Genomic DNA, 144,179 nt, shown 5'->3' on the forward strand with positions numbered 1-144,179 from the left:
CGCCCATCATTATTTACAAGTTAAACCATGAGAAGAATAAGTGGAGGTAACTAGCCAACCTTAACAAAGATTCCAATATACCGTAGCTGCGTCGATTCATATGTGTCTTTGCGAATATACCCCAGAATGCCCGTGTCTTCAAGTACGGCCAACTATCTCTGCACCATTTCGCTGAAAGGCTACTATTGAAGCTTAATACAAGCCACTTTTACTTGCATTTATATTATTATGTAATCGTTTGGTCAGCTATTCATGGCTAGCATGATTACGCACTAACTGACAGAGCATATGCATGTACATGCACAATAGTATGTGAACCAGCGTATGATTTTCGTCGAACGCTTTCCAGCCTCGTCATTCATAGCTCACCGTAAAGGATTACTACATCTCTCTCTTTCGTTCCCTGGTCCCGTTCCTCTCTCCCTCTTGCTGAACTATCAAGGCTTTCATTCCTTCCTGCGCATGCAAATATACGTTACTATGTAGGCGTATTAGTACGTGGCCTCTGACGGCAATAGTTGGTTACAGTGTTGACAGCAAATGTTGCATGTTTATGCGTAGACATGCGCCTACGATACGTTGTGGCATGCAAGATTGGTCGTCCATAGGCGTGCACCTCACGTGCTGTGTTCGGGTCTCTACTAATACTTTTCAAAGTCCCCTACGCTTAACTGTGTAGACTTTTCGTTTTCTCCCCCGATTCCACCGTTACCTTTCATTGCAATGTACGAATCCATATCCCCTCCAGCTATCCTGCCTACGTTCCCTTTCCATTCTGATCTTGTCCATGCTCGTTTACAACCTACACTTCCCTCTCTCCCCTATGCAACGCCTCTAAAAGCCCTCTTTTCGCTATCTCTCCTACGGTTCGGCTTTCCGCAGAGGGAGGTATGTTACTCGGTCTCACAGAACATTCTCGGCTTATAACGAAGGCAGATGAGTCTTATCAAGAGAAATACACACGCTCTCCGTTCTGTTACATGTGTTAACTCGAACGTCGATGCTTTCAGTTACCCCTTAGCCTGTCCCCCAACAGCTTGCTAGTTTATATATTGTACTAGTAATGTTACTGCTATGCCCAGCTCATTCTCGGGTAACCGTTGGTGAATGCAGTAAGGCAAAGAATTACAGGCGGCACTCTTCTTTCACGATCGGGATTGCAGTCAACACAAAGCGGCAACCGCAGTCGCTTAAACGAGTAACGGGCTTCATTTTGATGAATAAGATTCTGAAACGTTTTGGTTGTGTGGTCTTTGTCCGCATCGACGCCGGTTTTTTCACGCATGCATCCATGTTCTCTGTCTTCCTCTCGTGTTGTCACTCGCAGTAAGCTAAAGCTTCACGCCCATCTAAAGCCCCATTCCCACCAATGGCTACAGCGCCGGTATGAATTCAGTGTCGGCGTTCGCTCGTTCTTTCATCCCATCCTATCTATACTTACTTGCAAAGGGCATCCGCCTAAAACACGAAGAATTCTGTTTCTTTCGTTACTTCATTAAAATATGCAGGAGTACTATAGTCAGAGCCCAAATTTATTAGCAGAACAAATTTCTAACATGGAGGATTAAATCGATAAAATTTTGGCAGTCTAGACTAAGCTACGGATGCCTTTGCTGGCTGGTATTATAGTGGCCGATCCTATTTTGAGTTATGTTATTATTCATTTACATTATTTTATTGCATTCAAGTATTTTCAAAACAAACTAGGGTAGTTGGCAGCAACGTTACTGTCGTACTACCTCTCGACGAAACGTAGTTGCTCATTTAATGAAAACTAATTATTAAATAATATTAATTGATTACATTTAAACACTAGGTAACGTTTATCGTTTATGAACAATTATTTGCTACATAAAGCCTTTAGGTCAAAAAAGTCATCGAAACAATAAGCTGTTGGAACGCGAAACAGCTGCGTCTGCAACGCCATAACCTGGCTATGGAGCAAATCACAACACTGGTCCATTGTATGACCCATATTTTATACTAAACTGACTCTGCTGAGTATCGCTTAATGTTTGACCTTCTGGAATTAACTGTCGTATTACTGTGATTAATTAGCGACCAATCATTCAGTGCATATGTTAGCTGTGGATTAAGATCCATTGGTGAAGATCACGGTCCGCGTTATTGGAACAACAAATATTGGCAGAGACATGCTGCGAATTTTATAATTGATGATCATCTACCGGATTTAGTGGTCTTTCATTTGATTCCAAATTAGGTCTTATATTCTCTCTTTCTTCTCTATAGACATACATTTACTAACCTTACGAACGATCCTTTATGCAAAAATTGATTAATTACTTGAGTTCTGTCGTTGTTGCTAGTTTCCAGGTTCGACTGAAGCTTCTTAACGGCGAACTGTTTGCGTATGACGAATGTCTTAGGGGGCTTCCGCTATTCCCTCGGATCTCCTTTCTCTACGTCTCAGTTATTATAAGCCAAAGAGAGTTTACATAGCCTTGTTTGCATACCACCATAAGTGTGTGTGTGCCACTGCATACAATGTAATTGCTTGACTAACTACATTGCGACAATTCCAGGATAAGCAGTCCTTTGAGAACTACTAGAATATCCTTAGCAAAGGTCTGTTTCTACGGCTTTTACGATGACGGAACGGTTGGTCACAGCAGGAGAACAGGGTGAAGAGGTCCTTTCAGAATGGTGATAGCTAGGAGAGTTACTGAGCGGCTATGAATAGCTGGTTAGCGGACAAACAGAGAAGAAGCGTCCTGCTGCTTCTTCGGGTCACGGCTTCGTTTCCCTACTCAAGAACACTGAAACGCTTGCGCCAGCAAAAGGTTCACTAGGTAGAGAGGGCCCGGTATTATACATTCAGGCTATACAAGTGCGAAATGAATGCCGGCGGGTGAGGTGACGTTGACGAGTATCTCTCGTTAATAAAGCTAAGAGAAATACATCTCTCGTCAACTCTCTTTGCAGAGATGCATATTGCCAAATTGCAGATGAAAACAATAAAACATACCTTTGTCCAAACGATATTGTTCTATAATAAGCAAAATTCGGACAATTGATCAAACACAGCATTCTGCATAATCGACAATGACGATTAAGTTCGTCATCATTTCACAGATACATGTGATACCGCATAGAGACATTTGGTTAGAGGGAAATGCTTTCAAATGTATATATCAAACATTTGACTATAGTTCCCGGTCACTAACTGCACATTCGACTTGTAGTGAAATTGAACCCCGTGTCCTTACAGTTCCCTGCTAGCTAAGATTCCTCACAAAATTTCCGTCAATGCATCAAGGTCTTCAGGACTGCGCTCTGTATCGTTTGCCTGGTTTTAACAGTTGAACTAGCGATTGCTCCGAGAAGTACGTAACTTTCCGCTAATATAATGTGCAGTGATTTAACCATGCACCACTATCGACAACGGACAACCTTTGGCCCGTCTTAAATATCTCATTGCTCCATATCTTTATTGCCTCCTGTGGGCCAAGTGAGGTGGAAAACCCAGAATACGAAGCACTTAAAAACTTGAGATCTAGCGGCATTGTAAGCACAGCTAATACGAAAAGAGCTACATGGCCGGCCGTATCAGCAGTTTGAAAGGAGTGGTCGAAAGCAGTAACACAACGAACGAATGGACTAAGCCAAATTACAGAGAGCAGGTCGAAACATTGACAAGACGCCGGACAGTAGCTATTAGTTATTTCATGCGACGCCAGAAAGTGTCCTGTTCCTGGTGGTTAGGCTGCAAAGAATCCCGAAAAATAGAATCGGAAAGAAGGTCAGTTTTGTGACAGGGTAATATCCACTTGTAGTGGCGTCAGCAATAGCTACCGGCTTTTCTCAGTAACCTCACTAGTCTTCTTCATCATTCAGTAATCACACCAATGTAAATTGACATAAAAATGTCAGCCCTACGCATCACCGCTCCAAGCACTTCTTTGTGCTCCACTCTCCGTGCCCTCCACAGATCTGTGAATGACCCTTTCCGGTTTCTCGTACCACACAACGGGCTGCCAATAAGCCCCACGACCTATTCAGCTCAAAAGGTTCGCAGCGACACTGTATAGCAGATGATTCTGCAGGCGTTATTGTCAAGTGCCCTTGAAGAAAGCATCGGGTTCATGTGGTGATAATTAAGCCACACTAGAATTTTAAATGTTTTAAATTTTCCAATCCTAAATTTCAAATTTGTCGGACGTAACTATATGGTGCGTAACAAACGCAATAAGTGCATTGTCTATATTGATTACAGACGTCGAAGCCTCTCGGTCAGAACTATGGTTTTCAGGTACTCACAAAAATCCCTGTACAAAAGGCTGCATACGTCATGAATTACATCGACTTCAGATAAACTGCTTAAATGTATTGGCCTTTTGTATATTGGGAGATAAATATTCGTCACTTTTTAAAAATCAATCTCGGTAATTCCAAACAAACAACTTCTATTAAACAAAGACAGTAGTGGATAATAACAGAATAGGCTTAACGCTTTCTGAGATTGTCCCTTAGCATGGACTGTCACAAATCACGTGAACCAAACACCTAAGAATACTAAACTTCTCTTAATTGTTGCAATTATAAGCAAGTTCCTGATTGAAACTTGAGTAATGACCTGCGTTACTGATCCACACTGGTGACATGGCGTGCCCACGATTGTCCCTGTATTCGTACGAGAGCTGCTTATGAGCACGTCGGGGCCAATGGTTTGTGGTTCGAAAGTTTTAAATATCAGCTGGTGCTTTCTAACTTTCTATTATGTATTGTAGTAGCATATAATAGTGGTAAGCTATTTAATATTTTTGACAGTGTATGAACAGTATGTAAATGTATTATCGCTAAAAAAAAACCAGATCGGATTTTTACCGGCTAAGGGTGCGTTAGCCATTTGAAGCTACTATATGAAGAGAGAGATGTTTGCGAAAGTCCAATTGCCGAGATCAGACTCGTCCTAGTTGAAAATTTGGCAAAAATGTTTACGCATTGTTCCATTGCGTCCGAACAACTTACTTAAACCAAATTTAATAGGTTCTGACTACGTTGAAATGGTGGATAGCCTTGGACAAGCAGGCCTGAAAGCGAACCTGCTACGAGCTCAAGAGATATCGACTTTTCCTTCTCTCTCAGTATTAGTTTAAATAAAAAATGTCTCGCTTAGACTCTCAATGATTTGATTGTCTAGTAAACGGTAGAGGGTAGGACACGACGCTTGTCCACCGAGAATATCGCATTCAGTTGTCCTTCAGCGAGCAACTAGCTAGTTTACGGGTATATATATGAACTGTCTTTTTCATTGCTAAATAGCTAAAGGAAACAACTATAAACATGTGGGTAAATCATATGATCGGCTATTGTTGACAACTAATTAGTCTGATTCACGCTGTCTCTGTTAATGCATTCGTCTGGGGGTAGCTATTGAAGCCTTGCAGGCGCAATAATCACGATTAGAACGAGTCGCGACCCTTAGCGCCATGGATATTATGTTGTTGTTGCTATAGCAACTTTGAAGGCGAGCGGACTTTTCAAGTTTTCGAATTATCTCAATGGACTTTTTCGAAACTCGTCTGCTAGACAAGGCGACCATGCCTAGTCGAGGAACGAATTTAGCGACTCCGTTATTTAGTTCGAAAATCTTCGAAATTTTCCTGGAAATCTGTTTTCGCCAAGTGACGCAACGCATTGAAAGTGTAAACTATCCACTTGAGGATAACTAGTCGTGTCTACTGTAAATTTATTCATTTTTTTACCGTTATTAGTAAAGAAGGATTTGACCTTTCTTAACATTGTAGACTTTTTAACATTTCTCAATGAGGCTCAGAGTGGTCCTCTTCAAATTTTCTAGGTTTCTGTTGCCCACCTAACGACTCGGCTTCTGCCATTCCGTAGCAGATCGTTACTGTACGCTTCAATGCAAACTGAGATTACAGGTACTCTGGACGAAACAGAGAACAAGCGGCAGGCTCACCTCCATGCTCATTGACGATTTTTATTACAAAAAAAAAAAAAAACAAATTAGTTTACTGAAATCGTCGATACTACGGAAATCCTAACTGTTGTTTTTCCGTTATTTAAGACCACAGTCGGCCTATAAAAATACGCCTCAAATTTTAAACGTGCATCATAAAAGAATCGTTGAAACTAGGCTACTGAATTTCTAGATGAATAAACGATGATTACAAAATCACACAGGCACAGTCGATTTACCTAACTTTTACGTTAGTAACCGTAATTATTTCTATTTCATTACACTTTAACTTGATTGAATGTTTTCTTTTAAGTGCAAACTTAGGATTGGCAGTAGTTTATAGGAGACTTTTTATTACTACTATACTTCTAGCAAAGTCGTTGTTCCGCGCTGTTACAGAGCGTCTCCCATAGACGTGGTACAGGTGTATCCAGATCTAGAAGATATACCCGACACTGTCTACGGAAGGAGCTTGCAGGTATTTATTCGTCTGTTAGCACAAAGGCAGCGCGAGACAGGCCAAGTTATCGAACGGTATCCACGACAAAATCGCTGCGGCCCCAACAGTTAATACCGACACCAATGGGTCCACAAAGATCACACACGGACGTCGGGGGCTCAGTTTGCACCCAGAAGCGAATAGCTATTTCCGGTAGTGTTTCCGGCGTGTGGCGAGATCATTATGGGACACGGCAAGCCCAGCAGCAACCTGACATCGTTCAGTATAGCGGTGGTGCGTTTGCGTCTGGAGTCTGTATGTAGCGATTCATAACTGGAACCGTTTTTCTATGTTGGGAAAAAGTAACTAGCACTATTTAGAAGTCGAAATCGGACATATTGCTTTCCCCAGAATGTCAAACCAATCATAATATCCCGCCGGCAGACAAATAACTGTAGAATCTGTTTTGAAAAATTGAAGCAAGTGCAAACGCTGTCACGCCTAACGTTCAGTATACGATTGGTTCTATGAATGAAGATCTGGTCATGTTATAGCATAGTTAGAGTTAAGTAGAATGCAAGGGTATGAACACACGCATGTTTTGATAGTAGAGGATAATTATGATCTATGCAAATTGGCTTTGACGGGGATCGGTTCCCCAATTTAAGTACTATTATCTAACTACTGTTGGCGCCTATCGGTCTTCAGGCTTCTACTTTGTTTTATAGTTGAAACCCCCTTGACCAGAAAATCTTGAACCGTCAAAGTGGCAACCGTCACTAGCAGATCTCCTACGACCTTTGGAAAAACGAGTTTCGCCGCTGATAAAAAACTAACTCATCGCGATTATCATTCTGATAATCATAATAATGGGGAAACTGATAGTTAACTTTGATTGTCCAACCACGTCAATTATATCAGTTTATTTGTTTCGAGTAAATCTATGTTCAAGCCTGCCAATATACCTGTCATTTACGCAGTTGGCAGGAGTGTGGAAGCGTCAATCTCATACGCTAATAGTGGGTGATAAAACGGGAGAGAGAGAATGAGTGCATGAGGCGCGGAGTACGTTGGACCAGACGGCTCGTCTGCGGGTATCCGGTATACTGTCCTTCCATGCTCGCACAGGAACTCATTCGCCCCCTCAAGTTCCAAGGCCGTCCCACTGACAGGTTCATTCAGGGTTGAATCGCAGCCGGCCAGAACTACTACTGGTGAGGTGCGCTGGGGGATGTTTTGCACCGGTACCGGCTGGCCTTTTCTCATCGTTGTGCACGTATTCCCTGTTCCACTCCGCTTCGGATCTCTTTACATTTTCGCAACTGCATACTGTGACGTCCCTGCCGTTTCCGTCGGCGGTCCTGAATTACCAAGTGATGCCATGGGAATTAACGGAGAAGAGACTAATTAGATGGACGCTGCAGTGTAGCAGTACCACGTTAGGACTGCGGTGTTGGTGACCAAATTACCTACTTTAGACCATGGTCGGCTAGAAGCTTCAAAGCCTTGAAATGCATCAGTAACCGATGAAGAGTAAATGATGGCGGCCTTAACAACTCCGGTTTATTTCTCTGCAGGAATTTTTTGCTGTGTGACAACCGATCCAGTGATAACTAATACGCATTTAACGTAACGAAGGCATAATTTATACGATATTTTATTATTATCTCAACTTTAATGGATCTCAACGAATTTCGTATTCATTATTTAATCAACGATTCTACGTAACTTTGGTTTTCAATTTAAATTATATATATGTATATAGTAGTAGTAGTACGCTTTTTAATGATCTGAACGAACCGCTTTGCCATATTTTACGCCAAAACTGTATTGACGGTTAACGCTAAGTTGTTTTAACATATGTTCAACGATTTCAACATGCTATATCATCTGTTTCTATCTAAAACTAGCAGATTGATTCGGTTTGTCATGGTGGATCTAACGATTTTTCTTCATTTCGATTCAAAGACCGACACCAGGTAGCCGTAGAGGTGTAATTGGGGTGAATATTTTTAAGGAATAACCGCGATAAAGGTGATTCCTGAGATTAGATAGATGACACACCGAACGAGTAGGACTTTGATGTCGCAACAGCCCGATCACGCCCTGAGGCCATTCATTCACTGCGACAATAATGAGGTCTCCAACCTAGCGATTCTCTCGTATCAAACGATCTGGTTGCCGCTATGACCCGATACGGCTGGCAGAAAAAAAGATCGCATCAATGTAACACTGAAGAAACTGTCCAACAAAATACATATACCCTATGTGAGGTTATCCATATAAACAGAAAATCTTCAAATCTCTCAAAAGGTTCATTATTAAAAGGCAATCGAAGACTAAAGTTGTGAAAAAATATTTTTTAATAAAGACTTTTTTATATAACGAATTTTTAATAAAGGGTTCAAATTTTTAATAAAGGGTTCATAAGTTTTTTTATAAAGCAGCTTTCATTCAATGGCAATTTATTGTTTACTTCATTTGTTTTTTATTTTGATGATTTATTCTATTATTATTCGTATTATATCTTCATGATTTATAAACTTGCGCAGTTTATTTTTTTCAGTATTGTATCAGAAAATTGCGAAATTACTTTGTTTGTCTAAGCACAATGTATTGTAAGATTCCAAGCAATTTCGTTCGTGATTGCTCCATGCAATCAGTCACTTTTCAGGCACGCGTTTGACGCGGCTGGTAAGAAGTGCTAGCAATGAACCTTAGCAATCGGCTTTGAGCTTAGCTCCGTTGCAGTGCCCGTGGGTGGCTATGTTTGCCCTCCAGGCGGATAAAGCATGATTACTACAAAAAGGTTTAAGTTGGGTCTGATTTTTTTAGCGATTGCATTCGCTCTTTGTGTTTAACGATGTCTTTCCCAATGTTATATTTCTTATTCAGTGGGCAGGTGCTGTGCAGCATACAAGGGGAAGCGAATGCTATGTTTATTAAGCAAGGAAATTATTGTAATGACAAACATTTCCCGAAGGGCAAATAAGCCTCTAAAGACAACAATGTTTTAAAAAACCTAACATCCTCTGCTCTGTTCCAATAGCCGTAGTAAATGATGACACCTAGTAGTTGTAAAGTTATGGAGAAAATGCCGGGTGACAATTTTAGCTCGTAAACGTATATACGTAAGAGTATTCAAAAAAATCAATCCGTGCTCTTTTCAATTATTACCTGAACTTCGGCTTCATTCCACTGTACCCCAAGCGAAAAGAATGTTCCTCTAGTATGTTCAGGGACAACATTTGCATAAAAAATTGGTTAATGGGTCGCCTCAAAAATAACTTGAAATACCTCCCATCATTCATCTGAAGTGACTTGGTACTTGAGAAACTTCCCTTTACAAGCTACTGTCAATTGAAACAGGCTGCTCAGAGAGGTGAGGTCTCGCCCTTTTTAAGCACAAGCGCCTGAAAGGGTACGTACGAGAAAGCAAACAAGTCTAACCGGGCAAACAAGACATTTCGACACACCACTTGGTAAAGGCTGACCGTCAGCGCTTTGGGTATTACCAGGCGCGAGGCCTCGGAGACGGCTTTGAATAGCCTAACAGATAATAGATAAGCAGAGATTTTATGAGCTTTGCTAACAGGGGAGTTGGGCTGGCGGATAGAGGTACAAAGTTTGTGATGACGTAGAGCGGTGTAAACTGGAAACCTTCTGCGTCTTCAAGTAAGGTTAGTCACAATGAAGGCTGGGTACTATGTTTGATTATATCGGAGATCTGATGTCCTGTGGCGAAAGCGTCATGAAAACGGGGCAAGTTTAAGAGAGTCTAATGGCAGCCTCAAGATACGAACCAAAATTATTAAGTGTGCGTATGGCAATGGCTATTACGGGATTTACCATCGTGGGAACGCTTACAGCAAAGCACAGCCCAGAAAGCTGGCTTCTGAGCTCTCCTATCTAACCTCACTAAAGTTACTTTAATGTTGAATGGATACGAGTTAGTTAACTAACCTGTACCATGGAATAGTTCGAAGTCAATTACGTCGTTATAGTATCTTTAGTAAAAATTAATTTCCTCTCTGGAAAATGTCATCAATAACCTAGGCAAAATTTATTTTCTATCATTATCCCCTAAGCGAATAGTCCTATTATCGATATGGTGCGTAGTAGAAGACTTAGGCTATAGGCGCGATCCAACCCACTAAAACCATTCTGTGAGACCAAACCATTTTCAAATCAAACGGCTATGGTTTGTTCTTGTCTTTTCCTAACCGACGTTTAATTTACGAATTAATTAATTTATAATAATTAAAATAAATAAGATATACAATAAATAAGAGATTCTCAGGAGTGCAGACTAGTTGTGAATATATAGGAATAAAAAAAAATAATAAAAAGCGGTGCATACCTGTATTCTAGTGAACGTGCGAAGGAAATACACTTTTGTTATACTCAGAATTGTGTTTTGGATAGCATAGAACATTTGACATGTTCTAACAGAGTTTAAACGTATTGCGGCACTGTTTTTCATTTCCGTGAATCACATCCTTATAATGACAATCCAGTATGTCTTAATAGCTGCTACAAGCAAGCAGAACGGTGTGTCTATGTTTAAGTCCGCAAAAACAAAGAAGATTTGATTTAAGTTAACTGATATGAACAATTGATTATGACTGACGGAATCGGTTTGTAGCTAGCCATGACGCTTGTCACTAGGGGCATTGATGCGATCAATAATATAGTGAAAGATAGGAACAACGTAAACTGTTTTAATGTGAGACACGTTCTTATTCGTTGGCCCAAAGAAACAATCGACCAGCGTCCAAGTTTATATGACGCTGAGATTACTAAGGTTGTACACGACGTTGTCCATAACGCACGACTGTGAAAGGCAGTTTGCATCAAGGTGTAGCAACATATGGAGGCGGAATTAGCCTCGGGCAGTCAAATTTAATAAAGTGACTTCCCGCCGCCATCAGCCTCCGATGCCGCGTTTGCACCCCTGGGCCAACTCTATAAGGCAACCCTCTTTCTATTGTTTTTTTTTTTGCTAGTAAAAAAGGAGCCGACAGGTTCAAATTTACAGATATGAACGTATAACTTACAGGTAGTTAGCGGATCAATACGCTCATCGTTTTTATTCGAAATCACATCTATAGTTGTTTGTTGTTTGAGCTCAGCCAAAAAGCACACGTCTTTCAGACGACATATTTGTCGACACGTTTCGTGGTACAATCAGTGAAGAAGCTTCAAGTTTGGCATATGTGTCCGCACTCACGAATAAAACGCGATTTTCTCGTTTCTCTATCTCTGGTCTAAGCTTGCTTTGCACATAGATTTGTTATCAGCAAGCACGACCAAGGGAATCATTATTTTTCAATAAAACTATATGTTTTGCTGATTCAGCCTATGCAGTTGTTATGTTTGCGACCGACAAGATATCAATCACCTCACCAAATCAGAACAGGAACAGGTGAACTGCAAATGGACGATTGATCGTTAACGTCTTCTGTTCTCGGATCCTGCGCATGGCGTCCAATCTTTAACATGCAAATGTCTACATACGTATAACGCAAGAACTGTACGGTTTCTACGAATCTAGGACTAGAATAGGCGGACGAGCTAAAGACGACAGACACATCGTATAGAAACGCTGGTAAGTGTGCTTTAATATCGCCGTTGTAGAGTACAGCCGATCCATGGGACTAGGGCTGAGTGAAGTGGAAATTAACTTGATGGACGGGCAGCCAATGTTACGGTACGCTACAATACATTGTAGAGAGCGCAGCCATATTCCTCTGCTTAAGCGGGCTCTACAAACATAGTGACACGACTAATACTTCATATGTTAAGCATTTTCTGCTTCAAGGGGGCATATGACAAAAAAATGCCGTGACACTTTTTTTTCCCATCGCAGCTTCGCCCAGCTTAGACACTCTCTGCAGTCTCTCGGAAATTCACAAGGGTCGATTATTGCCGGTAACACAGGGCAACAGGGACTCACCCTGTTCCTAGATTATTTAGAGCACGTAAGTCGTATCGTCGACGAGCGATCCCAGGATTTCGATTTGAGCAAAAATTCGTTGATGGCGTCACTTGTTTGGCACAAGAAAATACCACTTTTAAAGAAGATCGCTTAAAATGGATTAGCACGAGTCATTTCAAAAGTTATTTTACTTCGCATTTAACTGTGTGGCCTATATTGGATAGGTCTAAAGGAAAATCACTCCTAGAGTCATATCCCTTTTTGTTTGTGTATTCAGCAAACTTCGTAGTTGTTAGACGCGCTCTGGGAACAGTTGATGCGGCGCAGTGGCCGTGTTTTCCACTAACAAGTTATATAGACTTAATAAACAATGAACAAGTCACAAAAAATGGAATTGCAATTAAAATAACTAATTTTCGATCCTAAGCCGTTAAGTTTTTCTCTTTAGTTATTTCGCTCATTTAGGTTGTAAAACAAAAGATCAGGTATATACTCGGGTTCAGGTATCTCAGGCAGAAACGAATGATCTTATTTTGTGCTAGACTACACCCATAAAATATGGGGGAGCGATATACAGTTTGCGTAAGCCTCGTGGGTAAGGTACTTGCTTAAAAGTTTCAGGCATTAAAAATCAAACTAACACTTGTACCTTCCTTAACTTCGGAAAAAGCAATAGGCGGAGAGATCGCGGCACGATTGGTTAACACTACTTCAAAACCACTCTTCACGCGCTTTATCCTGCAGCTTTTATAGCGCACATTGCAACTGCATACATTCCCTGCTGAAGAAAGCCTTCTGTCAGCTTATCTGTTTAGTCTAGTCACGGGTAACCTTCCGCAAAGTAAAATCCTTCACTATGAGAGTAGCTACATCGTTGTCTGTAACGGTTAGAAAATAATCGGACGATACAGCAAGTTCTCAGAAGTTTGTCTGAAAAACAGCCCGAACATAGGCTGTACATTATGGTCGTCGCTCGAATTGCGCAGCCTGCAAACGAAGCTAGATGGTTTTTGACCCAGAATCCGTGCGTTCGGTAAAGTATCGCAAAGGGTAGTCGATTAGGGATCCGGATCGTTGTTTATATCAGATACTCAGATTAAAAGTAAGGTGTGTGACTCAACAGCCGGTCCCGTCAACCTGAACTAATATCCGTCGCCTGGACTGCATCTGCAGTGTTTGCTCTCTTCGTGGGAAAGCGTGCAGATTGCAAGGCGAGAAAACAACTCAGCCACTCAGGCCACTCGACAGGATCTGTGGCGCAGGACCTGAATCGCTGCAGCTGCTGCTGTACAAGTAATCGAAAAGATGTTTACGGACATAATTTTTAGAGCCTTGTCGAAATGATGGCAGGAGATTTCTTCTCTTTCATATTGGAGCACCTTAAAGCATTATGCCATCGGGAGTCCGACATTGTTTTTGGTCTTGGCAGCAGTCGAAAGGATTCTGAACCCGTTTTCGCTGCCGTTGCTAGGGTGTGTTTCATATAGGAGCTTTCTATAAGATTTTCATCAAATCGAATCCATAGATATTTAGCTGGAAGATTGCTGTTCATGGGGTGTCCACCAGGGGCGATATGTAGTGATCTTGGGTGATGCTTTTATCCGTTGAAAAGGGTGCTTTTGTTTTCTATTAAAGAGAAGATTAGTTCAGGCCAAACAAGACGTTGAATAATATCTATAAATGCTTTTTTTTGTTGCATCATGCATTCTTCTGAGTTATGTGAAAATTGTTTGCGTAAACAACCCATTCGACCGATAGGAAATTGGTGAGGCAAAGTATTTCTTTATATCCAATGTTTTAGAGCATGGGTTTTAAAGCCATTGGATCGGGTCTTGAAGAATGCCTTTGGAAATTTGAAAATTACGTCAAGCATTGCGAGGTGTCTGAAGCTAGGACTAGCATAAAGTACTTTATGAGGAGACAGAAAGATATTAATCAAGTCCTAGACAGATCAGCTGTAATCGTCAAAATAAGGCAACGTGTTCATTGCGGCTCTTTAACTCCTGTCTCTTTCGTGGCATTTAAAATTTCGCGTATTGTGAATTGTGTATTTTGTTCCGTGCAGATTGGGTAAGAAATATTCCTTTTCGTCCACTTTCTTAATGAAATTCATGTTCAAGGTTTGCTTTAGCAATTCAAAGGCCTAATAATACTCTACCGGGTCTATAGACTGAAAGCTCATTTAGTGCTCTGCTTGTTGTGAGTAAAGACGGGCTATTTTCCACTGAACAAAAAAGGACCCAATGTGTAAGAGGCGTGACCATTTATCGGAATACAGAGGGGTGGTTTCTCCTAAAAAATATATATTGCTTCCGCAGAAAGTTCGTCGAGTCCCAGAAGTCGTCGAAATTTCATACGTTTGAAGACTTTCTTCGTTTCTGTGCACGTTAAAGTTAAAGACGTCTGAGTTTCTGAAGTAAGGTCTATCGTGCAGGGCTAAGCGTATGCTTGCTGTATTGAAAACATGGAGACCACGCATATTGTAGGTTGTATCTTACAAGTTCATAACCCTGATCGCAGGGCATTTCTTTGGCCTAGTCGCATAGACGGTCCCAGTAGGCTTGCTTATAATTCTTTCTTTAAGGTCGACGTGCTTCTTTGTGTTTTTCTCAGGGTGTATTGAAACCCGGTAGAAGGGAGTGTATCGCCGTTTTTAACTGGAGGCATACGAGTGCCCCTCTGGTATTATATATATTTAGCCTATTATCGTACAACTATTTAAATTGGTACACTATGTAGATTTCAGAAAGATCTATTCTAAGATTAATGTGATATGATAGATGATAAACACTGAGATATAAAATGTATAATGACGACAGTTCTGGTTACTAACGTTTAACGCAGTGATCGCTTTAAATCTATAGTATCACTGCTTCATGGAATGCCTCATGCAGGGAACAACCGCTCTTGATCTGGTTGTTTCTTCTAGCATTTGATCATGCCTTTGAGTCACACGTATGTAGCCTATATTTATATTTAAGCATCGCTCACAACTTACTCATTTCACCGCATCGTGGGGAACATTGCGCTAGTTTCGGATGACCGGGTCTGCACGCTGCGCATGTTACTTTTTTTGGAGTTTTGTAATGATGAAGTGAATAGATCAGGTTCGAATGCAAATTAGCACCACAGAATTTTTGTTGAAACCTATGAAAATCGTAACTATGGTGAAGGGTAGTTATAACTAAGTACGCATGCGGAATAAAATGTTGCGGTTCTCAAAGCGATGTATTTCGAAGTCATCGACTTTCTACCGTTTGATCCTGTGAAAAAGGTTTAACGGGCAGAAAGTAGAGTCTATCGTAGAAGCTTCGTTTATGATTCCCGTTGAGTTGCTAAGATGGGCGTTGAGGAAGCAGCGCATTCAACGTTTTGCGGAAATTTAGGTGGTGAACATTAAAATCGGTGCCGCCAATTACGAATGATTGCTCTGTCATACGTATATGAGACTCGCTAACACGAAACGGATGTCTCTCTGGGTGTACATGGCAGCATGTTGGACACTGAGCACCAAGTAGACAGTGATATTCTGTTGGACTATCAACGGGGTACATATCTTCATTACATGAGAACAAAGTAGAAATTCATATCCTATTTGTGCTTCTACCTTGGACAAAACTCACTAAAGCAAAGGGAATCCTGAACTAATAGCGTTGAAGCATTTTCGAAACAGAAAGACAAATAGAAAAAGAAAGAAAATACTAGAGATGGCCAAAGTATGAACAGGGTCTTGAAGAAACAACCATCAACAACGAAGATCGACATCAGATAATGTTTGCGTTGCGCTGCAAACTCCACCTCTCCTGAGAACACTAATGCTGTTAAATGGGAATAACTGTGGGTGTCCTTCTCCTATCCGCAAAGCTGGACTCGTCAAGCCTATAACGATCACGCTGTCCGCGCCTAGAACAAAAGTGGCTATCAGCCGGACACTGGTTCACTAGAGTCTGGCGTTCTGCCAGCGAAAACGAACCACCTCCGTTACTTATTGACCGTGGTCAGTCACCGACGGTTTGTCCCAACAACAGAATATAAACAGTACCAGCATTCCAACTAGAGCGACATAGTCCGCATTATACTGAGTTGTTACTACCCACGCCAGAGACGCTTACCTTACGGGCCAGCTAGTTTGCTGCCTCTGGCCCGACCCATCGAGTTGCTTACCGTTCGTCGTATTGTAGTGGCATTCATACAGCATTGTTTTAACCCCAGTTGTTCTTCATAATAGTCGTATAATTGTCGATGAAATTTTGCGTTATTTACTAAGAGCGGTTTTAAAATAAAAACAACACTTTTGTATTTCCCTGGTAACAGTTTGTTAAGTTGCGTGGCAAAATATACTTACGCCAAAGGGAACTTTGATAGATAGTGCTATCTACGATACGATGGCGCACTACAAGTAACACTCTTGCAACATGCTATTATTCGTACAACATAACAAATATAATAATCAAATACAGAAGTCTTGGTAACACCGTTTATATATTTAATTAGCCGATATGAACTGGCATAATTTAACAGTGAGTTATGACGTTTCTATATAAAAGATGTTTCGAGTTTTACGTCTGGTACTGCCTGAGAACTGCTATCACTATTACTATGTTATTGCTACCATCTCTATTAGTGTATTATAAGCTTCACCATATGCAAAATCGAGCGTGTCGAGCGATAGTTGCGGCGACACTGGTATTGAAAATCGGCGACAACCCGTCATATCCGCGTAATACTGCTACTGATGGCGGCGGCAATGTTTAAAGTTGTAGTAATAATAGAAGCAAGCCTAACCAATTCTAGCTGGCGTTCTCTGTTTACGTGACGTTCATACTAAATTCGTGCAGTAACATCGGTAACAGTGATACCGACAGTGGCAGAAGCAGTACCAACCTATCTCTATTTACGACGCAATGTTTGCAGGGAAAACAGACGCATCTACGTCAAGGCGAACTAAAAGTTCGCTTGTCTGTTTGGCCACGCGCTCACTGACTACTGAACTACTACACACTGAAACTCACTGACTACCCCTATTCCCTTCAGCCTACAATCCCTTTTCAGTCTCTTACTACACTCCGCCCCCTTTATTTAGACTTGCGACCACCGCATGTGCTGCAACTCTTATGGCATTGTCATGCTCTGTATGTGGTCAGGTGTCTGTACCAGGAACTCCCCCACTTCCCAGGGATTAGTCCCCTGATCCGTTCGCTGGATCGCTTTGTTCTCTCTCTTTATGTTTATCTCTCCTTACAACGAATTCCACGAAGCGTACGCGGACGCTTACCTAAACTCACGATGTTCGGCGCAACTCGTACACGTGCGCTCACAAAATGTTCTCGGTAAAAGCACAATATATGGAAACGGGATGCACTTTGATGCTTCGTCCACCCAGCCGCTGGCTTAATATCATCTAAACTATGTACCAAGAGAACTTAGCAAAGGGTAGATGAGCTTGACTGTGCCAGCGGAAGTTGTCTGATCGTTTACGTCGGTTGCTTTATCAGCCATTCAGCCGACACGCACATCAATCTATAGTCTAACTCAGTTGGTTATACGTATGACATGTTTATAGGGTAACTTTGAGACTGCCACATTACTGCAAGTAGGTACGATGTTCCATGTTTTAAACAGAGGACATTTTATACTCCATACAAGATGTCTTATTTGGCATCTCCTTAGATACTGACAAAAGGCGTATAGCAGTCTGTTTCTTTCTTTCTTTCTTTCTTCGAATAGCTCTTATAATTATTTGATTCTTTGGTCGCATAAAACGCTTAGCTTTCACATGTCCTTCTGAGACATCGGCTATAATTGAAAGATTAAGATGACGCTCAGCACCGCGAGCTTTTCAGTTTGTAGGTGGAAAAAAAAAACAGGACCTTAGATGGGCCAAAGTTTGACAGCCGTAGAGGGGCGATGTGCTCGTAGAGAACTATCTAGTTTAGTTATCACAATAAAGCCTCCAAGAAAGTCTTTGGATTGCTCATTAAGGCGTTCACTTGATGTAATCTATGGGATACGATATTTTGTCATGGTGGGCAAAATTCAAATACGACTTTGAGCGCCATCACTTAACGGATTAAATATGGCGACCACACGAATAATGCTTTCTTTTAAGTGGAGTGGATGAGCAAGTTTTACTGTGTACCGTGCGACAATACCAGCTTCTGTCGCAGTATTGTGTGCAAGGAATGTTTTTAATCTATGAATCAATTCAACTTCAAGTTGAACTTCTACTCTATTGTATCTAAGATTATTTAGTGGTGTTTTTCCATCACGTTTATAATCTTGATTATCTAGTTGACTGAAATAGATAGTCAGCCATTTGTAATTAGTTAACGATGCCTAGTAGAAGTAAAAACATTGTTACTATTGAAATAAGTTAGGAAGAAAATTAATATCGAACAGCCATATAAGTTAAATAAGATGATGACTATTGTCGTCGTTATATATTATACAATGGATACTATTGTCAAAAATAATCAAACAACATCCAAGTTCCATTCTGAAAAACTGATCCCCATTAATTATACTTCAAGCAAATTAAGCTACCTGATATTATAGAAAGAGTGCTTCGTTACGGGAGTTAGCGTCTCTTCCGTTTCGCTCGAGATGAATGAACTATATCTGATAAAATCAGATGGGCCAGAGTAATTGTCAAGAAGACGTTAATTACAATGCGCATGGACTAGTGGATCAATTGCTGCGCAAATTTACCATGGGTTTTTTGGACCATTTTCTCTAACTCGCCAACTTAAGTCGATTCGGATATATCTGTGTAGTGTGCTTATTGACATGTTTAAACGTGTTAATGTTCTTGTTTTTTGAGGATATCTCAGGCTCTGTAAAAAAAAAACATCTCGGGAACATCTCAAGAGTTCCGCAGAGTTATCGTAGCAGCCTATTTTAACTGGAAACAGAAAGTAGATTGCATTTCAAGAGGCATTGTACCGGCACCAAAAAGCGAAATATATAAATTCGGTGATTTATGACGTCAGTCTCTGTGTAGTATGAATGTCTATGAGACCTTTAAACAGCACCTGTGCGCTCAAAATAATGTGAGAGCTAGGCTCAAGTCAATGCCTGTCTGTTTTGCCTACTGCTAATCATACAAGATACAAAAACACAAAAGGTATATAAGATATCATACTGAATATGAATGAAAAGCTCTATGGTTCTTCTAATATGCTTCTCTAATGAAGGCTGGTAGAATTGGAGAAGATACATAAAAGATAGGGTAGCTCGACCAATTGCCGTCGAAGCTAAAAGGGTCCGAATCTGTATATTGCCTCCCTGAGAGCTGGCTAGTCATCCCAATGTTGGGCAAATCCGTTAGGCCATGCATGATTTGTTCTATACGACGCCCAAAATCGGTACGTTTAGACTAAACGTATGATGTCAAAGCAAGTCGTCCTTTAATGGTAAAGTAATTAAGGCAGATCAAAACTACGTCTAACGAAAATGACAGTTCTATATAGGAAAAAGTATAGCATTTTTTTTCAGTAGCAACTTTATACCTATACTTTATCCTAGCTAACTACTTTTCTGTGCAAACAAACCTTATATACGTCGCCGACGAAAAGTTCAGGCTAACTGTCAGCGAAAGGATAGAGCTGAGTCAGACGGTTTTTGTTGTTTTCATAATCGGCGCTTGTCCTTGTAACCTCCATGGAGAACTCTCGTTCTGTATCCTTATTGCCGCTTACGTGCCTTCCGAACTACAATTGCTCAATATAGGCCAGCCGAAACAATGCACTGTTTTCATTAGCGGCAAAAACAATATCAACAACGACAACGCATTTCGTAATTGTCGCAAACGGTGTCTATTGCACTTCCAGAGCTTTCTGTGGCATAGGTGCGCCTTCTTTCGAAGTTTTTTTCCCGTCGACGCGATGACGAGCAAGACAAAACAATAGACGTTCGGTCGCTTGAGCGTCAGCGCACCAATGGACCGCATATATATATATATACGTAATCGAATTAGCTGTAAGGGACAGGAGGCCTACAGTATAGCATTGCACAGTATTCTGTTACCAACTGCATAGACAGATATTGCTGAAGTTGCCCCCTAGGCCACATGTGATTTTTTCTTCGTCCTTTTATTGCTCCTGGTCGGGATTTTTCGAAGAGTTAGGAAACACAGGCAAGAAAGCCGAAGGTAAGGACTAAGCAAACAAACATCCGAGCTAAACGAATAACCTCTGCTTAAGGTATACAGAAAACAAACCAGTTTACGTCTTCATAGTAGGCGTAACTACGAACTGACCGAAGAAATCCCTCGATACGTCATAACTTGGTTTCTTATGTATACGCATATCCGTCACGTAAGTCGCGTTATGTAATACTTTTGAAATATCCGGCGTAGTGCTATTGTTAGACCGTGTATAGGATTTTGGGTTTTACGTCCCAAGACGCCTCGCGGAGCACGGAGTGAAACGTGAATACACTTGATTTTCAATCTAGATTAGGTTTCATAGGCAAACACAATACTGCTGCACTACTACAACCGCTCTGATAACATTGTTGGACTGTAATGTTATTAATCTATTAGTTCACATGTAGATAATAGCGCTATAAACCGGCTCGGAATCGGCCTGCTAACTAGAGAGAAACTTCGTTACCCATACACTGCGTCAGTGTTTGGTAGAACGATTAGTTCCGCTAGGGAAAGTTGTACCGCACAAGATATTTAGACGAAACTTTAGCTCAATTCACTTAGTACTGATTCGCCTAAACTATTGTAAATAGATAAATAGAATAATAAACCAGAGTTAGGAAAAATCACTCGCGGCGCTGGTTAGAAGATACCAACTTCTTGACTCCTTTCCTTTTTCGTTCTCTCTCTTCGTTTGTTTACCTGTGTCAAACAGTCTTCTGACCCTCAAACTTTTCATGAACCGTATGCCAACGCCTTTCCCTTCAGTCGTTTACAGATTACTGCTGACATCAGTGGAAAGCAGTCTCACTCGTTGGCCATTATTATCCGCTAGAGGCGTTTATCATGTCCTGTGCAATCGGGGACCGGGAGAGAGCAGCGGAAGCTGGGAACTAGGCCACAAGTGCGCTTACGTGAACGGCGGGGGGCGACGGTGACATAGTGTAACGCCAATATGACCAGACGGCTCGCCCCGCTGCCCATTCAAACGACCGCGACGTGGTCGCTACAGTGCGTGCGTTGTCGCCCACCTCCCATCGAAACGATCTTGACGTTGCGCTGGGTCGCAAAAACATATTTCTAAATAACCCTTCTATACCGCGGTAGCGTCTCGTATCAACAGCGTATGACACCGTCTGACTTTGCTAGACTTCGTTTGTGCTACAATACTGCCCTTTACGGTTTTCGAGTCAGGTAACCGAGTTAGCATAGTAGAACAAAATTGGAAGTTGGGTATGTTTAAGGTAAGTTTAAAGAGATCAGGTAAAGTTCGTAGAAATGGCCGCTTCTTCAATACTGATGATGAATGAGGCAGTTCATTTGCTGCGAATGGAAAATGCTGCGACAGGGAGACTCGCCCCAAACGACATTTACGTTCTATTGCGCCCATCTAAAATAGTTCACGTAATATCTGCGAGCTGACTTCCGCATCAATCTTTGACAGTTGTTTACTAAGCTAACCATTGCTGCCATGATGAATAAGGGAAGCATATGAAAGATAATCGTTCATGTGCATTTCAAATAGAATATTAGGTCCAGCAATACTGCACAGCAGCAATGATACCGATATTTTGGAAAAGTACTCTGTCTTTCTGGGCATTGACTACATCGCTTGATACCGGAAAATGGGGTTTGTTAAATAAAACTTTCCGCTTTGCGTCGTTCGTTTCACCGAAAGTCTCGGCCGTTCAAATAGCTCGATCTTTTAGCCAGAGAAGAACAGCCCGACCTCATTATCAATTCGCTCATTCTGTTGAATGGAAAAACTCGTTAGACACCTTCTGTACCTTTTGTACGAACATTCACTCGGAACCAATTCAGCTTTGTTATCATCCCTACATGAGGGTTATTGCGCAAAAATCTTTTACTCATAGAAACCGCTCTCTAGGAATATCTATGGGGAGGTGACATAAATCTGCCAGACTAGTTTAGTTTACACCCTTAGAAGCGGATATACTGTAAATGGCTCAACAACATATAGATAAAATAATTAATGTAAAATTATTGTCTGAACATAGGTAATGTAACAAGCCAGCAGTATTCTATTGCGTAATATATCATTTTGGGTTCCTTTTGATATCAGACTTTCCCAGCGGGTAAAGAACCCAACCCAGTCCGTATAAGAAAATCACAGCTGGTAAATCATTGATGTAAATTACGCTAAACTCTATTAGATCACGTATTCATCTTACACGTGAATGCAGATATCTGCCATTTCAGTTTTTAAGATGCTTAATCATTACTTTTCGATATTTCCCCTCGACACGAAACGGCCTACAAACGACAATTTCACGTCACTCCTGAAAATGAATATACACTGGAAACATCGATCTTTAATGTGGATGTTAATTACTGAAGAAAATCCACTTATCTCTTTCGTATGTATCCTAGTGTATTTCAGAGAAGTTAGATCGCTTCGTGGACATAGGACTCGAGCCTCATCAACGTTGGCCTGATGATACCCATGGGAGCCGAGACAAAAAGCTACGAGCATATTATTCATTTTCTGGAGCAGAACTAGTGTGAATGACAAGACGAATATTTTAATAAATCAGCAGTCTGAAATAACAGGGATTTGGGCACATTTTTCATATTCACTGTTCTAAACGTCTGTTTTACAATGAATTGCCGCGTAAGGTATGACGGCGCTACGAACAAGTTTGCTCTGTGATCTAATTCTGTACACATGTATTGCATCGTCGCTAATAGACGCCGATACTACAACATATATATATGAGAATTTCGTTTCGAGAAGAGCGTTAGATATGGACGCGAAACCCGTCTAGTTCTATTTATTATAAACTGTTGAAAGACAAAGCCCTGTCTATATCTCAAACGCATGTTAGCACCTTTGCATCTCCTGCTGTTGTGGGTTCATCTGTGCGATTTGAGCGTATCTCTCTTCCTTCCTTCCTTCCTTCCCATTCAATGTCATAAATAGAGGTCGTTTCTCGGCCCAGTAAACGCAACAAGTTCAACCGAGATTGTTTCCTATCTCCGCTCGGCTTACCCACTCGAACGTTTACGTTTTCTTTTCCAATGACTTTCTTGCTGCTTCTTGTGTCAATTCCATTTGATTCAGGCGAACACTCGCCGAAGATTATCATCATCAGAGCATTTATAGGCAAAGTGAAGTGGTCGATTTTTTTTAGGTTCGTAGTTGAGTTTCGTACGGTTTTTCTCAGCGGACACACTCGTCTCTATGGAAAGAATCAGAGTCTTCAAAAAGTTACTCCCAAACAATCTGATGGCTAGCTGTAGTGTTTTGCGAATACGATCACAAGTAGTTACATCTTCTCAAATACAGTGACGTTTAGCTGCCGTCGAGATAATTTGAGGATGAGAAAGAGGCTAACTTACGTAGCCAACTGTACAACCGCTTATATGAACCCTCCAACGAGAGACACTGGTTTCCAACAAATTATATGATAGTCACATTTACTTCTACGCCAAACACTTTAAACTTGGTTAGACGTGATACGTGCCTTCGGGTGTCGATCGTAGATACTCTTCCACGCAGCTCTTACTCAGTAAACATTATCATTTCAAGAAAAGACCATTAGACGAGCTCTATCTGAAGAACTCAATCAGAATTCGGATTTCATCTCTACTGTGATCGTACGTAGCGGAAACAAACACACTTGTCGGCCTGCATCTGATCCACATGTGACGTCTCCATGGATCATAGTCCTTGTGAGGGTCGCCACGCCCTCTCTTCTCACAATCTTGTCGTTAGTCGCCTTGCTATTTCCTCCAACCTGTCAACTCGATCTCAAGAGCGCGAAAACATCGAATTTTTCCAAGTTAGATCGCAGCCGACAGAATCGTAGTTTACGGCAGCAAGCCGCTGCAGCGTTGAACAAGCATCAAAGACGCGGTTTTTTGATCACGTACTTTAGTGGCCGTCGGCGTTCAGTAAGGAAGTAGTTCGTCGGCTGTAGAGACACGTCGCTAGCCATCCTCTTGCTTCTTGCTCGTTGGCTCCTTTCGATGATACTACTACTACTACTACTACCACTACCCACTACGAAAACTGGCACAGCCTTAGTGCTCTCTCCCGACCTGAGACACCCGTCACGTTCTCCTGTGACTTCTGAAAAGCCATCCAATTTCGCTTACTATCTCAGTGTGCTCAGCCCTCTTTGGCTTGCCATTTGGCCATTTGCCGGAACCCGCCAAACTAGAACCCAAGCAGCAAATTATCGAAAAACTGTTGCGCGGGGCCGCAGACCTAAAGATACTTCTTATGACACGTATATAAGAAAAGTAAACTCGTTCAGGTAATAAAAATCGTATCAGAAAGAATCATGCTTTAGGTAAACTTTCAGACAGACGACAATAGGAAAGATAGTTGCATGACTATTCCGCCATATTGTATTCGCGATAGTCTGCGTTTTGATCATTTAAAGCTTAGTATTTGTGAAGTGTCAGTACATTTAGCCGTTGATTCAGCAAAAATTCTCGTTGGAATACACACCAAGCTTATGACCGATGGAAGAGTGAAGACTACTAGTATGTGTTTCATATTGCATCGCTTTTTATTAATATTCATATCTGACGGTAGCTTCAATGGATGATAGTTCTACTAAGCAGACATATCGAAACATTCTGATACGCTTCATCATAAAATATAACTATCTATTATTATTAATTATTAACAAATTATCCCTATTTACCTATGACCGGTTTGATAAAAATATAGCAACATTTTTACTAGGGTGCATATACGCTGACTTAGACGTTAGGCTAGCGATGCTATATATTTGTTCAGTTGTTGGGATCTTTTTTTATAGGTCAGCTTTAGCCTATGCCATAATTTTATACTCGTAAATCTGTAGTTGGTATTAACAGCGTGAACGCACTTTATTGAAGGCAGATTATCGTAAACTGAAGATCATTTGTTCTACGAAAACGAAAGTCGCTTTGGAAATAATGAAACGAATGGAATATCTGAAGGTATGAATCATATAAATAGTCCTATAACAAAATCTAAATAGCATATTGTTGCCCTCTCAATGTGTATTTGGATTGAAGAACCCAAATAAGTTCGAATCTCTACATCATTGAGATGATCTACAAACCCCATACAGGATCGATAGTATACGCAAGTGAAGATTATTGGTCGGTTGTATTACATTCTAATTTAGCAGAAGATCACAAAATGATTTTGCGTCGTCACTATCGGCTTGTCACTTAATTGTTTGCAGGAAATATATTCAAGCTTTTTGTTTCAAATATGATGAAGGGAGACAAAAGAACGAAAAAACAAAAGGCTTACGTTAGTTAATTTTCGCCGAGGGTTCTTTGACAAACAAGACAGTGAATGTCGAACTATCCAGCGAGACCCCACTAAGCAACTATCTCACTAACGAATCACCACCGAATAGCTGCGTATGGCTAAGAAAAAGACTCCCACACTAAGCGTTTAAGAACAAATCCCTTTTGCCTTCCTACAGGATTACCAAGGGTGAGCTTAATTTAATTACAGACAAGAGAGTTAACGTCGTCTTGCAGTAAGAAGGGCAAACTTTGCTCATTAAGTGCAACAGGTTCCTATTCCTGGTAGCGTGGCCAGAAACAGACAAAGCAACTACTAGCCGCAGCAAGCATTGTCTTAAAATTAGTCTTTGCGACCCTCTTTCATATGGCAAAAATAGGAACTGTAGTCCGAGCTTGAAATGCCTAGTTTTATCACTTGCACCTTAATCTATTACTTTTTTCCTGTACTAATAAGTGCAATTCTCCGTGCGCGACCAAGCTTTTTGATAATGAACAAAAAAAAAAACCGCTCAATAGCTGTGATGAATTGGTTTGAAAAGGTGCCGAAAATTATGGCGTGGTAGCCTACGAGGTCAAGATACTTTCTTAACAAGTAAGAGACCTGGGGTTCGTTTTTTTGAAATCTTTTATTTAGTATTTAATATCACTCCGTAATATAATAACCGCTAAAATCCACATTATAGCAAATCATATTATAATGGGATAATGCCCAATATTGGTCCTTTCACTCGAATAGAAACTGATCAAAACTGACTGTTCAAAAAGCGCACCATCATACATTAGCATCAGCCAGCAATATCCTCATAATTATGAAGCGTTTTCGTGGTGTTTGCTCGATCTAAAGTTCTTAGCACGCAGCTGTAGTACATAGCCGACGTACACGAAACAAAATAGAAAACTTCGCCCGCTAGAGGATTGTGGCAGATGTGCGCTGTGTTTAGATCAATGGATAGCCAATGGTTTTGTGCCTGCCTTTGCCTGATTCTCCAGGAAAAGGAGATACGAATGGCCTCTTGCCCGTTCGTCTTTGCCGAACATCTTTGTTGTCGAATTTGGTGAGCAATCTAACAGGTTGCCTAACCGGCGTCTCTTCTCTCGGATTTGTTGCTTCTCCCCACGAGGGAATCCCAAATCATTTCGGTCTCGTTTTTTGCAGTTCGTTTTATTCTAATACCACCATTACCGAAGAGAGTAAAGCTGAGTGGTGATTTTTATCAGCTGATGCGCGGCGCTCATCCTCCTGGACGCCTGTTAGCTAGTTTTATTAGAGAAAAAAAGAGCTATAATAGTACCACGACCACCGCCATCGTCAGGAGACGGAAATCGACAGTGTAGTAGTAGACGACACGTCGTATTTGCTGCTAGTGATGAAAAAAACGAACGAAAAGACAGTAGCGGGCATGGCAGAAACGTCACTAGGATAGGAAAAGCATGCAGAGGCCCACGGGGTAGAATCATGGAATAGTACGAAGCTCATGATGCGGAACGTGGACTGAGTACATTATTTCTACAGTAAGGTAGTTCCTATGCCTCACGTCCGAGGAGCACGCGCAAAAGTTAAAAAGAGGCCTCCTATCTATAGCTACGAGAGTTCAATGAAACTCTATACAAGAATTTACCGCTGTGGGATAACTTGGAAATATGTTCAGTGTTATGAGGCGTCTCCACTAGCAATTGCTTGTAAGCGTCTATTGTACCCACATCACATGCTTGATAAAAACGTTTCATTTTCTGGAAGATAAATGCGTACCTTAATTTCGTGTGTAATATCTGGGCTCAACGCTGAAATACAGAATATTTTTGCATTAAAAAAGCGGCCATTATCGTCAGCAAAATTGGAGTACTTATTTGTGTTGCGCCTTTGTTGTGTTATATCATTGTGCTGCGCTTAATGATAGGTCTACACTCGTTCGTTTTTCTCACTGGAACACCATTAAGTACTGAGCAATGTGCCTTCGAGTGTTTAATACTGTCTTGCTATCGTTTATCCTGTCTACATTTAGTCGCCTACTAATGTCTCTATAAGGAATTACGATCTGTGCTTGCAAACGGTGCTGCTGCTGCTTCAAGGATCTGCCGAGGTGGACGGCAATCGGAGCAGCTAGATACAATGGAGTATAAAGAAACCGTTATAGCGTAGCAACTGATTTGATATATTCGGCTTCCTAGTGCTCGAATCTTTAATTATTGAACGCCTGAAGTTACATATATTCGGTTCCGGATCTACACCACTCTATGTGTCACTAGGATTAGTACGAGGGCACACTACAGTTGTGCTTTCAAGCGGGCAACACATTTAATCACATAACTTTGCTTTGCCCCACATCTAAGGCGGCTCAGCTGTATCATTTCTTGCAAAAAAATTCTTACTTAGAAGGATATGGTCCCTCTTCGATTTTACCTAATTAGAACTGTTTGTATTGACTTCATGCGCTCATGGCTCAACGTAACTTCGTGATTTTGGCCATGATGATTCAGGCCATGTCCAACTAGGTGATACCTTCCTACGAATTGAAAACAAGCATCGCTATGATACGGTTGACGAACTACAACTTATAGAACTTTTTTTATTATTCTGCATATCTCTTGTTTTTTTCTTGGTAATAAAAGGTAACAGAGCCCTGGGAACATTTCTGTCTCAGATCAAACTATTAAAGTATAGATAATCTGGGACAGTGCTGGGCGGATCGACCCCTTTGGCCTTATTAGGATATCAATCGATTTAGAAAATAGGCTAGGGAAACTTTGGCATTTTCGCTGTTGTTATTGGTAGGTCGATAAGGCTGGGGGTTCTTTTGCATTAGCCGCTAATCTGTGCCTGTTAGGTCAGTATACGTTCGCTTGCGCTATCCAATGGTGCATACTGCTAGTGTAGACAGTGAACTGGCCAACACATGTTTGCGTGGCAAGAGCGCGTCAACAAAGGCAGAGGTTCTAGGAATTTCGTTGTTCAAGCACCGTCGTATAGAAAGATGTTTTGCTGTTTTCATTTGATTCGCTGCCGCAGTTGTGTACCGATAGCAATTCTTGGCCTGCCAGAGGACATAGGATCAGCGCGAACTGTGGTGCGAATGATGAGAGCATACGGGAATGAGGGTGATTACGTATCACTAAAAGACAATGACCTTAGCCATAACATCCAGTGATGTCTCTGCCCTGGTTCGCCAAGGTTATTAAAGGTATAGGCGTGGGCTTCCTCGTTAGCGGTTGTGCGTCAACATAGAGTATGATCTATAGTGATGGATACGTCTAGGCGGAACTAATGATGGTGCCAGAGGGTAGTCACTTTACCAACGCGGTACCCGAGTGCGAAGAATATAGAAATTTTCATGTTGCTAAAATGGAAAAGTACGAATGGCCTAGGAAGTGCGTCGAAAAAACGTTTTGCCAAAGTAGAATGTAATATATAATATTACCTGAAAATAATCGATACTTGATATAATATGATGAATACTTGATAATAATAATTGGGTGCTTCCTAGTGAAAATGGCAGATACTAGATAAAACCTGCATTTGGTAGACATCGGGAAGGAATATGTAATTTCTGAGATCTGATTGAAAATCCATTTCTATCTTACAGGCATTCAATTATGGAACACTTGGCAAAACTCCTTAAACACGCTGCGCAGGGGTTAAAATGAGCAGTACGAAATGACAGGACTGAACAACATCAATATGCATTAAGCGGTAATGCTACGAGTCGGAAAGCGGACACAGATCAAAGACAACCATTGATAAGTTTAAATGATATTACAGGTTTTTCTATTGTTTGGTGGTGACAGACAGATCGTGCCATCTCTGCTCTTCTTGCGATAAAAATCTCCACAGCAACTAAACAAATGTTTGTTTGTTACGTAGTGTTTTTGTATGCGTTAATTGATCAGTACAGTGTTTATACACAATGGAAGATCTATCCTCGTATGCATTGAGATGGAAAAAATTTCACGAAGGCTGGACGTAGTGACTTGGCGCTACTTCAAGTATTACCTGCGCTCGAAGGTTGGTGGCATAGTGCTATAGCCATACAGAAATTCTATCGATGTATCCAGCGGTTTTATGGAAAGTGGTTGCAACATAAGCTTTCAATCCAATGGCCTAATCATTTGAATTTAACGCACATAGTTGCGTTAATGTTGTATCAAGTGGCGAAACCTATCGGTCTATTGACGTCAATGTACTCAGGAGATACATAACTGATACATAAATTTGTCTCATCTTAGTGGGTCCGACCTCAGTGTGAGACGGCTGGACGACAATCTGATCGGAACGAACGATTTTACCATTACTGTTCTTTTGCTTTTCGATCATCGAAGAGGGAAGGACCCGCCAGCCAACTGACAGACCTGAGGCTTTGCTTAAGATATATAGAAAGCAAGCTACGCAGGAAAGTGTGCAGGACCAAGCAGGCTTAGCCACAATAACAGCCATAGGAGTTGCAATACCGGCAGTCTCGATGTCTAGCCTCAGCCGCAGCGACTAGCCAATGAAGGGCGATTATTTTTTCTTTCATGCTCCATGACAAGCATCCAAGCGTTTCCATTAAATGATAAAAGAAACGTTTTTGCTGATGAAACCCTAAGCCCCGGCCGACCGTTTATGCGACCACTAGCTCGCTCCATCTGACTCTAGCAAAAAGCAACGGTGTGATGTTAGCCGCATCGCCGTTCTTTCCTTTGCAGCCATTGCGTGCCAAACCAATGTGAATGTCTATGTCCCCGCCTAACCTAAACCCACAGTTTCTCCTCGACCTCCTTGCTACCACCACCCCCAACCTTTCAATACCCCTCTAAGTCCGTTCTAGGCGTTTCCTTATCCGCTTTTCATTCTTGGTTATTTGCGCAGTGACCTCCCCGCCAGCCGTTGACCGAGTCCTACATATAGCGCTCGACCACCGGGACGTCCGTCCTTTGTGGTAGCATTTCATTGCAAAGTTGAAGGACCCAATATACACATGCAGGCGCACGCACGGCTGCGGCGACGGCTGTAGCTTGGGCTATCTGTATGAACTTTGCACCCGCCGGAACATCACCGCAATCCAAGTGCCCACCAGCAACAACACGCAGAGGAGTTTCCAGCGCTAGAAATCGTCGTGGACCGGACTGTGGATGACCCCTCGATTGCGGATAGGAAGAAGCGGTAAGTAGCGCATAGCGGGGACGGCTGGATACTCTGGGCGGCTATGAGTGGCAGTGGCATTAGCTGTCTGCCGCGAGTGTCATGCCATCCATTGTGCACAAGCGAGTTGAGAAGTGAGATTTGGGGACCCGTGTGGGACGGCCAGGAAGATGGGGATCAACGAAATCGTCACGATCCATCATGCAGCCAGCGGCAGCAGGGAAAAAGAGTTAGCCAGTAGCGAAAAAAGGGACAGGAAGTGTTGGCCTATTTTCCTAAAGCTGGCTCTCCTTCACTTCAACGGCGATAACACTAATGGCAACAGCTCTCACTCAACTTCGGAATCGTATCATGTGATGCTACATGCGGTCACACATCCAGAACACAGAGTTAACTATCGCTCAATTCATATTTAGTATAAGTAATCACAGTTTCGATGAACGACTGACAAAGCATTCGGGCGTTCTTCGACCTATATGCAGAAGCAGGTCCACTAGACGAAAGAAACGAGTGAATGGCTGTTTGCTTATGTTGGCACTATCATATTGAGGAACGATCGATTTAACCTGACTGTATTTTAGAAGGACTCATTGATGTCAATCATATTATGTGTAACTATTATTTCTAGAATAATAACTATTAGCCACGACAAATTGTTGTCGTTTCTAAATTTGTCATAGCTAGACCGAACACTTTCAATCGGGTCGGTTCAAAATTTTCTTAGACAGAGTAAACGATCGCAATGCGGTCAACGACCTGGAGACTAGAGTAAGGCCTTACCGTCTGCATGATTGTGCCTACATACGGAACCTACCTCTTTCTTACCAGCTCCATCATGTACTTAAAAAAAACATTCCGATAAGAGCAAAAACGGTTTACGAAACAGAAGAGTTCTTAAAGAATTCATTAGTGTCGTCCAAAATAAAATGTCATACGTCAATATGATAAAGAGCTCCTTTTAGAATGTTAGGCCATTTATATGCATGTTGAAAAAGGCCATACGCGTCTCTCAGCAAAATTGACCAATGAAAAATTAACGGACAACAAGTGCCAATTTCTACTTATGATTACACGGAACACTATGAGCGATCGATTCTTCATCGACAAGCAAGCTATACAAACGTACCGCAGGTCCTAGTCTCAACAATCTCTGTCGCCAGTCCAAAATACTGGCAATAAAAGGCTAATAAGGTTAAACTGCCTATCATCAAAAGAACACTGTATTGTGTAAGGCTGTCACAACCGGTCAGGTTTGCTCTTGGAGAAATCAGCTCAAAAGAAGAGTATTTTGGTCTGAAAAGTAGTGATGAAGTGTTTCTTGCTCAAAGGTCCCAGCGCTGCGGATATTCACGGAAAATTGGTGAAGGCGTCAGGTAAGAAAGCACAAAGCGTGAATGGTATAAACCAATACGGAGATAATGTAGCATGACTGCAAGTTGGGGCGTTGAAGGCTAGCGAGGAGATGATCACATATCGGGAGCCGAGGAACACGAAGGTGTTACTGCAATCGAAAAGCCTTTTCGCGAAAGCAGACCTTCGGGTGCAGGAGCTTTGTCGGCTAGAACCGGCATAGTACAAATTTATGATCTAACTGAGTAAAACACGGGTTTCCCGGCTATTCGAAGCCGGTTGTAAATTTATGCGTTATATTCCGCGTGCAATTTTGACAATTTTAGCCAACAAGAAAGTCGCCATAGACCAGATATAATCTAACGTCTACTGACGGCCGGAGGGGAATCACAAGGCAGAATTGCGTTGCCTTAAAGAAAAGTCGAATTTGGCGGCAGTACCGAGTAGGTTTGGACATAAGGTAAATGTAGACTCTACTCGACATTAGGGACCTCCGTTACTGACAAGTGCTCGCTGATAATTGAGCAATGAATGCGGCCCGCTATCTCGAATTCGTCAAAAGATTCATGACCCCTTGGCACGGCAGTTGAAAGCTCATAGTCTGGTTGCCTAATGACAACGTCAGATCTCCCCAATTGCGCCGTGGATTGTTTTCTACATAAAAAAAATAGCTCGTGTTGACAAACGCATTTCGAAATCTGCGTATGTTTGCGAAGTCTAGCGAAGAATATATCTCTCGAAATATATGTCAGCTCTAAGTAGAATTCGGGATCGTTTCAGGTGTCAAGTAACCTAAGATGGCATTCTGACACGCTGATCAGAATGTCTTCACGTTACACTTCATTTTAAAGCATGACAATAAAAAGCAGACCTCAGAGCGTATCTATTACAAAATAGTTCTATTGTTCACTAGGACGTATCTCTTTTGGCTGAACAACGAGCAGCGAACACGTTTTTTCATAAAGGAAATTATAGAGAGGCTACAAACACGATGCCATACTTCGCAGGTTGCGTTACGTATGTAGTCTTCTATTAAAAAAACGACAATTCGAGCCAAACAATAAGTTTTTAAAAGTCGAAAGGGAAGTGTACAATACAAATCAAACATTTTAGTTACATTGCCCCATTTTGCGCCGTTACTTCCGTAAACCTGCATGTGTTCGCTGCTTTCAGAGCATAGCTGGTCTTATTTGTACGACGAACCCGTCCAATGTGAGGGGTATCGTATTTGATTGTACTGATTCCTTTCAGAGGCTGTATCCAGTCTGCAATGAAAATGCCAACAGATGAAACGAGGTAATCACTGATGTAACCAGCGAATCGATCAAATCAATTTATTAAATGTTTTTAATGATCAAATTGAATCCAAAAGCTTGTATTTTTGCCACTGGCACTGTGGGCTTTCTGTAAGCGAAGCATTGTAAGCAAGACGGCTTATAATGAAATGGTCTTCTTTTACTTTCCGGCCAACCGAGGAGTTCAAAGCAGGATAACAAATGTAAAGTAGAACTAGCAATGGTGATCCTACTAAGGAACTCGTTGATCTTATTTCAGTAGACAATAATAATAAACGATAGTTTACGACGCCTTAACGATGGTCCTTCGAAAAAATTCTTTTATAGGAAAGAATTGTGCCGGACGTACTTGGCAAATGTTGCATCTACCACTCTAATAAATATATGTTTCGAGTTTTTCCTTGAATTTTTAGGAAAAAAATTATTGAAAAATCGTCCTAACCTATCGACAAAAAGGGAGCGCTGCATCACGTAACAAAGGCTGAGTGTTATCGATGACATTTTCCCGCCGATGAACGTCATCAATAAAATCGACTTGTAAAGTACTTCATCGAGAAGCAGGTCCAGTATTGACATTGTTATTTGTAAATAAACTGTGTGTTAAGCAACGTCAGAACGCTCATAGATAAAACGAGATCTTATTATACGGTAAACCATAGCAGTGAATTGTTAGAAAGGATCAACTTGCAGGTAATTGTTAATAAAACAGGTTTGATATATATTTACATTTTCGCTTCAATTTCAGGTTCTAGATTACTGTAGTCTAAATTTTTTGCCCGATCATATTCTGGGCAAAAACATTTTTTCTCAAGCTGAATAGAGCATCTGTCTTCATTCGGGTTGTATACATATGCGTATACATAGTTAGAAAACTGAACCAGTCAGCGTAAACTATGATCTTTCAGTATCGATTTATACTACCGGGATATGTTGGCAATTGTGCTCGTGATCGAAGAACATATTTGAGGCCAAGTTCGATCTTCACGTTTGCAACGCGTAACTAAGACCTGGCACTAGTTATTGCAGTTCAGGGCGAACCACATATACCCCCATCGAGAAGATGATTAATATCGCTACATCACCAGCGTACTAGAAACTTGACAGTGTGTTTCATCCATATATTTATATATATATATATAGAAACGTTTTCTTTATGTTTTGGTAATTGTAAAAGGAGCGTTGTTTTAGCTTTATGAGCGCGATGTATATAATCTTATTATAGTGTTGGTCGTTTACCTGTGATATTCTGATAAAAAGGAACGCAACTTGCAAAACAGGGTCCAGTCGCACGGTCCGCTTCTGATTAGCCCGCCTTCGACCTGTGTAGATAAATACACGGTAATTCACGTTCACTATATATGCTTGTAAAAACAGGTCTCATGTATTTTACAATGATGCCATTGCTTCGTCTGCTGTGCCTCTGGGTAACCTGAGGCAGTTCCTTTAAACTTCTCTCCAATGACACTTACGCACAACTATTAAGGTTTTTATATGCAAGTAAATCATTATCGATTACGTAAATATTGATAGGTTTTCTCCTCATGGAGTTACGCTAACTTGACCCTCACAGGTGGTTAAGATACGAATGCAAATCTACTGTCATTTAAATAGATCAAAGTTATGATAGAAATAGTACCGCACGCAAGGAAGGCCCCTTATTCGACTCTAGCGGGCTTGTGTTACGTACAAACAACCCGAACCCTCATATGTCCTGCTAACTTGTATGCAGCGGGCTATCCGGTAGTCGAGCTAGGGTAAACATGGAACTTGTTTCGAGTGAAGCAATATGTGAGAACTAAAGTAGGTTCTTTCTAATGAAGGTTTTCTGCTCCTTTACGTATCCGATACTCGGACAAGCTCACACCTGCTGAGACATCTGTCATTCACAAAGCGGAAAAGGAACCTTCGATTGCTGTTTGTTTGCACAGAATATATTTGGTATACTGCTGGTTCTTCGCATTCCACAACTTCTTCCCAGTCATTGCGTAACTCTTACGTATGCAAGCATATATCTAGAAAGGATGGACCGTTAGAGTAAATGAAGCTCATCAATAAAAGTTGCTGAAGTAAGTCGCAGCAACTTTGCCTACCAGGCAGTTGGTACACAGCAACGTGCCATTCGTGGTAATAAGTTAGGCCTTACGTGTTTTCCGTTTTCGTAGATGATCTAGCTCGTTTACAAACGCACATGTCGATTCGCTCAGAGTACGGCTACTACTAAGGCTTTTCTAGCGGCTAGTTTGCGTCAGTCTATTTTCTGCAGCCAAAAAATGACTACGTATTAAAGAGGGTATGCTGTGATTGCAGATCTTTCAGCCACACTCGAATGATCATAGGCAACATAAAAAAGAAACTATTCAAAAAGTTTTTTGATTATGTCTATTGCTTTCCTACCATGAGAGATGCGGAGGTACGAACTAGTACCATCCATGCTGCTGCAAATATCCACAACACGTACAATCGAATTATCGACAACTATAAAAAGAATACGGTAAACATTTCTATAGATTCTTGGCTCCTGACTGCGCCAAATGAGGATCTTCTCCTTCAGTTCGGTCCTCCTATCTGGAAGTAAAAACACATTGTTTTACGGAAGATTGTACTGGCAACAACTAAAATCATAATGACTCATAAAAATAAACCTGCACATACCGGGAACTGCGTGATTACCGTTAGGACGTGTCCTGCATATTACAGGTATCATTAGAGACTAGGCCCTACTATAACAGTAATAATAATAAGGCTCCGGGTTTTCCGTCCAGTTTAGTTTGCTCTGAGTTTGCGGCACGATGACAGGTTATTCTACATAGAAGGCCGCTTTTATTTTCTGTGAATCATTTAATTGATATAATATATTACTGTTCCATTCGTACGACGACCCTTTCAAGCTGTTATACGGCAAAAGAAGTCCAAGATCGAGGCTTATGTTTGGGTTAGGAGCAGGGCATGATATTGGCCTGACGTAAAATAGCTGACAACGCCCAAAGGAGCCTAAGGCTTCGTAATCGATACAGTGTGCTAGGCGACAGACACAGCGGTGCCATTTAATTATCAGCATTAATCTAACGATCAACAAATGATATACCACTAGGATTTTTTACGGTAATGTTTTGTCTGATAAAAAAGATAAGAAATCGTATTTGATTAGTGCCATCGACGGAAAATACATTAAATAAACGGATTTTAATTTTTTTTAGCAAAGTGTTACAAAATTACGCTCGAGAGAAACGTGAAGAAAAAGCACCCGCCAAAGCAGGTAAAATCATCGTAGTGCCCATTTTGTACGGTTATAGAGATGAAGCCCTACGCCTTGAATCATCAGGAGTGACATGCCGTTGTCTTACGGATATCTTTCTCGGTGCATAACGTAATGCATAGCTTTGCTGCACTTAGTGGGCATAAAATCAAGGCATAAAGTGAAGCGTAGTCAAAGCGCCCGGGTGGGAGGTAACGGCAAGCGTTAGGGTTTAATAATGTATTAAAGCGGATGTTTTATATAAACACAACAGGGAACGCATGAGAGGTCCAGCTGTCGAGATCGTTGTAATATAAGCAGTATAAGACCGCCATGAGGTCGAGGGAAGCCGTGCCATAATATCCCAATTAGCGACATAATACATAGGCGAGTTATTGTAACTGATCAGACCTTGTCCCTAGAGCGACTCCAGGAGAGGAACAATGTCGAGGTAATATATCGAAGCCCATAAAGGCGGCATTCATTGTCAGCCACTTAGATTTCGCTCCTGAATTCGATATCGGGATGTCGAAGAGTGACGATCTGTGAGCTAGCCTCAATTATCCATTAGCTAGAGCCTACTAGGACTAGGTGCAAATATCATCGTATCTTATGAACGGTAATTAAACGCTTGGCATCGATACATTTTTGTAATGGTGACTGTTGTCCACGTTCGGGGTTAGATCAGTATGACATAACAGCCAGTTTGTTTGAAATAGTCAAGTGTCACACGGTACCTAATTAAGGCTTGAAAACTTTTACTTATCCTACGTCTCTGTGGTAGCATCAGCGGGTGAGGAGGAGCGGCGGCTTAGGGTATAATGAAAGTAAACTATAATAGTTGAACAGAGAGATAACTTTTGAATGGATAATAGGGCAAGTTATTAAAGCACTTGACACGTGCAGTGCAACACCAACACCGCTTCAGGATCATATGCAGCCAATAAGGGCAGAAAATTTTCTCTTGCTGCTCATTCGTTTTTCCCTGAAGGCCAAAGTCTCCGTTTGAATATCAAAGCAATTTCAGCCCTTCTAGAGATTATAAGCATAAACACACTGTATATCGAGCCGCTAGCTGCCTGTCTCGATACACAAGAAATCTGTAACTTATAGAATTCCGGGCTCAACACGCAAATAAGGCTTGCTAACTGCTTTTCTAGGCCTGTTGCGTCGCTAATAGAGGTATGTCTATTATTACATATTGGATTCTTTAAGCAGTCTATTTTCAAAGCCCTCTCCTTTATGGACAGTTAAATGAGCGTATCGGCAGGCAGTCATTCACGATAAAGATGGTTTGTTATTGAATTGAAGAAATTTTATTGGGACAACGACCATACATACACACACTGCGATATACTCCTCTCATCTCTAACGCCAGCAAAACAAAACATCATTTGTAAGAACTTTTTTCTAACACGCTCGGTTTAATGTGAACAAGACTGGAGCAACGATAAGTTTAGGTGCATGGTTCGTACGATCTTTGGTTTGTTATCGCAGTAAGTGTTACTTACATTATAATATTATATATATATATATAATAATTACTTATATTATATTGCTAGTCTAATGATTGGTTGTGTCATCCCTTCAGGAGGTAACATCAAAGTATGTGAGGCTTTCTTCGATTTCGGTGATTAGTTGGCAACAGCCGTATCAAATATGCTTCTCAGCACTGCCACAGTTCGCGCCAGCTTTAATACACACTGCATAACTTAGAAAGTTTATTGACACTCACTGACAGACGACTCGATATCGGACTAGTTATCCAATGAGTATCAAATCGGGGTATCCGCTCTCGCTGACACTGTGGCGGTTAGCGGCTACTGACTCCTCCTTTTGAGCTGTATGAAGCCAAAATCGTGTTATAATCCGAAGTTTATTATTGGTAATCGGTCTCGAGAAGTAGTATCACGTCGGAGTTCTGTTCGAATTTCCACTTGTTCCTTCTGAAATCGCGCCTTAAGTATTTATTCTTCAAAAACCCATTGAACGACTCCCGACAACCATCTGTCGATGGGATCTGTCATAGATGTCTAAGTTGTGTTGGTTAGGCGGATAACAGAACTAAAGTACGATTCTAGATATACATAAAATGAGGCATAGTATGTATTGTGGCAAGAAGGGCAATTTTAATTCCCAGTCACGAACCGGTTGGTCCTATTGTTATAGAATGAATCTGGCTGATTCTGTAATTATTAGGCCCATTTCGATATGCAGATGACCTGTTCCTTTGGGACTTATTCCCTACCTAGCTGAGATCATAATAGTTTGGGTCTGCGATTTCAATTTACCCGTTCTCATCCTAAAACACAACGCCTTCTTGCAATTTACACGAAGCAATAGTTCGTTTTACTATTATCTATTAATAGGTGTCTTCTGCATACATACATTTGCTAATAAGGAAACGGAAATGTTAGGATGTTTCTCAGTGATCCTCTACATAGTTTACTGTCCTAGTAATTGCAGGCTCATTAGTTTACTTGGAATGTCTGTTTCCTTCTTTTGCGCCTTTTTGCGATGGATTGTATTTAAGGCAAAGAGCGGTAACATAGACAAACCAAACACTTGTCATATAGCGCGGAGCGCTGCCCAAGGAAGGTAACCTGCAACATCTAGCGAACTGCCTCTGACACACGGTCCAACGAGACGAGGTTACTAATGAGAACTGGCGACTCCTGAGCAGCGATGTTCACATCAAAAGCCAGCGACCGTGGGGAGTTCAAATCGTTTACCCAAGTTTCTGATCATTCGCCTTTGTAAAAACTTGCTCTTTTTCGAGCATTAACTAGCAGAAAATGTATTTTTCCTATTTCACCGTAGTCGGCTTACAGGAAAATTCCCTCGAGTTGTTAACATGCCGCTTCATCTATGATTCAATATTTACTTGTTTTTCTACTTGTATTCCAAATTGTTGATTTATCTGCATTTAGATTTTCATACGTTACACTGCACCATTAAAACTGAAGAAGTATCTAATGGTCGCATGCTAGTTGCGCTGAATATTAACTGAAATGCTATGGTAGAACCTCGGATGGGGCATTTCCGATGCTTTCACGGACCATCTAAGATGGGATTTACGTGATATTTCGAATACATGCTTCGTAGAATAAGGATCAACATTTATATGATATTTAGTTGGTGGACTATGAAAACTATTGACCAGTACTTGAAGTTGCAAGAGACATACAGATTTAGACATTTTTAGCGTATCAAATCTTCTTTTTTTTTTTTAATATAACTGAACATTTTTTGCAAATTGAAGGTGGTTATAAAAAATTGAATAAAGTAACTACTAAGCAAATTGAAATTTTTTCGCTCTTCTGTCCGTATAGAGACCAAGCGTAAGCTGGAGTTTTAAAACGTTTCTAAAATTTCGACTTCTTCGATGGACCTCTCCTCGAATTTCTTTGGGAATAAATCTAGATAATTATAAACGTTTGCGGAAAAGAAAAACGAATATCGTAAGCGAGTACGATTTTTTATATATGTTTCTTTTACGCCTTCGTTTTTCACGCGCGTCCAGACGCGATCATGTTTTTAACATTGCGGTTCCCAGTCATCACTCTAGCACTTCATCTTTGAAACTCAATAAATGTATTCAAATTTAATTTGGTCGTTGAAATGAAGCCAGATACAAAACTATTTCTTCTTCATATTAATCCCCCATATAATAAAAAAGAGCCATATTATGACCTCGTTTCCTGAAGTAAAGATGAAAAGAGCATTTGATTCTTTTGAGCGAAAACTCGTATTGGTTAAATAAATGGCTAATACTCTTTTGATTTGAGTGGAGACGGGGACCGCAAGTCAGATGCAATGTTCCTGTGAAATTATCTATGAAACTTGATGAGTTACAGCTCTTCAGGGAACATTCCACAGGCAATGTTAATGAGGGGATGACGAAATTAGGTATCCACGAACCGAGAAAGTGGCCGTCGGCGGGCCTTTTTACACTGCGTGCCGTGCGCTTCGGCGGGCTTTTCTTCTGTCCCTATCTACCGCTGCGAAGGGAATACGGGAAAATGGGCTAAGAGACAAAGAACTGGAGATTCGCATTTATACGCTGTTGTTAATTAGAAAAGCTACTAGACCTTAACGCTTGAGGTCATGCGATACAATTAAAGGAAATTATCTTTATTAAGAACTTAAGGAAACTTTACTGCAAGTGCAGCTTTATTGTTAATATAACTCGGATACGAATCTAGGTGGTTCAGACTCAAAATCTAAAAACTAAAATGTCTTCAATATGTAAAGCTCGTATATATATAGACAAATACACTGAGTAAAGCAAAACCCTCTTGACGTTCTGTAAGTCTTTATTGTATTAAAATTTTCAAGTAACTTATGTATTAGCGTTACTTTAGTAATAAACTGCCAATAACGAACACAATTGGACTGCTTTGCCATCCAAAGAACTTCAGTACATAAGCATAGGTAATCATACCGCGTCCAGAACTGCGTACGCTAACAGAGAAGAAAGGCGTATTAATCGCCTTCTGCGTCACTTAAAACTTAAATTAATTACCTGTAGCTGAACGGTATCAGATAAAGACACGATACCCCTTATAGAACAGTCTGATAGCGATAGCGCAAGAACTCAAAGCTCACCTCTTCATTGTAGCCGACTATTTATTTATACCTTAGACGAATAGGACAGATCGAGAATGAGTTATTAAGTTCAGGGAGTTACCGACAGCTCCTTGGAAGATAACAAAAAAAAAGCAGCAAGATAACGTAAATCAGTGTCCTCGGTAATATCCCCCCTGTCGATGTGCATACAAGATCGAGAAGAGCATATTTCCTTTGCTAGCTATCTTCTAATCGTTAATTTTTCAGTCAATTTTCCCAGAAATTTGCACTGTTTTCTTTGTAGTAGCCCTCGTTTGACTGACAGAGCGAAATAACGCACCGCATCACTCATTTCCGGTGTATAGTAATTGAACATAACTCACACCATAATGTGACCACGTCATCGCTCTTCAAGCGACGACCTCTTGCGTCAACACAAGACCTCACTGTTTTATCTATATAACAGGGTTTTAACTTCGCAATCGAAAATAGCTGCTACTTTCTATGATATGAGCCCAGCTAGCTGATGCTATGGCTACGCTTAACAGCAACGCGTCGCTTATGTGAGAGGCTTTCAGATGCTAAATATATGCATGCAATCCTGAGGTGTGATTACCAATATCGCGGTAACTTCCACTCATAAAAAAGAACTTATTGCCCATAGATATAAAATAAGGAGAGCTTTCGCAGAGCATAAAACGGGATATTTCTTTTATACACCGTACGCTTTGTTTCGGCACCTATCGCTCCATTTGACAGGGTTCTCTATTCACAACAGGAACAAGCTGTTGTGAATGAAGGGTCTTGTAAACACGATTAGGCCAAATACGAGACGCGGCCATGCTGGCGCTTCTAGTAGGGTGAGTCTGTGAGTTCATTACAGCAGGAGCTGCAACGTACTGCCACCGCAGTCCAGGTTACAAGCTCGTTGACGATGGCTAAGCAGAAAATCATTCACAAGATAATAGTAAATCTGCAATCAACTGTAGTACTTAATTCGCTGTAGCAGGCACGCAGGTGAGTGAGCGGCGTTAATAGAAGTGAGTTTCATTATATATTACGTTAATGATGATAGCAGATATGTGTCATATGGTAAAAAGCCGTCGAAAACGACTTTAGTAGATAAATGACAATTATTATATATGCGTTTAGTTATTATTGCATTGCTGCTAACCGTTGCATCGTTCGGCCTTAGTAAGTAATAGATGGAGCCGATTCAGGCCAATAAAATAAATTTTGTACCATATTACTCGGGGGTTGCTATCGTCCAGGTAGAAGTGTACAAAGTCACTGTGATATATATAAATGAGGGTAAGAGCACGAATAAGTACTTCGAAAACAAGTGTCTTAAATCACTTCGCCGGCTGTTCAGCTGGTGCCTTAATATGCTTATTCCAGGTTTGTAAAGAAAAAAGCTGTTAAGTTGTTGAGACATGTTTAGTCGGTTTGTCAGTATACAAACGCCATGAAACTTCCTTCCTTTGGGGACCTTTCAGTCTTTGAAGCTGCCGTGCTTTTACTGCTTGGAATAACGATCACGATCAGGCACTATCTTGAAGTACGCTAGTTTGCCGCTAATGAATGTACTGGCACATTTCCGAAACCGCAACGAAGTCAGTCTAACGAACTCGTGGAATAGCAACCCCTTCCACTGAGTTTGTATCATCACAAAAGAATTAAATTTGGGGAGAATGGTTTTGGGCTCGGGGTCTCATAACCATAAAAACACTTTTTTTGACCTTTAGAATCGTCGCAAACGTGTACTTCTCTAACCAAGTACAATTTATATGTTTGCTTTTAATATCTGTTTAAACGCCGATGTTTCAACGACGTCCTTGTGAGCCTTATTTCAATGAAATTTGGTGAATAAAGGTGTTTCAAGCAAGTTATGAACATTTGCAATTAAACAAACTGTAAGCGTATAGAATCTGAGGAACTTATGTTGACTGATATAGTACAACGGATTTTTGTTTCAACTTCTAAATTTCCGCGCACTTTTCCTGTCAAATTATCGTTGATTTTTCCTGTAAAGTTTGCCTTGCATTTAAGTAGCTTTCACAATAGTATCCAAAGTTCACACGGGGATATATTTTTTAGATTTTTTTCTATGATCCATTATTAATTTTTGATTTATTAAGAACTAGTGAAATCTAATTTACTCTTACAACGTAGCATACATTTGCAAGATAGATGGTGATCATATAGTTCTAAATCTGCTTTTTAGGAAAAATTAATATTCTAAATTTCCAGTCAGTCAGTCAGTCAGTCAGTCAGTTTCTTTTGTAAATATGGTGTTTTAGACACCCGCTTCACTTAGTCGCACACGTGTACAGAAAAGACCAATACAAAAGATAGTTCAAGTTCGTTTATCAAAACTGATTGAAGGTGGAGAAAGGAAAAACAAGAAAAAATAGGATATACGCATGATTGGAGACGATGGAAAAGTTAGGCATCTCTTCCGTTTGCCGATTCATCCATGCCCTTGAAAGGAAAAAGAGGCAGGGTGGCAGCGCGTTGGCTGCGGCTGTAGCGTTCGAGCGCATAGGAGCGCTGGTGAAAACGAAAGCTGCTGGTGGTATTTGCGAGCAAGCAGGCTAAAGGCAGCCAAAAAAAACCAGCAAAGAGATTTCCCCGGAGAACATGAGTGGCACTAATCGGCTTAAGACAGAACAGAAGACAACCGTACAAGGCTGCAGGTTGTGCCAGAAGGGACAGTGCGGCCCGACTTGTGCCGGAACAAGCAAAGCAAAAGGAGAAAGTAAAGGAGGATGAAGAGGAAGACGAACAGGACTTAGGAAACTCGACTAGGATAGACACCAAGGGCAGGAACTTAGATCCCAGATGTTTCCACTTTTGACGAGTCATCGTCGTGGTGCCACCACCACTACTACTATTACAGATACAAGGACTGTTGCCACTGGAGCCGTTAGCAACGGCGGCTGCCGCAGTGCCAGCTGAAGTCGTGGTGAAACCGGCGGTGGTTTGTTTATCAATCACAGAAGCACAACGCCTAGAAAAACTATTAGAGATGGAGATAAAGACTGACGCGGATAGAAAGAGCAAGGGAGAATCCATATATATACAAGTACGATATATACGAAGTGGGAGACGTGAGGGAGTGTGAATCGATGCGACAGCACAGAGCGAGTTGGCGTCTACGTGCTACCTTAAAGAATCACCGACAGGGGCAAGCTCGCACACACGAGGTTGTCGAACAAGCGAATGCGTTGGGTCTGAAGGACAGAAAAACGAATGTGCGCAGAAAGATGGAGTCACTGAAGAGCGGAGAAACTGATAACACGGTAGTGACTTAGAACATAGGACATGTAACATAGGGGGTGTTTGGTACCGATGCTGTTGAATTGAACAACTTTAAGCGACGACGACGACGACAAGTACGTTATCTTATAACTTAGTTTTCGTTTTAGCATATGTTCTTGAAAATGATCGGCGAACTTAGACGAATTTTGCGCCTCGTCCATATCAGAAATGTGATCTTACCTTTATGAAGTATTCCTAGTAAATGCCTTCTTGACGGGATAAGCGCTAAGTCCTAGATGTTGGGGGAATAGGTCTCTTTCCTCAAGGCCAGTTCTCATTTGCTAAGGCGGAAATGCACCAAATGAAACCACGACAAATGTTATGCTTTTTTGACTCACCTAATCAATTCTATATCAGCTACATTAAATCCAGCTAATATCGCCAATTTTTAAAATAATAATTGAGCCAATGAAATCATCTAGCTATATACATATATTATGTTTTTAGATTTAAGTTTTGAATACATGTTTATTTTGGAAATAATCGAAACCGAAGAAGAAGGACATAAGTAATAAAGCGGAAGACTAAAAAAGCAATCATAGTTTATTTTTGGTAATTTTTCGATTCAAAAAATGACTGGGTCAAGAGCAACGACGGTGTTCCAATAGCAGCACATACTTTGCTTTGTTGCTGCGTTGACGACATTTTGCCAATAGTGGATTTTTTTTCGCTTTTTACAGATGTACTGCTCGTTCACTAAGCGTGTACATGGCTCATTGTACGTAGTCTCTAGGGGACATCGGAAAACAATGCGCTTACGCTGGATGCGACGGCAATAGCAATGGAGCAAGTGAATCATACCATCAAAGTTAACATGCGTTAAAAGCTTGTTACGTAGGCTTGCCGAAGATAAGAAAGGCAGCTACACACCAGAAATTTTGCCCGTTCAATTTAACTCTGTCATTTTTCTCACAGAAAGAAAACAAAAAACGCTAACGAGCCAAACAATTCAAAAAGTCATATATATATATGTGGCTTGCACGAACGCTGACTTAACGATTTGGTATTTAAATATCTAGTACAATGACTATCGTCCCTTGGATATCGGGAGACACCATTTTTCATTTATATACGGCCTGTAATTAATACTACAATTTGCTCGTGTATGTTAAAACGTGTTGCAAAGTAAATGAAGGTAATTGCACGGCATTAGTGTTATGTGCAGTTGTGTTTTTTCTAGGACCTCTATCCTGAATACGGCTGTAAGTTTCGATGGCCAACTATTTCTTTGGATGATAAATTGTAAACCTGTACGAAGCATTGCTCAAAAGCTTTTACTGTTTCGTTATTACATTTCTATTCTGTTTAGCTAAAACCTTTATCTATATCTGCGACATGTTTCGCTAGACATATGTTTAACCTCTACCCGCCAATGTTTATAGTAGTGGTCTTTACCTAAGAATGTGCGTATACACCATTATCACTCTTGAGGCGGAGCATCGGTTACCAGTTTTCTATCTTCATTTTGCCCCGCACGACTTCCTCGAAGCTTCATAAACCTTCCTGATATCCCCTGTCCGGTTTACTAGCCAGTGCACGCCTATTTGGTCTCAGTCAATATTGTCGTTTCGCTTCGTTGTTTTTCATCCGATTGACCGTAACATAGTCTCGTATTTGCTAGACTTGATATACACATATGTAAGACCCACAACCTGCGCCATATGCCGCCTGCACGTCTCCCTATGTCCTGCCAGCCTGCCTACTTGATATCGGCACAGGAATGTACTAATACTATAGAATGCTGCCTGCGTCGCCTGTCAGGATCGGAGACAAGCGGGCCGAGCCGCCAGAATGACATTGCTCTGATTCCGCATTGTTTTTAGCTGTTTAACGCCGTCAGCCATCCGACAGGCCAGATGCTCGGTGACATGTGGACCTTCCTATGGAGACGACCAGAATCCGCTTTGGATTATAAAGGAACCACCCATGCGGGCGTATCGTATAAGCCACAATAACATTGGCATCGTTTGAAGATACAACATAAAATCTGGAATACAGTACAAAAAAAAATAGGTGAATACAACGGTGGGTGTGCTCAATACGAATCCTGTGTCTGTTTACTTGGCGCCTCACGAGCTGCTCATCCAGACACGTACAACCAGCAGATGTCATAGTTGTACCTAGTTATTAAGGGCTTGAAACGTTGGCTATTTCGGAAGCCAAAGTACGGTACATTTGTCATTGGCAATTCTGTTTAGCCTCTGTTACCCTCAGTCCGTCCGTTTTTTGACTCGTTATTTGCTATTTTAGTACTCTCTAATATACATCGGGCGGATATTTTGTGGTCAACAGCGAGATTTTTTACATCACACTTTTAGAAAAGCATTACAACAGAGGTCTTAAGGACTGCATGTTCTATCTAAGAAGACAAAATGAATCACTAGCTAATAGAACTTGCCGTAGCGGATTGAAGACATTTTTTTAATTTCTTAAAGCTGAAAAATGTGTGGCACTTTTTGATAGCTAGAATAGTGCAGCTATGTCGGAAGTCCTACTGTGATTAAAAGCTTGATACGCAGTTGAATGCAGGAGTGTCTGATCCAGCCTTGTTATAGGTTAATATTTCAATCAAGCTGAATACATTGATTGAATGGATTGGCATAAAAAGTCTATGATATCCTCGGAATCACCTCTGGCTGGCTGGCTCATGCTCGACCTATTGGATTTTTCCAACGGACCTATGAAAAGACATGGCAATTATACAAAGGGCCTATTTACGGCTACTAGCATTTCAGTCATATGTCATCGTATTTCGTAATCTTTTGCAGTAACAATCTCGCCTACTTTAAGATTTGAATTAGTGATCGTAACCCTTCCTCCGTTTTCTACGGTTACCATGGCAACGCACCTAAAAATACCAATCACGCCGTTCCTACTGATGCGTCTTGTTGGGTCCTACTGACGTCTAGGTAACTGAATTATTGTGGTCTTCTTAAAAGAAAAACTAATACTTACCTCAGAAAAAGAAATTGCACCTTATATTTTAGATCAAACAATGTTCATGCGTTTTCTGTATGTATGTATCTCATCTCATTTCTCTATTTCTGACCATACGTGATCTTAATAATGTCCATATAGAAAGAGCTTGTGCTATAAGCTCTTACTCAGTGAATATTGAACTTTAATTCGATACTCGACTGCTAAACGAGGCAGCCTTTATAAGAGATTACGATTGGATTGTTTATATCCCACCGGCTAAAGAACCCTTGAGCTGACGTTGTTTTTGGACACTCTTAAAGGGGTGTTCAGTTAATAGGGCTTGCCTTCTGCAGTAAAGTAGATCAGCTAAACAGCTCAGTGATAGAGTGGACAACACAACGTTTATAAGGTTTACATTATGTTCTACCAATAACAAAAATGTTTAAGTCCAGATAATCACGTGGCTCTCTAGTGTGACTTATGTGATAAGTCAATTTGGTTTTTAGCGCTGGTACATTCTCTACAACATCGTGTCAATGGTGATTTGCTTTATGGCGCAGAAAGATGTCTTGAAGGCCAGTTATGGGTCATTTGTGGCAAGCAAAGATTTCCATCCCCTTATAGCAAATCGGAAAGATCTTGCCTTATTATTTGTGTGTCATTTGTGAAGTTTGACGACGATTCAAGGGTCATCGACTCTCCATTGCTTTGTCTTCGAGGATCTCTTCCGCGTTCATTGTAACAACCTTGGTCGCGGATCGATCGTATACGATGAACATTTTTTAAGTTGAACCGTGGCCCCAGCATCAAAAAAATATTAAATAAAGACTATGTGAAGTATTTACTAATTTAATATAACGAGATCACTCACATGATGTGCTTTATAATATTTCATCATTGTGTGATGAGCTAATAATCTAGCGAACATACCACGAATATAGATTGGACTTCAACAAATATCGTCAACGTTTTTTTTTCATTACCCATCCAATCTTCAATAACGCTATCTTCATCCAAAATGCTTACTTTTTCTTCAAACAACTCATGGTTGAAATGCATACTTAAATCTAAGAAAAACAATCATAGAAATAGTTCTGATAGTATAATAGCTATCGGAACTAAAATACGATCTGTCAATAAGTATAGGATATGCCACGCATGTATACAGCTAAACCAGCCGAAGGTAGAAGACGCTAACAAGACTTTTCCATGCGAGATCCTTCATATTGCTACTTTTGGCTTTAAAATGCAGCGTCCGGCGCAACAGTTACGTCCTTAGCGGCTATTTTTCCTTTCTCTATCCTTGCATCCTGAGCAAGTCAAGTGATGCAGGCTAGCCCAAGAATAATCAGCGTTATTTTTTATAGACGGTATTGATTCGAGCGGCATGACAATTTATGTAAATAACACACATAGCGGTGTCTGCTGTACATGTTAAGAGTATAATTATATTAAATAGTACAGTGTAATCTATGTATCTAGAGTGTTTAGTATATAGTATATATAATATATTAGATGTGCCTCAACGCAGCATGATAAACTAGGTCTATGTAGAGAGTGCGATTCGGATATTGGTTCGTCGTTACTCACCAGTAATCATTGCTAAAAAAATTAGTGTGCCAACAAAAAATTTCGTTATATACTACTTCTAAATTCGGGAATATAAATAGGCCAGGCCCAAACGGATCAATAATTGTCCTCTTTCAAAACGACTCTGACATCCACATGGATTCCAGGCAAGATGTGCACCAACTTTAATGTAAGTTAAAAAAGTTATGGAAACACACTTCGTTGCTTTCACTGAAACTATAGATTTGCCGCAGATCAGTGGCACACTTTGTAACGCTTGTAAACGCGTAATCCATTATTGTTTGAATTTTAATCAATATTTCTTTCCGATGTGATGCTCGCTTGAGAGCAAAAGCACTATGAAACATAAAATTAATAGTCGGTAAAACTGCATATACTACGTCCGAGCCAATCAAGAATCATATTCCCAGCAAACCGCAACTGTATCAGCCTCTCAACAAGAAGTTCATCATAATCCAGGTCGTATGCACAGCGTACCTTTATCTGGCCTATTGTAAAATATTGGCCTTAAACTGGAACACCGGACCGCGTCTGCGGTCATAGTCTTCCCGCTATCTGAGCTTCTTTTCACCTAACTTCAAAGACCAGCTCTTATTCTGGGAGTAGTCATGGCAGAAGTCAGCAAGGCTGCGGCAGCTCCGCCGTAGCATCGGCGACTGTGATATCGGAAGGTTTACTTATTGGATTGTAAAGCGGTTCAGGCTGAAGTGGTTTAAGAAGGAGAACCTAGTAGCTCTGGCGCGTCTTCAGGCTCGAGAATGACCCGGCCAGCCGGTTCGCGTTCGGCCATCTTTCTTTTTTCGTTACGTTCGCCTGTGTTCGGTTGTCCCGCTAGGACCACTGACTTCTACTGCACTGCGGCTCTCTACCGCTACTCTGCTGCTTAACTGTTTAACTGGTACTGCGTCTTCTGCCTTGTTGACTCTTTGCGAATGCTTCGTTTTGTCTTTTCTTTCATGGTTCGTGGCAGACTGCGGCAGGCACGAGGGCCTGATTTTTTGTGACCTTTTTCGTGGCTTGTTAACTGCATCGACGAATTCTAATGCCACCATTGTTCGGGTGCCCAAACAGACGTTAGATTTGCCTACCTGCTGTCATCAAAGAACTAGAAGTGGGCACGTATCGACATTTTAATTGAATTAGGCGAGTATATTTTGCCTATCGTCGAAAAAAATCATATGAACAATATGTAGTATGGTTAATTGCTTATCTTTAAAACAGAATTATTGCTAATCCTGCATTGTATTTTAGGCTCAAGTGGGCAACTCTAGCTTACAAGGCTTTCACAATACCAAAAATTAGCTGAGATGAAGTTTTCGTACAGAAAAATTTAGGCGAAGCGGAGCACTGCCGTATGACTTAATTCAAAGTCAAGCGATCTAAAAGATTAGCAGTTCTGCAGAGAATATATATATTGTTTTTTCAAACTAGGGTTATTCATTACATTTTCGTGGGAAAAACCAGCAATCACTTAGTTAGCCTATATTTTTTTTATAGATGGCCCTCAGCTAACGTTTCTTGGTCTAAAATCTCGGTGTCATTGTCTTGCATCGTTTCAGGGGCCTATCAAATTAAGAGATTCAAGTTTAGTAATTTGGGGTTGCTGTCTGGAGATCTATCTGAATGGCAAACAGGGAAAAAAATTACTATATTAATCGCCTTTTTCATTTCTCAGGTTTTTATTGGAGGATAAGACCTGCCTATGGAAATAGTCGAGCTTAGACCGCCTCCGTATACCTTTGATTAGTGAGCAAACTCATTACCGTCACACCATCGCAAAGAGTTAACTTCAGCAATCTGCACATCTAAAACGGAGTGCAAACCCGTAAGCCATGCACATGAATATATCGGCCAGGTAATTTCGTGCATATAACACAAAGTAAGTCCATGTCCAAGATGGCATTCTAGTAATAAATAGACTCTATGTAAACAGCATGTATTACAGGATCACAGGAGAAGGCTAATTAGTTCGGCGAATGTTTGACTTGTTTTTGCCAGCCGCATCGCTATTAATGTCCCAAGTTTTTGCGCGTTCTCGTAGAAGCGAATAAATGACTGAAAGGGACCAAACGAGAGGTGAGCAGCAGAAACGCGAAGTGACTAAGGTACTGCATATGGGGATGATTCGAGGGATAGCGGATAACGCTTGGTCTGAGGGATACAGCGGCGGGAAGGGGTTGGCGGCCCAACGTGAGCCGGCGAGAAGAGAGACATGATATGGAGAAGGCGAAAGGAGAGGACGAAGAAAGCTAGCGAATACACGGAGAACAAAAGCCTTATCCGTGGAAAAGTCTCCAGTCCGGTCGACCAACCTGCGACCCAAATAGGCAGTAGCAGATAGCAGCAAACTGCCGAGGCCGTATGATTCTCTAATAGTGCGCGTTCGGGCCCTGATGAAGACGGGACGCCGTGATCGGTAGATGCTGGAGGACGAGGGAAATAGTTGGGAGACTAGGGAGGTACTTGTGCATCTCCGTTAGGGGAGCAAAGCCAGGGGGGGGGGGAACGCGTGCTTTGCGTGAGAAAAGATTACGTGATTGAGGCTGCACATTTTAATATGTGTTTAGCTGCCCGACTGACGCGATCAAGTGAGTCTCCGACTGTCACTGGCACAGCGCCGTCGAAATGGGCGTTATGGTGCGCTCTGTCTAATGTACCGGTGGAACCGGACACGACCAAGCGAGAAGATGGAGGCCTCAGCTCATGTGAAGTCTTTTCCTTTCTCCTTGTATGTGTTACTCAACAGGAAGAGAAGACATAGGAGCAATTGTACCAGCAGCTGCAAAATAGAAAAACCAGCCTTGGCGACGATACGGCCAAAATGGAAACAGACAGGAAGCAAAGAGTAAAAAGAGCTGAAAAAATAACGTTTTCTGTATCTTTCGCTCATCGTCTTCTTGAAAACGGAATGGAATCAACGCAACTTTTTCTGCGCACAACATTACTGCTGCTTCGGGCGACAGCTACGATTAGGGACAAAACGATTCCGCGCAGAAAACAAGACTAAGCAAATGACGCTGTTAGTAGTTAACCTATAGAGAGCGTCCTGTGAGACTTGGAAATACGTAAAGCTTCACCCCAAAGCGTTCCTTTGGTAGGTTTAGACCTAAAAAACAACTGCTCAGTTTATTTAAACGTAACATGTCGCATGATACATTTATTTTTTTCTCCTTTAACAGTGTCTTATTTTACGGGAAGTAACTCACTTCACGCCGTCATAATTAATTAATTACCAACAAAATATAGCTGGATACTTGCCCCAAGTAAAGAATAGGAAATTAGACATAAAAATTACGATTTACAGATGATTCCCTTCTAGAAGGCCTTGAACGATAGAGGCACATGCAAACGGTGACACAGGTGTACACGGTAATAATATACATTGATAAGAATACAAAAAAGGAATAACCTACATCCTGTTTAATGAAGGAAAAGCTAAACAAAGGCGCACATAGCAAGAGGGTCTAGAAAAGAAAGAGAACGAGGCGGCCTCGAGCGTGGGTGAAGCTGGTAATATCGACTTCGTCGATGACATATCTCGTAATTAGATTACGCCGTACTTCTTTTTTCTTGTCCGTCTCCGACTGGACTGGCCTGGCCTTGTCGTTGTTGTGCTTGTTGTCGCAGTCGTAAAGCAGCGGTTTCCGCGCCCACAATCCTGCGGCCACTGACGACCGGCCGCTTCGAGCCCTGTGCTCACCTCTAAGTCAAATAGATTGCCATACCAGTAACCCTAACGCCGACTGTACACAAAGCAAGGAATCCGCCACTGCTGTGCTAGTAAGAAATTCTGCTGACGGTATCGTTTAGCTGCAGCGTATGAACAGCAGCGCCACCGCTTCCATCGTGATATAGCGACTATAGACAGAAACGTCGAGTTGGGTTGGATTGATTCGGGCCCTCACTCTCAGCCTCTGCCGTTATGTAGATGGCTAAAAATAAGTGTGTCAGATTGATGCGTTCAGAGGGATCGAACGGTGGCGCTTTCCGCTGTTGTTCCGTTCCTCAAATGACTGATTCAGCGGAAGAAAACGGGAAGAAGAGATCGTACAGCAGAGAGCGCTAACAATAACAACTTCGTTATGTCCTAGTTTGTACACTGTGTGGCCTCAAGGCATGTTACTAAAAATTAGTGCAGCAATTACCTTCAAAAACTTTGAAAAGAAAAACAAAAATACAGAAAAATATGATTTGTGCTCGTTAGTGGGCGTGTCAGGAGCGACTGTCAGTTGACAGTGGTATATTCACTGTGTTCGCAACATTTAAACGTTTGTTAAACGCTCAAAGGAGCGTTACTTAATAATTACAGTTATAACAATAGTCTTCTATTAGCATTTACAGATAAATTGTACCACGCGTCGATAGAGCCTCTTTTAGCTTGCATTTGTTGCTGCATGCAAGACAATATGAGCATACAAAATACGTCAAATTTAAACGTACTAAATGATTATAAGTTTGCTGATAAATAATTATAGTTTTCCTTAGGATGCACCTATATATATTGCAATGGTGAAAAATGTAGAGGGTTAATAGCTATAATTTAGGACATCATTCAAGTATAAAAGCTCTAGCTGATAGATTTCTAATCTCCGACAAACGACGTCAAAGCCCGCGCGTGACTAGAGCCATGAAAGCTCGAACCACTAGATCTTAAAACCGACTGTCCGGCTACTCGATGACAGATGATAGCGACAAGGCCAAGAGCGTGGAAACTGCTATCAGGTCGCCGGCAAATGTAGGCCACCCTCGCTGCAATCAACAAGTTAGTATCGGTAACAGTATCAGACCCTGGAAAAAGGCTTACACGTTGGACAAAACCGTACATGGAGGAAACAAGCATAGACCGTACGGGGTCACTATCACCGGATCGTAAAGGCGTCAAGCCCGGGAGTCGCTGGAGCCGTATCATGACGGTGAACTAGAGTGTGGCCATGTTAGAACGGTCACAACGACAGTGGCGACGGTACAAAGCCGAGAAGACGCTGTAAAAATGCCGGGCCCTCGTGACATAAAGATGCGAAGAACGCAACGGCCGCTTACGATGGTAGAATGTAACGGCTAAAAATGTAAGTAATAAATAAATGGTAGTTTAAACGCCGTAAACCGTACAAAAGCCTTTGCCGCTGACCAACATACTTAAGCATTTACTACCAACAACCTTGTCTTCGCAATTATGTTGACGACATAATACTACCCGACACAAATGATAATCGCTGCTCCAACCTGCCAACAGCACTCTTTCCATGAATTCAAAACAGGAACCCAGTGACAATACGCCCTCAGGAACATCTGCCTTAGATTTAGCGACGATCTCATTCAGACAAGTAGCCTCCCGTTGCGTGCTGCTAACATTAGCCATTTTCAACGTCATGGCAAACACGATAAGCGCGTTTACATCTGAAACGGATCGTTTGTCCCATTCCACGTTCATTTATGAAATCTGACAGAAATTAACAGTGGAATACCTAGTTTGGAAACGTCTTTGTGAATTGCAATGGATATTTATTTTGACCCATTCCCAGTGACGATTTGGATATAAGCATACGTCGATGCAGTTAGTGGTCATACGAATGTTTCCATGGGGACCTCGAAAAAGCTGCACTAAGATGTATATTGGCACGATTTCCGAAGGTCTTCTAGGAATACCTACGTAGAGGACCTTCAGAGCGCCTACCTGACGGTTTTTTAGGAGCGTCCGCTTAGGAAACTTTTAAAGCTCCTATTTGAAAATCTTCTAGGTAGGCCTCCGGGACGCCTCAGCAGAATTTTTTTTTCAGAATAAACGCATTCAGGCCTTCGGCATCATCCTCGAAACATTGCTCTCGATCGGAATCATTCAAACAGACCAACCGTGAATTCATATGGCGTTTCCTGCTGCCGACTATCGATTTGAGCTCATGTCGAACTCAGCCTGGCTAAGTTCCACAAGCGAGTCCGAACAAGCGCTTACGAGGTTATCCCCGAGGCTCTCCCCTGTTTCTCAAATCCTAATCCATTGCCCAGATTTGAAGCAGTTCGGCCGTCTACGTCTTCCGTCTTCGTATTTAAAAGCTTTACAAGCAATTGTTTTCGGTGGTGAGCCATCCTCCCGTTATCATCAACTTGATTCATTACTGGTAGTTATTTTTTCGCAACTTTTCGTCCTATCACAGACATTTAACGATATAACCATTCTGGTCAACAAACTGCTGATAGTAGTGCGATATTGATTCACAAGCTTTAACATCTCTTTACTTGGCACCTTTGCGCAATTGTTGTGTTTAAGTCTTCTAGTGTCGTCGGTTTTTGGCGTAGACTTTAGTTTTAAGATAGCCTACAAGAAGCAATCCACCGACGCGGAACCGAACTAACAGACAGGGATTCTTCGTTCAGCCCTTCTATCTGGAAGATTTTCATCAAGATATGGTTTTACATTACGACCTGTTCTATCGGAAATAAAATTCACCAAAGCTCTCCCGCGGCAAAACAGACACTGACACCAACGTCTCATATTTTAAACATTCGAAAAAAAAATATATATATATATATATACCTAATCCGTACACGAAATGTACGTAATACGCTCAACGTAACGGTTAAAATCCGATGTATGTCAAAGTGATTGATTTTAATACAGTTAAATCTCGTCCAGAATGGACAGTTACACTCGTCTATTTAAGTATAACATTTGAAGTATTTGAAGAATCTATCCTATCAAAGACCAAAGACTTCAGCCGAAACAAAGAGCTTAGCCTAGTAGAAGGATACGCAAAAGAAATATCTAGGTATAGCGATTCAGGTGCGTTTAAATACTCATAGGTGTTTGTGTATGATAAGATGCGTCAGTATCTCTCAGGTATGGTTTCGTTAGTTTACGGTATATGCCAGGATATAGGAAAGGGAAGAGTGTGGCCTTTTATCGTTTATATTCTATCCCGTGCCGTGACGCCGTAATCGTCAACGTGGAAGGGCAGCAGCTCAACGTCTGTCTGACGAGCTTTTTCGGCCCTGTTCCTAATACATTTCGAAATTCACCAGCAGCAAAACGGTCAATTGGCCGGTAGCCGGCTTGTCGTTTGAGATTGATGACACGTCAACTCATCTATTACTAAGAAAACTGATTGGCTCGATAGCAGGAATAACGCTTAGCTGGGATTCCAACACACCAACGGGTATTTACGACGATGTCACAGTCGAGAAACAGCGACGTCAACGGCTGCGAAGGCGACATTGGCGTAGCATGAGCTTAAGTAAGACAAGCGAGAAAAAAAAAACTGTGAAGAGGGATTTTCTGGATGTGCTAGATGTTTCGTTTCATTATTAGCACAAGCTAACGGTCGGCTAGCCTCCGTTCGAGAGGGGCTTCTTTTGAAACGAAGAGATAGTGAAGAGGTCGGCAGACTTTTTTACGCTCACATATCTGCCCCATTCCAGCATTCCCACCAATGTTCGCTATACCGTAAGAAGAGCTTCAACGAAAGGCTCATTTTAGGTTAGTCCCTTGGCCATCCTTCGTTTTCTTTAACGTAAAAGGCAACGAAGCGACAAACGTGTGTCGCAAGAGATGTTAATGAGAACAATATGCAATCAACGACAACCGAACTGTCACCAGAGATTATTATAGACTATGAATAACTTTTTAATTATAATTAGCCAACTAAATCAAATGGTCTGTTAATTAACGATCTCTCCATATTGCTAAGTATGAACAGCAAAAAGGTATCATACATTTCGTTTATGTGAACACGTTCACAGCGTGTGTACATTTATGGCATACAGTTCAACGCTATTACAGTAATGCTTAGGCCGTGGCTCTAAAAAGCCACCGCGGATGGCCGTGACGTCCACTGTGCTACATACATCACACCAAAAAAAAACGCTCGTCCCAAAGTAACCCCTGTATTAAGTCAAACAGAAATGAACAAGCGAACCCACTGACTGATGTTTCTTTGGTCTGCCTGTAATAGGACTCTGGAACAGATCAATCAACGTCAGACCCTCTATTGTTTTTGTAGACTTAGAAACGAAGAGCAGACTAAATAGGTCTGGCCGAAGGTCACACGCTGAGTGGTTTACTATACAAACACTCCACAAATAATAGCATACGTGTTCGTGCATTAATTATACGCAGTGATTATGACTCTTGCGCGCAGATATCCATGTCGACGTTTGTCTGCGCTTACCGTTTTACCGCGCTAGCCGTCGTAAGACTGTTATAAGACAATAAACGTATTAAGTTTTACGACCGGTTCTAGCATGAAGCATTGCCATAGATTCCTGGACGCTCCTCTAGGTCCGGTATATGACACTATATGTTCTGTACTCAACCGGTGTGCCGCTACCTAACTAAATAACCGCTCGAGTATCAAGCTTGGGTTGAAGTTGTTGAAAATATATTAGCCATTTAAAATAGGTAGCTTAAGAATCACTCAATGATCAAATGTATTTTCCATGGTTTTAAAGCTTTCGGCTCCCGATCCCTTGCTCGCCGTTCAGCTATTTCGGGCAGCTTTTCTCTGACCACCTTATGAGGTTATCGTTGCACCAATGGATTTATAGTTCCTATGAGACTGTTTCTTATTGTAAAGTAACATCTATAAAGTATAGCAGACCGGAGCAAGCTCTACGGCAAATCTTGACGATATCTTTCAGCAAAGAGAACAGCTAACATCGGTATTGCCGTTGCTACCGTCCATTGTATAGACACATTGTCAGAGGTAAGTTTTCATCTGCCAGCGGCCAAAGGCCTTAGTTTCACTCACTCCTCGTATTAGAATAGCTGAAAGTCAACAGAACCAACATCCGACGATAGGTACTGCTCGATAAAAGAGGAAATAAGGGGACTGACTCTACAGTAGATGAGCGGCTGCTGGAAGCTCCCTATTTTTGTGATCATCAATCACCACTACTGGATACCCTTGTTTCACAAATTCTGCTACAGGAACTTTTCATGGAAGCGTAGCAAATCGACCTTTTGTTATTCAATAGTTAGGCAGGTGGGATATATACATTTGAAGGCTGAGACTTCCTGAAGCCTCGGCGAACAGTGGGGGTTAAGGGGGCTGAAGTGCGTTTAAGCACAAGATTAATGCTAGTGATTCATGGAAGCTGCAATTAACGTCGCACAAATGGCAACCGGCAAACAGAAGGAAACAGTTTTTCCTTTCGCGTTAATATCTTAACTGATTGCCGATCATGCCTGGAAATTTCATTTTCGGAAATACATAAGGTTATTCCTCTTACTTGAAAATCGGCGAGCTATCTATATATGTCACTTCAAATAACCAACATTACGCAAGGAACTGACCAAGTTCTTTGGTGAGTCGATCACCTGTTGCCGATTCGTTTAGTCTGTGTTTTGGTGAAGTAAGGGTCTCACGGATCGTATTGATGTTCAATTTTTGTTCGTTCTTCTTATTTTGATCTTCTTTATTTTGTTGCGATCTCGATTAGTTAAAATCTTCAACGTTATCAGCGGCCATCATAAATAGCTAGACGAATCAAAAGCTCTGAGAAAAGTCATTCGCTATATGGCCTTTTGGCTTTTTAAAAAGACGCGGTGGCTTGCACTAAGATAGGTGTATTAAAGCAAATTCTATTCAATCCTTAATGCGGTGGTAAACGTGTTGCATGATACGGCTTTCTGCTAGATACAACCACTTTATACATCTAACTGTTAGGCAGGGAGGGGTCAAACATTACCTGTTCGAGATTCTGCCAGAGCATTTTCTTAAACGTACACTATTGACATATGCATGTAAACAATAGCTAGTTTAGCTCAGAGAACTAACTCGATTGTTAGACATCTCAGTTTGGCGGTATACGAAAATAGCACGCCTATAATCCATCTAGTTGAGCTTCGTCTCTGGATCCGGTCATTATACACTGTATCAATGCATAAAAATGTTCGCGTGCCACGTACGTTTGCACTAATCACTCATTGTCCTTTGTAACCGGTAGAAAAAAAACAGTCTGAACTTAAATAGCAGTTACTTCCTAATGAGAGACGCAGTCAGACTTGTGGCTATTTTTTAATGCTACACACAGAAGACTGTTGCGATCGCTTGCATAAATATGAAATTTCTGCTCGCTTGTTCTTTTGAGATTGAAGTAAATAGCAGGTAATAGCAGCTGTAGGTAAGCGAAGCGTAAACGAAATATCTGCTTGAGTGGACCGTGTACGGCCGATGTGGTAATCTGGGCATGAGCAAAGAATCGGACCGGACACGGAAGCCAAAAGCGACAATTGTGCCGACGATCACCGTGGCGACGGCTTATACGTTAGGACCTAAAGGGTAAGGAGCGTTACGATAACACAGTAAAGGCGTCCCGTAAAGTTGCGTCGAGACTGGCGTTACCGGCTGGCACTTCTAGTGCTACCGTAGATGGCAGTGGGGTGCCCGACTGGCCTCCGGATTAATCGGTCGACGACGAGTTCGCCGGATACAGCAGGCTTCGCGATATTGTGGGCATGTTGCGACCATGTTACGGTACAAGCTATAACATCGCTTACGAAAAGGCCACTCGTCTGGAAACGGCATGCGACTCAAGTCACACGCCTACCGCTGAAGATATTGACAGTTGTCGAAGTAAGATTATAATAAAACCAGTTAGCTGAGGGAAAAACCTCGACTGCGGGGAAGACCAGGCGATCTACTAACCTGCATCGGGACGCGGGGTAACCGTCTCCAATTGCGACGACGGAAACGAACAATTTCCACGAACATCGCCATATCCTGCGGGGAAGCGCGCTTGTTGAAAGCTACGTTATCACTAACTGCTTCATCAATATAACGACGGTTACGGCAAACGCAGAAACTGTCCCTGTCTCGCTTTACAGGGTGAGAAGATTATTTGGAACAAAAGTGAGTAACAGCAACGAAGTAAGTGCCAGATGTAACAACAACTATTGTAATAACATAAGCAAACATACTATGTGAACGGTTAACCTAATTTTTTAGGTTAGTATCCGCATGCGAAACATTCTAATGTGCTTAAACTGAAATTGTTCAGATGCATCTCCGCTACGATTGTGCTATTTAATTATTGCAAAATCTAGCGTACTTTTACTGTATCAGCTGGCCGCACCTCGCGGTACGGCTGTTTTATAGAAAATACCCGTATTCTATAATAGTCCATCGGTTACACAAAGGAAACAAGGTAGATCTACAGTTGTTACAAAAAAGCTACTCAACAATCAAGCTACCTATTATCGCAAATTTAAAGTGTCAATATTCACTTAGCTGTCCTCAACCCATATGGCTGCTAATATCCGTATCCTTGAAATTCGTCGAATCTTTTTACAGATTCTAGTGGGACCGCCTTGAGGTTGTTCAGCTGATTTAGCCTAGGGGACCGTAATGCTAGTTTACAAAATGAAATTTCAGGTTGATCCTAAATTTTCTGTCGATTGCGAAGGGTTAAGTCGTCAGGCCACACAAAACATCACGTAGCGTTATGCAGAGTTTGAATTTATTATAAACGGGAAATGTGACCGTTTTCCGTGATCAGTAGTTCGTGAAAAAGGATTGTAGCTCTGGACAACCCTTGAACCTCGTTGTAGGACAATAAGTTCATCATTGTACAATTCAACTTACTTTTTAAAGCTGGCAAAATAATCAGACTCGTGACATTTGATATTTATTGGTGAAAATTTAATCAATATGTTTGTATCGATAGTCAGCATCTTCCAAGATAAACAAGGTGAGTACGTTGTTATTGGTTGGATTTTACCGAAAGAAAAATGCATCCTCATTATTAACTTGTAATCGGTTTCGAATGTTGATAAAGTTCCTTGCGATAACTAAAGCTATCGTATGATTGTCAACAGTAGCGGATAGTAGCGCTCCGGTTTACCACTTAACGCCACAGCGCGCTAAGTACAATGGTCGTTATATAAACAGCTTCGTAAGTTATTTCTCACACCTGATGTAATATATGCAGCCATGTAACACGGTACGTTTTCCTTATAGAAAACTGAGGTTGAAAAATGAACCTTCTTTCTAAAATTTGTCGGTAAGATTTTTTTTTTTTGAAATTTTCCCTAACTACAGACAATAAGTAAAGTTTTTGAGCTGCAAGATTAGAGAAGTGGATTTAATGGTAAAGATAGTGCATACGCTGGAGGTGTTCGTAATATCCGGCATCGAAAGCCACCATTTTACATTCGAACCACTGTCTTAATGATCGTAATGTGCGTCATTGAAATTTAGACCCCTGAAGTCACGCTTGAAGAATTCGCGATTCTACATACCTCCGAGCCATAAATTTTCGTAAAGCACTACTTTAGATTATCAATGAATTATAAATTTCATATGTTGATTTAACAAAAAAAACAGTTGCTTTTGTTTAGTATATAACATAATCTGAAAATATCAACAATGAATATTGTTTTGTGACGTAACTGATTTTCCGTCGTGGCAGCTTCTCGATTCGGTATTAGCTTAGTTAAGCTTGGTTTCCTGTAACTAGCGCAATGTAATGCCTCATTATTCCTCCTCTCTTAACTGAATCAACAGCGGTACGACACAACACCCGTCTACGAAAGTTAGCATAAATCATTAGTTCATTGAAATATTGTCTGGTATATGGAACGAACTCTCCTACATAACGCCAATCCACCGCTCCGTTGCATCGCTAGTATTTGGATATTGGAAATGGGCCTGAATCTAGCTTCAGCGGTCGATAGGTCCGCACGTCTTCGACAGTATATTATTGGGCTTGATTCAGGCCGGGAACACGGAGGAGACCTTAAGACAAAGCAGTAACGTTAGTTATATTCGAACATCGTAGGTAGTAACTTCTATAGCAATCGATCTTTTCGTCGATAAATATTCGCTTAGCTATACCGCGTCTGTTTTTCCCCGTTGTTTTTAACACTCCTATTTAAAATAGCAGCGAATAAAAAACACTAATACTCCATTGATAATATGCCACTATTGGCGACATTTACTAGAAAGAACGAAATCAAGGAAAATTGAAGGCCTTGTACCACGCATTTTTCGCGATGGATATGCCAATTAATAAAAGTTCCATTATTGACCTCAGGAAATCGATTTTTTTCTATGGAATCGGTTAAATTGTCAATGCGCGTATGATGTATTCGGTGCCGTCGCCAGTGTCGCGCCACCCAGAGTCACCTCTCTAGTTCTCGTTCAAACGGTTTCTCGGTCGTAAGACGAATTATTTTGAAATCACCCGGGCTGGGTTACCGACTCGTGCCAAAGTATAGTGGATTTCAAGAGTTGGATTGGGAAATCTCTGAAGGTATCTAGCATTATGCCCACTTTTAGACCGGCCCTATACCGACGTTTTAAAGACACCAGCATTTGCTTCTTCCTTGAGAAATCTCTCTATCCGCTTCGCGTAACTATCACAGCTCTCCTTTGCGTCTGCGCTTTGAAACTCCGTGCGTCATCCGCTGCCCTCCAAGCCGAAACGCATGTAACTGCAGACTCAACGTAGTCTACATTTGCCCCGTCAGGGGTGAAACAGAGTGAGGTTAGGCTATGAGCTATCGGAAACCCACTACCTCTATGCACATAAACGTGACAATATAAATTCAGATGTATGTGCAGTGTGCGTGCATACCCTTAGTCACATGAAGCTATATATAGCAGCATTAGTTATGTTTGGACGCCGTCAAGCCAAATGGAGAGGGAACATTTATTGCTACCAAATATAATTAAAGAAGCTTCTGTAACTATACCGACTGATAGAAGAGCCTGTGTATTCCATCTATCGATGTGCGGTTGTAAATACGTCGCCGCAAATACAATGAAAAACAGTTAAACGAATCTGCTTTTAGAACTTCTAGGTAAAACTTTTATTTTCTATGTAATAGCAATACACGCTTTTTATATGCGCAAATCTACAATTGGAACCGTGGAGTTTCTATACCAGCACGAATAAAAACTACCTTAAATCTGTACAGGTATTTACAACCTATGCACAAAATAAAGACTTGACGTAGCTGATCCTCTCAATGGTTTGAGTTTTATGTCCGGTATTGCCGTTTGGCATTCTGTCAAACGGACGGCTGGCCCCCAGTACAAATCGAGCCGTGTGTTTATGCCTGGATGCGAACCTAGACCACAACGTGCCCCTAAGGTTAGCAGGCAAATACATAGTTGATCCTGTAAATTGCACTCTGGAAAGGACTCGCGGTATTTCTCTTTCTTTCTCCTGGAAAAAAACGAACACAAGGGTAACTAATAACTTACATGATGATTTCTCTTTCAAGATAGTTACTACACGTGAAACATACCAGAGATAAGTAGTCCTGTCGCTAGGCGCATGCTTCTTGTATAATACGAAACGTGAATTAATAATAGGCAAAGAATTGCAGCGTCATGTTCTTTCATAAAACAGATACGGATAGGCGTGTATCACTACGATATAGCCTCGTTAGTATCCTTTCGCTCTCCTTGTTCTGTTGGTCGTGTACGTAATGCCGTATGGTGGAAAAATGTTTTCTCGGTCATTTCGCACAGCCGTGCGACAAATCTATCGTTGTTCTTAACATGCATGATGAAAAAATTATACGTTCATTAAGGTATCTCCCGGTCCGGACTGGGCACCGCGTACACTCAAAAAAGATCGGTATAGCTGATCTGGACCACAGCACTCTTAACTAAAAAAATAAAATTGGTGGTGATCTATTCTTTTTCCCAAATAGGTGCGCTTGGACCTGTATGAGACGAGGTGGAAACATCATGGGTACATCCTGCAAAAACCAACTGTACTATTCGTAGACGCAGTATACATGAACCGGTGGAAAAGGTCAAGCCATAACTTAGAGCTATTCTTGTGCTTGATTAAAAATAACTAGTCCTTAAGCAATATTTCATAAACAACTCAGGCACAAGCTTACATACACGTACAATGGCTGAGTTCGTACACGGATAGCTAAGGCCGTACGTGCCAATGTGATGCTATCATCTCAAGAATACTAAATGATCGTTAAATAATAGTTTCTTGTGGATCGTGAGTTATATGACCGCGATTAATATAACTTAATTAACCCAGTAGTGGGCGTCTACAAATCGACTACAATAAAGACGAGTATGATCAGAAGGTCAATGCAGGCAAACGAAACTATGGCATATTGTGAACTCGGTCGAACAGCTTTATGGGAGCCAGGCTATTAGCAGACGCTAAGCGTGAAGGTGCTCTTGCGATAACACGTTTTGCGTTGAGGGTCTGCCATTTGAAATCGTTGTATCTTTATCCATAACAAGATAAAGTTTCCTTATTAGTCTTCACTAATGGGAAAAAAAGAAAACATATTGCCCGAGGCTTCGTTGAACTTGTGTCTTATGTATTAGTTCGTAACACAGTGAATCCAATACAGCTTCTCGCACAATTACGATATGTACGCAGACAATGCTGAATGAGAAGACTCTTCTGCCATTTAGCAAACTTTGTTTGCAACGGCAGCTTAGTGGGGCCTGATTTGCTATGAATGTAATGCCATTGCTCTGCTTCTTCAGCCGATATCCGATCCTTAAGGACTTCTGATAACCGGAAGTCGAAGCTTTCCGTGAGAGATGAACTAAACTGAATACGCGACTCTCTTCAGCATGGAAAAGGACATAGAGGGATGCGCCGCTGTGATTGGCTAAGAAATAGCGCCTTTGGCGTTTCCGGACTTCCTTCCGGTGCATCACTGGTTTCCATGACGCAACATCAGCTCATCTCCGCGTTACACATGGCAAGCGAACGGGAATTCTAGCATTCAGCGTTATGTAAGATTACCGCATCAAATGGCAAAAGGTCTATGATGCGGGTTCTCGCACAGTAGATACTCGCCGTTAACGCTGAAATTACCTACTATAAGTAGTATACACCTATTGAGTGATACAGACAATTCCCAATTGAAATTCTCCTGTAATCTGATTGTGTTAGCCGCAGGAACGTTCCATCCTGCACACTGTTTAATAATATCGCGAAATATAAAAAAACAAACTAATGATAATAGTTATAATGACGAAAACCAACGTTTACATGAATAGGACATGAACTAAGAGGTTAATTACCTAAGGGAAGTTCAAAGTTTCCTCACTAACTACGATGACGATGGCAGTTTTCTTGATAAATATAACCGCAAAGGCAACTATCGATCGCAATATCTTTGATATCTATTACCGATTAATAGAAAATACTCAGTTTAGATTTGTCGAGGTATTTTTTTCCCTGTGATGGCAGTTATGATCGAAGATATCATTCGATTTATACTCCATATATATTTAGATTTATTTTAAGAAGGCTTAAGCTTCTTAGCTAACCTGCTTTAACGTAAACCTATTTGCTTGAATTACTAATTCTAAAACTGATCGATTCTATGGGCTAACTTCGCAGTAAAAGTTTAGTCGTACGTCACTTCGTTTGCGGTACAAAATGAAGAACCAATATGAGGAATGGTACCTCGTAGTGCCTGAACTTCCCAACCCATTTCACGGGCGTAATTTTCCCTATCACGCGATTTTTCACTATTCAAAAATCACATAATATGTTTAGACGAGCGCCGGTACTATCACTTTAAAATAGGGGTAGACTCTGTTGAGTAACGTCCGTTTGCTGCTGCTGATGTGGGTACACGTGCGGGTACAGATTAAATTAATATACCTGATATCAGCACACCGCGGCGCAACAATGGCCCACAGCTCAAGACGGCCTGTGATCATGCTGTCTGCATTTTCAGATGTTGTTTCTAATTTTTGATTTCAAAAATGGCGCTCTTCGGTTTCGTTTTCTTTCTCCCTATCTGCATCCAGCCACAGCCAGAGCCGCCAGCTGTAACATTGTCACTGTACGCGTTTTGTGAATAAGTAGAGGGGATTACGAATTGCCCGAACAACTAACTGATACGAACTTTTTATCAATCGACTAACAAATATCATTGCCCCGCTGATAATAACGTCATAAATACAGTTTACTGCAACATGATTAGAGGACGCTCCAGCGGAAGGGGCAAGGCGCCTCAGTCATCGGCGATATGAAGACAGTGCCAGATAATCAGAATTCGAATTTTTATTTCTTCTTATTATTCTATTGTTTTTAAATGACACGCAATAGGAAATCATTACGAGATTGGCCTAATTCATTGTATACAGAAGAGTTAGTTGTAGCAAAAAGGGGCCTTACTTGCTCAGTTTTATAAAAGACCCAAGTAATTCGCCTAGTCCCTTAGAAAGACAATTCAAAAATGGGTCAGTTATGTTACTGTGAAGTACGGCATGCTCAGCTTCTGGATGAGAAAATAAAACTCTTTTTGAGATAAAGCAAGAACTATATTGATGGCTGACTTTGGTAATATTATTTCTATGATGGGTTTATCTCCGAATAGCGAATTCGTTTAAGGTAGAATATATTCAAGATTCGTTTACGATATCAGCCGAACGTTGCGTTTTCATTCGTCTTTAAGTTGTGTTTACGGCACGATCGATTCAATTCTTTCAAGTGTAATAGATAAAGTACCATTAGTTAAATAATACAGTTCCCTATTTATTCACCTGCTGTTTATCGGCGTTCCGAAGACTAACAGAAAAGAAGGGCAAAAATAGAAGAGCACCAGAATAGATTACCATCAACGGGTCTAAAGTGGTTTAACGTTTCGCCAGAACCATATTCTAAAACCGTTCACTGTTCCCTGCCTGTGCCCTTTGACTCAGTGATCTATCCTGGATCGAGCTGAACGACGAGGCTGTGAAAGCGGTTACCGGTACTACAAGGCTCACTGGAGTTATAGCGGAAGACATGCCTATATGTCTCCCTCCAATGTTATCGAACGTGACTCCCTAAACCCATCTGGAAGCGCTGTGAAAAAGTCTCTCGTCAAATTTAAGTACACTATAACACATACACACACACACACACACGCATGCACACTTCTCGCCGATTCACATGTGTGCGCATCATTTAGATAGAAAGGGTATGTGCCGTTGTGTGTGTGTCTGTATTTCTAGAAGCACACACCGATAGGGTGCGCCAAGAAGGATAGAAAAGAAGGAAGAAGAAAATGACGGCGAAAAATTTTCCAAACGCTCCCAAGAGTCACTTAATAGTTTCATCGAAGAATGACGCTGTCGGGTGTCGATACGGTCCGCATTCTGTCACATCGACCGGGCTATCGTTCAGAGGGGCCCATTCAAATAGCAAAGTGAACTTCGCGGCGTAGAACAGCTAATAGAAGTATAAGAAAAGAGAAGATCGGATTAATACATGTTCAGCATCGGCATAAGTAAAAACGAAGCTATTGCTTCGATGTAGACCTAGAGTTAAGAAAATCTCTTTGGCATTACTTGTCAAAAGTAATTTGTTCTAAAAGGTGTTCAACATACATGACCAATTAAAAATATCGTAACACACGGTATTACATATTTTCCACCCAATTATTATAGCATTGGAAAAACAGACGTTTTGCCTTGTACTATGTTTCATAATGACACATGAATAAATATCTAAGGTATTTATGCAAAAAATTTGGTGTGCATATGAAATAGGAAGACAGTTCCCTAAAATACTGTGCAAAAATATGCTACTTTGCAGGATTTGGAGAGAAATTTCCGGGTCAGAACCCGGGCTTCCCTCCAATTGTGCGGTCACCGATACTGCTATGATGAAATTTCGATAGAAATACAGGCTGGAGACCAACGTTGTTCACAGTAGGGGGAAATAGCTTTCCTATTAAGAAATATAACAAGTTAAAAGTTCAAGTTGAAAAACCTGGATTTCACTTTCATAGGAAGTGCAGCATTTGATCTGCAGGCACTCTTCCTAGCTTTAGATGACATTGAAAACTTTAGATAAAAACCAAATCTTGAATATAGATTAAAAAGATAGTCTTCCGTGAGGACCGTTTCACATTTGCTTTTATGAACGCTGCGTTTCACTACATCGCCTGAAGAAAATCGTCATATGTGCAAATAATTTCTCCTTTTATCCATCGCTTGACCAGTTCATCGTTAGCCATACCAATTCCTTCGAGCTTCATGTCCCGTCAATCATTCCACAGACAGTTGGTTCTCAGCACGAAACGGAGTCCGTCTATGGCCGGGTTCGAACCTAGACCACAACGTGTTTCGCTACTAAGCTATTACGGGGTCCCTACAATACAACAACAACAACCAGCTCCAATTAGCGTACAGACAACATGGCGTAATAGCCACTAGCCAGTGAAAAGCAACTTCCACTTTACAGAACTTTAAGAAAACTTCCTACGGAACATTACATGGTAGAAGGCGAAATGAACGAGCCTTAAAAGCGAATATCTAGACGATAGGCTATTGATGTCAAATCAGTACGTTTGATATCTGTCTCGGTAAATTCAGCTGTTGATATTATAATCCAAGTACAACCATTAGTGTAACAGGGTTGGGATAACAGCCAAGGGACCGAAAGTTAGTCAAAATACTTTTTGAAATACAAAAGAGAAATGCTTGATAGTGAAACCGTTGATTTCAGCTTCAAGTGATTCCTATCAATGTAAAGGTTTTATCTGCTTCTATAGACATATATTATATATATAGAGAGATCAGGCTGAATAAGGTAATCACGAATATTGACTTGAAATAAAAAAGGGTAAAGTTTTTTAAAAAAAAAAAAACAGCGGACCCGTTATCGATCTATCGGGTCTGGAGGACATCTTCTCTACCGACATGATAGATCCGTACTATCATCATGTATAGTTTTTCTGTTGTCGTTTATTAGCCGCAGACGTATTATGTAACTGGTCTCTATAAGAAGACTCAAAGAACAGAGAAACTGTATACGATTGCAGATTCTCTAGGGAAAGATCTAACTAAAGCCTATCGCTTTTTGCTTCAAACTATACTTTTGTTGCTGATACTTCCAAGAGTGTTTTTAATATACACGTACATTAGTCGATGCGAATGGGTGCCACAAATAAGCAAGGACTATCATTATCTTCTTGAATTCCCTTGAGTTCAATCTTTTTTTTTTTTTTTCTCTGATTCTCTTGCCTCGTACTAATCTGTTTCGTAGCACCGGTACAATACTATCCTATAAGCACATGAACGAAGCGCTTAGTTTCAAGTTCAGTTTAAAAAGCTGGAAATCGTCCTTTAAATAGATACGCATTATGGGTGAATGCTAGGTTAGGCAGGCTATATATATATATATATATATATATATATATATATATACTTTTTGCAAAAGACTCTTTGTGCATCAACGCCAACAATAAATAGAGAACGATAACGACCATTTAAGACACGGTTACAATGATAAAAAATATTATCAAAAAAACAGTTTCGTAACCGCAGTGTACGTAATAATCTCGTTATGCATGTTGGCGTACTGCGTAAGCCTATCTAATACAAACTTAATGATAAAACCGCACAATAAAAAAAATACTTTATCAAATATAAGATATTGCACCTTATCAATATTCGCTGCACAGATCGTGGCTAAGCCGTTACTCGTGGGGCGTGATTTAGAGCCCACTGGTATCGAGGGGCGTGCAAAGAGAACGATCAGATTTGTACGCAGTTAAGATGTTGTGGTCTTAGACAAGAGCTTTAATCAGGTTCTATGCGACAACAAAATCGTTGAAGGATTATCTAGTGCACACAAACAAGGCCAATATTCATTATTAGGAAGTTTATTACGGGCGGATTTAGCATTTATCATGCCAAAAAAGTAAAGGCGCTGCGGCCGTTTTAGATCACACACGCACAATTATTGCGCTGCGCCTCCCTCACCCTCAATGTTTATTTCTCATGCCAACCTTGCAGAACGCCCATCTGATTTTTTTGGCGCACATATTTAAACTAGATAAAGAAATTCTATTTTGCATTGGTCTCCTAACAAAAAACCCTTTCTAAACATGATTTAATATGCCAACTTTCAGAACATTTTTAAACATCTGTATCGAATACAAGGTGGAGTGATGTAAATAAACTATCATGTATGTATTTTTGTTATTCCAGTGTCAAGATTTACTCGCTCATTTCGAATATGATGTGCAGCTTATCCAAAACGTAAAATATACTATGTTTACTATGGAAAGCCAATGGCAAAATTAGTCACTTTCGGCCGTTTAAAAGGTATTATATAAACCGAACGCAGTTCTTCAATGGACCATAAAGGAGACAAAATGGCAGGTGCAACTTAAGAATTTGTTTAACTTGAAAAATTCTTTAGCGTTTGTGTATTAAGTCAATTTGTGTTCGAATGTGGGGGATTTAATATCTCTGCTACAATAGACAATGTCCGCACGTACCGTCTATATTTGTAGTAATGAGAGTGTCTTTTCTACCTGATTCAAAACTAATATGTCCGCCACTTACATTCAACGTATTTTGCAATCAAGCCATGCTTTTTTGGCGGACTGGTGACCCTAAGGCCATTATCTTCGTTAAATGATCCTGTAAAATTTAGAACCCAGCAAAGGCCGGAAAAGCAGAACCTAGCGAGGACGGTGCTGCTAACTACGGGTCTAGACGGGTCAAGAAGAGAACAGCGACGATTTTTCCGAGGACATTCTAAGCGCATATACAAATAAAGCTATTAGTCGTCCCGACAATAACCCACGTAAGCAAACAATATGCTGCCCCGCAAATACGAGCCCAATTTACAAAGCACACGCTTCCTCACTAGAGGGAATAATGCATTTCGTCTGTTCGCTTTTGCCCAACTCGTCGTCTATGCCTTGCTAAGTGCTATCTAGGTATTTAGAATGGACCCGCCGGAAATGCGGAGCTGAATCTATGTGTTTATAAAATGATATTTTGTCAAAATGCGTAATAACTGCTCGTAGACAACTGCCGTCATATTTGATATGTTCATATCGATATTCAATTTTGATACACTCTTAGACGCATCAGTGTTTACAGGAACAGATTTTATTACAAAAACCTAAATTGCCTATTGTTAGTATTCGACCCTTTTATATCAAATCGATCATAGATTAGCCTAAGTAGCCTTCGATAAACATCACCGATCCTCGCGCCGGTTGAAGTCTGCTGATACAGTTTTGAAATAATCTACACTTTGTTGCATTTAGGGCATTGAAGACTTCGGCGATCTTAGATAGAAGCCATCTGCTATTGCCTTCTACCGCTGTGTTGAGAACAAATATGTTCCCTTTTGCCGCTTGCGGAACAAGCTACCATCTGCTAGGCTGGCTGAAAGCCGAAGCAGACTACCCCGCAACCTGACACACGTCGCTCGAAAGAGCGCGCTAGAGAACGGGACCACTATGTGCATGGCACTGGAGTTTATGTGTTACAGGATCCAAAAGGAAGACGCGCGAAAGCAGAGTTGCAGGGAAAAGGCACAGAAGAGCCGAAAAGCGAGACCTGCCCCGTACGTACAGCGAACAAATCATGTCTTCTAGGCCGGCAGAACACCAGTGGCCGAGCACAAAGGTTGCTGGAAAGTGAAAGCCTCTGCATGGAAGGCGCTTCTACTTGCTCATAGTGGTGTCGAGGTCAAACCTACCTGCAAGTGTACATGTGTGTGTCTATGTCTCAGTGAGAAAAGTGTATCTGAAACCTGGTCAAGTGTGTGCTTTCGTGGCTGACTGCGTGCTAGATAGTAACGTTTTGCACTACCATCCCGTTGTTGTTGTTGCCGGCACCAACTCATCTACCAAAACGTAACCCATGGTACGGACGACACGCACACCAGGGCTGCTAAATAGGGTACGTCACTTGGGTTTCTCTCGGCGCCGGAATAAGCCAAGAGAGGAAGCCGTGGCCGACAACGTCGCTGAAGACGATCACACAGAGGGTAAAAAAAAACGCGATGGTGACGGTAGCAGCGGCTGCTGCGAACAGCGTGATTCTGTGACGGACGGGGTAATTTGCGCTTGTGCTTTCTCGTACTGCTACTGCCGTTTTCCACATTGGTTGCCATTTCCGTCACACTGCGCCTCATAATAATAATAATAATTGTAGCTTTAACGTAGACAGGGATACACAGAATTGCTGCTGGCGCCATTTGTAGTTCTTCGTTGAAGGTAGTTTACGTAGCCAGTTACTACGCACTAACTTCTGACAATGATCGGTGTAGTGAAGTGCTATAGCTACCGTGTTCTTCAACGGAATCTGCTTAACAAATTACAGACTTGCGACTAGACATGCTGTGTTTTTGAATATCGTAAACATTGCACATTGCTCAATTTTTCTATCAACCTACACATGGATACTAGGGGTAAACGTTGGGTTACCTAATTTGTACTTAGTTCGGAATTGCTCAAAACGCTCTACGGTTTACGTGGATGGCTTGGTCTTCTTTTCACGAACAATTGATTGAGTTGATCACGACAACAATTATCCTTCAGCCGACCTAAGCCTCTATAGACAAAACAATGCATTGTTGTTAATAAAAAACAAACTGTATAATTGTATTGTTTCGAGGTGTACAAACATTCAGTACAAACATAAATGACACCCAGTCAGCAAGTCAGACCTCACAAATCAGTTGTTTAACGCTTATTCATACTAATTCGCTTTTTTAGGCTTCTTCCTAGCAGATGCACGCGCCCATAACGATGTTCGGGGTTCATTGTTTAGCAAATAAAGGCCTTATTGACACAACGCATCTGAGCGGGTCCTGTACGAAGGAAGGAAGGAAGAAAGAGGTCGAAATGATGACGAGTAGAGTTCGTTCAGGTAAAAACAGATGATGCATGGCGTCTAGCAAGTCGATGTCTGGCAATTTCAGAGGTACGCCACAGTATCGTAGTATCAAAGGAGCAACGGTACACAAATTGAGCATAGGAGGTGGGTAATTACACTCGAGTGCTGCGCTTGTTGGTACCTTTGCTCTCCAGTAGTTTCAGTATTACAGCTGTACAATAGCAAGATGAGTCATTCAGCGGTTCGATTACCCTAATTGAAGTTATAGTGTAAGGGAACTGCAGGACACTTAATAGGTACTATTCATCTCTTTCGTGATTGTATCGATTCAACTGAAAGCTAGAGACGTCCACAGGTTTCGGATCCTACGAAAAACTTCGCGTGAACTTAGCAGCGATAAGCAACGTCTGCTAGAAGTAGGTGCGGGACGCAACAATCAACTAGTATTTATGCCAGAATTCCCCTTCCTTCGTGAATACTGAAACTGGTAGCATGAGATAGCTCAAGTATAGTCGCAGTGTTTTTTTAGTTCGTTGCAATGATCGTTTATACCATCAATAGCCTGCATCTATATAAACGTCACGAAGTGCACAGCTTTAGAATGATCCTGTTTGCGTCTCCTGCTTTTGTGTTCCTAAGTGTTTTATAATATATTGCATAGTTTTAGTTTTTCAGATTCTGCCCTGTTTTTGAGTAATATTTAAATACCAGTCTCTACTCTTGTTATCATCCCCCTCTGTTCGTCCCGCTTACTCCCGGCTTTAGCAAGCTTTCCGTTTGGCAGATCCTCATGAACAATTCGCTTCATCCGGCGAGCCCGGCCCGTTCCTACCAAAGAACAGCCTCAGCCCCGAAGGATCTGAAGACCGCAACGATATCTCCTTACTTCGTAGTGCGACAGGAGTGATAGAAAAGATGGTCGATCAAAGGCGATGTCAAATATTCTCTCTCTTCCATAAACGATCACCAAGCCATCGTCGTCGACACCACTGCGATGGCATAATTATTCAATATAAGTGAGTACGACGATGCTGATGATGATGATAATTATGATACTGCTGCTGATTAAATTTTTCGCATTCCACTTACCTCCAGATCTGCTTATCCGGAGTCTTGTCAAAGGCCGTCCAATTTTGCTTCATCCTTTACTATGTCACTTCCCTGAGCAGCAGCGCGATCAGCTCTTGGCCGCGTCGGAGGCCATACGACGGTCGTCCTGTTATGCCCTAAACGGTGGTTTTTTTGGGGGGAGGGAGGGGGGACACCGACGAAATCGCCATAATATGAGATAGGGAAACCGTTAGAGGACGACGCCTACAAAAGTAAGAGATGGAGGTAAACAATAAGGAAAGAATTCATTCGAATCAAAGTCTCGAATGCCGGATAATTTCTGAGTAAGGTTTTGATGACTGAAGCGATGAAAAGTGCATTATAACAATTGCTTTCGCTGGTTGAACGAAGAAAGATACTATTTAGAAAAAATGAAGCTTCATAAATTTTATTTCCTAAAAAAGGACAGACGAAACATCCTTACCTGACATACACCAGATGATTTGGACTAGAGCCCATTTAAGTATCTTGTGACATATTCCACAAGTGACCATAGTATTACACGAAATACAGCAGGCAAAATTTCTCGTTAACGTAGCCTTTTTTTAAAAGGAAAACGAATAATTCTAACTCGTCCTGGACCCGCTAAATTGTCGCTAACACGATTGATGCAAAAGCCGTCTGGTTGGCACGTTTCCACTTGCGTTCACGAGACGAATACGACGTACGAAACATGTTACGTACATGCCTAACAATCCGAGTCACAGATTTCGCTAGACCCACGTATTCCCAGTCATTTAGTCACATCGTTTTTGCTGTTCATGAGGGTATAACCTTGTGATCGAATTTCGAGCTGAGCGTATCTGAAAGGAATGATCTACCCAATCCACCATCTTCTAGATTGGACCTTTCTTATGAACGGTATATTTTAAGCAGACGGATTAGACACAACTAAAACGACGGGTTCCAGTACCGTTGGGACGAGCCCGTTAATATCACTAACACAACCGCTACAGATTAGATGGGTTTCGTCCATCGTCTGCCCCTTATTCTCTATCTCTGGACTGTTTGAAGTGCGCCGTGCTGATAATAACACCAGCAGTAGTGATCAAGCGCGGCAGTAGGCGTCACGGTGGCCACGGCGGCGGCGGCGGCGGCGGCCGTGAATTAGACAAGCGAGATCGTTTACAAAACCGAGAAAGAGGTTGAGATAAAGAGCGAGAGGCTTTGTATGTGAGCGTATGCGCACGTATACGGGAGCTTTAAGCATGAGACCGAGTAGGTTACGCAGAGCAACTCTTGCGGGTGAGGTTCAGGCTGATTCAGGCCATTACTCCACATTCACAGCCTGCCACAAATAGTTCAGCCGACGTGCGAGGCTGCTCGACTAAGCTGTGTTTAAAATTTTATTGAACCATCATCATCATTAGTATCATCTCGCACTGTCACGCGGAGGTCGACGATGCAGGGAACAGGACGCCTTTTATTATATACGAGTAAAATGCCACGGGGCTATAGTATTTGCTACAATGGTACTATGAGCTGTTTTCACTCTTTCTATTGTTCTCATTAACAGAGAGACAGTAGAAGATTCACATGTAATAGTGTAACGCCATTGACGCACAGCCACCAGATTATTCTGTGGTGGCCTAGAGGTAATTAATGCAGTTTCGAAAAACGGGACTTCCGCCAAGCGAATGCTTTTCAGCCACGCAGTAATCGGCCTGCTGACTTTGTAGGTCGGCGTGAAATATGCTCGCGGGCTCTGACAACATTGTCTCGGTGAAGTATTCCATCAATGAGACTTCATAGGTAGTAGGTAAAAAAAGAACGTAGAACATAGCAGAGCCGGTAACGCAGGCGAGTAGCACAGACCATTGCTTTGTTCTAAGCAAGAACCATTTTATAGTTGCAACCTTACTGCCTTAGCTTAACACTTGGATTCTGGATTAGAGTTTTCCAAGGCCATTTTGGAATATATGTAAAAAGCCTACAAACGAATTTAGCTCATAATTTTCACATGACTAACTATTTCATCTGTTTCGGCTAAGCTCTACGCTCGTGTCACGGTTAGCCTTAATCACAGATCAAATGTTTCTGCTGATCCCCGCTGACAGAAGGTATAAAACGCCGCACTTTAATCCTCTAGAAGTGTTCAGCTCAATAAACGCAGTATGTGGCCCAGTGGCGTCAGTACTTCTCTTAAGATGCGTGATCAGAGTGATCAGGCATAAACTTTCTATTCAGATCACAGGAGGTGCTCGAAATAGTGGCTGCTAGTCGAGATGGACGATCGATGTCAAGAAAAAAACAATAATAGGCCGTTTCGAAGATACCACGTATTTGTAACTAGTAATAGTTCTATTGATGAAAAGGACCCTTGCCAACGGCAAAACGAGTTTTACAGACGCGACTTTCCAGTCGTCCGTATCTCAGGAACAATCTCAAAAAGATCCGATATATATTACCCTTTCTTCGTCCGTGTCGAACACTGTGTTTATACTTGCTATGATTTCAACAGATAGCCTTGATAAGAGATTCAATGTTCTTCAACTTCTGTGAAAACACTCGATTGTCAAATAAAGTTTGTTTGAAAGTTTTCTTAGCCCTATTGGCTTGATTTAAACGAAATAGAACATTCTTATAAATAGTCTTACATAGATACCTTTGAGTCTTCGACGAGAAACGTTTTCAAGCGTTTTCATTTTGGAACAGAAAAATACATAACCTGCTAGTTGCATGATCATACCTTTTTATATCAGTTTTTTTGCGCTCGTTTTTAGAGGCGGTATTTTCCAAGCCGTCTTTTTCCACATATTCGAATTTTTAGCGGTAAAATGAAAGGCGACGCTTCACAGCCCTATAACAAGGAATGCTTCGCTTGCTGAGCTCTACCACAGGTCTAAAGATCGACCACGAATTTCGAAACACCCTGTAACATGTGTTGAAAGAAAATGGTGTTGTATTGTAAACCGATTATCCGGACAATTCGCTTATCGGTATTTGCTGCATCTGTCATATGTAGTCAGGACGGCACAGGTAAGCTACTGCTGATGACGAAAGACAAACTCAACCTTCGGCCTTTGAGCGCGCAAAAAGTTAAACTTTCGTCGTTTCACAACAATTTTCTCGCTCACGAATTCACGGAAACAGTTTCAAATAAATTAGGTAGCCCTTCGTTGACTTCCTTTCAATGCTATCAGGTATTGGAAACCAATAGTCACTTTTAGCTATTTGGTGTCCCTACCTATCTGGAATTGTGGGAAATTTAATGTGAGTTTGCGCTAGACCAAAGCCGCTTTACTTAATAGTCAACGTCAAATGCCATCAGAACCATCGAGACCTATCAGAACACTAACAATCTTCATATTGCCGGTATCCAAACTACACTGTCGATAGATCCTAAAATCTTGGAACAGTCCGGATATGTTGAGAAAACCTTCAGCAGTATCTGGTCAGTACAATAGAATGGCTGCGATCTTATCTTCAATCGCTAGAAACCACGAATCTTCTAGAACTTCGTCACTATTTTCGTGTATTTCTCAGAAGCAGTTTACCAAATTTCAGTTCCAATGTGCGTCCATGTTTGAGATTTTAGTGTATATAGCAGAGGGTAGAATTTTTTGATCTTTGAAAGAGATGGTTAGAACGCAAGCTCACATTATTCTATAAGGTTCAGCGAGAAACACACTACAAAATTGATGGTTTAGTTAGCGTAAAGAGAGAGATGCTGCTATTTACCGTAAACCTATTGTTCGTGACTACACACTTATGCCTCTTCGTTAGGGCCAGAGCCACAGGTATTGACTACGATGTAGACATTGACATTATCAGGAAGCAGGCACCCAAAACAGGCGTGTGTCCATGTTTAGCGTTGCACGAATATGCAACAAACTTGGACGACAGATATATTTTTCAAGCATGAAAGTCGTGCACGTTAACCAGGTTAAGCACGGATTATAGCCCTGAATTGGCCAGCTTATGGGGCGAGCCAAGCATACTGTTGACACATTGTCACAATGTCTTGTAGATCAAATACATTGTATCATATCTCAACAGCTGTAGTTAGAGTGCTTGAATAGCTAATGCTTAATAAGACAATACTGGTATATTAAATATTCCGCCACACAAAGTCAATTGACGTTTGGCTTTTTCTATCGGTGGATGTCGAGCGTATCGGTAGGTGTCGGCCATAAGAAGGATCAATAAAATGCCTTCAGCTACCCCAATCGAGTCCAGCATCGAACAGGAGTGTTAGATTTAGTTTCCGATTAGTAACTACTGTTCCACTTTTTTTTTTTTAAATTTGTTTCTCTTTGATATCGATGAATCAATATGAATTGAATAAATGGAAACCATTAATACTTAGACTGAAGATGTCCAAACGTGCGGCGATATCCTCCAAATCTAACTAGATAGACAACTGGGTTTACGATCCAGCCTGAGAGAAAATCACTCAGACAGCGCCGACGACAGCTATCTAGCGATGAACGCTAGAAGTAATTTGTCAGCCGGAGAAATTTTCCGACTTACACGAACCGCTGCTACACATTCGGATCTATCAGTGTACCCGTGGTGCTAGCGTTTCTATCGCACAATATAAAACAAGGCATCAGTCTATTACGCCAAACGTTTCTGCATAAAATTCAGATCACTTAATAACGTTATATTATACACTTTCAGTTATGACGATTTTGATGTTGGTTTTCCATCATTACAGCTGATATGAGACCCAGCGTAATTGCTATTTTCTGAGACGTTTCGCCGTTTACGACGTATAGAACCCGCCAGATAACACTGTCCAGCGAAACTGTGAACAGTCCATTGTCAATGTATTGTGTTGGAGTTCTACAATCTAAATATATGGCTATCACACGCCAAAGCTTTTCACAGGAATCGTTTACATGATTACGACTGTTCATGTGACTTTGTTTTGAGCCCAATTCGGCTATAAATCCCTCGTCTAAAGGAAGATCCGTCAGTCTTCGTCAGGCACGTGCGAGAAGAAATGGATTTTAGGATTAAATTTCGATGCGACGTCGGCCGTCTTAGAGAAGCTTCCTGATAAAGGACTAGAAGTAGTAATCGAATTAGAAAAAAAAACTCGGTTTTGGTTCAGAACTGGCGCATTATCAATTAGGAGAAATTGGTTTGAGCTCGTAAGTGACCCTCCAGTACAGAAGAATGGTGTGTTTTAATGAAAAAAAAAACTGGTACTAATGAACACATATTTATTATATGGCTGGATATGCTTAAAGAGATAGACACGATGTTATTCTATCCCTTGCTTGTGCACGTTTTCTTGTGTTAGTTCGACTCAGGCCAACAATCGATGAAGAGCTACACCTTAGCCACATTTATCTACTTCCTACAGCGAACATCTACCTTCGGTTAAGATACACTTTTATCATCACTCAAATGTTCCAGCATGAGACTGCAAACGTTACGTTTTTACCAAGCGAGAAGAATCACAGAAAAGGCTTTAAGCTTAGCAGCAATGCCTCGTTTAACCTCGGTACGCTATTTCTTAGCTTCCCCGTAAGTATCGGTAATAATACACAAAAATTGGCCTTGTATGATCCCCAGAGTATTTATTAACCAGGACCGTGTTTATTCTATCTAATCTGTAAAAATATTCGACTTCAGTTGACGTTCGATTAATATCTAAGAACCTGTCGCACCATTTCCCCCTAAAGCTGTTTGATCCCACCTGCTGCTCAATGCTGTTTGTTGTAAACGGGTCGCTCGCCTATGCAGGCGTATAGTTGGACGGCAAATATAACACGTTGCCCTTGACCTTTTTTCTTACCGTTAACCCTACTTTATCTTGCCTGATATAAAAAGGAATTGGAGTGTACGAATCTCAAACCTCCAGCGTTATCGCCATGCCTTTTCAGTGGATTTATGCAGCATCTGTTCATCTTGAACTTCTAGGCTAAAGTGCGCTATTACAAATCCAATCGTGTCTTTCAACATCGACGTCTAAACGAGATTCAATACAAAACGGTATCCTGTATGCATCAGGGTGCGTTTAAAGCTGTTTGACGGTTCTCGACAACTTTACTTGGCCAGAATACGTGACGGTGAGAACCGTTTATTGTGTGATTAGAGTGACGTTTATAACAATTTCCTCAAATTAAACTCATTTGCAAAAACTCTGCCTATAGAATAACAGAAGCCACAATAGGCTACAATTACATATATGGTATTGAAGTACTCTTTTTTTCCCAATTTAAAGAATACATTAGAATTTGTTTGAGTGGTGAATTAATGGTGCTACGAAATATGACAAGGCTATTTAAATTTAGAGTATCAACGGAACGGTAAGGAAACACGATGATCCGGTTTGCTTCGTACATGAAATTTTAAGGCATGCCGGTGCTTGACAGAGGATCATTGTTGCTTGTTTAACACAATAAAAGGAATAGTCACCCATAGGAGCGCGGTAACCACCAGATAGGTATCACTACGTTTTTTTTTTTTATATCTATTCGACGGGAAAATGTGCTTTGTTAGAATCGTCAAATCTAGACACCTGTAAAAAAGTAAGTATTCAGATAAGTCTAATCCGAAGAACTTCAGTTCTGTACTATCTACATCGGAGATTTTTAATATATGGCCATCTACATTCTATCTGAGAACAATCCTGACAATGGATATGGACGACAATAACTTCAATTCATCTAAACCGGAGCTTTTCCTTATGAATTGTTTTTAGCATTATACCTAAATGAGAGCTGGTATTTGAGCAAAATTCTTCGAGTGTGCGAGAAACGACCGCGATTGTTCACGGTAACTAACCATCACGTTTGCATCCAGGAGCTAATAAATGATATCACTCAGTAGCTATTTTCGAAGTATACCTTATTTAATTCGTAGTCTAATGTTCAATAGTAATCGTGCGTCAAGAGATACTGGTAGGTGCAAACTCGCTTGGGGGTCGTTGGCCAGCGGAACCAAACTTTGAGCTAACCCCTAAAAATGTAGGAAATTTTTTTTAGAATCTAAAGTCTATTGAGGATTTTCTGGAAAATTCGCCTTCGAGAAATTTTGTTCGGATTTTTCACAAGCCGCATGGAAATTAGCACCAACGCGGCCCATAAATTTTTAAAAGAAGTTCATATTCGGGGTGGGGGGTTCGCCGTGCGCCAACACTTGGACACTAACTGATTTTCGCTTGAAGTTCTTGAAAGATGCATTATCTTGCGTTATGCTAAGTTTACTCTTTTGCCCCAGAAAGACCCGACTTTCTTCTTGTGTCAAGAGTAAAAGTAAGCGTATGCTCGCTACGACAGGCAACACGTTAAAGTTTATCGAAATTTTGGCAAAAATCTGCTTTCATGAAGTGTCTACTAGCCATATCACGACCACATGGTGAGTCTTCACTTATGGAAACCTCAGTATTCGCAACGGCTTAATCGAACGCCAAACGTCGCCACCTTGCAATACCATTTGCCCAGGCTTTTTTAAATTAGATTATTGATCTAGCTTCTATTTAAAATAATCGCTGATAACCGAAAATGGAACAGGAGTGCTTCGTTGCCGTGGCAGTGCAGGTAAAAGCATTTCAGTGGAGATGTTCTACGCACAGACTGCGCACAGGAATGATCAAGGCTTGCTGATAACAATGCACGCGGATCCCTTTCGATATCCTCTATCGGTGAGGATATGTTCACTTAAGAAGCTCTATTTTGCCAAAATACCGATTCGCTTTCAAGTGTTAAGCATTTCTTTGCCGAAGAATTGTCTTCATTCATTTAATAGACACAATTCGAGACGTGGACATTATTATTAAAACGTCGAAAATAGAGCGTGCAGCGGTACCAAAAAATGGTTACAAAATAATACAATTACGTTTATGCATGATAGTTTCGGTATAGCAGTGTGACCGATCACTTCGATTGTGCTTCATGTAACTTCATCTTAGTTGAACTGTCCTCCATTTATTTCTGTTATTTATACTAAGTGCAGCTTAGACGGATCCATTAGGCGTTGTCGTGGCTTACTGCCTCCACAATTATTATTAATTGAAGAGTTCAGCTGTTATGAAGACCGTCCCTGTTTATACATCCCAATGGAATACGTCGATAATTCCTCCAGCGTAGATTAATAACGCTATATAGTGGCCATTCGGCTGTGATTTAAATTTCAACAATAGTCCATTTAAGCGCCGTTCTCGTCCATTAGCCTTCTAAACTCATCCGTCGGGCTTATGATCACTTCCTTGATCTATAAGGAGATAATGTATTTCTAACTATGTCGTGACTGGGCAAATCGAAACTTAACAGGTACTGGAAGCGTTTTCACATCGACGCAATGGGCTTTTTACGATGTGGACAACGCGATAATGTAAAAGCTCAAAGATGAACGAGATTAACTTACCAGACCTCAACCAGACATGCACTTCAGTGTAAGAATAGCAAAATGTATTTGTAGTAATGTTTTATGCATAGGCAAACAATAATGGCCAGGATAAGGGGGCTGAGAAAAACCTCCATGTGATCCGCTTAGTGGCCGTAAGTATACAAACTATGCACATTGTCTCACTTAGGTAACTAGCAGTATTATGTCCTTCTATAAGGCCTCTAGTTATTTAAGTGTTCAGAACTGGCTACATTTAAGCAGGTCTTAGCGACTAAAAACCTCTTCTCGCCGACAAAGCCTACGGCGAGAATCCATATAAATATTTATTTTAGAAGCTAAAGATATATATCGATATGCACAGGTCAAGCTGAGGAACTCAAACATATTCGTCACTGTGTTTACTCTTGAGATATTACCACGACATTCATTAGAAAACAGGCATTACAGAATTGAAAATGACGGACGCCATCGGTTGCGGGAGGCGTGAAATTTGGCTGAACGTAACAAGCGCTAGCGGGCGGCATGGGCACATTGCGATGTATCAAACCAGACACACGCGGAAAATGGGCCAGGAAACACTGTGCGCACTATTCGAAGCCCTTAAAAATGGCTGCGCGGAGATCCCCGAACATGATCAGGTTTGATCGTTACATTGTTACTGTCAAAGATCATAATTTTCCCTATTCGGCCTGTGCAGAACTTATGCTTATATCCAGGGTTTATGACGGAATTTAACGGAGCTGGCTAGAAAACAAAAGATCCCCTTGCAGTTGAAAGGCTTGTGCTCAAAGAAGCCTGAAATCGGTAGTATTAGGCCTTTTTCCGTAAGAACCTTTTAATTCTGTCACAAGGATACGATATGGAAAGTATATTGTAAAGGCCGTTTCGGTGTTGGGTATTTCTGTAGTCAATAGTGTACCCCACCTCGTGCTCGTAACTGGTGCACGTTACGGGCAGTAAAAAACGGTTACTGTCTGTTAGCAGCAGACTCTATCAGTCGTCAATTAACCTGTTCGACTCCAAGTATAAATATACATATATATATATACGTCTGTGTACGAGTAAATTCAGTAGAAGAGCAGAACTTAATTATGATGATGATGATGTGTATCGTGCTTCCTGTCTTTCGACGTGATGAACAGTAAGTAAATAGTCCGATAGGCTCGTTTCGGTAACGCCTTTTTCAGCGCTAACAAGCTGATACATAGGAGCTAGAGCAACTTTGATATAATTAATTACGTTAGGAGAAGATGAAGCTTACACCCACCGAGCAGAGCTTGGCTTTCAAAAAACCAGGTTATCGGTGTATGTGCCCCTATGCAAGTTGAGCAGTGGAGGCGCGCCTCTTATCCGTTGTTGTTCTTTCAATGTCGCATAAAACTACGTCGGTCACAAATGCAACAACGCATGTACGCCATTGATCAGCAATGTTTATTGAAGGAAGCTTATTCAGGCAGATGTTAACATTAAAAATGATAGGAACAAGGCGCATGCCTGCACAAGGCTGCCACATTAAACCTGCACTATTTCAACCGCTTACTTAATACTTTACTTGGTCACAAATACAGTGCTTTAGTAACTAACCTTATTACAGATAAAAGCAAACTTATTATTACTTATTAAATAGTAATATTTATAAACTGTGAGCAAAAGACCCAGACGTACTAAATAATTGTCTGACAGATAGAAACACGGTGCATTACTTCTATTTTTCAATGTGAAAAGTGTTTGAACTGCCCTAAAAAAGGAAGACGTTTCAGCAAAAAAGAATAAATACAATTTTGTTGAAAATCTTCATTAAGTGAGGTTGTTCAATGGCAACACAATGGTTCCGTTCCATTTCAACGCTGCATGTCATGCCTAAGACTGCTTTTATATAGATGTCCCTTATCGCCTCTTCTGCTAACAGGATCGTCATCGATACCAGTAGCTCCTATGATTAATTCTGTATCTAAGGCAATTTCCTTTTCATTGCTAACTGACTTTTTAACAGCCTTTGTTTAATTTGCTCTGAGTATTTCCACTACTATTTGTTTGAGACCTATTCAGGTTATTTAAATATTCTGAATACATACAAGCGTCCAATACAAGTCGTGTTCTACCGCTATACAGAATCGAGAGAGCTACTTCAGTAGACTGCTTACCACCGCCGTCTTACTGGCATTTTTTTTCTAAGCTTAAACTGCACGCTAAATCCGTTCGAACTGTACTCTGGCAAGTGAAAGAGGTTATCTAGCCTACAACTATGTCATATATAATACATAAGCGGTCTTCAATGGGACCGAATGGAGAAGAAGCGATAAGGCGGCCAGTGACAAATATACTTCCGATTTAGACGAAATTCTCTCTTGGGTTTTTCGAACATTCCGGGTCTGCATAGCAATGATAAATAGCATTAGGTCAGGAGAGTTGGTCTTCAGTCTGCCAACTCCTTAAGCCATACGCTTGCGTTTAATTAAATAACTACAATTTGAGAAGGAAAAAGCGAGGAACGAGAATGAAAGCAAGATGAAAAACGGCACAGGGCCTGAATATAAGGCTACATTTGCAAAGCAGCAGGGCTCTCTTGCTTTCTCATAGACAATGTCGAGAGCTACAGGAAGAAAGACTACAAACGAGACGTATGATATGTGAAAGAGAGCAAGTAAAAACTTTTTTAGGTTTGTACGAAAAGGTTTGTGTATGGAGCTCTCTTATACCGTGGACTAGGTCTACATCTGCCATAAGGAAGCAACGGTCCCTACGCCGCTTTATCCAAATCATTTATCGACGAGGAAAAATGGTCGCTAAGTGTTTTCGTGATCCGAATGAAGTATTTTTAGCTTCATTCCGTTCATAGTATCTAAACATCGTTCGAAATATTACAGAAAAAGATATTAACCGCAGCACGAAAAATCGTATTTAAGCATTAATAGAATATTTTCTAAAAAGGTTAGAAACGATTACTTTCATTTTAACTTCCACTGCCTACCATTGAACCTTAACTTCCATAAAATGAAATTATTATTTATCTTTATACGTATTTAAGCACCAATCCTAACGTATATATGCGCCACGGTTACTAGTCCACCTTTTCAGCCGAGGTTTTAAAGATCTGATTTTTAAGTTGAAAAATAAGGAAAAGTAGAGGCCTACAGTGGCCCACGCAATAAACAGATTTGCCTTTTTATCATAAAACATGAAATTATTATTATAAAGTAATAAGACAAGAACAATTATGAGTTGGGAATGTCCTACATCTCCCACCGTTCTGACCGCCTTAATGTTTTTATAATTATATTATTCCATTCACACGTGTCGCGCAATCCCATTGTGGCCCTGCCAAACATAGTATAAAGCGATTGTTTTTTTTTATCAAGACCAGTTTTACTATCTAAATCTGAATGAATACATTTGTTAGATCACAGCATTTGGCATAATATAGGCAGTGCATAAATTTAATTCCATTATGTAACGACAAATAGAAGCCCTGTTCAACACCCTGACGCTTCAAACAAGGCCAATATTGAATTCGTTTTTACGCTATCCACTTTGTGGGCTGCGTCTACTAGGTGGGCAGTACAAACAAGGTCGTAAGCACTATATTAAATTTAGCTCTGGGGTAGATCGATTGCATTCTTAACTACATTATAAGCTTCATATCTTCATTATCTCGCGGTTGCTAAAAACGTGAAAAACCCGTGAAGTCGTCCTTATAAACTAGTCAGAAAAAAGTGGATAGAGCAGAAAAGTGCTTTTTGCTAGAAGAGCAAAGTACTTAGAGCTCTGTTCTCAACTCACTAGTCGTTTGATCGGGCTGGATCTACTAGACCGAGCCCTGAACGAGACATTCCACCTGTTTCACGGGAAGAGGCACTTCAGACGAGAAACGTATCAAAACGGCTAAAGTGCCTGGGGCGGACAGGGTATCAGCCATAGTCATAGAGAACTCACTTTAAGATGTTTTCGGACATGAATGATGTGCTTGGTCCTTCTTCATTCTGTCAATCTCCTGCTTGAGTCATTTCCTAGTAAAGTAGAAAAAACGAAAGGTCGTGTTCATTCCTAAGGGGAATGGATTCTGCTATATGCTTATTAGAGACAGTGGCGAACGGCATAAGAACTATAACAGAGCAGAAATTCAAGATCTTTGTCCAGAAACTGTTCGAAAATCAGCATGGTTCCTGGAAACACAGGTCAGTGCTGACAGCAATCGATGAGGTCCTCCGGAGGGTTGGGTGAGCGAAAGAAACTACGACTGATTCAAGAGGCCTTTTTGTCAAGATCCTCTTAAACGTGAAAAATGCTTTTACCAGCCTATCATAGGGGACAGTACTTACTTGCTTGAGGAAAGGACCGGTTCCTCAATATTCGGTTTTCCTGATCTCGGATTATCTACAGGACAGATCGATGGCCAACAAAGAAACGTTTTTTCCCATGACTACTGGCGTTCCGCAGGGGTCTATTCTAGATTCCCTACCATGGATCCTAATTTACGATGGAGCACTTCAGCTAAGCAACTTTCTCTTGGAGATAAAAATGATTGCCCACTCCGATTATTTAGCTGTCACCTAAGGAAAGAAAGACGAAGCTTTTTACGGTAATAGCGCATTTGAGCGCACATTTCGGCGCCACCGTCTGGACCATGTCTGAGAGGTTAGATGTTGTGATTAAGGTCTTACTTTGAAGTGCCCACCCAACGTTAGCGTTTAGGGTCATCCAAGCGTACCGCGCTGTTAGTGCAGATGCGGCCTTACGGTGCGGCCCGACCCGACGAAAGATGCCAAAGGCAGAACCATGGAAATGTGGCTGGAGGAATAGGGCGCAATGCTAAAATTTACTCCGCGAGGTACATCATCCCAACAAATAACGATAACGTGTGTCGGTGAAAAGCTTACCTACTATCTTGTGCGGAGCCTCACAAGTCACAGTGACTCCCACAGCTACCTACACATCTGCTGTAGATCTGCTGGTAAGCCCCTTCTGGTACCTGCGTCCTGTGCATAGTGGGTCTGGTGATGTGGTTCACCATACATCGCCGGTGTACTTGGCGCCTACTCATATCAGAGAGCGACACATGACAGCAGAAGTAAGGCTATCCGTGGGGAATAGAGTGAAAGGGTTCGGATCCTTCATCACCTCGCGCAAATGCCGAGGGTGGGGAAACCCTCGCGAGAGAGGTATTCAAAGAAAAATAACGTTAAGGACAGGAAAGTTGATGCCTTGTAATCAGATTCAGAGAACGCACGAAGAGATAGGCTCTCGTGCAGCGAATTAACTTATCTAGGGAAAAAAAGGGATATGACCACGGTGATCCCAGCCTGACAACCCGGTGGCATTAGCCACTCTTTCTTATCAGCCTATAGTTTCTAAATGAAAATCGGCGCTGGTTCGGAGTGATTCTTAGGATAGGAGTAGAAAATTACTGGACGCGGCGGAAACGAGTCTAACTGTCGGGGCTGAACCCCACGCTTGGCCCACACAAGATAAACTGGAGTTGCTGGTCGTACGTAGTTCATATTACGTAAACCCTCTTAAAAAAGGCTTTTCAAACAGCTATATTTGTCGGCGTGAGTATATGCAATGTGTGGTATTGTACTTGTGATTGAACAAATTGTGTTTTATCGTGTATGCAATGTTCGTGTATGTTCCGATAAATCATATCTCTGATGTCGTTCTACTCGACGGTGAGATAGGGTCCTTACTGATTTGAAGCTTTAGCGGCCGATGCCGAACGGACTCGCTGCCAGGTGCCAGAGACAGAGCTGAACTTTATCATTAGATATTGGCCACTGAATGAACGAAAAACGCCAAGCCTAGGAGGATATCAGATATAAGAGGGAGACAGACGAACTTAAAAAAAGCAAAACTCTTATGAACTTTCTGCTGGCTGGCCTTTTCCCTAATTGACAGCCATGGCCGTCGTCATCATAGGTGGCACCATTGCTTCGGGTTTTTAGAGGAGCAACGGTATTGGGTCGTCAATTAATTATGTACTGATTCAAGACGTGTGGCATCAGCACGGATGTAAACGAAGGTAAGACTATATTGTTCCATATGAACTCTATTTATTGTAAACAAGATCCAGACAAGCTAAACCTGCTTAAAGCGGTACGGCTGCAATATTATTACTTTATCCGATTTTTATTTCATTAATCCTGCGCCTTTGCACCCCATAATTACCATAAATTAATCTGCTTATGATATTGTTTTTTTGTTTTCTCTAATCATGTACATAATCTACATTATAAAAGCTCCTGCTGCACGTCCGCTTTCGATTGGACGATTCACACACCAACGAAACATAGGAGTTATCCGGTAAAATACATAATCGAGGGATGAATTGATGACTAGCCAAGGGCAATCATAGTAGTTTGCATTCAATAGTGTGTAATCTTTCGTAATGAGCAGAGGGTAGTTCCAGAAAAACCTACAAAAGACCAAATGATTGCAACACTCGGAGCCGAACTCTTCGTTGCAGACACTCAGAGCGGAAAAATGTAAATAAACATAAACAGTATAACTTTAAGTCTACTGCACCCTTAGACGGTCCCGCTGCTCCGGGGTCATGCGGCTTCTTCTACGTGGCATCATGAATCAGGGCAGCAATTGTGTGCACGCACTGATACCTTAAACATGTGTCTTACTTAGAGAGTCAATTCGATAATACGTAATACCAGAGATGGTGCAAGATTCGTTCGTGGAAAAAGGTCGATCCGAGTCACCATTATCCTCAGACTAATGAGTGCAACTGCACGTCCGAGTCTCGGGGACGCGTTCTACCAATAATGGAGAACATACGCGTACCCGTACAGATACAGCCACGCAGTCATACATGATGCTCGAAAGTAGAAAAAATGGAAGAGTAGTTAGTAGGAGTTGTTCATTTGCATATGCCCTAGCCTTGAAGGTCAACACTGGCCTCCACAGATTCACCCTGCCTTCCTCCAACATCTGCTTAATTATGTTTTCGTAATTGCTTGTCGCGTCGTATTGCAAAGCCTGCCGCCAATAGTCGCTTTATGTATGTATTGTAAGTGCAATGGTTTTAACCCATATTAAACGTGTATATTAATTCCAGGAACGGATTTGCACGAGGCTTTCCTTTCCGCGTAGATCTGTTAAATTTAAGAAACATATCATTGAGTGACTCAATAAAATTGTACTAAATCAGAACTATTCTTTAACAATAGTATGTATTTAGATAGAAAACAAATTAAACCGATAGATGGCGAAACACTGCCTTATGCCACTCAAATCACCCGCTGGATTCCGCGTTGCGTTGGACGACTCATCGAAAACAAAACAAATCTCACAACATCTGCTTATTATTATTACATATAAAGAGTTGACATACTGTTATCAAGTGTTATTGATACCAGGACTGCAAAGAATGACATATTTTTTTAAACTTCATAAATTGACCACCTCTAAATGTAGGCCCTACAATTCGCGCCATCTCGTCACTGATTTAGATTAATCCAAGGCAGCTGAAAGGCTGCAAGGATATGCTTTTGCGACAAATTAAAGGCTCAATATATTTCTATTTGGATTCACTGCCAAGGAGAAACTAATCGCCGCACAAGATCCCTTGCAAGCGACTTTTCGAGCAGAACTTTATTGAAGTACAAAGCTTGCAATGCAGTCTCGTTTCTAGAGACGACAGTTAGCGAGCGTTGATCGTAAGTTTTGACAAAGGGACAGACGTCAAATTGTACATGAAGATTAGAGCTTCTTTCACCTAGGTCTTCACAGGATAAGTTGGGTCGACTTGCATTTCTTTTATGTTTGTACCGCGAGTGGAAAACATGGAAACTGAAAAGTATGAGCTACGGTTACACTACAGTTGAAACGTATGAGTAGTACTAATCTCTACGAACTTGCTCTCTGAGATCGTTTTCCCATCACCCTCCTTAAAAGGCGCAAAACACCGCTTAGCTTTTAGTGTTATTCTCAAAAATGAGTGAAGCAAAGCAACGGGAACTAGACTGAGCTCTGAGCAGAGAAAGCGAATGCCTGAAGAATCCATCTCTTAGTCGTGGACGGTATTTAGCTATCTCCTAGGCAGACAGATCACTGTTCGCGTGACGAGAGAACGTACTGCACTAACCTGATCTGAAAATGGGAAAGACGACGTTTTCAGTTTGTGCAAAGACCTTGTCTATGATAGTGTAACTCGCGAATTCTCTCGAGTATTATCTCCCGAAGGTTCGTGGTCGTTCTAGTTTAAAGCGGCATGAAGGTTGGTTAAGTTATTTGCATTGCAAGTTTCTTAAGCTGGTGCTCACATTGATCGTGAAATTCCGCAAACAATTCGTCACATACGTATAAAGCACGCGCGCGTATAGCTTTCAATATTAAAAAAATGCATGTTAGAATTCTTCCTGAGAAAATGAACGCCGAAAAATGCAAACCCTCGCCACCTCAATAAAGCTATATATATTTTGTGTGTTCTGAAACTAGTTTTGAATAGCTGAGATACATGTGCCAACCAAAACAGTTTTGGGAGGAACTTTATCCTCAAAAGTTAAAAAAAAAAAAAGGAAACTTGAGCAATACACAGTTTACTAGGTATAACTTCTTTATGTGAATTACTGATTTGTCGAAAACATAATCACAAGCGGCACCCTATCTCTACATATTCTCCTCTCCGCCTTTATCTTTAGCAGAATAAGTATGCTCACTGAAAATGGGGAGACGTGACCTAAGTTACTCAAATGTTTGCCAGATAACTGCAAGCTATATAGCGTGATAGCTTAGTGAATGACGTATTTGTCTGCTAATCTCAGGAACGTATTTCCCCATTTTCAGGGAGCCAGCCGTCTGGCATTACCGGACGTAAAACTCGAAATATAAAGATAACTGCAAAGGAAATGTATTATGTACGCCCAGCTAGATGTGCACCTAGTTTCCTACATACTACCTCTGTTTAAATCGGTAAAGCCCCCAGCCCCGTCTACGTTTGCTAGCAAGAAGAAGCTTCTTAGTAAACAAATATCTTGCTCAAGTTATATGTTGATTAAATATATGAGAAGTCCGGCATTGTGCATTAGATCGGATTATTAATTGATCACAACGACAAGCTCCACGTTAGGCCAGCCTTAAAAAATTGATGACATCAAATAACATATATTCCAACATGAATTCTTCGGTTTCAAACTTTTTTATGTTTCCAACATTCTCTATAACATATGATGCCCCTTTATTACAGCCGATTACCGGTCCTTCTTTACGGCCTGACTCTTTGATTCTAATGCGCAGCATAATGCACACTAAAATGCCAAATAATAACATCAGAATATGCTCTAGTATGTCTATCCGAGCTTTAAGTTCGAAAATAGAGCTGGATTATGTAATATGTTCTAAGAACTATATAACCTGCATCTATACACACCTTTCAGGGTACAGCTTTTTTCCTTGGCACCGTCAAGTATAGCAGTGCCGATCGGATAACCTCGTTTGCGGCGCAGAACTTACATCTATTTGGCTAGCTAATGTAAGTTACTAGACATATGAATTCAGACTCAGTATAGCATAATCTTCTTGCTGCCGTTGCTAAATCTGTCCATCATAGTGATCCATCGGCCTGTGGATACATACCCTATACGCAGTTAAACCATTTGGAGCACCCCACAAACCGCCCTGCAGTCACACTCTAACAACAAGAGACAAGCAAAAACATCAGAGAGATAATGATCTTTTTGTTCTTACAAAAAATATATAGACGGCTATCATACAAAATGTCATATAAACTTAAAGCTGCATCAATGTGAAGGGCAGGAAAAAGCGTTTACCAAACATATGCGACGTGCTGAGATAATACTCATCTCAAGCCATTTGCAGGTATAGCTGGTAGTTGTCGTGACAATAAGCGATGTACGAAAGTGCGAAACTATTAAGTCGGCCTGCTCTTGTTGGGTTCCACAGCAACCCCAATAATAGTCATACAGGTAATAATCTATTTTTGATTACTCTAGAAGAACATCTTACAGTGACTTCAGTGTGTCTACAAGAGCCTTATAGTGAGCCGGATGTCCGCCACTGGGTCCTATACAATTGAAAGGTGATTTCTTGAAATCGTACAAATTTGCTGTTTAGAAAACCTAGAATTTCTCATAATTATTAAAAATTATGATTGGTTAAAAAACTTAGAATATTCCCGACTTGGATCGCTAACGTGTGTGGGGTCAAGGTTCACGTACGTCAATGGTGACCCTACCGAACACATGATAAACATAGCGTTCGGATAAGACAGAAACAGGTATTCGTCAAAGAATGAATGCTTAAGGAGCTTATTTTCAAGAATCCAGTTTGGTATTCTTCATTATAAAACGCACCTGCAAACCCACCAATTCAAGGTTATTCGATTCTAATTCCTCTCCTCTCGAGGATCAAGGATTTCAACCAGTACCAAGGCCATCTATCGACGTTCTGCAACTGCTGTCACTCAACAAAAGCGATGTCCGCAGTAATGAAAGAGCGGTCGTCGTTAGCATAGTTGACGACCCTCCGCAGCGCTGGTTCTATCAAGGTTAAAAAAGTCTGTTCCAGCAGACGATGCATAACGGGCGCATAAGCTCCTAGGGCAAGCCTAGTCAATCACTAGTTATTTATTCGTTTCGTTGGCGGGGTCGTTACCACCGGATCTTTTACTACGATTTATTTTTCTCCTTATTAAGTCGGTATGGAAACTCATTGTTAACGCTCGGTCTTGAAAATATCTTAAAAATTAACCAAAAGGCACATTTTTAGCGAAAGAAGATCTATTTCCGTCTCTGTTTTCGCATCCGTCATGAGTTACAGTAAACACTAGGTTAACAGAATGATTGTCTGCGCATGCAGCATGTATTATCAGATGAACGAAGCACTCGTAGAACCTGGACACCTTAAAGCTCTTTCTTTAAAACTCCTTTTTTATTTTGTTCAATACTACTATATTCTATGGACAGTAAGTACTTAAAACACGGTGTTAAAATTACTTATAGTTCATCCATGGATAAAGCAGATCAGCGTCACAAACGAGTTACGGCAGGCTATTTCAGTGGAGGTGTCCAAGATACCCGGATGTAGAAAATCGTATCATTTCTACCAGTTGTAGCCTACTTCGGGTATCTGGCTGCTAAATGTGATGTTTCGCATTTTTACTAGACAAGTGCCTTCAGCAGAATTTATAATTACCCAGAATCGATCGGAATTATCCTGGTAGTTAATCTGTTGCAGGAAGGAATTGCAGTCAAGTACTCTATTGGAATATTTTCTGATTAGAAACATATTCAAAAAAATATATGCGTACTTTTAAAAACATACCCTGCTTAGGAATTTTTTTATCGTGTTTTAGAAAGGTACGTTTGATAAATTCGGAGCATAATCAATAATTTTAAATAGAACAAGGGATTAAACTGTTTAAATAGCCTTTGTACGTTATCTAACTATGTGTGTAATCGGTAATGGTAGCTTCCCTGTCAGCGAACGCCATCTTGTATTTTTTCTAATTGGTGGGCCAGATATCTATGTAGAAGTAATTGATCCTTACCATAACTATGAATTGTCTTCCGGCTTGGAGGCTACATTTAAAAAACAAAAACCTAATCGTACGTGTACAAAGATTGTAGTCTTAAAAGGGCGTTATTAACAAACAAAAAGTAATAATCACACAGATACTTGAGCGTCGTACATGCGCACAGCACTATTTCAGCAGGAAATAGGCCGTCTATTCATTTTAATTTTAAATGGTGTTCCTACATACGTACGAACATGTTCCCGATTTAAAGCTGGGTTTTTGATGATTTGTTATGCTGTTTTCTGACGGCCCATATTCTTCTGTACTTGGTGTTGAGACCCTGGCTTTGGATGGCGTTGGATTTTCTGAGCAAAGCAAAAAACCGCCATCTTTTTTTGGCAATGATCTTTTTTACCTCTGACCTTGCCTCTCGGTTTATGCTATGATGTTATATTGAGGTCGCTTAACCTGTTGCCAAGTGCGAGTTTTTGAGAACGCGGCCACTCGTGCCATGTGAATACATGAAAGCTCCAATATAGTCGTCTAGGGAGGTTTCCTGACGACCCCGAAGGAGTGCTTGCCCTTGAAGAGCTTGTATTCGCGCACGAGTTTCGACTCACGTATAGGTACATTTTCTCTGTTTGAAAACTGCGTTCCACAAAGTATTTGACGCTAACAGAGCGTCTCGTGTTCTCTACATGTCCTCTTTGCTTCCTCCCGTCCGTTCCTTTCTCCCCTTTCAAGGCCCAAAAGCCAGCATACGAAAGCGTCTACAGGCAAAAAATATGCACGATCACGAGTTAAGCCCGGAAAACGACTCAGCGTTTTACTCGGCGTTATCTGCTCTTTACCCAGGGGAAATACCTCTCTTTAAAAGAAAAACGCAAATAATATAAACTGACAATGTAGTTTTGTTGCTTCTTGCCAAATAATAGTTTATTAGCAGCAATAACACGAGCAAGTGGTACACGTACACGATGTCGAAATAGACGAACGTCCAAAAACCTACTCAAGTTATGCTGTATAGGTGTAACTTAATGTTCGTGATATGATCTCGCAAAGGTCGTACATGTCGTACACCAGCGGAATGTTGATGCTTGTCTTCTTCTCTGCAACGATAGCCAAATCGTTGATCTCTACCAGCTAGCGAAAGCCCCTTCTGCTTTTTGGCATGCACAAGTATTCAAATACTACAGTGTATGTAAGCAAGTACAAAAACAGGCCGTATCTATATAAATTGTCATGATTCCTCGGCTGGATTACATTACTGAACAAATATGTAGAGGATCCTCTGCATTTAGAGTAATGGTTAGTAATAGTTAGTTAAGTGTTAGTGTTTGATTCTATTGTTACCAAGCGCAGACTCAAAATTTCTAAATGTATTATGTATATTTTAGCTAACTGATCTTGCTCCGTCATGATATTTCATGAGTATCGTCATTATATGTGCACTCTTCACAGCGAAAATTGTTTTTTTACCGGTGTAAATATTGCACTGTCTGGACTATCGAAGATTTTTAAGGAAAGGTCAAGAATCAACTCAACAAATATGTACATATGCAAATACATGGCCAATTTCAGTAAACAATAGACAATAATAATAGGTAATAATTGGCATGAGATATCTTATACATTCTTCCTGAAGATCTTCAAGCAGTTTATACCTATAAACAGCCCACAAACAATACACGTCCCTGTATTACTAAAAATGCATAGTTTCGGGGCATTAGTTATTCGACACTATTTGCACAAAAAAAATAAGTGACTTATTTGATTTATTTGAATCTAAACATATATTGAACATTCACTTAGTGAGTCTACCCTCCTGTTTTCATTCCTATTCTTGATATGCAAGCAGCCACTTCTCAATGAAAAAAGTTGTAGAACGTTCTGGCTCGAGGAGAACTTTCAAGGACTTTAAGGCCCACCAGGCTGTGATGCGAATCCGCTGTTCTGAACTTCCGTAGATTACCAGTTGCTGAGAACGAGATATGATATGGAACGCTAAAAACTATTGTTGTCGTTGCCACAGTGGCGTATATATTTCCGACATGCAAGCGCTGCGTTACGAAGGTTTGACTATGTAATTCCCTGTGATCGTTTTGCTTCAGACACCATAACTGTGTTTCACACTGAGCATTTGTCCATTTTTGATGGACTACTTCAAAACGAGAAATTAGGTTAAAATAATACGTGATTGCTATTCGTGACTGGCTAGTGGTAAAGGTGCACGCCCAAGAGTACAGATTTTAGCTAACTGATCCTGCTCCGTCATGATATTTCATGAGTACCGAAGAAATGCCATGATTGTGACATAGAATCATATCGAGAAGCTTAGTAAAGAAATTGTTAAAGTTCAGCCTGCGTACGACTCAGGTTATTGATATGTTCTAATAGTCACATAGTTATAAGCCAGGATTAGCCTATAGTCGACGTGGGTGCGTTCAGACCATCATAACCTCAAAGGCGGTTCACAAGCAAATGGTAACAAACGTACAATACTACCATAACGTAATCTGATAATATTTCAAAACGGGTTGGTCAGAAAATCTGGAGATCAAGGCTAAGTGACTTGTCTGCGAACCGTAGAAATTCAGTTATCTTCAGCGCACAGCCGGGCGGATACGTCCGCACATTTATACGTCGTAAATGCGAGGTAAGATTTGAAAAACACGCACAACATTCAAAAAAAAACCCGCTATCCTTCATATTTTACAATTTTGCTGTCCATAGTTTTTGTCACCAGCCTGCTCAAGCAGACGCGATGTGATTGCCTCTTCATGTAGGAGGGCTGCGCGACGGGTGAAGGAGGAAGCTCCAGGTGGGTGCATTGCATGCATGACAATCTGCCCGAACGGTTTAGAGGAAAATCTACATGATATTGCAGCTCGCCCCGCTCCCTACCCAAAATACAAAGAACAACAGCTGTATGCGTTCGATGCGGATTTTTTTGCATGACAATTTTTGCTGAATGCCTGAAGAATTAAAGGAGAAAAAAAGAAACACGCAAGATCTTACTGGTGTGTTTAATTTATGCAATATCTTACACGAAAGCGGCTGTAAATCGGGAAGGCGAACACGAACAAACACCAATAACGTAATGAAAGTCTGATAATATTTTAACGTTGTTGTTTTTTGAGATTCATTGTATGGTAATAATGTAGGGATCCTTCAACGTGCCTAGTCCTGTCCAGGACTTGTCTGTAAAGATAACAGGACGGCCACATATAAGCAGTTCGCTCGGCTGCTTTACTGTTTTATACGTCTGGCTATAACTGCCTTTGTTTTTTAAATAACTATGTGGACATAAGTATCAATAATGTGTAAGTCGTTTTGTAACAACATCGTAGTGTGTTTTGACAGAAGTTCGAGGTTTATCCAAAACAATGTTCAGGAACCGAGCAGGTTTCTCATTTGACAGTGATTTCGAAATTTCGCACAGGTCTACCTTCCATCCACGGTCTCAATCTAGATATGCCGATTTGGGCACCGTATACGAGTTGTCCTAAGTTAATAGTCGGCATTCTAAGACCTCAGATTTGAGCACACGAGAAGGTACACGAGGATCAGGCAGTTCACGTACAATTGGAGTCCTCTGTTCATATGTACGGCACTATTGGATACATTGCGAGTTTCGCAAGTCAGTAGGCACGCTAGCTGTTCCACGCTTGAGATTCTAAAAAAATAGATTATCTGATTAGCGTATAATGACGTGCTGTCGCAATCGAGCAACACTGCAACTTACCTATACGAACTTACACGTACAACTTATTGTTTCTGATCATTTTAGGCCAGCTAGCTAAAATCTTTTCGATTATAGCTCACCACCGACTAGTCCTGTAGGTAGAGAAGGTGGAAAATGTTTGTTTGTATACGCCAGTGTGTGTGTACTGCTATCTCTACAGGATCGTCCAGGGCCGCCAGGCGGTGGCGGCGGCGGCGGCGACACCGTCAGCGGTCACGCTGAAGGCTGCTCGTTCTGTCTGCCATAACGTTGCGTTCTCTGCTTCGTTCCTTTTATCTCAGAAGGTGTCTGACGTTCCTGCACTAGCCTGCCGGAAAACAGTAACCTTAGCTAGTAGGACGGCTGCCGCCGCTGCTTTTGCTGGTCCTCGACTTTACGCGCGGACAAGTGAACGAATGAATAATGTGCCTTACTTACCTTGATGCGTGATACAAACACAGCTGGGGCTAGGTCTGGCAAAGACTTTACCTAGATAGATTTGGCCGGCTGAGTAGAGATACTTCCTACGTGCTTCTAACGGCTGGCGATGCCACTGCTGCTGCTGCTGCTGGAGGATGGCTTATGTGGCGGTCGTGATGTGCTCCGCCGCCATCGTCCGCTATCTTCTAACGTATCTTGATGTACTTTAAATGAAAAGAAACTTCTCCATTATTCATTGCGCATGGCAGACGGCAGGCAAACCGCAACGGCACCGGGGTCGCCCCTCGTAGCATAAAGTATAGATATCGCGACGGCGGAAATGGACAGACAACGGTTACCGGAGCACCAAGCGTCTGCCAAGCTACTTGTCAAAAAGAACGGGCCTTAAGCGAAAAAGAAAGTACTGCCGAGTAGAAGGCGAACTTGGCAACAAGGTACTTGCAACTTCAGACAAACTTGATCATGCGCCAAGCAAACACTTAGAAGTAGCTCTCGTTATGTGCACTTCTAGATAGAAGACGAATTCGACGGTTGAGCTAGAATGAAGTGAGAGACGTAAGATTTTAGCAAGCCCATATCTACCTATCGCAAATCTGCGGATCTATTTTATATATTCACCTGATTTTTTTTTAATTTTACTTACTTGTTGTAATCATTACTTTTTCATAATGTATTTTAAGCCTAGTAAGTTGCGACTTTGTAGCAAGTAAGCTTCAGACTACATTTGACTAGAATAGAACTTTAGACTGAATATTTGGGTGTGAGTTTTCGTCTGCTGTATTATAAAATAATGGAAAAAAACTCTTCTTGGGAAACCTGATCGTTTGTTATCAAAATTTTGCGCAAAATATTTGTAATTTTAGAAATTCTAGGCTTCGGACAATGACATGTCTTATCGTGTTTTTTGTTTAGCGAGTCACCGCCTTGGTAAAATTCGTCTGATTTGTACCTCAGCGTGATTATAGCGTATTCATCAGTTAAGCCATCTATTAGATAACTGTACCGTACATTCGAAGTTATTGCGCAAATATAGGACTTAATAATTCGCTAACAATATAATTAAATACAGTGCAGAAAGATGTCCTAAAAAAGTACTACGCGAGCTAAAAGTTAGTTGGAAAGATAACGTAAGCAGCATAGGCGACCTTTTATTCATGGTACGTTAGATATTGGATATCTATGGAGAAATCACTTAAAGTACTGCCATCAGCAAGGTTGAACCTTTTAGAATGCTCTTTCTTTTGTTGAAATTTTGCTTCTAACCCAACGTGCCTACTTTACAAGCTATATTCCCTTTAACTGTTCTATTTTTTTAGGCCTTGTTGGTTCTTTGTTTTCCCCTCGCACCAGGCAAAGCAACTAGGCTTTCCCTGGTCAGCCTTTCCAGACCTAGGGTAACAAGCTTTTATCTTAATTTGTTCTAATCTAGTAGTCAAACGCAAAACAGATTAAATGCAAGCCACGCTGGCCTTTGAATGATTTCAGACAAGACCTAACTAGCGCAGAAGCGAAAGTAGCCTTGTTATTTATATATTTCTTTCCTGAGACATCTATTTTTACGGTTGGTTTGTTTCGACCATATATAGAGAAAAAAAAAAAAAACATAATAGTCCTTGAAGAATTTTAATTCATTTCCCATGTTCATTTAATTCGTTCTCTGTTAAAGTATCTGGTGAATGTTATCGAATAGTTCGGGCAAAAAACTGGTGTGCCAGTCAAACACAGGGCCGCATTGACAGACAGTATACCGATAGGTTCAATTCAGTATTTAATAAGAGGTGTTAAGCCATGTTATGTTCAGAGATATCTTTGAAACAAGATTAAGCTAAGATATATATATTAATCTAACGACAGTGGGCTTTGAATGTTTGCGCCCAAATCAACTTTGAAAGTACTGAGATGATTTAAGATGTCGATAAACAGGCCTCGGTGGTCACCAAATCTGGCGTTATGTCTTGTACCATTCATCATTTTAATAAAAGAAAAAAATCAGCAATTAAGTATGGATGACAAGTTTATGTTTAAAGAACGTTCAACTGTTCTATAAATTGGTGTAGATAAAGGAAAAAGGTAAATTGGTGGCAAAGCAAAACGCTAGAATTAGTCAGGTAAAGAGATGTTTTTGTTTTCTATTATAATATTCATTTAAGCCAGAAGAAATAGATCATTGTCGTATGTGCGCAAAGCATGTCTAGGAACCGTCGCAGAATCGACGCAGGAATCGATACAAAAATTACTAGAAAACAGGCTGCAAGACAGATAATTGTATACATTGACCTAGGCCAAATAAGCCAGTTGTCCTACCTGCGATCGAGGCCCTTCGTGTGGAGCGAGATGAACCTGCCACCCACAGACAAACTCAAGAGCCATAGCTATACAGACACACGCCCGCACAGGCACACTGAAATCCTCATATAGGCAGCTCCTTTGCTAATCGGCCTTGAGGATCTTTCGCTATTATGCCTTGCTACTTTTCTCTAATAAACATAGAGTTAATCTTTGGAACATCGGGCGTCCTGTGTGAGTTATTTTCTCAACTTTCCAATGCCTGCATCACTAACCTGTTGATACTGGTACATTTATAGCATATTACAGCAGTTTTTTGTTTGTCCCGTTATTCATTCTAATATTTCTTTATAGTTGTCCACATTTTCAAGCGAGAGCCATTTCATGGATACACGAACTATAGCTGGTGGAGCTGCTTAATGGTCTCTCCGAACACCACCCTGGACAAATGTATGGCAACCGTGAGCGATGTAACGAAACACACTGACCTATTGCTATAAAAACATAGATATTAGATTAGAACTTTCAATTTTTCAGAAGTATCTGCACTGCATTGCGAAAAGGGAAATATAAAAGCTATATTTCTTGATATTCTAGCTTTTGTATTATTCCAGAGTTATATGAAAGTTTACAGTGAACTCCTTTGGGAGTTACCTGAACCGATATTCCTACACATACCGCAGAGCAATCAACTATATCACTTCTAAGGGGAGTGCCTTATGTTTATTGATCAGATTCTATTGGACTATTAAAAATATCAGAAAGGAAAAAACTAGTAGGACCTTGACAAACGAGAGCTTAGAACTAGAAGCGGATGACCGCATGGTAACAGCGGCTGTTTGAAGGAGACCCACCCTGAAAGGATTCAATGCACTGAGGGCCCATCTAAGACGGAGCTGGTCGCGGAAGCAGCTGTTCTCAAAGGTTGTTGTCACTAAAATTAATAAGATTCAATTACGAACGTGAGTGGCGATGGAAGTGCTAACCAAAAGGGACAGTGTAAAATAGCGGTTAGCAGCCTCAGGCCCGACATTTTTGTAGGCGCCAGGACACCGTACTTTTGACGACAACAGCACCGCCGATGCTCTGCGGCTTGCGGATTGCAAGCTCAGCGGCTTGCGATGGCCAGTGTCTAGTAGGAACAAGAGGGGTTTAGGGCATTCTGTCAAACATCCCCTCACGAGTGAGAAAAGGAAGAGTGGGAAAAGTGCAAACGAAGCAAAACCAGCTAGCAGTATGCCCATAGTGGATGACAACGGAGTAAAATACGGTGGAACAGCTCCGCTCGACTAAAGCGGTAGTCTTCTTGGGATAACACTCTTCCAAAATAAGGAGTCGAGGCAGGACGAACAAGAACGAACAAGGTGAGAGGGCGTAGGAGCTGCCCACAAACGAATACATAATAACACCAGTACCTCAAGAAAAAGTATAACGCCATGTCTAGGCAAACAAACTCGGTAATTTAGAGGACAACGACTGAATGTTTTGTACGTGGGACATGAATAAAATATGCGTTAGCTATTACAAGCGTCAGATGCAGGTGACTCTTCCACACGAAGGCTATATGAAGACAAAGAAAAACTTTAAGGCTCTGCGGAGCCTTTATTTAACACGTTTTAATTTTGTCGAGGTGTCCAGTATAACGGTATTCACTTAAAGGTGGAAGGACCTTATAGCTATATAAGCAAAGCACTGGAAAAAGTTACTATTATCTAAAACTGTATCTGTCTAGATTCACACCGAACATTCTACAAAATGCATGCTTAAATGTTGATACTTTAATGACTGGTGCCAAGGAAATAATTTTTTAGAGAATAGTTATTTCATATTCAATATTATTTAAACTGATAGGAGCCGTCGTGGCCTCGTGAAATGCTATTTTTTGCTGTACCTTGATTCCGCTTGAGAGCGCAACCGTTCAGTCTTCAGTGTAGCTTTATTTCAACTATGCTCTGTAGCCTTGTAACCGTAAGCGGCATTACCTTTGGCAGCCTGTTACTCAAGGCTTAAAATGCCCTTGCTGCTCTAATACAGTAAAACTTGGTCCGCGCCTATCGTAACCCGTTTAAGAAAACTCTATCTAGTGCAAGACCAGTGGCTTCGACGGCCAAAATTAAAGTTATCGGATAACGGACGATTGTCGATTCTCTCAGGTTAAGGATCTCGCTGATTAAGGTCGACCCTCTTAGAAATAATATTGAGTCGCTCTATCCAAGCAGCATGGAGCTTCGAAAGAACGGCTGTGGCAGCCATTAAGGTGAAAAATCATGTCCCACGTTTTCCCCGAACCCCGCCTTTGCTGAAATGTTTCATCTGCTCCTTAAGGGTACTTTCCCTGATTCGGTCAATACTGTCCTCTCACTGCATGGTTGTCTGCTTCTCTGTTCCCAATCTACCGTCAATATCGAATGTTAGCCAAGCTAAAGGTCAAGCTTGGCTTTGTTTTTCCGTTAAGGCCATGATGTCCGGTCGGTAGATTATAGGCCGAGAAAGGCGTCACAATAGCTGAATAACGATATTCGTTACATTATTTGTGCGCACGCGAAATGCGTGGCAAGTTGGATCCGACTCTTGACTTTTCTTCAACTTCAGGTCAGATATTTAGCCCGAAAATGTAATCGAAGGCTAGTTTTCAAAACCATTGACTCCTGGATAAATTTTTCTCTAATGTGTTTCTGTTATAGTTGACCACCTGAAGGGCGAAGTGAACTTTGAATATATCCAGCAGAGTAGACAAACATGAACGCAAGCCTTACCTGTTATACGTGTAGAAGCAGAACTACATGCTTCGACGATAATTAAACTAATGCTATGTACAAATTAAAGTCATTTAACGAGAGTTATTAAGATAACACGGCACTCTAATTACAGGCGTTAATGTTGTTTCTCTGAAAAAAGTTAAAAATAATGTGATTACCATTTATTCGTTCGAGACAAGCCCGTTAGCTTACCGGCCGCTTAGAACGAAGAACTTTGCTTCGTATGTTTGTTGCTTGCGCGTTCTCGTCTGCTTAGCCTAACACGCCGTAAGGCCGTCGGGCATGGCTGGCAGAATAAAGGTAAAAAGGGATAGTTCTATTCCTTATCATACATACTATTAGAGCACTTCGGCAAATCAGATGCAATGATTTGCTTATGTACATGCACACATATATAGTATTATAAGTCTTCACGACTAGTAAAGACTACAGCCATCAAGTACTCATACAGCGTGGATGATATTGACGCTGAGGAGCGAGAACCAGTGAGTGTGAATTTCCTGTTTGTCGTATGTCCTCACCGTTCGTTTAGCTTTATTGGGATATGTTTAGAAGCCTTAAGAGACGTAGCAGAATAAGGATAATTAGGAGATACGTAATACTTTATTTGCCACTTGCTGAAGCCAAATCGTGTAAAGCTTTGCATCACCTGACTTACTTCGTTACTCTTAGCCGAAACATTATTATGATGATACTTCTAAAATCCATGTTATACGATTATTAAACGTTTCACATTTTACATCCTGTACTGCCATTGCTTCAGAAAACTGGCTTCCAGCATGTGTGTTTAAGCTCGACTTCGAACCCAGGCCATCACATGTCCTTACGCTTAGTAAACAAGCACATTACTACTGCGCCATCAGGGAAACCGATACAATGTTATTAGAACAACGGTATCTGATTTCGCATGCTCGAATTGCTCCGAGTCTAGCCTAAAAACAAAGCAGGTAAAAGTAGCAGGCAACCTCAACCCAATCCCTTAATAGCACGAGGCTCCCGTGCCTGATTCATAAAACCTGTGGAGGAAAACATTCTAAAAATAACGTTAGTAAATAACATTTCGAAGAGTTTTATTCCAACAGCCGAAAGTTTCCTGTCCAGCCAGATGACCACTCTGATTAAACTGCTCTAACTGTCCGGCAGGAATTACGGTTAGTTATTCTGTCATCACAGTCCAGTGTCCTAAAAGTTTCTACTATGCTCTGTTTATAGCCAACCTTTCTAGTTCCTTGCCTTGCGAATACAGAGTAATCAGGCTCAACAAGGTTTCGATGCATAATACGAGATAAATACGATGGTCGAAATGGAACGATTTATCTAGCGTCCGAATTCGTACATAAATTTTAATTTTATGTTATTAAACATTAGTTGAATGTCTCGACGAGAGGTTCTAAAGAAAAATTCGTTTAGCGGAAATAGTTATTTTATAGTTCTAGGATAAATCTGTGCGACAGTCAGGTGTCGGCACTTGGCTTAAAACTGGAAGGCCGCCCAAACGAGTGATTATTCTTAGAAACTTATTACATTTAAGTATTCGTAAGAACTACGGGATGCTTACAAATACGGTGTAAATAGCGTTCACGATGTGTACGCTACCATCGGTTAATCGAACTCGAATCTATATGACGCCCACGACCAGTGTCCTTACTTAATTGCCCTCAAGATATGATAACATCTATTACCAAAAATTAAAAAAAAAAAGCGCTAATTTTAATATGTCTGAGATCCTTGTTGGCGATCCGTACAGTGAGTAGTTTTGCGGATTGTAAGCTAAGTTGAATTCTTCTTCTTCCCATTTTTGTTGCCCACCTTTATTTTTGTAAAACGTATCACACTTAACAGGACTTTCTAGCCTAACCTATATCAATACATCTTGATACTATAATGCTCTACTTATATGTAAGTAGATACGTATGACTGGCTATACAAATAGATGTGCGTTTAAGCCCAGCCAGCTCAGACAAACCTTATGGCCAGCATTCTACGCACCTAGCCATTTGCCCGACCCTTCAAGGATCGCAGTTGCGGCCCGACTGCGAAATCTCTTGAGACCACGTCAGCGTCCACGGGTCAGGGATTATTCTTTTGATGTGTATATAACTTTGCTTCGATTTTCTTTTTCCTTGTGTTGCACGGCGGCCTCGCATATTGGTGTAGAGTTAGCGGCAAATGCTGACCCCTTGAGTTCACCCCATTCCGCCGACGATGCTTGATCCTTTAGTGATCTCGTATGTTTCTTGGTTGTTAGTTCTACCGTTGATATACGTACATAGGGTGAAGCATCGATGTATATGCCTGTCCACTGAGGCCACGGCGTTGGTCCTATCAGCCGTCCCGCTATAAAAATCACAGCTTCGAATCTCCCCCGGCAGCTGTGCTTAGTCAATCGGCGAGTTAGTCGGATAAAGAGTATTATCGCAAACACAACCAGATGGACAGAAATCGGACTGTAAAAACAAACTAGAAACTTGCTATGGCACAACGACAGTGGTGACACCCGATGGTTTTTCCGCGAGGTGCGAACAGAGAATGATATTGGCTTGATGACAGTTTGGATATTTGATCGATTCGGACGCTATAGTTACGATGACGATTTATATTCACGAACATGTTATTATAGTTCCATTATGTAGAAACTGTAACAGGCGTCGCGGTTCGTAAAACGAAGATACCTCCTTCAGGAGGTTAATTTCTTTCGAAAAGTTAAGCTTTCGTATTATAAAGTTCGGCCTCATGCTGCTTGCCGTATCGATTAGCTATCGTTAAATCATCGGAGTACCCATAAAAGCGTACAGTGGCTTGATGCTGCCAGATAGACTGCACAAGCTAATGCACCGTTAATCATGATTTTTCTTTTTTTTTTTTGTTTTTTTTTACAAATTAGAATACGGATTACTTAAGTATGTTTGGATTGCAATCGGATCTTTATCGATGAGTTGTTTTGAGAATATGAACGAGACCGGTCTAAAGACAAACACCGCCACAGCCCGTGACCCAAGCCTCGGGAAACAAACAGTGCATCACTGAAGTGGGCTTTTCGAATGTTGTGGTTATTTTAAACTTATAGTTCGTCGAAAGCATCTTCGATTTCTCACAAAATTCAATCAATTCGACAATACAACAATTTCAGTTGTGTGTTTGTATTGCTGGCACAATCCTGTAAGTGAACTTTATTGTTGAAATTCCGCTTGTAAAACAGTAGCAGCAACAGTAGTTATATCGATAGAAACTACGTTTAGCTGATCCGGATAGGCGTTCCTGTTAAACTCTAATATTCTAAACGGCAAGCGATAGATAAGCTAATCTGCAAACTACCTGCTGCTCTTTCTACTAGGGCTACTAGATCGCTTAACGAAAAATTCGTTTCGGACGATTTTCGAGGCGCAAATACGGTTGAGGATCTCGACACCTCGTGTGAATACGCAAACGGACAATTACGAGCACCATTAGCCGTCGCCATATTTCGCTGTTTTTTTCTTTTTATCCTTAAATTACTTTTATTACAATTTAATTTTATGTATGAGACGCACACATTTGAAGGAGACGGGGCAAATTTACTCTCAGAGCGAGCTAAGCATCCGTAAATGTGACACAACTAATAAACTATACTGTAACATTATATAATTATTTCGGAAAGACACGTTTACCGAACCTCTTCGAATATTTTCTACGGCCTTTGCTAACCATCGAGCACTAAAGCTACACGCAAGTATCAAAAGCAGAACTATAAGTCTCAACGTCGATAGGTTTTGTTAGTTTTTGGCAACATTTTGAAGCGGGACCAACTGTTTACCGTGTACAGGATAGCGACTATTACCGCGAAACCAGAGATAACAAAAGTCCAGCCTATATTTGAACTGTCGTAACGCCTTTACTGACATTTCAAACAAGAACCTAGGGCAAACAATTTTAACTACTATTATTTAGTGGTATATTTATCGCATTATACATTCTACTAACGTGACCACTGGCTGAAACCGTCCGGCAAAAAAGTTGTAAATACCTCCCCCTATTCGCCTAGAACTTATTATAACTATTTCGGCTTTCTGGCTGATTTTCGTTTTCGAAATTTACCCGCCGAAATAATTCGCACGAAAGAGCAATTGCAAACAGAACGCGTTATTGCCCTATCTTTGGCACAATGCTACCACTGCATGAAATATTATAAACTTGCTAGAAGTGTAAGGGACTCGAAGAATTGTCCTTTTTGTGAGCGGGTATCGAAGCGAATAGACCTCTACTTTAACGAACACAGGCGTCCGCGCACTCGAACGACTCGAGAACGAGCTGATGGAGAAGAACGAGCTTGCAAAAAACCGCTGTCCCATGGGAAGAACCGAGAACTGTCTTGAAGGGGAAGTGCGTCGTATCTACTACGGACGATGGATTCTTGCACTCCGCCCAGGTTCCGTTGGCCGAATGAGGAAACCATTTCGTGAATACCGCTGGTCGGCGGTAGAGATGGCAGTTGGTCATACCGGCCCGGGCCCAAAGGATATTTCTTTTCGCAGAGTCGAACAGACCTAAACAGATAGGTAGTCAGTCAATCGGTGCATGCCAGTCCACTAACCAGCACAACCTCTGGCAAAGGCTTCAAAAGAGAAGACGTAACAGGCAAAATTTTCAAATTAAATTTAAAATGAGCCACGCCTGGTTGGTAGACAGACCAATCAGCTCTCTAAATAAATGTCACGCTCCGGAAAAAAAGAGTAGAGGAAGAGATAAATTGATAGCAAAAATATATTCCGTTAGACTATTACTCGTAAAATCTGGAAGTTCGAAAGTGCACTCAATTTGTATTTTTGGAATTTACTAAGCTGATTTTCTTTAATGGGCGGCTGAACCACACCTTAGCAAATACTGGCCGTCACGATCAGACCCAATGCGAAAATTCATCGCAAAAACTTCGCAAATAAATAATTGGGCTAGAATTGAAGCTTCAAATCATGTCATGCTAGTCACGAAACGACGCATGATTCATTAGGGAATCCGTCGTACTCTAGGAACTTAACAGGAAGTTATTTTAGAAGACTTTGAATAATCCAAAAATGACATTGTAGCTATACGTTATAATACCAGGGTTATGAAACGTCGGTCGACAAATGTCGGAGGAGATAACTTAATCTATGATCGAAGTATAAGAACATCGCTAGACTATAGCAAATTAACTTTATGTCCATTTGCAAAAATCCAACAGAAACAACAAATTGATAATCATAATTATGTTATAAACGAACACCTTCGTAAATATGTTCTTTTTCGTTTGTTTTTCCCACAAACAATTACTGTTGGGTGAAAAAGTTTAGCTCAACGGCTGACAGAGCTATCAAACAGCGGATTAACTTAGCATTCATTCAGGCAAATTGAAGTTTCTGAGCCTATTGAATCTGTATCGTTGTTTTGTTCCCCACAACGGACTTCCTTCATAAGGCTTCGCCATGTTATAGGTGCTAGTGCTAAATGCTTAGGAATACGAATGTCCCCTGTGTTAACAAAGGAGGTGACGAACATTATCATTTGGATGGCCATTATAGAGGATAGGATAGGTCATAGGCCAGACAAAAGAATGATTTATAACATCAGCCGCTGCAGGCTCGAAACCAGGAAGCTCACATTATTTAACATACGCTGCAGAAACTTGTCATCTTAAATTTGTTTATTAAGAATTCGAATATAACTATGGCGCTGATCAGTGATAACGGTTTAAAGGAGTGTTAAAGCCACGGAAGCCCCTTCATGCAAGTCTGTTCTAGATCCGTCAATGAAAAAAAAATGTTTTTTGGTAAAAGCTGACCCACACATCTGTACAGTAGACCCTTCCTCTAGATACGATTAACTGTGTATACTATTGAATACATTTAATCATATCCTCCAAACAAACCCCGAGTTTCAATCTGTATGTGTCAGATACTGATTTGGCCACAACCGTGACTTTGAGTACAAGATTCCACGGCTCTATTAACCTATATACTATAAATGCTTATAGAAAGCTACTCTAGCATTAGCCCAGGTACTGCAATTTGTTACCGAGCGATGTCCTAACAACTTTACACTTTGGAATAGACTCTGACTGCTTCGACTGGTCGCACCAAACAAAAATTGAGTCAGTTGTCTTTTGGATGCGCTGCTTGCTTTTTTTTTCGGATTTCCGCGTAAATTTTCCGTTCATTGGCATACAACTCGTAAGTAAATCCTATTTGCTAAAGGCCTTGAGTAAAGACAGCGTAAACGATTCTTGAGCGATGTCGAAGAAACATTTTGCCTAAGCAAACAACGAATTAACGGCCTTGACCACGAAGCTGTGGATTGAAATGTCAGAATCGAGCCAGACGAAATTATCTTCCACTATAAGCCGTGAGATACAGCCCCGAGTAACGAGCCTTTAGTTTTTGCATAAGAATTATGACTCCTGCTATATTACTCCTCCTATTAGATTATGAGTCCGATTAGCCATTTGTTTTGGAGCACAATGACCGTGCTTCCATTATGAGTTATTTTGAGCAAGGAGAACAACTCGTATTCAAGAACTGTATTCACAGCAGATCTCTAAGCAACCTCTGGTACAAGTTCTTTGAACTAACCTCTGAAACAACCGTGGCCCCACCCCTGCCTAGAATCAGAGCTGGATGATCTGAATCACCTGGCCACACTTCACCTTCTTTCGCTTGTCCCCCATCGTGCATGTAAAGTGTTTCCAAACATCAGCACGTCTTCATTGATCACCCCCGCTTCACTTAGTGCCTAGCTAGTTCTACGACAAGTGCACAGTTCTGCCCTGTTCCGCCGCCACGATTGCCGCCACCTGAACTGGTCCGATCCGCTATTTCTACACTAGATCTCCGGTTTTTCGCTTTCGGAGCGCTTCGTGACTCCGGCGTTCGGCCTTCCTCTTACCGGGTTTCGATGTCCGCCCTGGTATTGCCTTCGTTGCAGTATTGGAAACCAATATTCACTTTAGGTTCGTGAATCGTTAGGCTTCGCAGCCATGGCCTGGGATAGCATTTGCCCAGCAAAACCGAGCCAAGCATAGCCTGACCAGGGAGTTGCTCTTGACTGGGCCAGGGAACGACGTAAATCCCCGCACCGGCCGTCGTTCCGGCGCTCCTTAATGGTTGGCTTGACTCACCAACTGGACGGAGCGAACGGTTGATTCATGCTTAAGCGCTGACACCTCGTTGAGGAGTATCCAGACTGAGTTTGTAGTAGCATACGGGCAGTAGCGCAAAATCGACAACTCTTCGGGTCCTTAAACCTGTATAAGCATAATGTACCAATAGGGTAGGCGTGTATATATGGCTGGATTGATGTGTGTATTTGCCAGTACTGGGCTAATTTGATGAGCAGTATCAGTACTCAGTGGTGACGGAGCACTCGGAAACGACGCAGAATGAAAATGAAAGTTTTGCTGGAAATTGATATCGAACATTGAACAGGTCTTTCACATTGCTACTTTCATGAAACGTAGCACCTATAACCCTAGTCTGGCTTACCAATAAAGGTCGCTTATGTGCTAAACGGCATCGGAATATGCCAGGCGTTTCCTATGTATAATAGAACAATCTGAATACTGTTGGAGCATGGCTATATCGAAAGAAATGTTAATATGTGTGCTATTTGATAGATCGATCGCTGATATTTCACTCTTTTAACAACATACTTTCTACCAATCTTCAATGAAATCATTCAACGTGAACTAATCCAATCAGAGTAAATAAGATCATTCCCGTTGCGCTGAGGAGCTCACTAATGAAAACCATATAATAACGATCGTTGAAGCATTGTCGCATTTGGAAAAAAACCTCTGGGTGTAGCCAGCGAATGATGGACCATGAACAACAAGTAGCACAGCCTAGCGAACCGCGGTACCCGTCAACTACAACGACTGGAATGCAATACCCGTAGGAATGACTGTTATCCTGCTAAAGGTTTTTGTTGATATTTTGGTCTTAAAGTCGCGCCCTTGTTAGATGCCCTCTGAGTAGGTGGTTATTATAAACTGACCACCGATAAGAAGACCGTTGATACGTGAAGAGCTATGAAATCGTCTATAGCGACCCTTTAGGACAGGATAACGTAATATACGTTTGAGTGTTCCATATTTCTCTTCGTAAAAAAGACCTTCTGGCATTCGGCCCTGGGTTTCGACGGAGAAAGATCGATCCGAGGAGAAGTAACGTGATGTGGGACGTACATAAGATCTTATATATAGCTGTAAATGTATCTCGAGACGTAAAAACGTGTGTGCAAAAAAAGCACATAGTGTGTGGAACGGTAAATTGGCAACATATGCGATCTGTTTTGCCTGTTCGAACTTTATATGGGAGAACGAATAGTTGGGCTAAATTAGCGGAGTTTCAGGAAGCTTATTAGGGTCTCTGTTAATGTTGTTCCCAAGGTTCACTAATTGTAAAATAGTCTATAGTGGAATTTACAGTGAGCAAAAGTAAAGAAGATGCAGTAAATGTGTCGACTGGTACGAGATGAGTGTCTCTATTCCATACATCTGTTAGCTATCTGGCCCACAACTAATCCACACGCTTTCTCATAGTATATTTCAGACGTTTGAATACGCGGGTTTCGCATTTTTATTGTACAAAACTCACCTCATATATGACAGTCTACGAGTGGTTTTTGTTATATTTTTTAATAATTAATTTTTCAAGGTACAAGGCTTCAAATGTGAGGTATAGGAACTAAGATATAAGAAAGAATTATCTCGTTAGACTAGTCTATAGAGAATAAGCAAACTTGGATTTTCAACGCGTGGTCAAATTTATATTTACAATTCCAAGATTAAACTAATTTCAGGATCCACTGCGAACTTTCAGGGTTAAACATTTCATTTTATCGATACTGATCAAATAGACTGATAATTAAGAGCACAAAGACCGTGCCCTCAAGCTTAACTGAATTTGATTTGCTTGGACCCTTCTTTTATATTATCAGAGCGTCCCTACGTGTATCTATGTGGGTGTCCCTCACAGTAAACTGCGTCAAGAAGCCATTACCCTATAGAGGCCTTAATATGGGCTTAAGTAAATCTTTCAAGCCCGGACTCGTGAAGGAGCTTATTTTCAGCTGCCGTATTATCATTTTTAATATATCAAAGATGTCGACTAGTGGTCATTTTGGTTACTGAGCTGTTCAAAGCCTACTTACTTAAAGGTCAAGCAAGCCATGCGATGTCACGCCGAGACCGACGAGTGTGGTGCTATGTGCATCTTATATTTTAGAATATTCTCCAGTAATAGAAAAGACTGAATGAGGCAGGAATTGTGTCGCTATCAAGTTACTACCAAGGCTCATCTGCGCTCTTAGCGACTACATCGTTGTCATCATTCCTCGCTATCCTGTGTTCGTTTAAGCGAAAAGATTAGCTCAGACTGCCCCCGTGAACGTCCCTTTCTCTCCTCTCTCTGCCTCGGACTTTCTTCCTATCGCATTGCCTCCTTCTCGGCCGTTTTTCGTCGATGTCGACTGCGAATAGCCAACCATCAACAGTCAACAAACCTCTGCGTTTCCCCTTCGAACGCTTATGCTAACGCGGTTAGTTCAATAGCGACTGCGGTCTTCGCAACGCCTTGGTCGCCACATAGAAAGGATGCCTAGATAACACGGCGTTAGCCTCTGTGTAAGTAAATCCTTTTCGGCTCAAACTTTCGAGAGTAAGCACAAGCCGGGTGTTGGCATAGAGGGGACAGGCTTGCAGGAGCACGGGCTCCGGGACTAGGCCTGGGGTAGCCCTATCAAGCAGCTATCGCTTTTGACGGTCAAGCCTTCGCGCATACGACAAGCTATGTCTGCCCATGTCGCCCCGTTAATACTACACACTATCCTCAATTAAAAGGTGCCCGCCTTTAAACTGACCACCTTACAAGTCTAACGATATGCCGACCCTCCCGGCTGTTGCCACTATGGCGGCCGTAACTAATCGATGGTCATGTCGCTGGGCGTGTGTTGATAGGGAGAGATGAGTCTCGTCGGCGGGGCAGGCTCTTCTCAGCGCCTTTCTCCCTGGCACCTCCCGCGGCATTTTACCACGTCTTTATGCAGTTGCATAGAACGTACCTCCTGGGTTGTCAGCTGTTGGTCACATGTGGTGTCAGTAATAACAATGAAGTTTTGCATGTAGTCTATAGCGGTGCGCTCCTCGCCTTTTTCTGATCGCTGGTCACCGGTATCACCGGCTGCGGATAGCCTAACACTAGCCGATATCAAACTTGATACAGACGTCTCGATATTCGGATAGTTAGAAACGACTTTAAAATGGATGACATAGATGCATTATATAGACGAGTAATCGTTTAGTTTAGTTAAGCAAATTGTGGCACCTGGGTCTGTTTGGACGAAGGATTTCAGGCGGGTACTCTTTTGTTGGTCTCGGAGGATAGTGCTACTTGAATGATGGTGTATATGAAATATAACGCTTATTAATGGACCTATACGAAGCTATCAATTATTGATGTATCAGTTTCAAATTGTGATAAATTGGACACGCTTGTGGAACCTGCGCAATAACAAAAATATATTGCAAGCGGAAATGTTTGCTGTTATGTTTTAACGATCGTATCACTCGGAAGACCACATCGAATTTAATTATAGGCTAAAAACAAAGCAGACGATTTTTGATAACATTTGTTTATAGACATCGAACGTAGTTAGCATAATCAAGATACAATTGTTCAGCTCCCCAAATGTATAATACCTATTTTTATACACGTTGGCCTAAACCCAAAAGAAAAGTGCAGCGGCGTTAAATCTTTTGCGTAACGAGGGTCATGTTCACAAGCGTGAACTCATAAATTTCAACTAGGTTCACCTATAAGTTCACGAACTTTTCTACGTTAACTTCAGCTTTTCAAATGTGCAAATAGCACTCTCTCCTGGAGAACGCAATTGCCTGATATAGAGTGAATCATATATCTCTGATATAAAGTCGTTCAGCTTCAACCGCAGAAATTTTTTAACGTAACTCGGTGGTTAGGTTTTCCAGAAATTACTCTAGCACCGTACGGCTATTTTAACTGCGCAAATTGATCATTCGCAAACGTCCGGACAGCTTTGTACATTGCATGGTCGTCAAAATTGAGCCGGTGAGCTAAGTAGATATTGTAGCACGACGTCTTCGTACAGCAGACTCAATATTACATAACGACAAGCTCCGAAATTGCGATCGGTGAAAATCAAGCTAGTTAAATTTCCTATATGAATTCAGCTATTGCATCGCGGCAGACTCTCTATCCGTAGGGCATCAGGAAAGAAATACAGAGACTCAGTTGTTTTGTACCTTCTCATCAAGCGATGCAACAAGGTCCTCGGAAATGCAGTACGTCTACCCCGCGGTACCCGACGTCTGCATTAGACCTATTGACAAACTGTTTTTGTGAAAGAAAAAAAAGCTCACCAAGTTCAGTCCTCTGAGTAAAATCCACTATGACCGGCGTCTTCTGCAAGTTCTTATGAACGGTGCTTATGTTCACCCATAACTTCCTCTATTAAGATATCTTAAGATACTTAATACTAAGATAAAATAAGATACTTACTGGTACATCGAGAATGGATGACCCTATGTGTAATCATATAATCGTAAAATTATTCGGAGCTCATCTAGTCTGTTCTTTTATAAATCCCTACTCGTCATTGACTTATGCTGCGTAAATGTCTATATTACGTGTTTAGTTTATATTTTAGTGAGTGTTGAACAAGGAACACTGTTCCTACCAGACGCCTAATAATTTAGCAAGTTAGTAATTCAAAGCCAGGATAAGTAGAGATAATTCATTATCTTTCATATCACGCAGATTTTAGAAATATCTTGTACCATAGAATAGTTTACCGATGGGGCCACCGTCAGGATTGAACTTTCCATCAAGGTTACAAGCGTACTTTTTCCGATTAACGGAGTTCTTGTGGTTAATCTTGGTAGTAAATTATTCACTCTTTAGGCTTCTCATTTTTCGTCCCACTAACACTAACCATTTTCGTTCCTGTCCTGGCAACGTAATTCTTTAGACGTATTTGATACTTGTCACGTAACTTCTGTGACATTCAATAAATAACAATTGCGTAAAGGAAGTCAGACTGAGGTGCAAGCAATGTCATGCAGATCTGTACCCCACCGCCAATTTTCCTACACTGCCCAAACTCTTTGGTATTCAGCAACATAGCCCTCTTTTTTTAGACGCGGTTTCGATTTATTACAATGGCCAAACGAAGATCTTGACACAGGTTGAAAAATCAACGAGACAAAGACACTTGACCCATAGCAAGATGAGATAAAATAATGGGTACCACCAGCGTACGTATCAACAACAGCGAACTGGCCACGCCAGCAGTAGAAAAAACGACCACAACAACCGGCGATGCTATCGGCACTCTTCATTTAGTTTTATTAATTTTTGCACGTGTGCGCCGACCGACAGGCAAGTATTCTTCAGTAAAGTGCTTCGGGGCGAAGCGAAAACGTATTGACGTCGGGAACGATGAAAGCTCAGAGCAATGAAAAAGACGACCTGTTTCTCCGTTTGAGTTTTGAGGAACACTGAACGCCAAAGAAGTGCATTCCGCTTTCCTTCATCAGCCTGCCCTCTCTGTTTGTTCCGCCCCTGCTATTCACGAACTCGGAGACCTCTAACCCACTTTCAGTTCTGTAGCCCCGCCTCGGAACTTAGCTAGCCTCTCTATATCTAGCCAGCCAGCTGTCTTACTTTCACCCCACTGGTAACCCCTAACTCTATGCTGCAGCGAATACAGCAAAACTTAACGGAGGGAGGAAGAAGCAGTGTCGGTAATGACAGAGGCGTTAAAGACACCGACGTTTATGGTGGTATTATAAGAAAGAATGACAACGGGGTATTGCGTGGGACTAAAACTAAGACCCGCAAAAATCCAATAAACAGATATGTATAAGAATAAAGATAACGCTGGATTAACGCTATTTTGTTAGTTATTTTTTGGCTAAGTATTAACGCATGGCACTGTATGCTACAGAGAAGAGCTATAAAATGTTGTAGCGGGATTATATTACCGATCCAGACCAATATGGACTAAAACATGAATGCGTTTGTTAACCTACAAGTAAATCAAGATTTTTGATGCCCAGCCAGCTTGGAATATATCGCAACTTCTGCTTGTTAGGTATCATTGGATGTTACTACAGAGGCGCGCTTAGTTTCGCGACTGCACGGCCTCCGCATATGCCTCTTCCGCGTTGATGTCCGCGTTTTCTTTGTCTTCCTTAAGGACGTTTCTTCTACCCGGGTCAGGCCTTTTACCCATACAATATTTTCATTCGCCATGCTGATTTTGTACCCATATTTACATCCTTCGCACGACTTGCGGTCGCACCGTTTAATTCAATGCTTCGAGTTTAAATCTAGAACCCGCTTTAGGCAGGCCGGTTACAACATCATAGAAGCAGGCGCTTGCGCTCTACGGTGTACCTGTCGCTTTGGCTCACCCAAAAAAGGGAACATCAACGAACGAACTTCTTACACACGATTCCATCGCTGCAGAGACATCGTACGTAAAAAAGTAGTAATAACTCTTGCATAGATTCAACAATGCGAATTCTCGTTGATCACTGGCTACTTCTGGAAGTTGGCCTCGTAGCATGAAACATACGAACAGTAAGTGAATGATAATTTAATCCAACTTATACAAGGCTGGCTCGCAACGCCGATTTCAGCACAGTTTCAACCACTAAAAAAATTGACGTGACATAATTTTTATCATATAGCTGAAAACGAAAACACACGTTACAACAACTGTAAATAATAATAAGTCCAGTGCATGAAAGATGTACTGTAAATTATAATAGACCTCAACACGGTATTTATCCTGAGTGGGCACTATTTTTTTAGGATTAGAATGTGTTTTTTGCCATTAAGTAATACAAAATGCTCTACTCATACTTCCAAAAAACTACTTCGCCGCTGTGTGAACGGAGGGTGCTGGAAAATCAACAAAGCTAAGCCCGACTTAGGGATGTATGTTGGACTACAATCAGGTTAATACGATGGGTTTTGCCCAGCACGACCAATGCAAACAACTCCATGAAAACTTTATGACGTCCGTGTCTCCAGTAGTAGTCAGTTCTTCGTTCGTTTTTTTCGCCTAAAGATCCTCCTACTGCTTAGCGCTCATGACAGACGCAAATGTCCAACTACGTAAATGCGTACGTAGAACTACGAAGATGTACTATCTTAAGATCTTACGAAGGCTCCCGATAATTAGTGGCCATTGGATTAATTTCTCTTATAGATCTGTAACAAGCAAGTTAAGTTTACTTCATTACTAAAAATGACACTAGAGATAAATGAAAATCATAATTTACTACAGAAAATAGAGGATTTGTGACATGATTTCTTATGTCTAAGCCACTCTGCTATCTTCAGATCCTTGAAACGTAGATGTTTCGAGAGTTAAAGTGAATCGTTGAAAGATTAAATGGGTCAATAAACAAAATATCTAGTAGGTCCATGAGACTCCGATATATATTTTGCCGTTATAAGTTAAAATTTGATTTGACACAAATCGCCGCGAGATTATACCGCGATTGTACAAGAAACATAATTCATTTTGAAGAAGTAAAGACCTACGTGCAGAAACGAGAAATCTGTTCCTTCTGAAACATCTTTGCAAGCCAGTTTATGGAACGCAATAGTAAATCGAAAATAACTAGCAGCATCGGGTCCAATAAAGGAGAATCTCTGTTAACCACACTTGATCTTGAACCTTGAAAGATAGAGTTATTTGAAATCTGTCGTCGTTGCTGGAAGTCTTTGTGTAAAGCTAACCCCCTGCCTTAATTCCGAAATGATTCCAAGACAATGTCAGGACAAGCTTGGAGGAAACGAATTCTCAGAATTTCAGCTGGCTCATTTATTGATGTCGTAACAAATGTCCAGAGCAGCGATCGTTGACGGTTGCAAATTCTTCATATTGGTGAAAAAATAGTGATCTCTGCTTAAGCGTTAACCTAGTTTTTCTTTTTTATAGAGGGTAACGAAAAGTTTCGTCTGCAAAGCCTTTTACGGTTTTTCTAAATTTCTCTGAATGAGAATTTCTCCCGCTAGAACAGCTGGAAATATTCGACTTATCTTTGAAAACATCTGCCGCTAGTTTGTCCATATCGGGGCTGTTTTATGGTTAATAGTCGTGGTTTCGGTCGTTACCTCTTGTTATATACAGAAAAAAATCATGTTACATCATCGAAAATAACTACTGCTCGATTTTTACAAGGGCGCATAATTGTGTCAAAAAAAATGGTCGGTTATCGTCTTTAATAGCTAGAGCTGGTCTCAGCGTTCCATTCGTGCACGGGTCATACCGGACGAAAGAGCAACATCATAGCTTTACGTGGATATTGCGGACTTTTCGATTTTCTTTAATGCAAAATTTTTTCCGCAATTTCGTTCTTAGACTGAATTGTCTAAAGACGGTTTTTTCAAAGCATTACTAGTGATTTTTAATCAACTAAATTTAAACGTTTACTAAAAGATATATCGAGTACCTGGAAAATGTTTTCTAACACAATACGAGACTGTTGCATAACGGTAACTATATAATTCTTAAAGAGTTAACGAGCATTTAGGTAGAACAGCACCAACGAACCAAACATGTCGCACGTAATATTTAGGGACAATTGATTCGCTCGATTTCTAGAAGCCTTAATTATCTTTCAAGGACTTCTATGCTTTTTACCCGGAAAGGTATATAACTGTCGACGATTGTAGTTCGTATCAAACATACCCATGTTTATTATATTCGTAGATTCGTAGACACCTTAAAACTTGTTACAGTTGTATACAAGGGTCTTTCCTCTGTGCTGCTAGCTAATAATTATATAATATATCGCTAGCGTCGGCGTTAAGGTCACTTCATTTGCACCGTCCGAGGACTGGTTCTTGATGCAGGTCGAAACGCATTACTGAGTTCCTTCTGCACAGAGTTAACAACCGACGAAAGGCGTTGACTCAGCTAGTCTTGCGCAAAGGCCCAAAGCACTAACGGAATCTGCTATTACTACCGCCAAGGCTTTTTTTTGTCTATGCCATAAAACGCCGGGTTAAACATCAAGTCTCTGTACGAACAGCGGAACGGGCACTTAGGCTTGCATGGTAAATATATAAATGAAGCAATGCTGGCGTCGCTCTAAGGGGCGCTGAAAAATAGATTGTAGAAATTCCGATTGTTATACACAGAATTTTGATTATATACTCGGCCAATGAAAAATTTCACGTTATTATTATCCATTATTATTTTGGAAAACACACACAAACAGCCGCCTTGCTTGCCCTTAGTTATTCGATAATGTGTTTATGCCTACAGACATCATCTTTAGACTAAATTCTATATTCGCTAAAGGAACCCGTATTTATAGACGCGTGGCATACGTCCATAAAGTCTCGACAAACGTCCTTTCTTTATTTCCATGTCTTGTAAATTTGACAGTCAAAAAACATGGGATAAACAACTGGCTAAAGTGTGACTATTTACTTTCTTTAATATTTACTTTAAAATTTACCTCCTTTCAAATAATCCTGGTTGATCAGAGTGGGCTGCCTGCTTTAGACCTTAGAAACACGATTACTTCATAAAAAAATGCCCTAAAATGTTCTCCGTAGCGAATATTATACGATAAGTTACTTCAGGCTTTTCATCCAAACATTTTAGGGGATCTAAGTCCAAGCATTGCACAACTTTGTTTGGACTTCGGCGAACTAAGAAACCGTTCATATGAGATCCGCGAATCAGTCGCAGAAATTGGCTGTGCGATTGATTTCTATTTAACAATTATCGCTTAGCCTGAGGCTACAAACGTTACTGTATTATGACAGAGAACGAAAATTGGAACAATTGGCGAGTAACTTAAGCTGCTCCGATCTGATCTCTAACTAGCGCCCTTAAGAAGCGGAAACACTACCGGAAATAGCTATTTAGTAGTGGGCCAAGTAACACGCGATCATGACTATCTAGCTTAGGCAGCCATAAGTTGATACGCCTCTCGAGTAGCTTCGTAAATGCTACCGATAAAGCACTGTGTCGGCAACAACTTGATGCTGACCCTAGTCTAATGCACATTTGGGTACAGATCAGAAACACCACGTCAGGCTGCTTAGGACATCGGGTAACTCTGCATCGATTGCTCTTTTCTTCTGTTTTTTTCCTCTGTCCGAACGGCTCTGTTCAGAAGGTCATGTAGAGGTGCATTACCTGTTTGACCCCTTGATAAGTAAGTAAGCCGCCTTCGCAGATTCAACCAACTTTGGTTCGACAGATACGCCTATACAGATCCATATGACGTTTTTAAAATAGTTTATTTAGACCTGTAAGTTCAAATCACGAACCTGCGCACGGATGCTCGTCATTGTTACAAGCCGTCACATTAGAAACGCTTTCAGATATATGCTGTGAACCCTTGGTGCGTCATCATTACGATGATAATTTATCGAATCCTTTAATTATATAATATGTTGCTTCGTAGATATTCGAAAATAAACATTATCGAAATGAAGGGAAGTCGTTTTCCAAATAAAATGCTTTTCTCAACTATTAGATCGATTCATTCGGGTTCTAGTTTTGCCAGCAGTGACGCAGAATTACAAATAGAACTGCTAATATAACACGAAGACAGTAATAAAGATTATATCATATGATGCTATTAAATCTGCGTATCTACTTATAACTCCACAGCATTTTTATTATGGTCTAAACGAGTTAATTAGGCTTGGCCATGTTGGCGTCTAACAAGCCCAGAGCGTGGACTTATGGCTAGCACATCTGCACTACGAAGTCGCTTTTTCTCCCGAACCGGCACCTGCTTCAATCAGGAGGTACGTTACAATAAGAAATTACACACCCCGCGTCCGTATAGGGAGGACTTCCTGCTGCGAGCCAATAATTAGCGTGTAAAAGTTAAGTTAGCCTGAAGCGAACGTAGCCCCACGCTGGCCAGAGCGACTTTGTGCGTCGGAAGTGATGAGCAACTTAAGAGACAAAGGACTTCTAAAAGCTCCGAGGTGGGCTTCAAGCCGCGAGCCTGACGGTAAGTCTCGCACGTTCGCAAAGCATTGTTCACGATGAGAATATATATATACATATATATATATAAAGTTTTTTTTTAATTACGGCCTTGCCATATTTCAGCTTTTAAAAGAGACAGGGAACAGTTGGCCTTCTTTGACAAGCCTATATAAATAAATATATGTCAATTTATTTGTTAACATATTTTTGCCAAATAATATAGTATTTTATCAGCCTACCTAGAGAGTTATTATGCAACGCTCCAACTGGCGTATAGCCACAGAATGTGAAATCAAGCAGACGAAGACTTTTCACCAACTCCACTAGTCTTATACAGGTAGGACTAATCATTTTTAAACTAACGTAATCGTTCAGTATTATCTTCGATTTCACTCTGTTTTAGGAGATTGAAAGAATATTTGCACATCGTAGTCCATTTCAAACTTATCGAATCCAGAAAGCTAGAATATCCTTACCTCTTACTGCGGTGGAAAAACATCGGTCGTCCACGCGGCAGGCCAAAGTGCATTCAGAGAGTTCATCGCATAATCGGTAGTTCCCGTCCAAATATCGGTTGCAAGTGTTTTCCTTCTGGGAAAACCTTCGAGGAAAATGCATTTTAAGGCTAAGGAAATGATTCTATATCTGTTCAGAGCTACTGCACTGCTAGGCCGGCCGGTTCGTATAGAAAATACATGTACAGATTCTGCAGGACTACTGCAGGACCTTTCAGATCATGTAAGAGTAACACGGTGTGGCGACGCAGTCCTTTAAACGAACCTGTCGTTATACTATTTTGAATGTTCAGAACACACTCGATCAGGATAAGTAAACTTTTTTTTCAAAATAAAAAAAAAAAATTATAAAATGTAGCAAAAATAGTACTTGTCAATCCGTATTCTCTGTGTAAACGTGGCTGTCTTTGAATAGTCACTTGGTAAAGAGCTATTTTGTTAGATAGTTATAGTAGTTTATAGCATTCTTATGGAAGGGCAACTGCCAACTGTAGTAATATTAATGCTATAATAAGAAGGAACTCATGTGCTCCGTTTAGCTTATACGTGTGCAGGACAATTTACAGTACACTCTTATTATGAAGCCACTTACGGCTTCAAGGCGCACTGTGGACATGGACTAAATTATAGTCACGTCAAAGAAGATGTTAGTTTTTTTTTCATTTGATGCATAATTTCTGATGCATTGTGATGGCGTACTGGGTTCCGATGGGGACGTAGGCAAACTTCGTTTGGGTCTGGGGATCAGCCGTCTGACGCAACGGCGGTGTCGAACATAAAGCTCTTGCGTATCTTAGTCGCTAACGAACAGTCTCGATAGCGATAACCCGACCAGAAGTCTTACAGCAGGACATATGTTTTCATTTAACTAATGGGCTTAACGTTAGTAAATGAAATGCAATTGAAGAAGAGAAATACGCAAAGCAGTCATCACAGGTTACTTCAGCGCAGTACTTGTTAGTCCATTGATAAATAAACGATTGGTCTATACGCGTGATATTTCTTGCACAAAAACGCAATTGCATGTTCGCCCAGCATTTGTCAGTTGAGACTCCTTTTTTCTCAAACACATACGATCATTAGCCCCATTTGTTAACTTTCCAGTTAGTTGTAAGAGAGAGAGACGAAATTAGACCATGTTGATCATGACCTACATTACGCTTCAAAAGGCTACAGTCACAGGCTTAAGGCCTAAACACTCGAGTCGGCATACGATGCAGCCAGTGTACACTCACCGGTTGCTGTATGACGGGTGCCACAAGTCGCCAAAGGCAAGCGATACGGCGCGGAACGCAGAAAGCTACGGTTATCCCGTTGAGCAAGCACTGCCCTGTTCGTATCTGTTACGTTTACTTGCCTACAGCAATTGAAAAGGTTTAAGGTTGTCAGGGCGGACAGCGTCATAGGCGGAGCCATCAGACTTACCCCGTTGTGTGTTCCACAAAAAAACGGCGCGAAAAGCCTCGCTTCTTACCCTAACCCTGTGCCTCCCACTCCTTTCCAAAACATCAGCGGCCTCTCTTCGTCAGACAGCCCTGGGTCCGCCAAATTGAACCAAAGCATAATGACTACTATACCAAACAATCAGGTCAGGGTTTCAGATCCAATCGAAGTAGAACGCCGTTAGCAGAAAAGAAAACCGAATATTAGTATAATTGTTTTTGCCTCCCACATACACTTGATTCTAAACTGTTTTGTAAACAAATCTTATAGAATAATGTATTTTTTTTGGTAACTACTCTATAAGCTTGCAAAGTAGAACGTGCATGTGTAATACTTACTGTTATCCGCTGTTTGCACCACTGTTTCAGCAGTGGTGCTTTGTCGCATTTTACGTCCGGTAGATAAACCCCTAAGTATTGCCACAGTCAAATACTCAGACATGCCTCCACCTGGCCCCAAGTTTGACAGACAAGGACGCGACCCATTGTAACGATTAAGAGTTGATAGAAATGTTCTACACAGGAATTGCCTGCGGATATAAGCAATATTCGCCTCCCGTGGATGCGAAACCGTAAAACTAGGGAAACTATCGATGCTGAAAGGGCAAAGTACATTCAGAAAGTGGTAGAACTACTATTTCTTAAGTAGATTTTACCTAACTGACATATTAAAGACAAACTTGTTAAATTATTATGCCGTTAGTGGGTATTTTGAGTAACATTTAGTTAACTTATTTTTATTGCAGATCAATTAGTTACGTCCTTTGTGTCGGCTGAATACAGCGAGTTTCAGGTCATAATAATAATTAATAACAGATAATTGTTAGATGGAAAGGAAGCAAAATAAACTAAATCCCATATTCTTGAGGCTTTACGCTATTATTTCTCACCCGCAGGATCAGTCACTTTATTTCGAAAAACAGGCAACTTTACGATAGGAACGATCCATCAATTTTAGGCGCAAAATTTTTGTGGTATGCTATTTCAAGCTAGGACATGTCTCATAACGAACATATGGGTGTCCAGCTCTTGGCAAACAGGATTTTTGTACGAGAAAAATAGGTTTTAGATGGTGACCAATTTAGTAGTAAACAACTAAACATGTCCCTAATGGGATGGATTCATGAGCAAAAAATAGATATTTCTGCATAAATAAACCCGCAGACATTTTGGTCGTTTCCTTGAGGCCATTCTTGAGCACGACAGTACGGGCGCTTGCCGCTAGGAATCGAAAGAAGATGAGAGCGTGCCTCATGAGAGCATCCGACGGTTATGAATTGACTTCATTTTCTTAATGAGATTCGGTTCCGTCTGCAACAGGCCAGTCCACAAAACCACTATTCGTATGTCTTTTAAACGTGCGTGGCCGTATCGGCTGCCTTTTTCGTTTGTCAGAAGAAACGACCAATCTTGCAAAGGTACTACTTTTATCAATACCTGGGTATATAGGTACTCAGGCAGTGCTGTGTTCGTCATGACGGATACACCACCCAATAAAAATGTATGAGCTTCTTACCTCCGTGCAGCATGATTTCATGGTAATAGGCCAACACGCAAAGCATACACCAAAAATACTGTTCACTATTTGCGGCTTCGACTTATGGGACTATTGTTGGTTTTCTAGCATGTAGTTTTCGTGCTATCTTTCTAGCGAGATAACATTTCGTGTATATTATCAAACCCGATTGCAGATGGTCGTGTTTATTCGCCTGTGTAACAAAACATGGACGGATTGTTCTCTTCTCATCACAAAATTTCATTTCGCTCAATAATTCCAATTAACATAGTAACGGTGAAAATTTGAAAAAAAAAAGGCGTAAAATATCATTGCTTTATGTAATTTTTCAAATATCTTCCCCCTATGGTAATCTTGTTTCGATACGTTAGAGAAAGATACCCGCAGTTAGCATTATAATACCCTATATTATACGATACGCTTGCCTATAGTATATGAATGTAGTTCTCTAGAACTAATGCTGTTTTATGCTCAAACCTATTTCCCCGCGGACCAATTCACTTGCTGCTGACAATATCATACTAGTCCACCAATAGCCCATGTGTCTATGACGTCTTTTGAGGAGTCCTGTTGAATATTCACAGCCGGTTCGTTCAGCGAACAACTACGATGTTGGTGTGCGTGAGCGTTTCGGGGCGTATCTGTGTGCCCCTGTATACAGGCGGCCGTTTGTGCCATGAAAGCGAGCACATTCTATCCCAGCCTAATGCAAGCTAGAACAGCCAAGCTCCGGAGTAGCTGGTCCTTCTGTAGCTTCGCGCTTCGCTAAACGTGAGGACAGCTCGACCCGACTGGCGACGGGGTACCAGCGGAAAGGTATAGACACTACTAGAAAAAGCGGAAGAGGAGCACTCGGCGCATCGGGCGGCCCATCCTGTCTGCTACCTCTGCAACGAATCGGGTGCAGCACAAAGGCCGAGACGAACTGGGTTTGTCTCCGCTTGTCCCAAATCAACTTCAAGGGCCCGTTTTGCCGGTCGATGCGACTAACACCATTACCGCTTTCGCCAGGCGACGGCTCTTGCCTGACCGAAAAACCGATGGAAGTACTGCATGCAGGTAGGCGGCAGGCCCTAGCGGCAGCAGTTAAGGGCAGACAAAAGGGGTGCTGCTGCTCTCTAGAACTCTTCCACCATCACTCTTTCCTTGGCGGCGTTCAATCGTCTCGACCAAATCCTTTCGCCACTAAGGGAATACCAAATCACGTTTCCGACAGTGAACGCCTACATGCAGCGAGTGAGTAGAGAAAAACTGATATATTCCTTTTCGATCAATAGACGTACAAATGATATAGTACAATGCGTAGCAGTCGTCGAAATGGTAGACTGAATAAGACGAAGAGGACGACGCTGAGGAGGTCTGATGGCCACCAAAAACGGATACGAAGCTACCGCCGTCCTGTCAAATTTAATTGCAATGTCGAAGTAATGTGAATCGTGTCCTTCCTACAGGATCGGATCTATCTCGCGTCCGGAAAATAAGGTTTCTGCGAATTTAGGCTGCTACGGTAAGATGTTGGTCGGCAGAAAAAGTTGAATAGACGTCTCCAGTGAGCAAAACGAAATTTCAGATTATTTTTTTTACTGAAAAAAAAGAGCTTTAGTATACGACAGGATAACACGGGGTAGGCAGACTGATCTAAACTATAGATAAAAGAAGGGTCTAACAATGGACTTACGTAGAGCTATCGTTTGGTAATCTATTCTTTTCATTATGACATTTTGGATCTTGGCGATATAGCATGGTGATGTGGTAAGGCAAACGATGTACCTGAAATGTCGAAATACAATAAGAAGAGATTAAAAAAAGTTCTTTCCATCAACCCACGGCTGACTTTTATTCTCTACTCCTTATATAGTAAATCAGCCCGGATCTGAACAATGAGGTATTACTACAAGGTTCACTCAAGAAAAGGTTCACCAAAATTTCCGGCCAGAATCATCGTAGCGCGGGCTTAGCCTCTCCGCAGCCTCTTTGCATGAGAAACTATATGTCGCGTTTCTTTGCGTTGTCGGTTGTTGGCTGTTTGATCTGTTGCATTAGCGGGATACCCAACCGCGATGCCTGTTCCCTTATGGATAAAAGGACGCGTTGCTTGTTGCTATAGCTACCCGTTCCCACCGTCATGCAAGCGTTGCTCTATGCGTGTAAGTCGCTAGGTTTTCATACGGCCACAATCACTGCCAGATGGGATAAGAAAGAAAAGAAACTTCTATGCAAAAGAATATAGTTTAGTCACTTGAATGGTCGCAAGTTATTGGTAATGAAAATTGAACTGTTCTAGCAGAATATCCCATTTTTGCTTTGTCGGTTTTGACTCCGCCAGTAGGACGCCAGATTTTTTGAACAGAAGCGATCCGGCGCGCATTGGGCTGAAAGCAAACCCATAACTTGATCTTTTACAGTTGAACTTATTTTAACTGCGACACTATTAAATACACAGAAGTTCATCTACTAAGTGGATAGTCTCGTACACATGATTTTAACGAAGAAAAAAGCATCTACATAATGACCGTTTAAATTGATCAAGTGCAAGCCGAAGGATGGAGAATATATCCTTTAGAATAATGCCATTTGCCCCATTAACTTTTTAAGTTAATAAGAATAATTATTTGAGCATTAGGCTCTATACATGTTAGAAAAAATATACCTTTTACCCGTAGCGTAGCGGTCTCGTATTATTCACAACTCTCTCATAGTCCAAACCTAGCGGTACCTGGTAGGAAATGAGCAATGCCGACCATATGATCCTTATCCACCATGAGTCCACAAAGGCACGCTCTTTGCCTGTCGCGTCGTTTTAGACGAATGTATATACACAGGCACGTCAAAAAAGACCTTCTAGTCTCACAGCGTAGTTAGTTATCCAGCACCGTCATCGACCATGACGTTGTCATGTCGTCAAGGGTACGGACCACGTTAACGACAGTGTCGCATCTTGTCGGTCTTCTCGTCCTGTTGCCTTCGATGTTTCAATATGTATAAATATAGTAGCATAAACGCCCCTTTCTTCCAGTCACGTTCGTGTCAATAACGTGGGAACTTGATTAACAGCAACGCCCCAATGTTCGCGCTATTCAGAAAACCGTATAAATATTTTAGCATCTAGTGCCATTGCATGCCAACAGCAGTAGTGAATTACCAACTCAACTGTTTTGACTTGTACCGATAAGCAATGACATCTTCATGGTGTCTGCGAAGGCGGTAGCGACAGACAGAAAACTTCGAAGAAAAGACTGAAGATGACTGGAAAAAAATGTCACACAGAATGTAAAGAGAACTATTTGCTGGCAGATATATGTAAACATTGGGGTAAAGCCGAACTGTCCACTTTTAAGTACACTGTGCGCCTTTATGTACGATTAATCTTCGGAGTCAGTCTTCATTGACTGCACAGCGCCACATTGTTTGTCACATACAATTTCCACAATCTGGTCAACTGTTCAAGTCTACAGTTTCAGACGACCATCTAAGATAGCCCCTACAATTCCAAATGAACGCCCGATGTCCTAGAAGCCTTTATTGATTTGCCAAAAATATTTTGTCCTCTCAAAGCGTGTCTACCCCATCAAAGTGCGCAGCTTTATAATAGCCTTCGTATAGCCTATATTTAAGACTGATATCTGCTTAAACCTTGCCCCTTTTAGATGTGACTATGAAGACACCTGCATGTACGTGTAAGTGTTCCTACAAGAATCTAGATGACAAAGAGTCTTCTAAGGCAATTGTTTCCGTGTTCAATTTAGCTGGCTCCCACTTAGTCTGGGGCTTTACCTTGTTTGCATCTGTTTCTTTTCTTTTTCGTCTCTGAACCACGTAGACGTTTACGTCAGCTTTCGTGGGCCAATGCTTCGTCAGGGGGTAGCAACAAAAAGAATTAGGTCTGCCGAACCTATTGCTGTATCCTACTGTATAGGGCAGCGGTAGCGGTGGCGAGCCAAGCAAAGGGCAACAATTCCCCCACAAAGACTGCCACAGGACTATCAGCGTTAACGATTGCAGAAAGGATTTACTAGCGTTCCTAATAGTAGCTGGGAACAGGGAAAGCTTTAGTGGAATCAGCCACTTGTAGTAGGGAGACTGCCTGGTCGTTAGTCAGTCGGCCCGCCAGGGGGTTATCGTAGGAACAGCGTCCATGTTCGTCCTGGAGACTACTACAGCTAAAGCCAATGGCAAAAATCGATACGATCTCCTATCATTCAGCCGTGCCGGTAATGGTACTAGTGTCAGCAGCGGCGATGGCAACCGATGGCAATAGTCATCGTCGTTCGTTCGCCCACTCATCTGCTCGCTCGCTCACTGTATATAGAACCCATCGGGAATGGGGGGGGGGGGGGGCAGGTCGTGAAGCAGGATGAAGGAGGCTTGTGTACCTGCCTATCCTCGCTTGCTAAAATAGACAGGCACCTTTCTGGTGCATCATCGCCTCCGGGTTTGCATTGCTCCCCTTCCCTAGCCGTGGCATAAGACGCAATAATCAGATCATCACAGTGTACCACCATTCTGCCTAAAAGGACAGCGGCTGTATTCCTGATTATCAACAACGAACTGGCTAGTGCAAACTGATGAAGCGTCCACTTAATCTAGACGATCTATTTAGATAGATAAAACATACTTTTTCTCAAATAAACGAACATTCAATACATAATATTATATAGTTGTCGTGTTTCGAAGAAGTGCATGGATAGTAACGAGCGTCGCGTCCGTCGAATCAGACGCCGTACGAATGTTACATATACTGTATACAGATGTGGCTAAAAGTTAATAGGTAGCGAGGTGACCTGCGGATATGTAACTGATCTGGGTCTGACGAAACGTGTTAGACATATGTTGTATTGCGGAAAATGTTTCCTCCTGAATTTATCATGCTCGAAAGTTCATGAATATCACAAATGTGATTTGGTTCTGTGAGTCAATCTAATGTCTTGCATTTCATGTTCCTATTTTTGTTAGAGTTGAACCCTTTAACATAACTTAACAAATACTCAGTAGTTACTCAGAATCGACGGTTGTTGCTCACTTATAATCAGATGGTGTGCTCCGGGCACAAACGATATACCCATATCCTCAGTGTCTCCTATCTCTATTGTTTTACATAACGATATTGGTATATATGATTTTCTCCAAAATAAGCAATCATGTAATGACGAAACATACGGCCGATAGTCGGGTCGTGTTGGTGTAACACAGACCTCTTGGTACTTCTGCATGAAATTGTATCATCAGGCGAATCTTAGAAGCTGGTTTACCCAAGTTGGCCCTCGCTATCCTATGCTAGCGCGCGTTCGTCAAGGTTGAGAACGGTCGCCCTGATCGTTGCCCGGGTTCCATCCATCACGAGCTGTCTTGCGCGCAATGTTTGTTGATAGAGAAGACTTTCTTGTGCCTGCCGCTCTTATTCTTGTCGAAGCTATACCCGTCAGTAGCTACTGACAGCCATAGCAACAGTGCCTTTGGCATCCCTCCCCGTTGGCCTTGAAGCCTCCTTTACTGGTCGATCTGTTTACGCTGCTTTTCGTGGTGCAAACGCGCCGGATATGAGAGCTTTTTAGTGGAAAAACTACATTAGGCGTGTCTTAGCGCCGGTGTTTCTCATTCCGCTTTCGCACCGCAGCATCGAACCAAGTGACGTCAAAAGGCCACTTAGCTGTTTCGCTACGAGTTCCAGACGATCCTCTCTGAATAAGCCAAACAGCTTAGCCCGGATCACTCGGATCAAAACAATGACGATGGCTATATCGAGATACTAGTGGCAAAGGATATTTTTGATGGGGAAGCTGCTCTCCTGCCTCCTACCTTTCCTTGCATCTAACACCACCTTTTGTTTTGCGCGCTGCGTGAAATCCTGCTGCGTTTTCAGCGTTATTATTATTATTATTATTATTAAGAAAAAAGGGGGGCATTATAGAAAATGTTATTACGTTTTCTATAATGCCCCCTTTTACTTTTCAGCTGTCTTTCTACGGTAGTAAGTCAGATTAAAAAAGAAATACGGAGTATGTACACGTATGGATACTCACAATTCAAGTGCGTTATGCTAAATTATTAGAGTGTGCTTCGGTTAGGATATGGGACAATATAAATTAATAGAAAAAGAAGAAAATAAAATGAAAAAAGGACACAAGTAGCTGTAACGTTTAACGACCCCGTGCCCACTCTGCTGATGGTCAGTTACCTTTTCATGATTGATTACATTGTGTCAATGGAAAGTGCAAAACACTCGAGTAGTTTTCGGCAACGGCAACAACCATAAGCGTCAACGATTCTTCAAGCAAATACGGTTGGGAGAGTCTGTAGATATGAATGCCCTGTAATTGGCTATTTATGAAAACAAAAAAAAAAAATACGCTCAGCTATCGAAATTTGAAAGCGTACCTAGTCGTAGGATCCATCTCCTAGGCGACGGACAAGATCAAATGGTTTCGTCAGGCGGAGCATTTGCAAAGGTGTTTCTGGTAATATCTACTTCTTCCCACAGATGACTTTATCTCTGCTAGTAAGCTCAAGGTGTTCTTTTAATCAAGACGTGCAAAACATTCTTGATAAACAGATAACGACTCGATAGTAACCTTTTTCATTTTAACTATTTCTTCGGCATTATTTGAACTTCAACTCTGAATAGTGCTAACAAGTAACCTGTCTCCAGCCTGTGAAACCTTTAGCCAGTACCACTAGATTGCACAGCGAAAATATACGTACGGACTAAGAACATCAAGAGAGATGAACGGAAGCTACTCCGAAGACTGAAACTGCAGTAAGCTAGAGGATTATTTCGAAGCAAGTGGGTTAGACTCGTGAACATATTGCAGGCTAAACTTTTCCCTCCACCTCCTGTCTTTTTGTCCTTCGTGTCCTTTGCTTGCGGTAGTAATGCTTCTTGTCTTTTTCTCATTGGATGGCGCAGATAGCCGAGCCGAGTGCGCTCCCACATCGGCAGTGAAAGCAGGCCAAAGGCCTCATCGGGGATCAGTCACGGTTCGGTGGTCGCAGCAACCGATGCAACTGAAACGTTAAGGGGAAGAAAAAAGTATCAGCTACTGCCGTGCGTGTCACTCAGTTTTGGCAGCAGCGCTTTGCACTGGTACCATCATACAACAGGCACATGGACAAACTTAGACGCCTATTAACTCCGACAAGTCAAAACGTCACTAGTGAGGATGATAACGTCGAGGCGGGTTTCGACAGTATGAAACTGACACGATGCCCCTATGTGTAACAACGTCTGAAATTATACAGACCTGTCTTTTCCTTGTGCGATTTTTTGAGTGGCGCTACCTAATCGCGAGGCCTGTCTTAGGCTAGTCTCATCTTCTATTTTGTTACCTGTTGATGGTCACTCGAAATTTAATCTCGACAGTGACATATGTCGCGCTGCGGCAGGCATCACGCAAATGTCAGAAAAATTAATGAACAGAAACTTGCTCTACATATAATGCTATTTCGCTTGTCAGTTTCGACTTCTCGACAAATCTACTTAGGGCCTTAAACCTTTTTTAGCCTTAGATATGATAAATCCGGCACATTATAGATGGGATACGCTCAAATTGGCGAAGCAAATCGGTACATTAATGCTAATAGAGATTTTTGTAATGTTCCCTCTCTATCCCCTTTATATGTGCTGAGCGTTTTTTTTTTTTTATCTTCTTTTTGTTGAAATTGATATACCTCCGTACTAATAAATAATTAAATATATGACATATATTTAATCTGAACCGCTCTATATGATTGCTTCATGCAGAACGTACGGCCATGAGTGCTTCTATTCGGTGGATAGAATAATCGAGCATGATCGGGTGGCAAGTTCAAGTCATGATGGACAATGAACAATAGTCGCTTTGTATTACAATAATATTCTATGTAGCGCGGTATTCTCTAATTTTTGCTTATTTGTGCCTATCATCGATTTTCTATCTAACCTATTAGTGAAATTTCACTGTGTCAGATGCTGCTGGGTAAATGGACTACTCGTCCTATTTTTGGGCATGCAGTTGCTTAGCTTCGTTGCCATTGTTGTTGACCTTTGTTTGCCGCCATCGTTGGCACTGTTCCTGTATTTGCGCTTTGCTTGTTCCTTTTAAGCCGATCAGGGTCGATCATTTATTTAGATGTTCTTGGAAGTTGGTTTTGCCTTTTGCTTCGCTGCTTTGTTTGATCCCTTTTCCTTCCCCACCCGCAGAACCTTTCGACCTATAATACTACTACCGTAGCCTTCGTGCTGCTCTACTACCTTAATCCGTTGACCTTCTGCGACCTTCTGAGTGTCTGTCGAGACAGCCTATTCCTGTTTTCCCTTGCTCTCTTCTTTTTTTGGCCGAGGGATCTTGCCTAACCTTTCCGACAGACAGCGAAAGGCCGCCGCCGCCGCCGCCGCCGCTGGTACCCCCGTAGACTTCGTCGACTCTGCCCTTTGCCGACCTTTGCTCCTGTTGCTGCTGCTGCCGCTGTTATGCTATTATCCAACCTCTTCCTTCTCTTGATCAGTCTTTTTCGGTCTCTCGTGCGTTTTGACTTCTTCTTTGTCTTAGCGGTAGTTCTACGTCTTCTGCGCTGTTGCCTATGTTTGCCTTTCTTTGCTCAGCTTTTCGTGACCCAGCCATTCGAGTGCGTCCATCCTTTCGGGTGGAAGACCAGGACCACTTCGAACTTGTCCCATTCCACATCTTCTTCCAGCTTTCTCGAACATTCTTCGGCTCGCCTTTCTCGGTAAGATTTTTTTCAGATGTTTTACGGCGGCTCAATTTTTACATCTACCCAAGCTTGTAGTAATGGGAAAAGGTTTAACCTGTACTAGAATTACTTCGAAATATTTCGTCACCGCTGCTAAGTCGTAATACTTCTTTTGGTTAAGTAAGGCTAAAGGATCCTACTAACATCAATACGCCTGTTTCTCTTGCACACTTCGTATCACTTTCAAATAGGAATATTTTACAGTCACCTGAATGAGTATGTATGGGTTGCATGTATTGGCTAGGTGGCGCGGTAACAGTGCAATACGAACTATGCATGCGGTAAGGTCTATATGGCTTAATAGCAGTAGAGAAGATTGTACTGGGTTGATCAGAGTACAGGTGACCCGGGCTTGCTGGCCCATTCATTGAGCCATCGCTCATGACGACGACAGCTACGAGAACGACGAAGATGACGACGATGGCAGTGAGAGCGAAGTCTCAAATACACACACACATACATACGCTCACACACACACACACACACACACACTTGCTTACAGATATTACTCGTTGTTGGAGCAAGAGCAGCGTATTACGATATACTACATACATTATGGTTAGGACGTGGGCCTGCTTTCCCGTAACCACCGTCTGTGGCAATCGCTCCCCAAGGAAAGGCAAACTTTTTATTATCATTACTACAGCCGGTGCTAGCAGCTGCCCTTGGCAGACGCCAACGGCCCCAGCGACAGCAGCGCTACTCTAGCGAAGCCCGACATAAGCTTCTGTTACTATTACGGCTACCACAACTCGCGCCACTGCTGGTATCACTAACGCACTCAAACTATTACTTTAGCTGTAGTCGCCGACGGCGAGGACGACGCGGCCGGCAACGGCAAAGTCTGATTCAGTTCTCACCGCTGCTGCTCTGCCGCTGAGGAAGCGCTCTAACGAGTGGCACCACCAACGGCAGGTACGATATGGAACAAGCGGGCAATACCAGTATCGAGTAGGAAGCGCTGCGTTCGCTACTAGCAGAAGTAAACGAAAAAAGCGAGCGCGCCAAGCCTGTGACACTGTCACGGTCACCTGCTCAGCACCATTGAACAGGAAACGACACCATCTTCAGTCTTCATTTCTTTGTCTCTGTTCTGAATCTTCGCACAAGTACCAATATAAGCTCTGACTCCTTGACACCATAGTTGAGTTGAGTCAGAGCCCATATTACATCTTAGATGACGCCTCTGGGAACGACTTCAATAACATAGATGGCTTGCGGCTCGATACAAACGGCGTCGGTGCGCAGAGAAAAAGAGCTAAAAAACGAGGAAAAAGACATTGAGCTCCGAGTACAACCGCGACGACCGCTTATCGCTTATAGAACGTACGTTCTGTTCATCCCAGTCGCATTGCTCCGACGAGGAAATTCCTAAAAATGAGAAAAAACACTGTGAACATTATCCTTTTTTCTTACACTGACAATAACCGTTCAATGTTTAGACGAAAAGAAAAATAGGAACATAAAAATCGAAGTACATTGTATCTCACTGCAGGGCGCCGCATGTTTCTAACCAGCAACTGGGTTTACTGAGTGAAGCCTAGATGTGATCACATTGGTCGCGTTTGCGCTCTAGCAAATATTTGTACGTGGCCTAAAATTAGGATGTGTCATCGGCTTCGTAAAGACCCTTCCCCTAGTGAAGTGGTGCTTGGAAATTGACGAACTAAACAATGCATAAGCCAATTTAGTTCTTTGTTTTGCGGACCCGGTTAAAGGATCTGAGAATAAGTCTATTTATGGGTCCGAGTGCTTCTGTTTATTTCGGCATGACGATAGGTTGAAATAGAGCAAATAGGGCTAGAAGATATGTAGGTACACAAGAACCATATGATGTTTTCATTTTTAACGTGCCAATGGCGCATCGTTTCGAGATGTGCTGCTTGGTTTGTACGGCATAATTAGTAGAGACGCTAGTGCTTAAACGACTCCTAAGGTCGTTCCTGCATTATGTCGCGGTTCCAACGATCGGTAAGCGCTATCGCCGCAAAAGTTTAAAAGTATGCGAAATAAGAATTATTGCTATCAATTCTGGTGTGCGACTATATCTTATCTAAATAGCAGGAACTGATCTAGGAACGCTCTACAATAAAAAGTTTACTATTCGGCAGGAAGGCTTTCTCGTAAAACGGGGAGTTTGACAATCACTAATCGCCGCCGCTAAAGGATATCAGCAACGTAAACCGCATACGCGCTAAAACGTTCCATATATCTGCAAAGATTTAAAACAAACGAAGAACCTTAGAATCATGAATGATTACTAAACAATGGAAAATACCTTGGTAAGGATAGAGATCACAATGTCATCTTTAAAATAAATCGGAAAATCCCACGCGACATATCAATGATTCGGGACAACAAAGGACGTTGCCTGAATGAATATAGTCATAAGCCTGCGTACAGATACGGTGATGGAGGGAGTTACGAAGGCTATTTCGACGTGAAATATTCACACTTTACTATACGTCAACGAGAAAGTAGCATATGAAGCATTGATGAAGGAACATTGACGCACGTACAACTCTTTATTACCATTAATTGTTCGAAAATAAAAATTCATATTATGGTTTGTTCACTGTGTAAAACTTCAGTAAAGCTAGAACGTAAGATTTTTTCGGGATCTAAAAAATTTTACGTTCCAAAGACTAACAAAGGAGGCCAAATGGCGGGAGTTGTTCATGTCATACGCAGACGACATTTGTATCATAGAAGTAGCTATTAAGATGATTAAGTTATAATGTTGCCAGAACAGGGTCACCAAGAACGATTGACCTGGCTCAACGGGCGCAGCAGTACGAGTCAATTCGAAGGATTAAAGCCTGACAAGGTTGTGGAATTAACTAAGTGCGGAACGTTAAACCCAGTCTATAGATTCCTCGACCCACGAGCATGCGAACCAATAGTTCTATATATATACAAATCGGTATCTTGCTAAAAATACCGATGCATATAATCTTATTCGCGGTTCCGTTACGTACTCAAACTGTACATGCCAGACTTATGATTCTACCACTGCGTTGTCACGCATGCCTCGGGCCAGTGCATCTATTATGCGAACCATAACAATAGCACAAGTGTGACCGATATGGAGGAGTTTTGTTAAACATCCTAATATCGGGTAATTATGTAAATTCCCTTCATCTGGCAGTGGTTCCTAAATGGCCTGGGAATAGGACATATCAGAAGGAAGGCACACAACGGCTTTGAGAGCAGCGGACCAAGCATCTCAAGAATCGCAACTAAATACGTAGTGTTTAGCTGATCGATACCGACCTAAATAGCAATGCAGAAATGATGTTTTACGGCAATCTATACGGCGAACCGTTTAGGTCATAACGAAAATACGCATTTCAATGTCACAAGGCCCCTTTCGCTAGGAAATCCGTATTAGAGACTATTTATTCTTCTCAAGCAAAATGTCTTTGGGACGTAATTCCAGTTGACTGAGTTACTTGATTATTAGTTACTGACCTCCGTATATACACGCAACCTCATACGTCCCACCGCTTATCAACAAGGTTTAGAAATTCAGAGAGAGATCATTTGGTGTTTCTCCTGAAACATATTGTAATGACAAAGGGCATTCCAGTTCACAACAAGAATGGCCCCAGGATGACAGCAATGTACTTCGGCCCCACTCTCGGCATATCGGCTGTTCAGTATGCCATGGCAAGCTACAGCTTCACTAGCGTGTTTTCGTCACATCTCTAACCCACCTGTCCCTCCTTTTATGAATATCCTGATGGGACGATAAAAATAATATTCACGCTTTTCTTAAAGGATAGCGTCGTTCATTAATGCCAATACTAGTACCGCTAATTTGGACAGTAATCAATATGTCTATGTTGAGGTTGGAGCCAACAGTTACCTTGGCCCTATTTAAGGTCAAGATCCTGCTTTCGTTATTATTATATACGCTGTCGATTTTTTTTCCTGTGCAGACAGCAGTTCTTGAGTGATGGATGCCGCAAACGTTTAACGAACAGGGAACAAGCTAGCTTTCTCCCATAAGATTCTCGATTACTAAATCAACTCGACATTCAGTCAGGCATCATTTTTCGACTACGTTTAGTATGGTAATTTCGGCCCTATGAATAGCCTAGTAATGTGATTGGTCCCCTGTGCCGCTTGTACAGATCGTATCGGTATCGGGTCTCTGTAAGTGACTTTATAAGCATGTAGTCAAACATTTGCTAAATCATGACGATTTTCAGGTGAAAATGCTCTGTGCTAGGATATTGCTTAACTCTTTGGCTGTAAAATTATTAGTATGGTTACTAAAGACAAGTTACATGTAACTATTTTTATATGCAAGTGATTTCGAACAGTCTTTCTTTTGTTCAGAACAGAAAGGTGATCGATGTGTTTACGTTTTTCATTCATAAACATTGTTTCTTTTACGCCGTACCGATTTGGTGCGTGTATGTGTACGCGCTCCCATTACGGACATAAATCTTATTCGAACGGTTCTCTGACTTAGGGTGTGTTTGTGCTTTGTCGTCGGAGTGCAAACAAATTCTATGACATCGGCAATCTTCTTCCCTGTCGAATCGCTACACTTCGACGTTTACTTCATGCGAGCTCTTTCTCAAAAATAATAACAACAAATTATTACTGAGTTATTATTCTATTTTATTGTTATTATAACAACGCATATGGAATCAGGTGATGACAAACAAGGTCGCTTCATTTGCACAGCTACCAAGGTCAAGTTCTTGTTTTGTTATATTTAGACCACGCATTAACTTAACATCAGCGAGCCCTAGGTACAGTCAAACTATACGAAGTGTAACACACAAGGTCATCATGCAACAACTTTAGTCTAAATCCATTCTTTTTGTATGTTCTAGACCAATTTGCTGTCTTAGCAATAGTTTCTTCTTACCTAGTTGACCTTGTTCTGTCGATCTTTGCGAGATGTATCGGTGCCATTACGGCCTACTAAGGACTGAATCTGCTTGGTACACTAGATTCACTTGTCTCGTGCGGCTGGTCCTACAGTCTCTACTAGTAAGAAGTGGGGATTTGTTTGCCCCCTGTAGTCGAATCTCTATTTCTGCACAGTGGAGCTATCTTGCGCAAAGGTAAACCAGGAAGGAGGCGAGAAGGATTCGAGGATATATTTATCCTTCTCTCAACGATGCCCTAAAGCGGTTCGGTGTGGTAAGCACTTCTAGCGAACGAACGAAGTATAACAGTTTAGTCGAAGTCAGTAACTCAGCCGTGGGGAACGACGCAAAGGACGGTGGTTGTTGCGCTAAAAAACCGTTCAATTAAGCTACGATGCCTTACGAATGCCATCAGCGTTAAAACAAATAATCCCGGCACTACTAAATGCAATGGATGACACGAATGATCGTTTGAGAAGGGGCGATAGGAATATAAAAGGACATTCAAGCTCTCGTTAGCCGCTGTTATAAATTCTCAGTGATCCTGGTATACATGCTGAACTTTGTTATCACCTACGGCTGTACTGCTATATAGCGATACATGTAACTATCAAAAAACCTAACTCGATTATGTGCGTTTTCGTCGCAATTAAAAGCGATCGCTCCCGTGAACTGAAGTAAAAACTAGATATCCAGAAAGCTTCTCTCTCTTAATTCGAGCAGCTCAGATCCAGTAATTAGTACGGTGTCCGAAGACTAAAGATTTATTGCATTAGCTTTGCGTACCCCCTGGCTGAACCAGAGTATCGATTTGTAAAGGATATTTCATGCGAGTCAAATGGCTTTAACAGCAGTCTAGGGTATAAGGGGGGGAAAAATAGCTAAATTGATATTTCAGCAAATATGGTGTATTATAATTAAGAGTTTTGGTCTTCCAAGTCTTTGGTTAACGGTTTGGAATACAACCTTCATATTTTGTTATTAACCGATTATTTTTTTTTATTAAATTTACTCTCGGCAAATATATTTAAATGAAAATGAATTATCATAGGATCACGTTGCCAACTTTCGGTAGCTAATTCTTAATACGTAAAAGTAGTTATATATGAAGCTGGCTTGACTCGGGATGAATCGTAGTTTTCTTCTGTTTGCAAATTTACCAAAACACCTTTGGTGCCACCATCTATAATTCCGTTTTACTGGATTCCAGCTTGCTGTATTTATGGACCTTGTAATGGATATTGGTGGGAGTAATATATATATATATTACGAGCTGTGAGCACAGTAATGCTTACGCAGCTCAAACATAACTTTAATAGCTGTTTGTAGGTAGAAATTAAGGGAAAAAAGTAAGTCTAACAAGGTTTATTACCGCTAAACTCCTAATGGGGGGGAGGGGGGTAAGTTCTCGACGTTGAAGAGTGGTACTTCTCAGATTCTCAGAACTTGTTCATATAAAAATAATAGCTGAGAGTGTAAGAGTAAAAAATATATATAACGAAATAACAGTGAACAACTTATAACTGACGACTGAGCTCAAATTAAGGAATAAAATATTTTAAAGAAATCATTGAGCTTCACCCGGGTATCAAATCAACCGCCTAATAGTTGCAACTTTGACAATCCAGCCACCCTACCACTGACGCCCTTTTATGCGAACCAACTCAAACTGTAAAGATACTTAGCATCCCTTTCATTCGGCGACAATATTTTTCTTATTGGAAAATTTCCGGATACACTGTACACGGTTCTGCGAAGAAAAGGTGACCCAACGCCGACAGGACAGACAAACGTCAAGCGGATTATCACTGCGATTAAAGGGATCAGAAGCTCCCTACCTCTGCTCCAGCTACAACCACTATTTCTACTGCTCGTCTGTCCACTGCAGCAAATGGTCGATTCGGGTTCGAAAAGAGGCAGACGAGGTACGAGCAAACTCTCTGTACATCGTCCCTCGCGCGACCACTAGTCCACGACGATGCTACTGTGTTGCTTTGCTAAACAGAAGCGTGAGAGGAGTTACGCCAGAAAAGAAGCTACGAGACGAGATGGGCGCAAACGAAGCGCTGGGCGGTCAGACATTTAGTCGCCGGCGTAACACGAGTACAGCTTATCTTTTAAAGTTGGGCCGGCCGCCCCGGTGAAGTCACTTGAATGGCTACTGCGAGCACTGGCGTTCCTAGCAGGCAAAGAGGCAAGAAGGCAGACACCACCGTTAGATCATTTGTCACATTGACCATTTGGCTGCGGGTAAGGAACTAGCCTAAGAACGAGTCTCCACGATACATCAAACTGGTAGGTAAACAACTACTACGCCTGTACCTGCACAAACAGCAACTCATAAGGCTCGCATCTTTATCTCTGGTCTTTCGTTGTTTTAGCGAGACTTAACTTACTTTGTTTTTATGACGATACCACACTGTTTGTGAATCCCCCAAATGGTTACGTATTAGAATATACACGCTTCTTGCTTATCATTATGATAATACTAGCTAACTCGTCCATTCTATTGTTTATCACGTTTAACCCGTCACACGCTAATCGGTTTGAGAGAGATTAGAGGCTGTGAGGTCAACGTGTTACGCTGCGACCACAACAGCAGCGGCAGGTTCTAAGAACAGACCACAGACGGGTACTGGTGTCAACGAAAACGGTCGCGAGGATGAAGGTACACTGACACACAAAGTTATAAGCATATGTTTTTGCATATATACATATGCGATCATTTAATCGCTGCTCCAGCTACTAGCTCACGATTTAGCTAAGATATCCATGATAGTATTTTTATATATCAAATGCTCTTATATTCCATGAATATGTCTAACTAACATAGAACTACCTACTGGCACTAAGATAGCAAATTTCGAGAATCGGCGTTCAGAAGATCATTCGAACAGCGATCTTGTGAAGGTCAAGTAGAGAGAAACTCGAACGGTCTCGTTATGATCGGTTGTCCAGTTTGATGGAGCGCTCGTTGTGTTACCTGCTTGTCACTATGCGGAAGCGCATAAGCTGTCAATGCTTTGTACCCGTTCACCATTGATGAAAGAATACGTACGTAGGTAGCTTGCTACGTTGATAACTGATCGATGGAAACGCACTTATGCAATGCGAGCGTCGCCACCGTCGTCCCGACGGGCGCTAAAAGACGGACCGTGGCAAGTATCTTCGCACAGCAAGTACAATATTCAGATGAGATATTGAGCCGTCACCCCCCTACCCCGCGCGTTACCACCGCTAGCTAACATGGCCCATCTCGGTACGCACTGGGACAGTACAAGGGTGAGTTTGAACTAGGATTTGTAGGTTGTCGACCTGATAGTCGGCTTGATATTGGCCAGATATCCGAGTCTGAGGTGAAGCTCGTCCGTCGAAGAAGCCCGTCACATCCAACTTAGACGGCTTTTTCTATGTGTTCATTGTTGAAATAGAACTAGAGCGAGGCAGAAAATTGAAAAGAAATAAAATCCAATACTAAATTCACGAGCTAAAATGTTAAGGTGTCGTTTTGGTCGACTGTGCTGATTTGTTTAATACATAACTTCAGTAGTATATGTGGTGGGATGTAAAATATGTATTAACCGTTCTGCCTGCTACAGTGACGAAATGTATAGTTCTTCGGGGAAGAACTTGCGCGATCCGCACGATGCGATTCATGCTTAACGTGACGGCGTTCGAAATAAACGCGATGCTATGGTACATCATCATTTTTTTGTTGCTCAACCAAGTTGATACGAGGCTTCACCAGGCAAGTCTCCGCATTTCGACCGAATACTTTCGTTGTAGCGTAGGGAGCAGCTAAATAATTTTTGGAAAAATTACGTTAATATCAAGCAAATTTTTATCTAAGATTGTTCTCAAGCCAAAATATCGGTTTATTAAGTTTATACACTTTCATCAGCGGTACTCCTTAGGTTTATTCAGCTCGAACAAACCTCGAGTCTGAGCATATCACAGCAATCCTCGAATGGCAAAATTATATAATTACAGTGCATTAGATGGTATTTGTATAGCTATCCAGAAAGAGATCGAAAAGGTTATGTCACCGGTCATCTCGAATTTTCAATGGGATTTTTCCAAATGTCTTCCTAAATGGCTTAAGCTATATAATGAAACTGGCTCTAAAATAAATAAAGTGGGTTACTCTTCATTTAGCTTTACTGTAATAGGAACGGGTTCGGGTCCCAGCTAACGCAGGCATCAGATCCACGAATAAACATTTGGTGGCGTAATCGTTTTACGGCATGCGTTTAGCGGGGTAGCGGAGCTCTTTTATTATCAATTGACAACAAGTTCTTCTTTTATAGTTCTTCACTCAGCAACTGACTCGGTAACTTGGACAGCAAAAATTAGCTACCGGCTTTATACGCATTTCAAGTCAATCTAGTGACCCGAAACAGATGCATTGTGAGAAATCAAAAATCAGCTTCGTTTACGACTTCAACATATCGTCATCAAGGCGCAGAGACCTTGAAGTTTCGTATGATTTTTTCGATATGTGCTCTTAACTAACTCAAACCAACCTTACTGAAGCTGTATATGTAAGTAAGTGACATAGGTCATCATCAATGGGCATTGACATGAGTGACGTTCGATATATTGAAGCTTTAGTACACATCAAAAGCGTTTTTTCCTTTGAACGCTTCGATGGAAGGAGAACAAGAGTTGAGATGGAGGACTGCTGGGACACGGGCTAACGACTTCCTGTTATTGGAAGCCATAATGTGGGTGTTGATTAAATTTTTTGGATTTCAATCTCCCATTATGTTTCGTATTGCTAGCTTCACTTCACAAGATCTCACTGTGCCCGAACTTGAAAAGCGAAAGAGCACCATCATACTTACTTTTCATCTGTCTAGGATCCAGCCCCAACTATTTATGTGTAAAATGAACAGAAAAGTTTACGCGGACGGAGGATAGCAGAAAAGATGTTGACAATTAGTAGCAGATTTATATCATTTCGACGTCAACTGCGCCGTAGGTATTGAAGGGTAAATACCGACGATTTTACTGGCAGTCGCTGGTCGACAGGCTGGTCGGCTTCCGAATGCAGCAGTTTCAGGTGTGCTACAGCGCGTCGTGTTCACAAACCATGCTGTAGGCTACTTCATGGAAGGTTTTTGAAAAGTCGAGCTCGATCGGGGCGGTGCATTTTAATAAGAGAAATTTTTCTTTGTCAGTGGGACAAAGAGGCATCGACATTCAAAGCTTGAGCAGAATATTTGCCAGACATTTCTCTTTTCAATAAGCGATTGTGAGATATAATGAATCGATTGAAAAGGTGGAGACTGGCGCGTAAGACAATGTGCTCTTCGCTCTAATACCTATTTCGCTAGTAGGAGGTGAGTAACAAATAATTTTAATTTATTAAATTTGATTCCCCAGCTTTAAGACTAAATTAACATTTTTTTTTTTATCATAGCCGGATTCGTCGGACTAACTAACGACTAACTTCTTTTTCATCTGACTCCACAAAAACGCAACGGGGTTAGCTAAACTCATTTTATAGAAAAGCTCCTCTTATAAGAAAATAGATCCTACCTCTACAGAAAAGGTTCTCACTATTAGAATTTAGAAAAGTCAAAAACAGTTTTATAGACGAGACTACTTAATTTTACAAAAAAAAAAGGTAAATATCTGAGGCCAATCAAATGATTTAGGGGTTTTGAGGTCTGAAAACGGGGCATAAAGTGACATAGGGTAAAGTCTACTGGGTAAATCCGGTCACTATCGTAGTCCGTAGAGTAATTGTTGTTCAATGTTTTTGCTCGTATCAAACATATACTACAGTTGACAGTTACTGCTCCTAAGTGAACCGATATTACGTTCGTGTATCTTCCTAACGGAAGCTGATTTCAACGTTGCGCTGTATAGCGGAAAATGATAAAGCCGAACCTTAGTTTCGCGCAAATATCCTTATGTCTATTTCTCAAGTTTCTAAGCAATTTTATTTTAAAGTTGAACAATTAATGATTTACGATTTTATTTGTTGCTAACTAAAATCACAGTAAATTTCCCTCTTTAGCTTTTTTACGCAGAATCATATATCTTTCTTTTTAGCACTTTTCTTTTTAAGACCAGCAACATCAGAAAGTACTTCATTTATTGAACTCTATTCCGTTTCGTCAGTAATTGACTTCAACTTAACTAATGTTATTGTTATTAATAGACTCATAATGACGATGACAATATTAATAAACAAGTGTCTGTGTCACACAGGTGTCTGCAACTGG

At 41.3% G+C, this 144,179-nt stretch overlaps 3 long non-coding RNA genes across 12 annotated transcripts; 1 reads left to right on the forward strand and 2 right to left on the reverse strand.

The window, feature by feature from the left end:
* Positions 1 to 7,268: 7,268 nt before the first annotated feature.
* On the reverse strand, positions 7,269 to 76,341 carry LOC111259228 (uncharacterized). Of its 7 annotated transcripts, none has more exons than XR_002679520.2 (4): positions 74,262 to 76,338; positions 73,817 to 74,041; positions 68,097 to 68,228; positions 62,918 to 63,305 (listed from the first exon to the last, which is right to left on the reverse strand). It is a non-coding gene; the product is annotated as an uncharacterized LOC111259228 (long non-coding RNA). The 7 variants fall into 7 exon arrangements; XR_002679521.2 differs by lacking the exon at positions 62,918 to 63,305 and adding an exon at positions 65,167 to 67,304; XR_015310489.1 differs by lacking the exons at positions 62,918 to 63,305; positions 68,097 to 68,228 and adding an exon at positions 7,269 to 7,744 and having other exon boundaries at positions 74,262 to 76,341.
* On the forward strand, positions 20,309 to 23,027 carry LOC147753675 (uncharacterized). The gene is made up of 3 exons (XR_015310494.1): positions 20,309 to 20,470; positions 21,236 to 21,661; positions 22,859 to 23,027. It is a non-coding gene; the product is annotated as an uncharacterized LOC147753675 (long non-coding RNA).
* Positions 32,579 to 59,889, reverse strand: LOC111259227 (uncharacterized). 4 transcript variants are annotated; one of them, XR_015310493.1, is made up of 3 exons: positions 35,903 to 35,963; positions 34,745 to 34,827; positions 32,579 to 33,478 (listed from the first exon to the last, which is right to left on the reverse strand). It is a non-coding gene; the product is annotated as an uncharacterized LOC111259227 (long non-coding RNA). The 4 variants fall into 4 exon arrangements; XR_015310492.1 differs by lacking the exon at positions 35,903 to 35,963 and adding an exon at positions 59,783 to 59,889 and having other exon boundaries at positions 32,583 to 33,478; XR_002679517.2 differs by lacking the exons at positions 32,579 to 33,478; positions 34,745 to 34,827; positions 35,903 to 35,963 and adding exons at positions 44,812 to 44,914; positions 59,783 to 59,860.
* Positions 76,342 to 144,179: the final 67,838 nt, after the last annotated feature.

This window comes from Varroa jacobsoni, unplaced genomic scaffold (assembly GCF_002532875.2).
Source record: "Varroa jacobsoni isolate VJ856 unplaced genomic scaffold, vjacob_1.0 scaffold_309, whole genome shotgun sequence".
Taxonomy (NCBI): Eukaryota; Metazoa; Arthropoda; class Arachnida; order Mesostigmata; family Varroidae; genus Varroa; species Varroa jacobsoni.